The sequence below is a fragment of the Hoplias malabaricus genome, chromosome 5, assembly GCF_029633855.1.
Source record: "Hoplias malabaricus isolate fHopMal1 chromosome 5, fHopMal1.hap1, whole genome shotgun sequence".
NCBI lineage: Eukaryota > Metazoa > Chordata > Actinopteri > Characiformes > Erythrinidae > Hoplias > Hoplias malabaricus.
Window position 1 is genome coordinate 24,852,961 of NC_089804.1, and position 121,798 is coordinate 24,974,758.

General features: G+C 40.5%; 9 protein-coding genes across 16 annotated transcripts in view; 6 read left to right on the forward strand and 3 right to left on the reverse strand.

Annotated features, from left to right (window-relative positions):
* The window catches only part of tnfrsf1b (tumor necrosis factor receptor superfamily, member 1B), an 11,092-nt gene extending 10,088 nt beyond the window's left edge, over nucleotides 1-1,004 (forward strand). For both annotated transcript variants that reach the window (XM_066671388.1, XM_066671389.1), the window contains exon 9: nucleotides 1-1,004. This exon is cut by the window's left edge and continues 587 nt beyond it. The gene's annotated coding sequence lies outside the window, so the exon portion shown is untranslated.
* Nucleotides 1,005-7,408: 6,404 nt separating this feature from the next.
* Nucleotides 7,409-42,742, forward strand: LOC136697489 (E3 ubiquitin-protein ligase TRIM62). Of its 2 annotated transcripts, none has more exons than XM_066672636.1 (6): nucleotides 7,409-7,613; nucleotides 8,836-9,412; nucleotides 30,796-30,891; nucleotides 34,704-34,960; nucleotides 35,533-35,648; nucleotides 39,177-42,742. In XM_066672636.1, the coding sequence occupies exons 2-6, from the start codon at nucleotides 8,999-9,001 to the stop codon at nucleotides 39,725-39,727; spliced, it is 1,434 nt and encodes a 477-aa protein (XP_066528733.1). In that variant the 5' UTR covers nucleotides 7,409-7,613; nucleotides 8,836-8,998; the 3' UTR covers nucleotides 39,728-42,742. The 2 variants fall into 2 exon arrangements, with proteins under 2 accessions (XP_066528733.1, XP_066528734.1); XM_066672637.1 differs by lacking the exon at nucleotides 7,409-7,613 and adding an exon at nucleotides 7,799-7,876.
* Nucleotides 42,743-48,689: 5,947 nt separating this feature from the next.
* LOC136697841 (uncharacterized) lies at nucleotides 48,690-57,531 on the reverse strand. The gene is made up of 3 exons (XM_066673125.1): nucleotides 57,469-57,531; nucleotides 51,773-51,928; nucleotides 48,690-50,671 (listed from the first exon to the last, which is right to left on the reverse strand). The coding sequence occupies exons 2-3, from the start codon at nucleotides 51,918-51,920 to the stop codon at nucleotides 49,461-49,463; spliced, it is 1,359 nt and encodes a 452-aa protein (XP_066529222.1). The 5' UTR covers nucleotides 51,921-51,928; nucleotides 57,469-57,531; the 3' UTR covers nucleotides 48,690-49,460.
* A 2,124-nt stretch (nucleotides 57,532-59,655) lies between these two features.
* znf362a (zinc finger protein 362a) lies at nucleotides 59,656-70,343 on the forward strand. 3 transcript variants are annotated; one of them, XM_066673036.1, is made up of 9 exons: nucleotides 59,656-59,775; nucleotides 63,797-63,860; nucleotides 64,743-64,989; nucleotides 65,143-65,268; nucleotides 65,565-65,898; nucleotides 66,139-66,363; nucleotides 66,453-66,531; nucleotides 67,541-67,699; nucleotides 68,154-70,343. In XM_066673036.1, the coding sequence occupies exons 2-9, from the start codon at nucleotides 63,798-63,800 to the stop codon at nucleotides 68,268-68,270; spliced, it is 1,350 nt and encodes a 449-aa protein (XP_066529133.1). In that variant the 5' UTR covers nucleotides 59,656-59,775; nucleotide 63,797; the 3' UTR covers nucleotides 68,271-70,343. The 3 variants fall into 3 exon arrangements, with proteins under 3 accessions (XP_066529133.1, XP_066529134.1, XP_066529132.1); XM_066673037.1 differs by having other exon boundaries at nucleotides 59,753-59,787; XM_066673035.1 differs by lacking the exon at nucleotides 59,656-59,775 and adding an exon at nucleotides 59,876-60,537.
* Nucleotides 70,344-72,044: 1,701 nt separating this feature from the next.
* Nucleotides 72,045-89,161, forward strand: emp3a (epithelial membrane protein 3a (MAM blood group)). 2 transcript variants are annotated; one of them, XM_066673196.1, is made up of 6 exons: nucleotides 81,832-81,969; nucleotides 83,573-83,822; nucleotides 86,282-86,368; nucleotides 86,487-86,589; nucleotides 87,028-87,168; nucleotides 88,273-89,160. In XM_066673196.1, exons 3-6 carry the CDS (start codon nucleotides 86,291-86,293, stop codon nucleotides 88,458-88,460), a joined length of 510 nt encoding a protein of 169 aa, XP_066529293.1. In that variant the 5' UTR covers nucleotides 81,832-81,969; nucleotides 83,573-83,822; nucleotides 86,282-86,290; the 3' UTR covers nucleotides 88,461-89,160. The 2 variants fall into 2 exon arrangements, with proteins under 2 accessions (XP_066529292.1, XP_066529293.1); XM_066673195.1 differs by lacking the exons at nucleotides 81,832-81,969; nucleotides 83,573-83,822 and adding an exon at nucleotides 72,045-72,106 and having other exon boundaries at nucleotides 88,273-89,161.
* On the reverse strand, nucleotides 72,128-81,961 carry si:dkey-264d12.5 (coiled-coil domain-containing protein 30). 2 transcript variants are annotated; one of them, XM_066673193.1, is made up of 20 exons: nucleotides 81,802-81,961; nucleotides 80,481-80,651; nucleotides 80,178-80,298; nucleotides 79,690-79,883; nucleotides 79,112-79,195; nucleotides 78,557-78,725; nucleotides 78,138-78,209; nucleotides 77,745-77,860; nucleotides 77,500-77,574; nucleotides 77,358-77,425; nucleotides 76,959-77,172; nucleotides 76,491-76,691; nucleotides 76,108-76,265; nucleotides 75,770-75,902; nucleotides 75,250-75,362; nucleotides 74,659-74,800; nucleotides 74,403-74,539; nucleotides 74,075-74,192; nucleotides 73,923-73,987; nucleotides 73,054-73,199 (listed from the first exon to the last, which is right to left on the reverse strand). In XM_066673193.1, exons 1-20 carry the CDS (start codon nucleotides 81,814-81,816, stop codon nucleotides 73,079-73,081), a joined length of 2,487 nt encoding a protein of 828 aa, XP_066529290.1. In that variant the 5' UTR covers nucleotides 81,817-81,961; the 3' UTR covers nucleotides 73,054-73,078. The 2 variants fall into 2 exon arrangements, with proteins under 2 accessions (XP_066529291.1, XP_066529290.1); XM_066673194.1 differs by lacking the exon at nucleotides 79,112-79,195 and having other exon boundaries at nucleotides 72,128-73,199; nucleotides 81,802-81,960.
* Nucleotides 89,162-89,699: 538 nt separating the features above from the next.
* On the forward strand, nucleotides 89,700-95,801 carry fam83e (family with sequence similarity 83 member E). The gene is made up of 8 exons (XM_066672950.1): nucleotides 89,700-90,693; nucleotides 91,374-91,520; nucleotides 92,412-92,536; nucleotides 92,635-93,087; nucleotides 93,469-93,528; nucleotides 94,140-94,386; nucleotides 94,646-94,825; nucleotides 94,972-95,801. The coding sequence occupies exons 1-8, from the start codon at nucleotides 90,232-90,234 to the stop codon at nucleotides 95,146-95,148; spliced, it is 1,851 nt and encodes a 616-aa protein (XP_066529047.1). The 5' UTR covers nucleotides 89,700-90,231; the 3' UTR covers nucleotides 95,149-95,801.
* A 2,201-nt stretch (nucleotides 95,802-98,002) lies between these two features.
* Nucleotides 98,003-102,787, forward strand: tnfrsf9b (tumor necrosis factor receptor superfamily, member 9b). Its single transcript, XM_066672954.1, has 7 exons — nucleotides 98,003-98,187; nucleotides 98,990-99,109; nucleotides 99,440-99,577; nucleotides 99,804-99,876; nucleotides 100,182-100,303; nucleotides 100,712-100,849; nucleotides 101,262-102,787. The coding sequence occupies exons 1-7, from the start codon at nucleotides 98,067-98,069 to the stop codon at nucleotides 101,378-101,380; spliced, it is 831 nt and encodes a 276-aa protein (XP_066529051.1). The 5' UTR covers nucleotides 98,003-98,066; the 3' UTR covers nucleotides 101,381-102,787.
* A 148-nt stretch (nucleotides 102,788-102,935) lies between these two features.
* Nucleotides 102,936-120,173, reverse strand: ccdc50b (coiled-coil domain containing 50b). Of its 2 annotated transcripts, XM_066672952.1 has the most exons (13): nucleotides 119,751-120,173; nucleotides 119,039-119,118; nucleotides 117,634-117,762; nucleotides 115,062-115,124; nucleotides 114,233-114,356; nucleotides 113,853-113,943; nucleotides 107,823-107,925; nucleotides 107,467-107,549; nucleotides 106,412-106,462; nucleotides 106,178-106,294; nucleotides 104,973-105,085; nucleotides 104,799-104,893; nucleotides 102,936-103,488 (listed from the first exon to the last, which is right to left on the reverse strand). In XM_066672952.1, coding segments are annotated over exons 3-13 (987 nt in total). In that variant the 5' UTR covers nucleotides 117,635-117,762; nucleotides 119,039-119,118; nucleotides 119,751-120,173; the 3' UTR covers nucleotides 102,936-103,342. The 2 variants fall into 2 exon arrangements, with proteins under 2 accessions (XP_066529049.1, XP_066529048.1); XM_066672951.1 differs by lacking the exon at nucleotides 117,634-117,762.
* Nucleotides 120,174-121,798: the final 1,625 nt, after the last annotated feature.

Genomic DNA, 121,798 nt, shown 5'->3' on the forward strand with positions numbered 1-121,798 from the left:
CTGATAATGTCAGTTGGTCATTGTGTCATGTAATGGCTTACATTCAACAGCAGTAAAACAGCAGCTCTACAGATAATCAAGTATTAGTCAGAATCCTGACTGCAGATTATCAAGAGGACACATCCTAATGTTGTGTAGAATGTTGCACAGGATTCCTCGGCTTTGTTGTCACTGCAGGGCAAAACAGATATGAAATCACCCTCAGTTTTGCCTGGAATCTGTCCCTTCAAATGGCAGTAAATGTGTTCTGCTCAGTTGGGGCAAGCCAAATTAAGGCAACTGTCTGTAAAAGGAACAAATGGACTGTTTAAAAGACAAGAGTTAAAAATCAAGATGATGTTATAACTCTCCAGAGATGTTTATATTTTTTTCCGTTGGTGCAGGAGCCTCTGTTGGTGCTTGGTTCCTTTGTCCTTCATCGAAACAATGTCATATCACTTTAGCTTAACGAAGTCATAGAAGCGAGCAATTTTATACGTTACCATCAAAGCCCTACGTGTACACTTTTGAGTATTATTTTCACAGAGACAAGTAATGGCTGGATCCATTGCCTTTGTAACAGAACGAATGCAAAAGATCAAATACGCTTTTGTAAGTGAGATGTTCTCTGGGCAGGAGAATCACAAATGCACTTTACCCACACTTTAACCCTTAAAATAAAGGTTTGTGTTCTTTCCAGTATGTTACAACTAGACAACTGACACCCCCCAGTGGTAGAGAGGCATACTGACATCATAGAGGTCAACTCTAGCAGCAGGATGTCTAATTATGAAGTCAGATTTTTTATATATATATGCACTGTACATTATGAAAATAATGTTGAAGCACTGTTATGAAATTATTTTAAAGAAAGTTTTTTGTTTGGGCTTTTATTTTTTGTTCCACCGTGTCTCCTTGTGTGCACTGTTAGTTAAGAAAAAGTGTTTGTCTTTTAAGCTAATTAATTAAACACACATTTGTATATATGTGAATGTATATATTTTTTATACGACCAAATTTAGTAAACACAGATTTGTATATACGTGTCTTTATCATTTTTTAAAGGTTGCATTGTTTGCTTTCATGTATCTTCTGTAACTGAAGCCAGGCCATCACAGGGAATCACACACTCACCTAATCATTAAAGGCTAAGCAACACTTAATGGACCTCCATGAATATTTCACATTATTTTAGTTACTGACATATATAAGTATGAATTAAAATGAAAATAGCAGCTTAATTTGCTTTAAAACTGACAACTTTATTAAATTGACGGAAAAACCCGAGCTCGCTACGGAAATTCTTGAACGCAGCCGTGACGTCACTGGTGGACAACAGCTGAACAACGCCGCGGTAAAACACTTACTGTTATGACAGTATCTAGCTAGCTAAATAACCAACATTATTCATGACAATAGCCTAGCAATAAGCTAAACTCAGATTTAGAGGTACCGTTATTCTTGTAAATGTGATCGAAGTCGAACTCGAATTCATCCGACACTATAAACCTCCGTAATGCAGCTATGTAGCCGAGTATAATCTGAGCCACCGAGTTTAGCAAGTCAAGCTAACGTTAACTAACACCAACTAAAACAGGCGAAGTGAGTGTCTTTACCCTGTTTACCTCCATGTTACAGAGGCTCTTGAACACCTTTCGTTGGTTTCCTTACATGCCCATATTGTTGGAAAAGCGCCAGTGGCCCATATCCTTAACTTCACCTAGGTCACTTGGATCTTTATTCTTGCCATTTTCTTCTAAATCCAAAGACTAAATGTAAAGGATTAATATATTCCAGCGCTCTACAGGCGCCATTGCAACAACAGAATATTACTATAGAGAGAGAGAAGCACAATTATATCAGATTTCCATGATTAAATTTTAGATGTTGCTTCACTTTTTATTTGTCTGCCACATACGATCCTGAGGACTAGATTCAGGGCTGGTCAGCTCATTTTCTTCTGAGAATGTTTCTTTTAATAATAAATTAAAAATCTGAAGCAAGGATTGATCTTGATTGTCTCCTGTTGTTTCAAAGCTTTAATACTGTGTTTGTTATTAAGAGTTTGGTGGTCTACCATGTGTTACACAGATGTAAGATGTCTAATTTCATCATTCCATTGCACAGACACACTGTGGAAAAATCTGAAAAAAATAGCTTGGGGCAATTCTTAGAAATTTGCACTGACAATTTCAACAACAATGGTGCTAATTTCACTGTGGCCCTGCAGCCAACTCCTAATCCTTTAAAACTGTGAATAACTATTGTTTGTAAGCCTCTGTGTCTGTTTTTGCCGTTCCTAAACCTCTATAGCCTGTTGTTATGGATGCTAATCGGAGCTTTACGGTTGGTCTCTTACATCATTTGCGAAGGATTTTCTTGCAGAAGGGATCAAGAAACACTAAGAATGGATAATGACTTAAAGTGTTGTTATGAAATTAACAGCACTTCTGTTTTTACGCTGGAATTTTGTAGCTTTCAGAAGCTGCGGGGTACTTCCTATAAGCCTGGAACATTGGAACATGAGCAAACCCAAACAAGGAGGAATTTCAAGCTAGTCTTGCCAGTAGTGGAGCTGAGTGAGCAGGGTAGAGGGCATCCTGCAGACATGGATCAATACAGGTGTTAACAGAGTTAAAGCATCACACAGAAGCATGTTTTTAGCAGCTGATTAAATATTGATTATCTCTTCTGAGGTGCTTTACCCTGATAGTTCCTGAGAGCCCTCATTGTAATGATGCAGCACTCATCTCTTGTTCCAATCCCTGGGTTTGTAAGTATAGACTTCAGTGGCCTTGGTTTTTTCCAGCACACTTATAAAACTAGTCTTCAGAGAAGGTTTGCATTAAGTGTTAAAACATTGCTGTAAGGATTTGACTGCATTCAGCCACAGGAGGTTGGATGATTAGTTCTGGATCAAAAATGCCACACCAACACTTTTCAAATGGAATTCAAGAGAATGCTGTTATAGACCAATGACTTGGGGGTGGGGTTATATCCCTCTGACTGAGACCTATGCTCATGTGCAGCTGCTCCACACTGTCATATTATATGGAGAAAGTTTTTCTACTGAGAAACTGAGGAAGTGCCGTGAAGAGAAAGCTTCTGAGTAATCAGAAACAGCATTCACTTTTGAAGGAAATTATCTTTTTTTCTCATACTCAAGGCATCAAATGACAGGAAACTGTACAGCGATATTAATCAGCATCTTCTGTCACAACAGCTGAGGTGAAGACCACAATCCGCTTCCTAAAATAGTCATGTAAAACTTCAATGACTGTGCTTCCTGCCCCGCTACTGTGCCACATTTCCTTTATACAATTACAGTGTTATTTAGTCTAATTGAAAAAATGTTAATTACAATTTGCATAATTAATAAGGAAGATAAATTACTTAAAAAAAAACAGTGAGAGAAAATGTACCAACAAACAACTGAACTTGGAACATGGTTTAAAATACACTCTGTTGTCACTTTGGCCTCTTTATATGCAGGCTCTCGGGTCAATGTTTCATTACATCGTTCAAATCCATGAGTAAATCTGTGTCACATTTGTTCAGACCTGTAAATTTGTTAGTGTTCCAGTCAGCTGGATAAGAGTTACATTCCTATAGTGATACATGAACAGGCACATGCAGGTACAGTCAGACTTATCAGTCAAAACTTCATTGCCTGTGGCTTTAACCACATATATGTTTCCTAATCAGCAAAATGGGTTAAGGATACAGGTTAAGAGGAACAATTAGAACAATAAGACCATGTTGGGTATTAATTGGTCATTAAAACACCTTCCATATCATATTTATCTCCATCTTTGAGGAAAGTAAACTGCATTAGGACATGTGTGCTACCTTGTAAACAATGCTGCCCCCTCTATGTAGCCTGAGAAGGAAGGAGTAGGTAATGTGAAGAAAAAAACATTATATTCATGGTGTTTGCAAGCACTGAGCAATATTCAAAATATTCCTTTTGTTTCTGTACTGTTGCTTTATTTTTTTTCTCTGCTGTTGATTGGTTCATCTCCTCAAAAAAAAACATGAAAGATTGAAATGCATCTTACGTACTGGAGGTTGTGGGTTCGATTCCCGCGCCGGGTGACTGTCTGTGAGGAGTGTGGTGTGTTCTCCCTGTGTCTGCGTGGGTTTCCTCCAAGTGACTGTCTGTGAGGAGTGTGGTGTGTTCTCCCTGTGTCTGCCTGGGTTTCCTCCGGGTGACTGTCTGTGAGGAGTGTGGTGTGATCTCTCTGTGTCTGCCTGGGTTTCCTCCGGGTGACTGTCTGTGAGGAGTGTGGTGTGTTCTCCCTGTGTCTGCGTGGGTTTCCTCCGAGTGACTGTCTGTGAGGAGTGTGGTGTGTTCTCCCTGTGTCTGCGTGGGTTTCCTCCGGGTGACTGTCTGTGAGGAGTGTGGTGTGTTCTCCCTGTGTCTGCGTGGGTTTCCTCCGGGTGACTGTCTGTGAGGAGTGTGGTGTGTTCTCCCTGTGTCTGCGTGGGTTTCCTCCGAGTGACTGTCTGTGAGGAGTGTGGTGTGTTCTCCCTGTGTCTGCGTGGGTTTCCTCCGAGTGACTGTCTGTGAGGAGTGTGGTGTGTTCTCCCTGTGTCTGCCTGGGTTTCCTCCGGGTGACTGTCTGTGAGGAGTGTGGTGTGATCTCCCTGTGTCTGCGTGGGTTTCCTCCAGGTGACTGTCTGTGAGGAGTGTGGTGTGTTCTCCCTGTGTCTGCGTGGGTTTCCTCCGGGTGACTGTCTGTGAGGAGTGTGGTGTGTTCTCCCTGTGTCTGCGTGGGTTTCCTCCGGGTGACTGTCTGTGAGGAGTGTGGTGTGTTCTCCCTGTGTCTGCGTGGGTTTCCTCCGAGTGACTGTCTGTGAGGAGTGTGGTGTGTTCTCCCTGTGTCTGCCTGGGTTTCCTCCGGGTGACTGTCTGTGAGGAGTGTGGTGTGTTCTCCCTGTATCTGCGTGGGTTTCCTCCCAGTGACTGTCTGTGAGGAGTTGGTGTGTTCTCCCTGTGTATGCGTGGGTTTCCTCCGGGTGACTGTCTGTGAGGAGTGTGGTGTGTTCTCCCTGTGTCTGCGTGGGTTTCCTCCGGGTCACTGTCTGTGAGGAGTGTGGTGTGTTCTCCCTGTGTCTGCGTGGGTTTCCTCCGAGTGACTGTCTGTGAGGAGTGTGGTGTGTTCTCCCTGTGTCTGCGTGGGTTTCCTCCAAGTGACTGTCTGTGAGGAGTGTGGTGTGTTCTCCCTGTGTCTGCCTGGGTTTCCTCCGGGTGACTGTCTGTGAGGAGTGTGGTGTGATCTCCCTGTGTCTGCGTGGGTTTCCTCCGGGTGACTGTCTGTGAGGAGTGTGGTGTGTTCTCCCTGTATCTGCGTGGGTTTCCTCCGGGTGACTGTCTGTGAGGAGTGTGGTGTGTTCTCCCTGTATCTGCGTGGGTTTCCTCCGAGTGACTGTCTGTGAGGAGTTGGTGTGTTCTCCCTGTGTCTGCGTGGGTTTCCTCCGGGTGACTGTCTGTGAGGAGTGTGGTGTGTTCTCCCTGTGTCTGCGTGGGTTTCCTCCGGGTCACTGTCTGTGAGGAGTGTGGTGTGTTCTCCCTGTGTCTGCGTGGGTTTCCTCCGAGTGACTGTCTGTGAGGAGTGTGGTGTGTTCTCCCTGTGTCTGCGTGGGTTTCCTCCGAGTGACTGTCTGTGAGGAGTGTGGTGTGTTCTCCCTGTGTCTGCCTGGGTTTCCTCCGGGTGACTGTCTGTGAGGAGTGTGGTGTGATCTCCCTGTGTCTGCGTGGGTTTCCTCCGGGTGACTGTCTGTGAGGAGTGTGGTGTGTTCTCCCTGTATCTGCGTGGGTTTCCTCCGGGTGACTGTCTGTGAGGAGTGTGGTGTGATCTCCCTGTGTCTGCGTGGGTTTCCTCCGGGTGACTGTCTGTGAGGAGTGTGGTGTGTTCTCCCTGTGTCTGCGTGGGTTTCCTCCGGATGACTGTCTGTGAGGAGTGTGGTGTGTTCTCCCTGTGTCTGCGTGGGTTTCCTCCGGGTGCTCCGGTTTCCTCCCACAGTCCAAAAACACACGTTGGTAGGTGGATTGGCGACTCAAAAGTGTCCGTAGGTGTGAGTGTGTAAGTGAATGTGTGTGTGTGTCTGTGTTGCCCTGTGAAGGACTGGCGCCCCCTCCAGGGTGTATTCCTGCCTTGCGCCCAATGATTCCAGGTAGGCTTTAGACCCACCGCGAACCTGAACTGGATAAGGGTTACAGACAATGAATGAAAATGAATGAATCTTACGTACTGTCAGTGTCCTGAGCTATAATGAAGTTGTGATCTTGCCATGTCACCCACCCCATGCTACTTCAAACTTATTCACCTTTATAGAACATACACTGCTTTTTATTTCCCTAAAAGGCAAGTTATTCAAAACAAACCTTATGCAAAACCAAATAAATCCAGTTCACAATTTAGTGTAAACTAAATGTATTGGTGTATTGTAAAACAATCATAAAATATTACTTGCATATTAGGCTGCATACTTTTAACCATTTCTTGTAATAATGTGTTAATTAAAACTGGACATAGCAAGGCTTAAAACTACAGCAAGTCGTTTTGTAGGTTCCTGTTTTTGGAATAAGTCCCATTTCATATATTCAGCCCTCCCCCTTAAGCCACTGCTCTAAAACACTGCAATACAAAAGCTCTCCTTCAAACACCATGTAAGAAAACTATGGAACACCCTTTGGGTCTTTACACCTTCTTTGACGTCTGTGTTAACGCATAGCTTTTGTAAATCTTAAGGGGTTTGAATATCTTCAAATTTATGTGTTAACACGGCACAGCTTGCCGCCTTAGGACGTTATGTGTTAACATCCCTGTAGGCGTAAAGACCCAAAGGGCGTTCCATAGAAAACAACCAACCGTTACACCAATGTTTACTCTGGTTTGCCTTTTGGCTTCATCCAGTCTTTTCTTTTGGAAGACTTCTCTACCTCTATGTTCAGCTGTGTTGCACCCCTCTTTACCTTCAGCAGCATGCATCCATGTGCATCCATAGGTGCAGAGTCATATAGCAGGTATACAGGTAAAAATAAAACATCATTTTTTGCGTTCAGATGAAATGATTGAACAGTGTTTTAAAAGTCTTATGCCTGTACAGAAACGGATTATCTTTATGTTGTCAGAGCATTTGAGTTATTGATTTCTAAGAGGATGTTAAGAGTATTTCAATTATTACAAACATTTTCTTAAAGACAAAGCTCCTACTCCAGATTTATTTTGATTGGATGATGAATTGTCACGCCCACATGCGGCCAGCTGGAGAGCGACAGCGTGGCTTTTCACTTTAAGAGCGTAAGGGCATACCATAGTGCACCAGAGAGTGGTGTTTTCTTTATTTCATTGTTTGTCACATTACAATGTGTGAAAAAAATCCACGTTTGAGTACAATAGGTTATTAAATTATTTAAAAATATGTGTTATTTATAACAGTGAAGTTATTTGCCGTTTGTTTTACCTGAGTGAACGTCCCTCTGGGCTAAAGTTGGTATGCGCCGTTGCTGTGCTGTGGACTCCGTTGCAATCAGTTGTGGATTTGAGGAGCAGCGGGAGAGGAGCGGGTGGACAGGCTGAATGTCCCTGGAATTATTAATTTCAAGAAAAACCTGGAGCTTCTCTGAGGTACATAGCTCACCCGGACTGTCCAGAATAACCGAGCTGACTGTTAACCTCGGTTACGTTTTTGTATTGTTCAGTGCCTTTGTGGAATAAAGTCTTGGTCCTCTTCTTATTCGGCAGTTTCTTATTCGAATATTCAGTTCCACCTTAAATGATGGAGCGCTTACAGTTCAGCGCTCCTGGGTCCGGAATAGAATTGCCGCGCCACTTAAGGTGGAATGGAACATTCGAATAGAATCAAGGCAAAGCTTCGTCGGTGGTAGTGGGTATGTATGTTGCCGTGTTGACATATTAGCTAGCCTGACAGCTAATTAGGTAGCGAGCTGTTCAGCCGGGTTTGAGGCGCAAAAATGAAAATAAACCTTCTTCGGAAAGATAAACACTCTTGTTACACGTTCAGAGGCGTGTCTCAACTTGTCCGCGGTTAATCGACAGTGAGTCGTGTTGGTTAGGTCGCTAGCGTAGATACGTTTTTTAATTCGAATTTTCTATTCACCCTTAAGTGGTGCATATATTTAAGGTGGAATGTATAATTCTAATGAAAAGCTAACTTCAGCTTCGTTAACAGATAGACAAGTCTAGTAGGCAGTATTATATTGTACATATGTAGTTGAATCTCTGCTTGGAAAAACTGGTCATTTTTGCCACCGCATTAAAGTGACAGTCCCTCTGAGTGACTTGGTCAGTTTTTCCACACTGCTCCCATACCATACCATAAAATTAAAATCGATGGTTTTAACTGTGTTCATCAGCACTGCCAATGCCTTGTTCCACACTCTTTTCCTGTAGCAGGCCAGCGTTTTACAGACACTAAATTGGAGAATTTACTCTCAACACTGCTTTTTAATTAATAAAAGTTGACTTCATGAGCGTTTTTGCTTTCATATTCTGTCTCTTCTGCCATTTTTAACAGACCATACCAAAGCACTGGAGGCAGAACAATTAAGGAACATGTCAATAAATGAGACTCAGGTCAAAACTGAAGAAAAGTGGTGGTATCTTTCAATAAACACTGAAATCTCTGCCTCGATTCTCATTAGAAATTCTGTACTTCCTGATCATTGCCATGTCATTCCATACAGGAAAAACGAAAGTGGATGTTTTGCAGGATACTCCCACTGTTTGATTCAGCATTTTTTTGTCGGATTTGGTGAAGTGAAAGGATCTGTCTTTTCAGAAAAAAATGCATCTAACTTTGAATGTATGTCTTCTGCCTTTTTAACAGAACAGCTTCAAGAACTGGGGTCAACTGGATGAACCAGAAGGAGCAAGATTGACACTCAGGTTGAAAGCTGTAAGAGAACTCGTCAAAGACCATTTACAGGTCTAGTCCACCACTGCAGTCAATTTCAGATCTCTGAATACTGCATGTACTGGCCCTTCCATACATGCAAATGGCTTGTTGTCTGAAGGACGAGCTCCTGTGTTCCATTTGCCTGAGTATTTACCAAGACCCGGTGAGTTTTGGTTGTGAGCACTATTTCTGCCGAAAATGCATCACAGAGCATTGGAACAGACAAGAGCACCACGGGACACGAGACTGTCCGGAGTGCAGAAGGACCTTCACGGACCCGCTTCTGTCGCCAAGCCTCAAGCTCTCCAACATTGTGGAGAGGTACTCTGCTTTCCCGCTGGATGCCATCCTTAATGCACAGAGGAGCTCCTACCCGTGCAAGGACCATGAGAAGGTCAAGCTCTTCTGCCTCAGTGACAAGAGCCTGGTTTGCTTCTTCTGTGATGAGCCTGCCTTGCACGAGCAACATCAGGTGACCACCATTGACGAAGCCTTTGAAGAAATACAGGTCAGTTTTTCTTTTCCACAGAAAGATTAAAACTGAAAAAGTAACACCAGTAAGTGGACTGTTAGTTGCACCTCTAAACTGGCGTTTTAAGGGTTTTGTAGTTATCAGGTTCTTCACAGTAGAATAAGAACAGGTCCAGAATCAAAATAGAATCTTGGAGTACAACTGACAGAGACTCTGGGTTGCAGGAAAGCTGAAAAAAGCAACAGCTGAAAATTCAGACCCTCCGTTGTCAATATTCTATTTCCATGGTTTAGCAGAGGTGAGAAACTCAGGGAAATCCCCCCCCCCCACCACCACCACCACCGTGATTAGTAGATTAAATATTACACTGCCCAGGGGTAGAGCAATATAAAAATATGAACTGGGCACTTGAGATAGCAGGGCCATTAAATTTATGGTAAGAATTAGTGGCCAGAATTATAGAATCATTGTGTTTTATTATTAATAAGCATGCTTCAGTACTAAACACTTGACAGGTCTTCCACATCTACATCATGTATTTTTCAGCATAGAAGTCAAACCAAGGAATGATGTAAAGGGACTCATGTTCTACTTATATTAATTCACACAGTAGATTTTCCTAATTCTGCAGACCCACCCCTATTTATCAGTAAAGAGTGTTTGCATAACTCACCATTGTGGCAGTTTGCAAAGAAATGTTGTCAATTGCGGTCACGTTATTCATCTCTCAGTGCTTCCTCACACTTGATTTTGCAACATAATAAGCCCTTCACCTTGTGAATTGATGGTAGTGTTATGTTTCAAATATAATTTTTCAAATCAAAGGAGAAGACCACAGGCAAAGCTTAATATTGGTCGCCTTTTATAGATCTCTCTCAATGTGGTGTAGTGCATTACTCAAATACCATCAATGAGCAAAGTTGCTTTTAAAGCAAAACCTTTTTTTTTTTCCTCCCCCAGAGAATTTAGCTTCCACGTTCCAAAGCATTTCCCATTTGCAGAGAAGTCTGATAAGAATCCTTGTGTTTTTATGGGTAACACAGACGTTTGATACGTCCTTATGTAAGGGTCTGTCCTTCTGTCTGCTGTTTCTCTTGTTAGAGAAATGAACTCCCTGTAAAATGAATGAAGCTTCTCAGTAACACAGTTTTCAGCAGAGGAAGCATAGGCCTCGGGCACTTTGACTCACACAGCTAATATGCATAGGCAGGGTTGGAATTGCTTTTTAGGCCGATCATATCCGCTCTTTTTATTGCAGTACCAACAAATGACGAAACCCCCTTTACAGTATATGAAATACATACATCACCACAGCTGTGTAGAATGCAACCTAATCGTGTTATGGCTTCAATTATTCATTCATACATTCATTGTCTATAACCGCTTATTCAATTCAGGGTCATGGTGTGTCCGGAGCCTACCCGGAATCATTGGGCGCAGGGCAGGAACACACCAGTCCTTCACAGGGTGACACACATACACCTACGAACACTTTTGAGTCATCAATCCTCCTACCTATCTTATATATTTGTGTGTTCACATTTCTAGATGAAATAGGTAGACAATGGCTGCTACTCGCTTTGTTGATAATAGTGATGGAGTATCACATCGGATGAGTAGGATCACTGTGATTAGTGTGGAACAGCATTACATTAAATTGTTGGAAAGATGGTTATGAATTAGTGTGAGCCTGTAAAGTTTGGAAACAGGAGCTGGCAAGCCAAGTGCTTTTGAAATTCTGTTTCTGTGCATCTGTGCTACCTCTACAGCTGACAGTGTAAACACGGATGTCATTATCGTTTTGATCATTACGGTGCAATATTGCCATTACTTAAAACATACATCATTTCTTGCAGCATAGTGAGATGGTGTGATGGTACATAACTTTCAGCGTTCATGTTTCTGATAACATTAACATCTTATATATTCCACTGCTGTGGCTGAAGGCAGAACTTGGGAAAATTAAACTCTTGACAAAATGTTCTGCTGACCACAATGATTTGCTGAGATTGCAGCTGGCAGCAACATTACTTTCTGTAGCTTCTTCATAGTGGAGTATCCTATCTGCCATCTCCTGTCTGTATTAATATCTTTATATGCATTTATTTTAGAGCATATTGACTGCTCTTCGTTGTCAATTATTATATTTATTGTGGGAGTGTTTACATTTTTTTCTCCTAAATGCTACATTTCTTTGTATTGTCATGTTCCTCGTTCATATGAACAGGGCATGCATTTTTGAACTTGAAAGGCAAACAAATCTCCCTGAAAGCCTGTTCTGTAATCTCTAATTAGCTTTTTACGAGTGTACAATTCTGACTCCAAACAACACCAGGCTCGAATCACTAGCCTAGCTTGTGAAACAGAAGCGTGAAATATGTCCGAGTATGTGTAACCTCGATGAAGAATTAATTGGAGCAGCATGCCACAGTTGTCAGTTAATTTGCAGGAGTCTCTTTGGAGACGCTCTCCAAGGGGAGATTTATGGAGCACTTGTTTCCTTTCCTTGGCTTTTGAGACGCTCAAGCCAGGGGACTGGGCTCTTTTACAGCACTTCACAGGGCTCAAAGGTAGGCACTGAGGGCCTTCATCAGAAACAAACATTCCCCACGAGGACGAGGGCACACGCTAATGCCAAGAGTGTACTTTAAACCACAAAGAGCAAATTGGCTGGGAATTCCTAAACAGCTCTGGGCTGCTAATGAGTCTGTTTATCCTCGACAAAGTCCCTTCCACAAAAGTGTGTGTTGAAATCGGAATTCTTTAAGTTTCATGCGTACAGTTGGCCTTTTGATATTCATGAGTGATTGGTTCCAGAACCCCTCTGGATGCTGAAGTCTGTTACAATGGCTTGTGATTAGCATATAACCTACACCCATCCCCGTGTAAACTTCAACTCATCTCTAGATTCACGTGGATTCAGTTTGGAGATGGTTTGCATTTTTGAAGGTCGTTAAATTATTGAGAACCTTTTCCCTCCCTTTTCTTCTCCAACTTTAATTTACACAGAGTGACATGCTGTTCTCTTGATGGTGCATTTGTGAGCGCATAAGTGATGATTATCACTGGAGCATAGCTAATGCCTGTTCTTCGGAGGTAATTTAGACACTCAGGCTATTGCTGACCTTACAGAGGAATGGTTTAGGTTTGGATGTGATTTGGGTGCTTGTTAGCTTTGGAATCTTGATCTGGGTCATTTACCAGTCTTGTTATTTTGTTTTTAAAAATGCCTGTAATTCAGCCTCGCATAGTGCTGGCATCTTGTACCGATGCAGACTAATGTGGAGGCTGACTTAGACAATACATGTTGAGTGGGTATGTGTAAAAGAAACTTATGTAACATGACTCAAATGTACTGGCCCACGCTGTCACTGATTCAGTTATTTGCAAAATTATGTATACTCTGTAAAATATTAGTGAGGTATTTGTTAGAGTTCTGCACAAAAATAAGCAGTAGGGATGAACACGTGTGTGTTTTGAGAAGCTGTGTGCCTTGCTGTAATGCTTGTAAACAAAACAGCTCTGTCTGTCCTTTACTCTTAATTGAGTTACGTTTGCCCCAGATGCTTGAAACTGAATAAAAGCAGGGAAACTTCAGTGTGTTCTTGTGTGACTCGCTGTCAAAAAATAATGAGTTAAAGTGGGAATTACCCTGGAGCAGTTGCAACTTGCCCCAAAGCTAAGGAGTGAATTTCCACTCTGGTTCCCGTCTACAACCGGTAACTAGAAAAACGTAAGTGTCGTTAAAAAGTCATCATTCTGTATAAATTATATTACATTTTTTTTCCAGCTGAAGTGTTTTTAGGTAACCGTTATTGGCTGAATTCATTCAGTTCCTGAACACTTGGTGCATCCCTAATAAGCAGGTCTGTTTCTTATTGTATGTTAATGGAATATGTTTTTGCCACAGGCAGCGCACTGAAGCTGTGATCTTTAGCTGTAATTTTATTGGACAAAGATTGGACTTATGCCAGAGCACTCAAAGCTGTTTTTTCTCAGTCCACTTGTTCCACTGCTGGGTTTTTTTTTTTTTTGCCTGATTTTAATGATTGCTATCGGAATGGTTGCTATATTCATGTCACGAGTTTGCCTTTGGGCCGGATGGTTTTTTGGGCCACCAGGTTCAATTAGTTGCTTGGTTCGTTTAAAAAAATAAATAAATAAAAAAATTCTTTCACAGTCCGTAGGTAACCCTCATGCACTGCTGACAGGAAAGAAGTGCACCCAGGATCATTCAGATTTCAGCATGTGTCGAGGCTCAACCAAGACTTCTTTACTCAGTCTTCAGGGGAAGACTGAGTAAATCCTTCGCTGATACCAAGGGCAAGAAGAGAGCCTGGATCACCTGAATGTTACCCAAGAAGAAAATCTCTCCCTCACTTGTTCCCTCTGAAGGATATCTGTCTGTGCTTGTTTCCGTCTGTAGGTTTGTCTGTCTCTAACTGTAATGAATCCTTTAGATACCAGACACCACGGCTCTTTCAGGAGGTTGTTCAGAAACCAGAGGAAGGCTCTTGGCTGAAAAAAATGGGCTGTCAGGAAGAGAAATAAAAAGACAGGGAAACTGTTCTGTCATGTCCATTGATCCCTGCCAGTTGGAGAGCGATGATTTAAGTAGAAAGACAGCTTAGTGATGCTCCTTCCATTTCACAAGGCTCAAAGTTAACTGGCTGCTTGTTTTATGTTCAAAAGAATCCTTCAAATACAAAGATGTGACTTTCAGGGTTAATTTGGAGTCTGTTGCACCGCTGTGTTGTTTTAATGCGCAGATGAGGCTGCCGAAGTTCATACAAGCCTAATTTGTGCTGTTTTCAGGCCCCTTCCCCCCCTTCTTGTGTGTCAAGCATGCACTTGTGGCTGGTAAGTATGTGCTGGCACCTACTTTGCTTGGCCACACAACACAGAGATCCGGATTTTGCTTGTCGCAGTACATGCTCTCAGTGGTCTGCTTGTGTAATCTCCTTAACTTTGCATGTTACTCCTTTGACCTCTCAGAGTCTGGATATTGTAGCTGCCATCGTAGAGTTTTTGCTGTTTCCTATTCTTTTTTCCCTTTTCCAGTTCTTCCCTCAGGTGCCTTCTCTAATGCACTTAAATATCTATCAGTCCATTGACTTCTGCCTCTCTCTCTCTCTCTCTCTCTCTCTCTCTCTCTCTGTTCTGATATAAGTACTAAAGAGATAGAAGAGGATAGGAGAGGATTTGTGTAGTGCTTGGCTGTTTGCTTGAGGGAAGAGTGGGATTTTAGTGCAAACTAATGCACTTTGATTCCTATGGGAACTATTTTTTTTTTCTTCTTAATGTCACTTGTGTGGATGGGCAACGATTATGATCTTTTCAGCAGATGGGCTTTTTCAGAAGTGGGAGCAAAAGACACGATTTAACTGATGAAATTTAAATGCGTTATGTATTTTTCATGCTGTCTATAAATTTATGTAACTAGGCATTTTTTTGTTTTTTAATCAGTGTTATAATGAATGAGTCTACTTTAATTTTTGCAGATGGTGGGGTTGTATCCAATTTTTGAATTTTTCCACCTGTTTTATCATGTAGTGAATAGTATCAAGATGTATCAAGTTAAATGAAGCTGTCTTCTACAGATTTGAAAGACTGAACTTGTGATTTTCAGTTTGTGTACTCTGTAGAATTGCTTGGCAAAAATGGGTAACCCAAAAATTATTTTAAAAATCTGTCCATTATCTGTAAGCGCTTATCCAATTCAGGGTCGCGGTGGGTCCAGAGCCTACCTGGAATCATTGGGCCAATCCGGGAATACACCCTGGAGGGGGCGCCAGTCCTTCACAGGGCAACACACTCACACATTCACTCACACACTCAGACATTTTTGAGTCGCCAATCAACCTACCAATGTGTGTTTTTGGACCGTGGGAGGAAACTGATATAAGTTATATGTGATAACAATTATCACATATAAATGTATTGAGAAGTCTTGCCCTGTAATCCTGTCTTCTGAAGCCCTTTTTTAAAAATATATTATACCGGAGTGGCATAATGGTGCAACATATAGTGTTGTTGCCACATAGCTTTTGGGTCCTGTGTTTGATCCCTGCGTTGGATGATTATCGGTGAGGTGTGTTCTCCCTGTGTCTGTCTGTTTCCTCCACATGGTCTGAGGTGGATTGGCTGTGTGAAATTGTTTACAGGCGTGAGTGTGATTGCCTTATGCTCAGCGCTTCTGGGTAGGCCACACCCCTGGATATAGCGGTGACAGAAGATGAATAAATGAGTGAATAATATTAATCTGTTGTTAAATTTTGCTCCAATATAATAATGTGAAATCCAAATATTTGGAACTCCAAATGAGATAACAGTATTGGATGATTATGCAATGGAATCACACAAGTGAAAATGGCATCAGTGTTATATCAAACCGATCAAGTGTATTTATTTTCTTTTTTTTTTTTATTTATTTTCTTATCAAACCGATCAAGTGTATTTATTTTCTATTTATTTTGCGGCTTGTCAAGGATGCCTTATCTTATCTGCAAAATGGCATGACACCAGTATTATGTTTTCAAGCATCAGACACCCTTGGTATTTAAACGCAGGGTGTCTTGTACATTTTTCAAACAGTCAGGTTTGCCTTCACCAACAAAGTTGTACTGCAAACCACTCTTTAATTATGATCTCACCTATCAGATTGCTACATAGCATGGGGCACTGAAGGTGAAGGGTTTTTTGATGCCTGAGGGAGCACTTTCTGCTCCATTTGTCATTAGATAGTGCTTAAAATTGAAGACTCACATGAAAAGCACTAAAGAACTCACTCAGTGCTCTACCAACGTTGGATTTCATTTCATGGGAAGACTAAGCAAACCCAGGAGATCCTTTTGGGGGGACGTTTGGTGAGGTAATTGCAGGGTATCCATTTGTGCTTTTGTCTCAGAAGGCCCTGCAGCTCCTTCTGCTTCTTTTAAGTAAAGAGAATTATCTCATGCGTTTGAGCTGAAGTTAGAATCATGTTTCATTTGGAAAAAACAGCAGGAACATTCTTGGAGAATAAATATATTTTTCTAAAGATATTTTATCTAACAGATAGTATGCAGTGTGGAGAACACACTTGAGTGGTAAATAATCTAGAGGATTTGTACTTATTTTCACTTATAAAACATGTACATTATAAGACCTTTTAAAAATGTGTAGACTCCTAGACTCCAGCATTTCTTCTGAAATCAAGCATGTTAACATGGAGTTTATTCTTCTTTTGTGCTGTATTTTGGAAAATTGTAAAGTATTTGATTGCATTTAGCCACAACAGCCTTATTGAAGTCAGTTACTGCTGTTGGATAAACTCCACATAATGGTTTATACTCTTTAAAGCAACATTTAGCATTGAGAGTCCAGAGCCATGTACAGCTGCTCCATTCCATGTCCATGCTTGAATCTGTAGATTATAAGCTGAGTGCCAGAGGTTGAGAGAGAATCTGCTTGCTAATTGAATGATTATTCTTTTTATCTTTTATTTTTTCAGTCATTTATTTTCAGGCATGCCAAGGGAAAAAAAAATGCCTAGTGCAGGTCGTCAGTGGGGAACTGGGCAGGGGGCGCATGCTCAATCTGCAGCAAGCGTAGAGAACAATGGGCATGTTATATACTGGTTGACAAAGCATACTGCCCACATTTTCACAAGCAGCCTGGTGTTTAATGAGGCAACAAGTGAAACATTTTCCAACAGCAACCTTGCAGAGGGAAATGAGAGCAGTATTCATATGGACAGCGATCCTCACGGGGGGGAATGAGAAATGGTCATGCCCATTTGTTACAGAGTAAAGTAAGAGTGCTGAGAGCTGTCATGAAACTGACACAAAATGGCACTCGTCTGCAGAGCATCGTACATGTCTTCAGGCGGATGTTTCTTCACCCGCTGCGCATGAAACAGTGTTGTCCTTCAGACTTTTTGTAGCGTATCAGACTGTCTCTGTGTACATTAAACATTGCCATATTTCTTACCATTTGCAAAACCTTACCATTTGTTCTTTCATTGTCCTAACTGTAACTAACTCTTAAGAACATTTTTTATTTTCCATTTAAAATTTTCTAAGTCATTTCTTAAAGGTGCCATTATAATTTACTGAAACAATAAAAACAAACGAAAATAGTCCATACACCTGTGATGTTTAGATTTCCAACTCATATTTGAGGATGTATTTCTTGTATTCTGGAGGAGTGGAATAATTTTAAAGCTATTTTTGAAAGATTTGAAGCCCAGCTTGTGAGGAGTTTGGTGTGTTCTCTCTGTGTCTGCGTGGGTTTCCTCCAGGTGCTCCAGTTTCCTCCCACAGTCCAAAAGCACAGGTTGATGGGTGAATTGGTGACTCAAAAGTGTGTGTGTGTTGCCCTGTGAAGGACAACCCCCCCCACTTCCTGCCTTGTGCCTAATGATTCCAGGTATGGTCTGGACCCACCGCGACCCTGAACTGGATAAGCGGTTACAGATAATGAATGAATGAACACTTAAATAGTGCCTTCCTATAAAGGCACAGTTTACTATTAACACTGCACATCCATTCAACATTCAGTCCACTCACACACTGGTGAGAAGTGGCAGCCAAACACGCACAGCTAACTCTCAACCAGGAACGGCCGTCCACATAAAGGACTGCATTGGGCATTAGGGTTTCACCCAGGATAGAGTGCCAATCCATATCTGGACACACACACATTCACTCCCGCACACTCATTCACTCAGACCAACACAGTTATGAGAGAAGCCAGTTCACCTAACCTCCTTGTTTTTGGATGTTGGAAGGAAATCTGAGACCTCAGAGGAAACCCAGGAGAGAACACGGGGAGAACATGGAAACTTCACTTGGAAATATTCTGTATCGCTGCACTAATTCAGGCAGCTGAAATTAAAACTCCAATAGCTATGGATATTTACCTATTGGCATCACAATCAGCCATTGCATATCTGCACCAACCATCTCTAGAAGAAAAAAAATTCTGGAGCATGTTGGTTTGCCTTTGGCACCATTTTAATGATGTCATTCTATTTGGATAACTCTTATAAATAGTGCAAACACCATCCAAATTGTTCTTCAAGACTGTCTGAACCTTTGGTTCTTCCAAAGAACGATGTGTTATTTTTACCCTTTGAACGGCTTAACATTTATTTTAGTGGATTTGAGCCTTTCAGCATTCCAAAATTGTAAAAAAGATTAAAGTAGTTTTACTGGGGGGAAAAAAGTCCTAAGATTTACTGCTAGGTTCCATATTTCCATAGGAACTTGTTCTTTTGTGTTGGGTTTGTTTTTGGTATGAGTGTCAGCTGCATGTAGTTGGTGAGAGAGCGCTTTGTTTGCAGTGGAACACGTCTGATGGGAAACTTCACAGTGCTTTAGTGTTGACTGGTTGCCCCTGAGGGAAGATGATTTGTCTGTCATCACAGGGACTGTGACCCACTGATTCAGATCGCTGATGGGTCACTAGAGGCAGGGCCTTAAAATAGGAAATATTTAGTTATTAGCTCACTTCACTAATGTCGAGCCTTGTTTAATGACAAGAAACTTTTGACACTGGCAAGAAAAATACTCCATTGCATATCGCTAAAATAATGTAATGCCCAGCTGACAAAGAGCTCCTTATGTAGACTGCTTGGTATTTGCAAATTGAGTGATAGTTAACGTGCAGAGACTTTGTATTTGCATAGTCACTGATTTCTTAATGGTGCTGCATATCGTGCCAACATTGGCAGTGATTATTCATTGCAATAGGAAAGTTACATATCCCAAAGAATGAGAGCAATCATCATCATCATCACTCACATGTGACCTTCCTACTGTTTCCTTGCTCATATTTGCCAAACAAATGTATTCTTTCCAGGCATGGTAGATTGTCTCCTTCCTGATCTAATGTTTTTACATATTTATCCCAGTAAATGTTTTGTTAAAGGCGGCACGGTGACGCAGCAGGTAGTGTCGCAGTCACACAGCTCCAAGGACCTAGAGGTTGTGGGTTTGATTGCCGCTCCGGGTGATTGTGAGGAGTGTGGTGTGTTCTCCCTGTGTCTGCGTGGGTTTCCTCCAGGTGACTGTCTGTGAGGAGTGTGGTGTGTTTTCCCTGTGTCTGCGTGGGTTTCCTCCGGGTGACTGTCTGTGAGGAGTGTGGTGTGTTCTCCCTATGTCCGCGTGGGTTTCCTCCAGGTGCTCCGGTTTCCTCCCACAGTCCAAAAACACACGTTGGTAGGTGGATTGGTGACTCAAAAGTGTCCGTAGGTGTGAGTGTGTGTGTTTCCCTGTGAAGGACTGGCGCCCCCTCCAGGGTGTATTTCTGCCTTGCGCCCAGTGATTCCAGGTAGGCTCTGGACCCACCATGATCCTGAACTGGATAAGGGTTAAAGATAAAGAATGAATGAATGAATGAACATTTCAAATACAAAACACATCTTAAAAATAATTTTTTTAATTTATTTTAGATGTAAAGATGTCCACTAAACACAAAGTAATGAACACAGTGAGGGTCCTATTAATTGATAAACTTAGAAACACTGATAAATTACAAGGATCTGGAAGCTATTTCACAAAGCATGATTTATGAGATTGATAAGTTGTATCCAGATTTAGGATACAATAGGAATGTCTCTCAGCTCTTTTTGTTCCTGCTTTTTGAAATACGCCCAGACAGGTTTTTTTTAATTACTATTACATTAATTATTAATATTTCTGTCCTGTATCAGAGAATTCTTAAGTAGAGATTCTTTTCATCGGTCCATCAGCTGAAGCTGAGATATATTTGCCATGTAGCAAGCAAGTGATAAAAACAAAAAAAAAAGCAAATCCATTTCTGCATGCTGAAAAGAAACAAAATGAATATTTTAGAGCGGCCTTGTCAAAGTCCTGATTTGAACTACATACAGATGCCTTGGTAGTGCCTCAAGTGAGCAGTTTCATGTTCAAAAACCTACAGTTTATTTCAGTTACACAAATCTTGCAAAGAACCGTGGCTTACATTCCTCCACAACAAAGTTTGGATTACTGTTGATAATAATGGGTTTTCTTTATCTAATGTCACATTTTGTTTACGGACCTCCTGAGAAAATCAGGAAGAAGCAAATACTTTTTCATGGTACTGAAATTTCTAGTTCAGATATGAATGAATTTTATACACACACACATACTCTATAATTATATATAATGCTAGGTTTTAAATTGCCTTAAATAGTGCCCTGCACATTCTGACTGCCTGATGAGTTACTGTATCATAGAGCCAGGTTCATTAGTTATGGGAAAAGCAGCCTTTATTATCTTTTTTTAACACTCAAAGATGAATTCATTAGATTTTTATGAACTTGAGGTGGAATTCATACAAAGCATGAGCACTGATGCAATGAATCTGCAAGAATTATTCTCAGCGCATTAAGAGACTTAATGAATTGATGTTACTGTCCTGACTAATCACACTGCAGTGATGCTCTTTGACTGGAGGCAGTAATGACAGGCATGGACCCCCTGCTGAACCCTGGGCCTGGGAGCTGCTCACCCATGATTAGGTGGGAGGGAATTAGCACAGATTACTGACTATTGTTCTCAGGCTGAGACTAGGCTGGGAAGCAATCTTTTTCTAATTCTACTACGGAAAGAAGCAGGATGCTGTGTGTGATTTTTCTCCACTTGATTCAATTAGACTGGGGGTTATCATGCTGCATGACCATGCAGCCTCTCTCCCTCTTTACCCAGGGACCTTCAATGCAAAGTGTCCAGAGGACCAGATGTTGTCCTGTGCCATATGTCACGTCCACATTGCCCTTGCCATTGCACACCATTGCTGCAGACCATCTCTGTTGTTACTATGCCACAGAGAAATAAAGCTTCAGCTGGCCAGACTGCCTGCAGTGATCTAAACGAGTCTGGCCCATGCCTGCATTTCATCTGTGCCCCAGCTGCCCTCTCATCACTCCCCGCAGTGCTTTAGCATCGGGGCGCTCTGCGTCTGCTGACCTGTCAGGAGCCGGAGCTTATTTCCACTCTCCCTTCACTGCAATTTGTCCAGTATGAATTATTGACTTAAGAGCCTGCTCCTGGGCCCTCTAGAGGAGCGCGTTTTCACCTCTGTATATGACCCCATGAAACAGTGTGAAATAAAGAACACACCTCAAAGTTGGACAGTATCACATTTTGAGATGTGTAGTCTCTCTGTACGTCAGTATGGGTTTAAATTAAAGGGCTATGTAATTAAACCTAAATTTTATGTACATTGTGCTTTGGACCTGTGCAGGTACTTAATTGTCAAGTGCTGTAATTAACACCTTTATCAATAGTATGCTCTTCTCTTTACTCTAATGGACAGTTCCAGTTAAAAGTGGCAGTAATCATTAAATGAGTGTACATTTTAATTTTGTTTTGTGAGTAAACTCATCATCCATTCTGAGTAGCCTCACCCGTTTTCATGGAGACTGTCATGTACACATTTCACAGAACTCAGGCACATATGCCTGCTACTAATTGCTCTCACAGTCTTGATTAAAAACATAAACAGGCTTATTTGAGATTTGCTTTATGTTGAATGCAATTAGTGTCTTAGTAAACTGTACGTTGGACAAAGATTTAAATTTATTTTGAAGTTAAATATGACGGTAAATGATCAACATTGTTCAGTGAGATTTCCTTCACAGTATAAGGTGAATGCGACCTGTTCATATATCATCAAGCATTAGCCTTTTGTTTTGTTCACCTTTCATAGGAATTTGCATTTTGAGGAATACGTTTTACCAGGAATTTATTTCCAGATACTGAAGTGCAATGCATTTGTGTGTCACCAACATATGTGGAGTCTGAAATAACATGTGGCCTGCAAGCAAAACATGCCTCTGATGCCAGTAATATGGGTTATGGCAAACAGTGCTGGACAGTCCTCATGAGACCAACAAGCTGATATACTAGTTCTTATTGGGTTATGTATAAAGTGGCAGGTCATTAACTCACAATGTGTTTTTGTAGGTAGTATCATCACGGAAAATTTCCTGTGAAACTTTCACCACATGCAAATACGCATACCCACACACAACCCTTTTGTGGCTAGGACGGTTACAAATCTATGCACCTGTGGGAATTCCCACACATAGAAGCTCACAAAACAGTAAAGCAGAGTAAATTCAACCCTTTTTATATCGTTTAGAAACCACTGATGCACACATTACCCCAGAGTTGAATGTTAAAGTGGCTTTAACTGTTCTCCCATTTGGCATGTGAGTACATGGAAAATCTTTTATAGTTAAGTTCTTTGGCAGACATGTTGTGTCATGGGAGCTAGCTGGGCTGTTCTTAGCTCATGTTTTTTTTTTTTTGAAACAGTAAAATGTTATCTCCTTTTTAAAACATTTTTCCTCAGGCTGTCTTTGGGTCCAACACTTTGCAAATCTCTTATGAACTCCTACAGGGAATCTGTTGGTAATGCACGCACAGAGACAGCTCTATCAGTATCTCTGCCATCCAGCTTCAGCCAGCCTCAGGTGGAGCTGTTTTTGACTGCTGCACGGGTCACGGAACAGATCAGGCTCTGTCTCTTTTGGTCAGTCAGTAAATGGAGGTCGCTTGTCCATTTCTCTTTCACTCAGCACTGTGTACGGTAGTGTACTCGTTCCCCTCTGTACTCCCTGAGCTTGAGCTCATTTAACTGTGAAATGGATGTGAAGTCCTCTACTTCCATAGATAAAGCAGGACTGGACTGAATGGGTGAATTCATAGTGGACACATTCGAAAAAACAGAACCACATGACTGTGATAACCGCCATTATTTCACCGGTGAGTTTCTTCCTGTTTTTTAGGGTCAGAATTAATAGGAAGTGACAGAGAATGCTGCGCATTAAACAGATGCGTCCATGGCAGCTGTGCGCACAAACTAACTTTTAACCCTGCATATGCTGAGGATAAATCTGTATGCATTTGTGTGTGCACATAGGCACGTGTATGTGTGCGAGTACTTAATCCCCATACCGGCTCAAAGCTCTGTCCGTGCATCCCTCATCTCTTTCGCGAGCCTTCTGTTTACCATTCTCTCTGGTAAGGTCACTAGATGATCTGGCTGATTCCTGTTATTTGTATATTCACATAAACGGGCTGCAAAGTGATTGTCCGTGCCATTACATTTAACACCACTTGGTTTTAAATGAACAACATGCTGAGTGTCGGTGGTTTGTTTAATCCTAAGGAGCTTTTTTTTAAGATGACATGGCATTATATTGGGTTTTGCCATAATCCCCCAGTAAAGGATATTTTTAGTTTGTTTCATGTCGGCTCATGTAGCTTTTACACTGAATTTCCACTATGGCCTTGGGCCTTGTCAGTGTTTCTCACGTTGACTGCCCTCACTGAACAATCTGGAAGTAAGAGTTTAAAGTAGGCAGCAATGCATTGTTTTTTCTTGGTTGTGAAAGCTTGAACAAGGTGTTGACCCTATACTAGTCCAATTAAATGCTGTCAGCATCATCACAAAGATATTATGTTTGCTGAGCTGGTGGTGGTGAGATAACCAATCACAAAGGCACACAAGTTCAAAGCTATCCAGTGGACATCCTTGCTTTGTTCATTCTCTGCTGCTGTTTTCCAGCCCAGTGAAGCTTTTCTGAATCGTCTTGGAGGTGAACTTACCCCCCTCTCTCCACCATTAGTCTTGCAGAGGCCTTGTCTCCATTCCTCTGCAAAGAGGTGGGCTGCAGTTGCCACTGACAGGGCAGGTTTTTGCCACCCACACATTGTTCTTCATTCAGGCAGGTGATTAGATGCTGCTTTTTTTATTCTTGACGTTTGGAACTCAGGAATAACTGATTATTCACAGCACTTGCGTAATGGCTGTTACCAGTATAGGCTTAAACTTGTGGCATCTCCTCCAGCTGACTGTATTGGACTGTGACACGCATCACATGGTGACCACCTGTAATTTCCGAAGCAGGTCCAGGTTTGTTGAAAAGCTGTCATAATGCATCACCCATGCTTGATTGGGATCAGTCCAGTTTAGGGTGTTCAGCAAATTGCACCATGTGTTAGATGAGTGAATAAGCTCTTTGTTTTGCTACATTCTGGAAGTCTAGAGGATGCCAAGAGGTCCTCCCTGGCAGCATTGTCTAGGAGCAGCAGGCCATGCATACGGTATTTGCCAACAACCCAGAATTTACTTTCCTCTGCCAAAGCAACAAGATTCTTCTCATAACTGTCTTGTTGGGACTCCTGTTCTAATTAACAAGACCAGGGTTCCTCTATTAAACGTCATGTTGCAAGTATAGGCTTTGGTCCCATTTTTCCTTTCCATTGTAATGGAAAATTCAAAGCCTCTGACATTTTCCTGACAGTTGCTTTTCGATTCCATGTTACCCCTATGTATTTGTCGACTGGTTTCGAACCACTGTGCTGAAGCATTGGTGCTGAGATATAGCTTTACCCCAGGTCTGTGCAGCCCAGTTAATCTACCGGATTGCCTGATTTTACATTCATATTGTGGCTTGCCTAACCTTGGAATTTACTGCTTTCATTTACATTAAACCTCAATTTATGTCTTCCTAAAAGTTCAGCATCATACACAGGAGACGAATCACCTATAGATTTTTCCTCCCACTGCTCCCTGCTCTCTAACGCGAAATGAAACTGGGAAGACCTTTTCTAGACAGTTGAATCCAGCAGTGTTGTCAGTCATAAATTGCTCTCAAATCCTTAAGGGAAGCAGAGGTAACAGGCAATTCCCAGATGATAATGGAGATTTCTGTGGTGGTTTCAATTGCTAAGCAGGAATAGAGCCAGTTCTACAGTTGCAGAATGCAGACTGTGTGAAATTCCTTCTTGTCTTTACTTTCTTGATGTCATGCTTGCAGTGATGCATTGCAGCAAATATTTAATATTCTTTGATTGATTGATATGGTGTTTGGAGGTATTCAGCATTCTGTAACTGTCTCCTTGCAGTATGGGTACCATTTGTCTAAAATAACTCTTGCTGTGAGACGTGACCAGTGATCGTGACCAGGTCTCTCCTGCTGCCAGTCTTTCCCTGTGGCCTGTCTTCTAATCACCCCAATCTCCCAGCTGACATCCATCAGTTAGGAAGCTGGTGAGCCTCTGTCGTCTTAGTGCAGTAGAGTGGCAGTTGAAGTGAGGTCAGGAATGGAAAGAGGATAGACTGGTTCTGTCATTGTGAAGGCTGAAGCTTTGTTCATTATAGCACTCGGACGCGCAGTGCCGCCAGCCTGAGCTTCAATGCCATGACAATTATTGACACAATATTATAGTCTCTGTCACCTCAGTTGCTGGTTGTCTGCAGGTGGATTATCCTCGTCTCATACTTTAATGAAGGAACAATATACCATTATTTATTTCTTGCTGCAATAATGGCATTCCCACCTCCTGCCCAATATTTTGCATATATCAAGGAGCCCACATTGTAAGATTGCATCACATTATTTGGAACAAAATAATTTAAACATAACAGTGCACAGGAACATTTGATAGGAAGTAAAATATATAGAATTTAATATGATTTAACAATTGCAATGTTTATACTATAAAGCCCTGGTTTTTAGGCATTGCAGAAAAAATCACATGGTTTTTACTTAGCAATGTGGCACTCGGATCCAATGTGACTAAGCTCCATTTTGTTCTGAAGGCCGAGCAGTGCCATATTTTAGCTCTCCCTCCAGGCCCCCCAGCTTGCTCTGGTGTGTATGGTGCACTGTGCTCAGGATTGGCTGTAGACGGACTCTGAGACCAATCGTTATGCTGCTGCTGCTGTGAGCCGTGTCAGTGGGATGTGGCAGGCGACGACGTGCTCTGACTACAGGGAGCAGGCTCCCTCCTATAGGCTGCGGTGTCTGCTAACGCTAGAGGAAAAGCTGTTGATATTGGAGGTGCAACTCAATCACTATTTGGTGTTTTGAAAAGAAGTGAATGCCATACATTTTTTGGGGGCGGGTCAGATACAGCACTGAATTTATGGATGTGCATGTTATTTTTTTGTATCTTCCTCTTTGGTCTGGCTTTGCTGCCAGAGGAAATAAATGAATGACACATCAGAGGATGCATGAGAAGTAAAGCTGGAAGATTTCTGTACTCCCTCTTGTTGAGGGTACCAAGTGGCATTTGCAAATTCTGCTCCTTCATGTTTTAGTGTGTGTCATTTTGTTTTCCCTCCTTTTGAATGGCTAAGTAATACAAAAGTAAATGGAGATAATTGTGAATCCAATGGTCTGCCTGCCATGTCATTGTAGGGTCACCCTACTTAACTGCCCATTCCACTGTCCTGCTTCAGTGAGCCCTGCTGTATCTTGGCACAATCTGCTGAATCGCTCGGCCACAGCACAGGAGGCTGTAATTATTCCAAACTAATGAATGCATGGTCTGCGAAAGATAAATGGAAGTGCTAAATTTTATGAAGTCAGGTGAAGTGTCAAAGCACTCTGTTCATGTGTTTTCTTTATATTTATCTAGGAATTTAGGGTTTAAAAAACAAACTGTACAAAATAGTCACAAACACAAAGCATATAACAATGTGTAAAATATTTTTATATATTATTTGATAATGTGAACTAAACTGTATGGGTTGTACTGAATACACTATGGCTGTAACATAATCCAAACTTTCTCTCCCCAGTGGGGGGTGTCACCCACTGTTTAGGAGAAAAGACAACAAGACCATTGTTTGCGTGGTCAGATTGTAAACACTGAATGTTTATAAAATAAGCAATGGTCACTTGGCCAAGAAATTGGCTGAGCATCTTGAAAGCATTGTAGTTTTTCATACGTTTCCTACTGCCACAGTCCAGTACCCAGGGAACCTGTTTCCAGCTATGGCCAGTGAAGAAACCCTTAAATGGGAAAAAATAAATAAATAAATGCAAATTCATATTTAAGAAGGTATATAAAATCTATTAACATGAGTTTCCACTGCACTCCTGTTTAAAAACCTCTCTGAAAATCTGCCTTCATTGCTATGGAGATGGTTAGCCTAGTTGCCTAGAAAGGGCTTGCAGTTTTTGTGCTAATGCTAGCACCTAAGCTCAGAATATGAATTAAAACTAAATAAACACATATATACATAATGAAAGTGTATGCTAATCATGTGGATAATTAATAACATTTTATGCCAGTTTACATCTTACTTGATTTTGCTTATAGTTTTCTCCTAAAATTTTTAACTAGCTTCAGGACAGCAGACTAAGTGGTTTGACCCTAAGGTTATCGCAAACCAAACATGTCAAGCCATGTGCGTGCACTGATTTAGAGTTTCTTATCCTTTTTATTGATATTTTATTTTAAATTCCAGTATATGTATATATATAAATAAAAATGGGAGTAAAACCTAAAAAAGTGAGTATATTTTAAACAATGTTAAATGGTATAAAACAGCGCTTATGTGTGTTTACACTCCACTACATTCTGATCATACCTCATAATTTCATCTCTCGGAACAGGCAATATCCACCATACACCACTGTCTTGTGAGCAGACTTGTTGTGTTGTGTCCAGGCGGGATGTGCGTTGCTGGCCAGATGACTCGTGTTTTTAAACACACACCCCCCCCCCCCCCCCCAGTCCTCTTTGTCAAAGCAAGACTTACAGTTTTTTTGATGAGGTTGGAAAACAGCTGACAGTTTTCTAGCCCCTTTAGCTGTGATTTACACAGCAGTCAAAACGAGAGAGGACAGAGATGGCCTTAGTGCATTTGAGCTGTGGGCTGCTTGCTTGACTCCTGCAGTTTCTGCCCACTGAGAAAATTATGACACCCACTCTTGACAAGGTTGTGCCAAAGTGTCCTTGCAAGATTATGCCTTCTGGGATTGTTATTAATGAGAATCGTGAGGTTAGATCTTAAGGTTTCTCACCCCCACCCCACAGTAATATTATGCTACTGTTGGAATTATGGTTGCTGCAAAGATGTTTTGCACCGCTGTGATATTCATCACAGCAGAATGAAAATACAAACCAATATAAGTTTCCTGCCACATGGTGAAGTAGCAGTGATAGTGACAAAACAATCAGCTTCTCACACAGCATACCTGAGCAGTCAGGTTCTCTGTTTGTCTGTGTGTTTAAGCGTGTGAACCTTGCTCGCCTGATATTTGTTTTTTTATTATTTATGCTGTCTTGTTTGTCTTCTTTTCCTTCATCAGCGCTGGCAAGTGTGAGGGCTTAGAACTCCTCTTCAGCACACTATTGTGTTTAATGAGGAGTGCGGAAACGACAAAAGTAGCGAAAATTGAAAGCCCAAAATGCATGCTTTATAATGGAGGAGTGCTGTTATTTGTTTATTCATCTTTTATTTCCCTTGAGTTAATGCCTAGTGTAAATGTGAGAGGCACGAATCTAGGGTGAAATGAGGTTTTTTTTTTTATTTATTATATATTTTTTTGCTATATAATGGCCCTGCAGTGACCTTCTCCCCCTGTCATGCAGCATCCTGGGGAAATGTCATGTCATACTTTGGTAGACCAGCGTGGATTGACCGGGGCGTGGGCTGCCTCTCCACTCAAGCCTTGTGCCCGCTTTGCAGTCAGAGCCTCTTACACAGACACTCATGCTGCGAGTGCACAGAACATTGCAGGGACAACTTGTTTACAGCTTCCGTCATGCTGCATCACTGCAGATGTTTGCTTTTGGACTGCTCTGCATCCTCTGCATATGGCTTTACTTTGCTACCGGGGGGTGAAAAAAGCTTGTTGACAAAAGCAGTCTTAAAAAATTCATGCTGTATAATGATCCAATAACTGTTTGCCTTAAACGCAAAACAAATGAGCTGGCTATTTCTTGGGCTCAATGACTTTTGTGTATGCAGGCTGAAAATTGGAAATGGCGATGTTGAGAATGGTGTGTAGGCAGTCCTGCTCTCTGAGGACCACTGCAGAGCCTGCACGGCGTGTTTTCTGACCTATTCTCAGCCCATTCATCCTGCTGCAAGCTGAGAGAATTCACGCTGGGAGAACTGAAACCTGCTGATCCCATTGCACTCCCATCATTAAAATGTATAACCATGTTCCCTGAGAGTAATAGAAATTTGTATTCTCTCTGGTCTTTGTCCTTGAAAAGACAGTGTTGAAAGCTGTATAAATGTATAACTTGCATTAGTCTGAGTGACTAGTGTTTTGGGACTGTTTTGCCATTTACCTCCTTTGTTAACTCTTCTTTGTAGTACAGAAAGAGCCAGTGATTTTCTTATTACCCTGCCTTCTCTCTTTACCTTCAAGAGTATACTGCCTCTTTCGGAGTAACTGGCCCAGAGCAAGACGACTGCAGTCCTGCTCTATGTGAATTTCCAAACACTTCATTGTGTTTTAGTCTTCTATAGCCACTGACAAACACTTACAGTTATTCAAAGCCAAACAGCGATGCTCAGCGAGTGTGTAGTTATCCTTTCACTGCTGGGCTGCTGCGACCCAGACTGGGTCTCTTCGCTCGTCCTCATTCTGCCTGCAGGCACACAGAGGTGGACCAGTTGTCCTAAATCTGACAAGGCCACTGCTGCAGAGGCCCACTTTCTCTGGCAAAAAAAGCTCATTTTATTTCTTATTTATTCCCTTTTGTCCCCTCAAACCTCCCAATGCTCTGTTTATTTGAGCCTTCCTAAAAGTTACAATCTCTGCAAAAACATGCCCTGTCGCTTCTCATGCATGAAGAGAATGGATTGAGCTAATGTTCCGTAATCAATAAATCATACAAGGCTTTTAGCCAAGGGTGTGTTCTAATCTCTGGGACTTCTGGGAAGTAAATAGCCCTTGGAAAATTACACTGAGATGAACTTTAGGAAATTAGTTGTTCCGTACACGAAGTGGACAGACTGAATTATGTTCAAAGAAGGACCATTACTAAAATGGCACTGTTCTGGGAATGTTGGTAATTTGAAGTCAATTTCACCCACCAAGTCATCACATTGGAGACAGAGTGCTATTGCTTTGATGTTCCCTCTTTTATTCGTTGATGCTTTTTTAGTTTGTGAATATTCTCATCTTGTTGTAGTAATGCATTTTTGTATGTGAAGAAGGTCTTGTGTTGATTGATTTCTGAGAGTTGTGGGGTGAGTGTAATAAAGTGACATTTAGTCTGTATTTATTGATATTCTGAGAACACAGGAGAGAAAAACAGGGAGATATGGATGTCAGTCAGAACTTTGCTTTCTGTCAGTCACAGGTTTTATAACATTGGATTTACAGTCCATTTAAAATGTGTAATGGAAAAGCTTTTTGCAGAAATTGCCTTCTAGCCGTAAGTCCATGAAGCGATCTTTCTGGAAAGATGCTATTTATAGCTAACTTTTGCTTGATGATTGGTGGGTTAAATGAGGGATGTAGGAAGTAACTTCTCTTGCGGTTATTTTCATCAGATAATGTTGCAGGTTCCAACAGGAAACTCTGGAGCTGATGCTGGCAAAGGGTTTTCTTTTAAAGGGCAGTAAGTGACAATTCCTGTTGTGTCCTCTCTTTTTTGCAGAGGGAGATGAAAGAACAGCTGGCGGCTCTGCAGGACAGCGAGAGGGGTCACACGGAAGCTCTGCAGCTGCTGCAAAGGCAGCTCACCGAGACCAAGGTAACTTTCTCAGAACAAGGTCGTATGCCCCCTATAGCTAACTCAGCTTTTACTAACATTGGGCCATGGCTCGTACAATAAAAAAACGAAAGCCTTTAAAGACGAGGAGTGAAGCTATGACCGGTTTAGTCACCTCTCCTAGGGCTCATGTCTGTTTGCTCCTGTTTTTAAACAGGTTTTAACATGTCTGTGGATGGTGCCATATATGATTGTGAACTCATGAGATGCAAAGAAGTGGTCATTAAACTTGATAGATGATTTGATAGAAAATGTATAACCGTAGTCAGTGAAGCTGGCCTGAGATTGACTGTCACGGCATATAATTGTGTCATTAAATGGAATGTAGACTGATCTATAAATTTAACATATAAAAGGCCTGGTTTTCCTATGACAGCAGTGATGTGTTTGAAGATAAACACAGATAACTTGGCAAACGACAACTAACAAAGTAAACACTAATCATTTTTTTTTTTTGCTTGCTCACTGTACCAGTAAAAAAAGTAATAATTTATCCCTTTTTTCACACACACACCGTCTCTGGGATAGACTCCATATTGGTTTATTGAACAACTGTTTAATCTTGACACCTTGTTTTAATCATCGGTGAAACATCACTGTCAATACTCCACTGCCTTTTCTCCACCTCCTGTGTATTTTACCTTCATTCCTGGCACACCCCACCCCTCCTTTCGGTCCACACTCTGCCTCATTTGTCATTCAGCACAGCCCTTACAAGCCAACAGTTTATGCACCACTGTCCTCTGCCCTACCGGTTGTATTGATATTCTGTCATGTTCTGCAGTATATAACACAGTACTAAGTCTAGTGCTTTACCTGATTGGGCTTGCCTGATTTCCTTATCTTTCTATCACAGCTTGCACTGACAAAAAGACTCTGTTCTCGCCGAGTTCAAACCAGTCCATCGTGTTACACGTAGGTCTGACACTGTTCCGGTTAGTCTTATCTGAAATTGGTTAGTGTGAATTGATGTAATCATGGCTTTTTCTTGGAATGGAAGTTCTGTAATTTCTATGAAGATTTTTGTTTTTAAATACGAATCGCTTTGAAAAACAGCATTTTACACTTGAAAGTAGCAGGTTTTCCATCCACTGAGTTTTTGCAGATGATGAAAATACGCTTAAAAATATTCAGTGGAAATAACCAAAATCCACAATAACACCCAATTATTGTAAAAAAAATTACGCTCAGACGTGGTGGAAAGGTTAGACTATCGCTAAAGTGCAAATGTGCAGAAGGGTTTTTCAAATAAATGATGATGTTTTAGCTGGTTCATACCCACTGCGCTTGCTGCACAGCGTCCATGAGCCTGTGACTGGCTTTTAACAGACTCCCCCTCCCCGACTCTCCTTCCTCTTCACTCCTCTCCACACTTTAGGCCCACTCTGTTTTCATTTCGCCACCACCACCTGAAATACTTTAGTCCATAATATAGAATATTGTTCACACATACAGCACTCAGACCACACATTTTAATTTCTTCTCAAAACATTATAAACAAGCTCCATGCCACAGAAATCCCATCAAATAATAAATATCAAATGAAACATCACAGATGTCTCACGTTTCAATGCCTCCGCTGACAATGGGAAGCTACATCATCTGAAGTTTATTTGCGATGATGTAGTTCATGGAAACGTGACTCTTTTTTTTTTTTTTCCTGATAATATTTCTTTATTGTGCGTGTGAAAGATATGGAAGGAAACGCAGCTACTGCTTTGTCGATTCATTGCCATATTTGTATCTTGATCTGTACTAATTTCCGAGTTAAGATAACGCTGCGGGTGTGAAACTGTTTCTGAAGAGATTTGTCAGCGCCACTACCAAATGTTGAGTCATATGAACACTAACCATTCTTTTAGCTTACCTGTCAGGAAGGCGATGTCAAATCAGCCTTTTAAACTTTTACCACTGAAAGCAGTCACTCTTTACATGGCGGCCCACTCTCCAGGCTCGAGCCCTTTTTTAATTTATTTATTTATTAAAGCTTAAACAATCTTGCCGTTCCATTCGATTGGTGGACTCTTTAGGGAGATGCACTTGATTAGCAGATGCTGCCAGGAGTAGTCTGCTGGCGGGCCCAGCTTTCATGAGCCAAGAGGCTTTAAATAGCATCACCACAAGCAGAGACTCCCAGTGGAGAACTCAAACTTGAGAGGCCAGCATCACTTGAGAGTGGCTAAGCCCTGCTCATCCATCAAGCATCACCAGGTGGGCCAATCCCTCCCACCGAAATAATGCAAATCCTCCCCTCCTGTTGTGGAGATAAATGATCTTAATAGGATTTCAGTTTCCCAGTAGCCAGAAAAGAGCATTTCTCTCTGAAACTCGGCTGCTTTGAGGAAGCAGAGGAGCAGATATTTATTTATTATTTATTTATATTTTTGTTTTGGTGAGGCAGATCGATTGAGGCCGGATTCAACTTTGGACTCAACAAAGTGCATGTTCTCTTCTTTTCATTTTCCCTGATGAGGGCCGGAATACTCTCCCTCGGCTCATTCTCTGATGTCAAAAACTAGAGTGCAGCACTCGTAATATTGCATCAGTCCCTTCTCTGAGGACTCCTCTTTTGTATGAACGGGCTTTGTGCAACAGCTCCTCTTCGCCAGTGGTGCTTTGGGCCAGATGTCTCAGTTCTCCTGCTTTTGTTCTGTCTGATGATGTGTTTGATGCTGTAATGGACATGATTCATTTTCTCAGATGTCTGCCCTTCACCTCCTCTTCCCCAAAACACTATGCCTTATTTATTTATTTATTTTTTTTTTTAATTAAATGAAGCTGTTCTCCCTCACGTCCGCAGCAGAGCACTCTCTGCCTGTTACCGTTAAAATTAGAGCAGCACAATGTTAGAAAAAACTGACAGTGCATTGTATATTTTTCTCCTCTACATATATATCTTGGGATATGACAAAACACAATCTTCCACCAGATGATTTGAATAGCTCCTATTGGGGAAAGAATGAATCACTCTAGACGGATTGGGGTGATTTGTAGAGATTAGCCTATATCTGCACCTGCAAGAAAAATCACTTTCACTATGACGACTTTATCTGAGTGCAAAACATCTTTTCTTGAATTTGAAGTGCTAGCACTACAATTTCTTTCAATGCGCCAAACACAAACTCAGGAGAGGTCTCCACACTCCTGAAGTGAATTTATATTTGGGGGATATGGTGTGTTTTAATTCACATATGAAAAGATTGTGTTTATCAACCCAGGCTAAAGTCAACAGATCAAGAATGATTGCGACTGATGGTGCACTGTTTGATATCCAAGAACCCTTAATTTAGAGTGAATAATGTCTTATCAGGCCATCTTTATTTGGAAATTAGTCGTGTAAAATGAGAACCATCTCAGTTTTCCCTTTGAGTCAAGCAGCAAACAGAGAATGTGAAATGAAGTCTTGGACTGTCTTGCCATTTTTAAACTAAGCTTGCAGTACACAGCTGTATTTGAATATTAGGTGGACACAAGCAGCTGAACGTGTTTGTGTTGTCAAGTGAGATGACCACATGTTCTTGTAGATATATGGAAATATTTCCAACAAAAAAGAAATAAATATAAAGGCGAGAGACTGCCAGCTCTATGGATTCCAGTTCATGGCCCATTGAGTGTCTGTCAACTGCTCTGCCTTCAGGCTCTAGCTCCCTAGTTATCTGTATTGTCCTATGGCCCAATAGCCCGGTACCCATTTATATCGCTTTGTGTTGTACCCAGGAGAGTGTAAGATAATTGGTGTTAATTTCATTATGACTTTTATGCACATTTCTCAAATTCCTGCCCTTATTTTGCAGTCTTCAGCAAAGAGCTTACGAGCCACTATTGGGGATGCATTTGAGCGGCTACACCGCTTCTTGCGCGAGAGACAGAAGAGCATGCTGGAGGAGCTGGAGGCGGACACAGCTCGTACACTGTCAGACATCGAGCACAAGATCCAGCGCTACAGCCAGCAGCTCCGCGACGTCAAAGAGGGCATCCAAATATTGCAGGAGAAACTCAGCGAGACGGGCCGCCACGAGTTCCTGGAGGGAGTTGCCCTCACATCTGAGAGGTAAGGATTAGGATGGCGGAAGAGGGGCTCCGCAGGATTTAAGCTCGGGGGAGGGTTATGAAATAGTGGTCCGAGATACGGTGGCTTTTGGTCCATAACGCCTTGTCTCCTTTTCTTGTAAATGCTGGTCAGAGAGCAAGTGATTCGAGGAGGGTTTTGCTGGTGGAAGCTTCCAAGGCAAGTCAGGATATTTAAAATTAAAATGTATATTGTTGCAGTATGTGATGAGGATGAGGGCTTTTGGATCCGTTTGGACCAGGACAAGCTGAGAATAGACAGGCTTAGTTTAACGGGGTAAATATTTGGAGTTTCCCTAAAGCTGTTAAGCTTCACCCACAAAAACCCCTTTTCATTTGGTTAAGGATGACGAGGAGTAGAGGGACCATATGGGCGAGGGAATAGCGTGATTAATGTTTGGGGGTTGATTTAGTGAGAGTCATCTGCACTAGCAACCGGACTGACCCCACAAGCTTTTTAAGCGATGCAGGATTGTGCCTTTTCTGTTGTGTCTAAAGAAGGACAGAAGCTGTTGCTGAACATGACAGAATAGATCTTTTTGCTTGTCTCTACAGAATAAAAGGCAAAATACATGAAACCAACCTCACTTATGAAGACTTCCCAACATCCAAATACATGGGGCCATTGCAGTACACAATCTGGAAGTCTCTGTTCCAGGATATCTCACCAGGTAACGTCACATTTTCATGTAGAGGCTTGTAAATGTTTAGGCAAGGTTCATGTTGACGTAAGAATATTTTTATGGCTGTTTTTCACAAGCTTGATTTAAACACTTGGAACAACAGAAGTTAAATTAAATGTCATGCATGTTCCATCAGTCATAAAGTCATATTTTGGTGTGAAGACCTCTGAAGACCTTCCTTAGAATTATTTGCCAAGTGTCAACATCTTAAATAACAAGGCTTTGTATCAGTGCTTTTAATCCTTAGTATTTTACTGATTGTGAATCATTGCAGTACAGTGTCGGTTTCATGCAGCGTAAATGAGCATCTGTGAATAGCTGTGAAAAGATTCCCTCTTTAATCTGCTCTACTGTAAAAGTGTTATTTCAAACCAGGGAGCTTAGAAAATCTCCCATTCTTCAATCAGTTCTTCAATTTAGCATCATCTGTACTGACTGAAAAAAAAGCAGGGAGAGTCACATAGACCTCATTTACTGTGTGCCAAATAAACAATCGCCTCGCATCCATCTTTCCAAAATTTTGTAATGACAGCACGACTCCCATCCTCCTACACTGGGTTGGATTTTGGGGATTATTAGCCCTCTTCCATTCCTTCTCTCATTTTGTTTCTCCCTCCTTCCCCCCTCTATAGCCTTCAACCTCTGTGTGATTTCCTCAGCAGTCTATGGCCCTGCTAGCTGTCTCTGGAGCTAGGTTTTGTGTGTGCTAGAGAGAAAGAGAGAGGAACTAAAATATTTATGGGCTACCTGACGCACAAACTGCCAATGTCATTGAGTGGAAACGACAACATCCTATCCTCTGGACTGGCTTCAGCCTCAGCTGCTTGTGGTAGTGGTTATAAATAGGGACGATGGAAATGTTACACAAATTTCCCTCTCTACCTCTGAAAGGCATGCCATAGTAACAGGACTGGGGAAAACAAGCCAGTGTTGTTTTGCTCTAAATATTCAATGATTGCTGAACATCAGCAAAGTGTTAAATATTGGACTGAGATAGCTTACACTTTATTTTGTGTTTATGGAACAGTGTTAAGAAAACACTCTCACACTAAGTGTTGACCCATATTACCATAGCTATACATTGTCATTTTCATTTTACAAAACAGTACAGAAAAATTACAGTAGAATAATTAACGTTTTAGTGCAATAAAAGAAAATATATTTAAAAGAATAATTTAAAAAAATTAAAAATATAATAAATTAGAGATGTAAAAAAATTATAGACGTAGGCTGTAAATGTAGTCATGTGGACACCTTCCCTTAATCCATGATATTAAAGGCACTGTATATGATTCTGGAGAGCGAATTGTTGATATTGAAACTAGACAGAAAAACAAACACACCCCTCCCTTTAGTGCTCCTTCAGAAGCTCCGCCCACAAATTTATGCATACCCATTTCCAAGGTAATCACAGGGCTTAGTGACCATAGCCATTCTCCCCTGCCCTCACACTCCCCCCATTTTGTGCATGAGCACAAACATTGATGATTGGTTGGAAAAGTGTTATGTTTCTTGGTGCGAGCCCGTTTGTTTCTGATTGACAGAACCGGGGCTGAGTATGAAGACAATTTTTATCCAGTGTGCAAAAGGCTTTTCTGAATTTTTAAAATTACGCATTTTTCAAGTATCAGGACTCTTTTGCCTGCACTTCACTGGCTTTATTGTAGTCAAGTACCAAGCCCAGGCACAGTCAAGTGCTTATAAGTTTAATGCTTAAATAAATCCCTGATGTTGTCTTTGAAGCAATTCCCTTGACTCAAGCACTTCATCATATGTCCGTTCTAGTCAAATTAATTCTCAAATGCATGATAACAATATCACCATGAGTCACATTAGTGTAGCATTTTCCTGTGTTGTTACTACAACAAATCACCAGTTTAAATTGCATTGCACCCGTGGTGCCTTTTTTGCTTACTGACGTGATTAAGATGCATGTTTTAATATTTGGTTTTAAATAACAGAGCTGTGTCATTGCTCAGTGACACTATTCAGTTTGTAGACTAAGCCATTTGATTGTTAAACATAATACTATTACCTTTTGAAACCTACCCCTCAAAAATTCATGCTCACCTGGACTGAGCTAGTGTGTTTGTTTATTCCAGCACAGAGCAGTCATGCTCTCCTGGGCTTGCTGCAGGAGAGTTCCTTCTGCCTTTGCTCTGGCCAGTGTCCTCCTCAGTTCTTTGGCTCTGGCTCCATGTTTAGATCAGTTTATTAGCTGGCACTTGGCTGACTGTTTGGCTGAACAGGCAGCATTGCATTCTCCTCTGGACTGTGCCAGGCAGGTGATGCCTGGTGGATTAGGTTTTTTATTTATTATTCCTCCATCAGCACTGCTACAGCACAGTTCCAGTTCCCTAGGCCTTGGCAGACTTGAAGAATATTTTACTCTTTATATATATATATATATATATATATATATATATATATATATATATATATATATATATATATATATATATATAATCTCATTCATTCATTCATTATCTGTAAGCGCTTATCCAATTCAGGGTCACAGTGGGTCCAGAGCATACCTGGAATCATTGGGCGCAAGACGGGAATACACCCTAGAGGGGGCGCCAGTCCTTCACAGGGCAACACACACACCTACGGACATTTTTAAGTCGCCAATCCACCTGCAATGTGTGTTTTTGGACTGGGAGGAAACCAGAGCACCCGGAGGAAACCCACGCGGACACAGGGAGAACACACCACACTCCTCACAGACAGTTACCCGGAGTGGGAATCGAACCCACAACCTCCAGGTCCCTGGAGCTGTGTGACTGCGACACCTACCTGCTGTGTCACCATACATATACTTACTTGTACTTTGTACATATCGAGTGTTGTTCTTCAGGAGCATCACATGATACATCATTTTAAAGAAAAGTGCTGGTATTGATTTAACATGCAGGCGGTGGTTCTGTGGTAATTATTTGTATGCACAAGCCACGCTTAAGAAAACTCATCTCCACCTCAAGGGCAAGATTTTTAAAATTCCCTGCACAGTGTGTTCCCCAGCCACCACAATACCAATGGGCATTGTTATGGAGAAACTGACAAGCATACAAAGTAGCTCTCTCCCTGCTGGTGTATGCTTGGAATCTGAAAGGAATCAAAGATGGAATGAGAGGGAGTTTGAGTTTGTCAGATGAAAGTAATTACCAGTCTATGACGGTCATGAATGCTGTGCAGTGGAGGTGTATGTGGTGAGTAATGATGTTTCTGCTTGAAGGCAGGCTGTGCAGCTGTATCAGCACATTTGATTGACAGCAAGGAGCTCTCCTCCTGGCTGCCTGTAGCTGAAGCTACAGTTTTGAAAGGAAGGTACGCAGCAGGACGGCAGACGCAAAGCACTTTTCTGCTTCTCCCACTAAATGCTCTGTATTTTTCCAGGGCTGAGAGCGTTTAGTAGATCAGTGCCTGATGGTACAACAATAATTGTAGGTGGATGAGCTGTTCGAGTTTCTGGATGTACAGATATTCATGACAGTGTTTTCTTTGCACCTCCTACAGTGCCTGCTGCCTTGACGCTGGATCCCTTGACTGCCCACCAGAGGCTGATACTCTCCGATGACTGCACCATAGTGGCATATGGGAACCTGCACCCACAACCGCTGCAGGACTCACCCCGTCGATTCGACGTGGAAGTGTCAGTGTTGGGAGCTGAAGGTTTCTGCTCAGGAGTCCACTACTGGGAGGTGATGGTCTCTGAGAAGACACAGTGGATGATTGGTGTGGCCAATGAGACAGTCAACCGCAAGGGAAGCATCCAGATTCAGCCCAGTCGTGGCTTCTACTGTATCGTCATGCATGACGGGAACCAGTACAGCGCCTGTACCGAGCCCTGGACCCGCCTAAACGTTAAAAGCAAGCTGGAGAAAGTGGGAGTCTACCTGGACTACCCCAAAGGCCTGCTAGTCTTCTACAATGCTGATGACATGTCGTGGCTCTATACCTACCGAGAGAAATTCCCGGCCAAGCTCTTCCCGTACTTTAGCCCAGGCCAGAGCCATGCCAATGGAAAGAATGTGCAACCCTTGCGAATCAACACCGTTCGTCTATAAGGAACAAGACTGAGCCAAGCAGCTGACCCAGGCTGAGGATCTGATCAAGCTTAAAAAAAAACAATAGATTTTTCCCTTTCTTTATTTTCTTGTTTTTTTTTTATTAAAAAAAAAAAAAAGGAAAAGGCAAAAAAAGCCCAGGTTGTATAAAGTTTATTCCTTTCACTTCGCTTTAAGGCACTTGCAGTTGTGGAAGGCTTAAATGATGATGAATGAAATGGTCAGGATGACCTCTGAGTGTCTGTAGCAAGGACTTGCATAGGAAATGTTAATGGAAATACTTGCACACTTTGAGGAGGGGACCTCTTTGGGCTTTTTTGTATGTTCAGTTTTGCCGGTCATTTGTAATCCTGCCGTGGCTCTCTCGCTCTCCCAGGGTCTCCCAGCTGCTCACACACAATGTTCCAACTCATATCCTCTCAGCCTCCAGAGGCCAAGGGCCCCCCCGTCCTCTCCTTTTTCATGGCTACTGCCAGGGGAGTGACCTTTTCTGTTCTTCAGCCAGAGATGTAAAGATGTGTCGCCTTTTACTCATTGTGCAATTGGCTTTGGCGTGTTTGTGCAATGTCCGGTACTGTACTGCTACACTACCTTTTTTTCCTTAATTATTATTGTTATTATTCTAATGATTATCCTAATTATAATTATTATTATTATTATTATTATTATTTTGGCACAGGTCATTTCTTGTGCTTTGCAGGTGACTGAGATATGAATATGTGCTCTTCATGACTCCTTCGGTGGTAAGGTAGGCACGTGGATTCCTCTGCTCCTCAGGTGATAATTATCCCCAACACCAGTCAAGTGTGTGGGACTTTGCAGTAGTCCAGCGAGTGTCCAACCGAGTTGTGTGCAGTCGCGTGAGGGAGAATATTACAGTTATTAAACGACCTGTAGCTGACATCTCACCCCGTTCGCCATTTTCTGCTTAAGGTTCAGTTGTGTGCCACCAATGTATCTGTTGCTGGTGCAGCGTAGCGTTTAAACGCACTGCAGGTAATCACTTCACATTATCCTTGACTGGAATTTGGTTGTGTTGTTTTTTTTATTATTATTTTTTTTTTCCCCTTCCTCTTTTGCCACTGTTTTTGCTCCTATCCTTCTGAGAACCCCTGTGACGTTCCCTGGGACATCTCATTAGGATGGTCAATGTGTTAAAGAGAGCAGGGGATTATCACATTGGGCCATCTGTCAACTTTAACACATCTAATGAGGCATAAATTGTGCAATGCTGTAGCCTGATTTTGCAATTACCAAAGTCTGCAAAGTCATTCTATTCCGTTTTAAGTATGTTAATGGTGGCGGCAAAAAAATGGGACAAACTTTTCTGAACTGACCTTCCATGTACATAGTTATCTTCTGGTTGTGTTTTTCTTTTATTTGTTTTGTGAAGGGGAAAAAATGCCTAAAGTTTAGGGATTTTGCCACTTAAGTCTTACGTTTATAGTAATGCACAGAATACTAAAGAACACTATACCTGTTTCTGAATGCACTTTCAGCTGTTCCTTATTTGCCCATGAAGGGATGCTGCTGCAGTGTAAACATTTGGTACACTGATATTCTCTAAGGTCCAATTATAAAACATAGCTTCTCTGTTCTAATACTTCAGGGAGCTTTTGCAGTTTTAGTTTTTGGGATCTTCCTCCCACATCAGCAATAACCAATTCCTGGTTTACCATCCCCCTTCCGTTTTGCAATGGAAAATACATAGTTCTCTATCAGGAAAACATGGGAATTGTGTGTAATTTGCGCACAAATTCATTATGAGCTAACATTCATCTGACTTAATGACTTTGGGATTTGAATTTCCTAAAAATAGTTAGGCCGAAAAACTCAATAAACCTTTGAGTTTATGATCTGATTCCGAATGGGAATTTACTTATTTGATTTTGTGCATTGCAGGTTTTTTCAGTCATTCAGTCAACTGTATATTTTATTAAATATTTTATATCTGGGTTTTCTTGCCAAATATTCACCCAATGATTAGCTATTAGCTGTTAGCTATTAGCCAGTCCTACAGTTGGTGGCATCAAGCACATGCTTCCTCTCAGACACATGATGCCAGTCACCGCTTCTTTTCACACTGTCACTAATGCAGCGTCACTGGACCGTCCTATACGCTGGAGGAGTTTGATGACTGCCCAGGTCAGTCACATCTGCTGACAGATGCACCCAATGGCTGGCAGTGCGCCTTGTGAATAGGGGAGAGAAGGGTCCATTGCACCAACACAGGGAGTGAGACAGTTGTGCCCTTTAGGACTCCTGGCCTTGGATCGTTCCTACAGTGTGAACACAGATATCATCTCAGCACGCCTTGGAACACAACGCTAACCAGAATTTAAAGCTGGCTTTCTCTCTCCTCCATGCAGCATTTATGATAGAAACCCAGCTGTGCTCTTACAGATACAGTGCCTTAAGTTCGAGCTAAACGAGTGTTCCCACAAAAATCAGTGTTCACTTCTCCAAAGTCATCAACTCATGTGATTGTTAATTCATTCACTGCTAGTCACCATGAAACCCAAGCCCTTCTTTCTGTAGAACAAACTGACAGCTCCTTTAACAGTGCACTGCTTCTGAGAAACTGGGCTAATACAGAACAGACTTTCTCATCTCCTTTTTTCAGGTCTTCATTCCGTATAAGAAACCCATACCTCTATCTCGTTGGGTTGTGTTTTACTGTGTGTGCTGTCTGACGTGTTGATGTTTAAAGGATAGCGAAGCATTGTGGGGATGTGAGAACCTGCACATGTTTAACAGGGACCTCTGCAGAGTCTGCATCGCTTAAGACTGCTCACATTTATCTGAGGGAGTCCTTCCTTTTCATCAGGTGGTGGGAAACTTGAGATATATAGTAAAGAGTTTACTATGCGTATTATATTGATTCTAACAGTAATGAATATGATGATTGTGCTTTTGGATGATGGACGCTTTGCACCCATCGTTGTGTAAATGCACTCTGGTGTGCTCTCGCTGCTAGAGGTTCATGAAAAATGTTTTAATGTTCAATTAAAGAATGGTGAAACAGAATTATGTTGCGCCTCTTTATTATGATTGGGAGAATACAAATATTTATCTTAATAAAAACGATCCAAAGGTTGCTGCCCGTTTTTGTTGTATCTTCAATGTTGATGTTTTGTGAGCTGCTCTGCATTAATCAATGAATTTGATCTATACATGGTGAATGCTTTCAGTGGTCAGATCTCATTTCCCAGTACAGTATTTACGATGTATAATCCGACTGGAATGCAGAGGAGGTATGGCCTGTATTGGCTGAGATCTCAAAGCTTTAGAGGTGTGCGTCAGGGTTCGTAAACGACATGTTTTCGATGCAGAAGTATGAATTGGGTTTTAGTGTGTGTTGTGCATGTAGATCAGACACAGCAGTGCTGCTGGAGTTTATAAACTGCTCACTCACTAGTCGCTTTATTACACACTCACACCTCATTGCTCCACCTTATAGATGTAAAGTCGGAGACAGTAGCTCATCTGTTGCTGTGCATTTTATGTTGGTCCTCCTCTAGTCCTTCATCGGTGGTCTACAATGTGTCGGATCCACTCATACCAGCACAACACCACCACCACCACCTCAGTGTCACTGCAGCACTGAGGATGATCCGTCTTCGGCTGCATACCTACTCCTGAGGGGATCCTGACCACAGGAAAATCTCAGTGGAGTTTATTAAATGGATGATGAGTATAGAATCAACGAGAGTGCTTTATTCCTGTTTGTTTGGTGTGTATTTAAAAAAGGGCACCCAGTATTGCTTTCCATAGCTGTCAGATGTTCATGAATAAACTCATATTCTCAGAGGCTCTGCTTATTACAGCATCCTCCAGCAGATAAAATTAGTCCTCTTATCTCATGTTTCCTTACCTTTTCAAACCGCAGCTGCGTGGATAAAGACTAAAAGGACTTTAAGTAAGCAAGCGATGCCTCCGTCTTTGAGTACAGTGTGTCCTCATTCCGAGTGAAAGAGAGGACTGCAATTTGTCTTTTCAACCAAATACCTCTTCTGCCCAATTCAAAAGCTGAAAGCTGAGGAGTCAATCAGTCTTGCATTTTTTATTTATTTAAACAAAATCGCCCTATCTGTCTCCTGTACTCTGGAGCTCTGCTCAAGACAGGAGGATTATAATTGTACCATGCTTTGAGTTTTATGGCCTTACTGTGGAATAATTGCTGGTGTTTTGCCAAGGAGATGGAGCTCTGTGACCACCCTGGGCCTGCCAGGATCCATGAAACCGATGTTCTACAGCTGGGCGCTTTGCTTTGTGTAATTCTGCTGCCTGTGAACCAGAACAGGTTAACTCTCCCTTGGGACAAGTGTCCAGACGGGCTCCAATCCATTTTGCACACAGATGTCGTCTAAATGAGAAGCGCTGTCACATCGCTATCGCATCCAACACCTGCCGTTGCTGTGTGTGCCATGATTTCTCCTGTCACTCGGGGGGGAAAAGGCGAGTGAGCCAGAGATGACAAAGGAAGACAATGAAGCTTCACAGCGCTCCTCAATCTGTCAGCTGCACACGGGGTTTTGTGAGGAGGAGGAGTACTTTATTAACCTTTGAAGACTCTGTTCTTGGGCGTGTCTGTGAGTACTCAATTTAGTCACATAAACATATGTGAGGGCTAAATACAGACGTAGGATGATTAATTTTGGAACGTCACTCTAACTCATCTAAAAGTGATGAATGTTGCGTCACCTCTCCAGCGAAGAGACGCACTTCTTCAGAGGAACAGGGTTATACTCCTTTAGACATGATGACCTTAGCCTTGCTCAGATCTCCCAGTGCATCAGTGTCCACTAAGTGCACAGTAGTTCATTCATCCACTCATTTTCTGTAACCACTTCATAATGATCAGGGGTGTGGTGGGTCCAGACCTTAAGGGCACACCCTGGACACGGCTCCAGTCCATAAACCGGGCATCACATAAACAATCCACCTACAAACATGCGTTCTTGGACTGTGGGAGGAAGCTGGGGCACCCGGTGGTAACCTATGCAGACACTGAGAGAACACATCCAACTCCTCATAGACAGTCACCTGACCTGAGGATCAAGCCTGGAGGCATTAAAAGCCTGGAGTCTAGTGATAGCAGCAGTATCTGAAATACGACTATGCCTCCCACAAAGAAGCTGAATACTCTAATGACGGGTGTCTACAGACTTTTACACTTGGTGTATACCTGGTAACAATAATTTTCCCCAAAGTAGGAGGAGATTTCTAGACTACGGCAGCTCCAGCACTTTTTTTTGTGCTGTAGATGATTTGGTGTCAATGCTTCCAATTAGTTCTGAAATGTGTGGTCGTGAAGGACACATCACTGTCTCCCTAAGAGCTGTATGACAGTGTTCTACCCTTTTCTTCTCTGATAAATCGGAGAAATGTCCATCGACCGGGCGTTCTGCCAGATCTCTATCCACACACTAATTCTTAGCAGGAAATATGCAAATGGAGCATCCAGCTATGATGTGTTTATAATGGGGATGTGTGTTTTTTTATTTTTTTTTTTTTTATATCACTTTTTTTTACATTTTTCCATGGACACCACTAAGTACAAACAGAGGGAAGTGTTATTACTGGAAGTGTCTCTACTACCAGGCACCAGGAGTGTGATTAGTGGTGTTTTCCTCAGTTTTCCAGGTAAAAGGGTTCCACTTTTGGGCCCTGATCGTTTGCTCAAACCCAGTGTAATGCTAATGTTCAGAGAAGTCATTTCTCCCCACAGCCTGCAGCAATAAATGACATTTAGACTAAGCTTGCTCCCCCCCCCCAACCCCCTGATCAAGATGAAGTGGTTCCAGAAGATGAATGAATGAGTGAATGAATGAATGGTCTCCTCAGACTTAACAGACATTTTCTGAGGGTGTTTCTGATACTATGCCCAAGAATATAGGTACTTTGCATGTGTAGCTTATAAACGGGAAACTCACTGTTACATCTATTGTAGGTGTATTATACTCTGTGGTATTTAAATGTCTGAAATGTTCATAACAAATAAGTTAAATATCAGCACGTAGTGTACCCTGTAGCTCCTGTGAGTGGAAGAACTGCCTTTGCATCCTATGTTCAGTGTGTGTGTGTGTGTGTGTGGTAGGTGAGTCACGGTTATTGGTGACTCACTTGTCAGCTGTAGGTTGCATTTGTTCCTACAGGCCCTGATTCTTCAGAAGAGGAGATTCCTGTGTTGTCAGCTTAGCATTTGCCCTGCAGCAGTCTCCGAAATTCAGCCGAAGCCGGGCTCTGTTAGAGCTTAGACAGAAGAATGTGCAATGCTTAGCAAATGACTCTCCTCAGCTTCCATTTCAGTGTGTGGATGAAGCATGCTGCAGGCTTAAGTATATGTTTTAATGCAGTGCTGGGAGACCTCTGCCGCTGAAGGGTGTGAGTCAGATGCCAGCGGAAGGATCTGACGTAAATAAAGACACTTGGGAAGAAATCAAATTCACACATTGTGCCTCAGCCAAAGTCAGGGCAATAAGACAAGTTTGGAGTACTGAGTTTTTTTTGTTTTTTTAAATTTAATCTTGTGAAGGAATGTTTTCGTAGATTAGTCAAATGGTCAGATACTTCGTAAGAAAGTCTGCTTGAGCTTGCTTAAAAAAACTGAACACAGAGGCAAGCGTATGATGATTTAGGAGGCATGTGGTAACGAGGTTTTACCGTTGGAGCTCTCTGGGTAAAACCATATCCTCCATTTTCAAGGCCCACTTGCAAACATTGACTGCACTTGACCATTTCACCAACAGGTTCATATCCAGGTTGCCCAAACCAACACAGCCAAGTTTATCTGGGTAAATGAGTGATAAACTACTGGCACAACTTTCCGATGTATTGATAAATGTCTGGAATAGCAATTAAACTCATCTTTAGAGTTGTTTTTTCCTTCCAGTTTTGGGAGCAGTGTCCTGCACTCCACTCTAGTCCTGATTTTACTGTTTATACACACATCAGTGAGTGAATGGCATTAGAAGCATTATTTTTATGCTTAGATTGGGTTGATTTAAAACAGTGAAACCTTCACGTTCATCTCAGTGATTTATTGAAACAATTTATTGAATCGTAACAGCAACAACGAGACTCAAAAACACAGTCACTGCTCAAAAACTGTTGAAAAGCTTGAGGAATTATCCTCAACTACAGGAGCTAACCCAATTAGCCGTTGATTCAACGTTGAAATAACGTAATGACTGCCGTCTAATCAACGTTCTCTTAAGGTTGCAAATGAAAGTTGAAAAGACGTCCAAACACAGACATTGAAAAGACGACTATTAGATGTATTTTGGACGTTCAAATACGTTATTTATTGGTCCCGAAATAAATTACTTGTATAAAACGCTTTTTGAACGTCCACTGACATTATCGATTGGTCACCACTTAACTAACTTATTAAGATGGATTTTGGACGTCCATTGACGTTTAAAATGTCCTTGACGGACAGACTACTTTTAGACCTATTTTGAACATCCAGGGACGTTCCTCTTTTACTGGGAAAGCACCTGTGTTTGTGTTTGTATGGAGGAGATGAAGGCCCTGCTCATAGACAAACACACTACTGCCCCCTTCTGGTGTAAGTAGATACTATCCTAGATCCTCATTTACCTGATCATTACATTACTCTTATTGCTTCAGTGAGGGTCAAAAGAAAACGTAATTTCTTTGAGTGCCTGGTGGATATAACTATGGGTGCTGATGCCTTTCCTGTTAATTATCCACTGTAAACACTGGTGCTTGTGCTTCACTATTGTTCTTCAGTGCGTGTGGCCTCCAACTAAGCAGAGAAACCGACGCTGCCTACAATGTAAAAATAGCATCATTCTTATGTGTCACCAAGTGGATACCTGCATGCAGCGTTCGTAACACTGCCGGCTTCCACCTGCGTTTGTCTGAACCTTTCAGCAGCTTTTTCAGGGCTCCAACGTCAACACACCAAGCAAACAAAGTGTCAAACACTGTTCCTTTCATTACACTGGCTCTGACAGACACTCCAGCTGCCTCATTCCGCCCTGACCTCAACCACCACCAGTGTCTAACCGACGCCGAGGTCTCCCTCTATCTCTTGTTACCATTTTCAGAAATCTCTCAGATCTCTGGTCAGATTAGTTTCTTCTACACTGCCCCCTGCTGAAACGTTTAACCACAATATTCGCAGAAATGTAATGCTGGATGTAGACGTTCAGAGAAACCTGAGGGGACTAACACTGAAAATGATTCCGCAGGGCTTTGTTTTCTTGACTCTTGTCTGTTTCTCTGTAACGGCTGGTTTTTCGTTGCTTAAATCTGATTGGCTGGCGGTGGGCTCCAGCCTCAGAGTAAAAAGGAAGAAACGGTTTCCTGAAACTAATGCAGGAAAATTAATACCTTACCTGCCTCAAGCTGTAAACACTGACTCATAGGATTCAGGGAAATGTCTGCACCAGGTCGAGCAGTTAGCATTCTGGTTAGCTTTAAAGCGGCCTCTGACTTTTACACAGTACTGTACTGTACAATAAAGGAAATATCTCCTCCTGCTTTAAAGTTAAAAGGTTTTGTCACAACCACAGCAGTATGCTTTAATTTGTGAACTGTGGCACTCAATCTGTAGTTCATAACAGTGTTTATCCTCCCACTGCCAAACTGCTTGTATTTAGAAGATGAGCAAATCCATCCCAAATGACCGCTGGGTTATGGTCTTTCAGCTATGAACTGACAGATGCTAAAAGCTAGCAGTGTTTTTATTATTCCACTATCTATAAAATGCTCAGCGCTAATGATGTTTGCTTTTATAAACTGCCATCTGTGAACCCTCAGGCCGAGTAACTGCGGGGTGATAATTATCATTTATTTTTAATATTGTAGGCTGCTAAAAACACCACAAACAAAACATTTTTTCAGTTACTCTACTGTTATGCATCAAAGACTTTCTAAGGCAGATGAAAATGAACCGATCACAATGTTATGACCCTTTGAGAAAGTGCCCACATTATTTATTTCTGAAAATGTGTTACTATAAACAGTTTTTTGCATTTGTACATGGTGTGAAAAATGCATAATAGAAGAGCATGTCGTCTTAAAAGCCTGGCTGTCTTTGTTCCCATGTGCTTCCTGTTGTTAGTGATTTAATAGCATGATGGTGCTGCAGGTAGTGTCGCTGACACACAGCTCCAGAGTCCGGGATTGATCCTCACCTGGGGTGAGTGTGTGTGTGAAGAGTTTGGAGTGTTCTCTCAGTATCTGCATGGGTTTCCTTGCTCATGTCTGAGTCGATTTGTAAGTGTGTGACGCCCTGTGATGGACTGGTGTGTTTCTGAGGGTGTGCCCAGTGTTCTGCGCCTACAATGACCCTAAATTGGACATGGATACTGACTGGGGGAATGCATTAATTAATGAACGCTTGTAGGTGGATTTGATATAGGGACTTGTAAAACAAACAAACGAATGAATGCAAATGACCAGTTCCTTGAGGGATTTAGTATGACATCTGTACATGAAAGAAATGGTCATTACCCTGTTTTGTAGTCAAGAGACTACAAAATTAAATTAATATCTTTAAAATGAATTATTTTTGTTCACCAAAAATGATCTGCAACTTTAAACAGAATATAATCAAAGCGATCTGTTAGCCACAGAACACCAATAAAATGAATGAAATGTGTAAAGATCACCCATTTCAAGACAAAGATTTGAAAATTCCTAATATTTATCCCTTAATACATAAAAGTCCTGTGGGAAAGTGCACCCTGCTACGTTCTCATTTACAGTAGGAAGGGATTAGCAAATGTTTTACAGCATACGCAGCTAGTGTGTCCAGATTGCTGACAAGTAGTACATTGGTGCTGAGAACTGTGGGAAAAACACAGACCAGAAGACCACACAGCAGTCCTGTCATTAGGTCTCCTCTCAGGCAGGGACTTTCCCTCAAAGGCTTCCAAAGCTGCCTCTCGTGGGGGTGCAGGGCTTGTCCTCTGCTATTCTCCACCTCTATCCCCTCCAGGGGAAGTTCAGTCGACAGCAGTGAGACAAGCAGGGTGCCTTTGCTTTGTATTTTACAACTGCCAGCCGAACCTGTTTGAACAGACAGTGACATGGGGCTGCCACAAGGACACCGGCGCTCATTGTGTCCACACTGTGGGGTCTGAGCGCTGCAGCTGTCTGCTTTTTTCTTTGAGTCCACACAGCTATTATGATCCGGGGTACCCTCGAATGTTTGCGTTTGCAAGAGGGCTCCAGAATTCCTTTCCGCCTTTCTGCTTTCACTACCGCTCTGCAGTTTGACCCATTTGCAAAGTGTTCTTAAATGTAAACTAGACGCAGCACCTCTCTCTCTGGAACTTTGAAGCTGATTTGTTTGGAAAATCAGCAAAGGCAGTTGGGATAGCTTGGCTAGGAGTAAGCCCAGGCTTCCAGTCAAGCCCAGCAGGAGCAGTACGATGCCCAGAACCCAGGAGAGCTGACCCCTGATTGGCGAAGAGATCGTCAGCAAGCAGGGAAGACAGGCTGAGAGGGAACCACCTCTATCCAGACAGTCACTGACCATGTGCTGATCCTGCCTCCAGCTGGATTCTGCATAGGTTCCACTCATGCCCCAAAGTAGAAGAGAACCAAGGAAGCCCACAGCTTTCAAACATTTCAGGAACACCACTCTATCCTTTCCTTCCTCTATTTTCTGCAGGGGTTCCCTCTCACAAGCTTCACCATCTCCATCCATCAGCAGCACTGTTGAAGCCACCTCACTTTCCTTATTCGGTTTTTTGCACACCCCACTGGTATTTGACGTCCCTGTCGCCTCCTGAGGCCACAGATAACGGACTAGGACTTCAACAGCCACGAGAAGTGGGGTCAGCATCAGCACCAGCCAGTAGGTGTTGCTAAGGAACAGCATGAAGTGAAGAGCAATGACATCAGAAGAAGGATGGAAGAATGCTGGTCTGGGGGCTGAACACCAGAGGTAGGCCAGGAACACTAGATTAAAGAGAGAAACAACAGAGAACTGACACATGGAAAGCTCTTATATTATTAGATTATTGATTTGTTGAATCAACTAACAGATCTTGTCATTGTTTGGACCATCTTAACCCTTTAAAAACCAAATGTATCAAATATGACACGTGACATTTGGAGGTGGCTCTTTCATCATCGAATTAAAAGAATGCATTTAACAAACCATTACAAAATTGTTGAATGAATTCCTGAAGCAATTCCAGGCATTTTTTGTTCCATTTCATAGATTTAGTGTATTCTTCCTTTCAAATGCTCATTGAATTTTCTGAATATTTATTATAATTAATCTGTTCTTTACAGCAGCAAAACACATTTAGACAATTTTACAAAGTATTTTTATGAAACAAAAATGTATTTGTAGCTTTCCAAAGACCTCTGTGTGCAAAATGTGTGCTCAGTTGTCGACAGATTCAGAAGAAGAAGGTGATGATACAGAGGAGTGTGGGAGGTCTGTGGAATGACCTCATACCTCAAGCCAAGGTTCAGACAGTAACAGAAAAAACTGTAGTTCCTCGGAAATACGGCTGTGAAGATCAACAAAAAATAGCCTTTGTGGTTTTGTTGTTTGTATTACGACCCGTGTATGAAATGTAAAAAGATCAGAGAGAAGAACACTCATAGGTCAGAGACCTCGGGAGCAGCGTTTGTCATCGGTTCAAAGTTACGTTTTCCTGAGAAGTTCTGAAGAACAAAGACAATCACTTTCTATTCATTGTTTAACTGAAATCAATCAAAACAAAGGAAAAAGTTGTAAAGAAATCGAAAGAACGGTTTCAACTGATGCAGTGAACTAAATTAAAGACCAGTTAAAGAAAAAAATATATTGGTAAATGCTAAAAATGAACTACATTAAGATTCTTAGTTAAAGGGCCACATAATATGTGACTTTAAAAAAAAAGTGTGTTTATTGTGTTATTATTTGATGTGTCAGGCTTTAAAGGGCTAATAGACTCGGGAGATTGACCTCGTAACGTCCAACGTCTGAGGAGGAACAGGAAATAGGAAACAGGGCCATGTAAAGATCATGTGAAGGCAGCATGTGGTCTACAGATATTTTCTTACCAGTGATGGAGAGGTCTGTGAAGAGCAAAAGGCAACTGCAGCAGAGGCTGACGGAGGAGATGGAGTCTTTAAAAACTGGCAGATAGAGAACACTACACAGCACTTTATATCCACACAGAAAGATTGTGGCCTCCAGAACACCATCCATCTCTGTACCTGATTACACACACACACACACACTGTAATAGCAATCAAGTAGTAATCAAAGTTATTAAAAGCATGTTTGACCACCCACTCCCTGCTGCAGTAAAAGAGTCTACAGTCTTAAAGGAACACTGAAATATTTGTACCTAAAAATTACAGCTTCAAAATCATTGTGATGCGTCAGTGACCTGTAATAGGGAGAGCAGGACCTCTGTCAGAAACTGCACTATGTAATATTTGGAGTGGGGTAGGAGCCCTCCCCCTCCTCCTCCTCCTCCCTATTAGTTTCACTCAGGAGCAAACGTCCCAGATTTGACTTAGTGTTCCTAGTGCTCCAGCTCATGTGCTGCTGCTCCAGAGTGCCCTGTGTCGTTTAATGGTTTCCTACGGAGATCATGGGGGAGCTGTGAGTGCACAGTGGATGTTATACACACATTTTGGACACAGTGTAGTTTCTGAAACTCCTTTAGATTGAAAGCTTTTAATACTGAGCTTTGTAGAGGTGTGGAGTCAAAACCTTTGATATATCAATAAATCTTTCAGATATTCCCAGGTCATTCTGCACACTATAAAGCACATGGTTTGAAGAGAATAAGACTACAGCAATGTTTTTTTTCCTACAACCATGTGGCTCTACTCTTGTAGAAGGTTCTACTCTGTTGTTCTATGTTCCAAACTGCCATGAACCACTAATATTGACCTGCTGCTCTACTTTGCTGCCTTGTGAGTCAATGGCATCAGAATATTGTGGCTATCTTCTTCTATGCCATTGTTGGGAAACCTACTGCATAAACCAGGCAATACTGGCCATGATATTTAAAAAATAACTTCACTTCATTCAATGAGTTCATCAGATTATTTCTGTTACCTCGTTATAACCTTATATTACCTCATTTTATAGAGATCTGTATCAAATATAAAATAATATCATTAATTCTACATTCAAATATCTCTTAACCTAAACTTGTTTAATGCCCTCACTTTAAAGTACAGTAGTCAGTAAAACATTAAAAAGTATGTGGAGCAACAGATGGACTGCATTCTGTAACTGTACAACGGCAAAGTGTTTTTAAATTATAAAATGGATAATGCGAGTAGAAACATGGAACTCATTTCGTGTCATGGCTGATCTGTGTAAATAACTATTTCATATTTCTGTACGTTTATAATGTTTGTGTAAAATAATGAATTTCATTTTATATTACACTTATTATTAATAATATTATTTTACCTAAATGCAACCCAAAATTACACAAATATTGCATCATTTATATGTAGGGTGACCAGACGTTCTCTTTTACCCTGACATGTCCTCTGTTTTAGATATAAAAAAATGTCCGGGCGGAATTTCACAAAGGTCCGGGATTTTGTTTTTCTAGCGCTTACATAGAACTTCGAGACGTTTCGTTCACAAACTAGTCCCGCCCTCCCCTACTCCGATTGGTTCGCTTGAGTGAGAAGGGGGCGTTAAATAGCCTAAAATCTTCTGATTGGACGGTCTGACTGTAGAGCTACCGTTATTGGTCGATAACCTTCTCTGTAAACATTTAATTGGTCAGTCTGCACGTCAGTAGTCGTACACCCCCCCCACCCCCCACCCCTCGGAGCCGTGTCCTCTTTTTCACCATCTAAGATCTGGTCACCCATTTATATGTTACTGTTTAAGTTACTGCTCCTGGTTGCAATTAAATTTAATCTAAATTACATAATATAATGCTATAATAAAATTGATTCTAATTTTAAAAAAATAATAATAAATGTATAATGTATTTGTGCCATACATAATAAACATGTATCATAAACAGACATATTATTTAAATTGTCCAAGAGACCAACAGTTTAGTGACTTTAACAACATATACATATATGCTACAAATTTTACATAATTTACATTACTTTATAACATCAGAATCTTTTCTTACCATAACTAAAGAAGGCTTACAACTAAAGAACTGATCACATTTCTCGAGTATTTCCTTTAAGACAAAAAAGCATTAATTCACCCAGAATTATGTCGACAATAGGCCAGCAACACAATTAAAACAAAGGAACAGCGCAGCCAGCAAAACCCTTTGCTACACTGATTTATTACCCTCATACGGATGTTGAGAATGACAACAACCTGCGTGCTATGACCCTTTTGGGCCTACGTGAGTGTTAATAATTAACAAAAATTGATTCTGAGTGTTTTACTGCTGAATAAATTACAAAAACAATGCTGTCTTCTGAAGAATTAAGAAGTAGTCCTCTTGTTTTATTCAAATTTAAGTGACTAAAATTCCACTTTGCAACATTCCTACAAACTCAGTGCTGCGGTCTCTCACGTCACAGAACAAGCTTTGCTTCATTCATGTGAGAACCTCACAAACACATCTAAGAGTCATAAAATAAGGCGTAAATACGATCTTTACTTAAATGTAAATCAAAGAAAAGACCTATAGCTAATACTTTTTGGATCATTTATATTTGCTGTTCCTAATGAATTGTGGACACAACATAAACAGTGGCAAGTATTTTTATGTTATATAGAAACATGAAGAACAACAAAAACATTGATACAACAACACTGTGAAACACAACTACACTATTCAAAACTTTCATACGAGGTTAGATATCATTCATGTGTGCTTGTGGATAAGATAAGGCATGACTAGATTAATATCAAGTGTTATATGTCTACAATGTGGTAATACAGAATGAATAAATGCTAATGCAACGCTGGACTGCATTCTTTAAAGAGATTTGTTAAAGCAATAAAAGTAGCCAATAGTAAGTCAATTAAAATGTAAAAAGGACCAACTACCTTGGCTCATTTCCCAAACAAATCAGGTCAATTTGCCAACAGAAGCAAGGCGGTGCTCCTGGTTTACATTTGAAAACACTTTACACGTGTCAGAGTACACAGAATTAATACTGAGTTATAAGCCTTCAGTAGCCAATGTGAATGTGATTAATGCCACATTGTCCACCCAGGTCCTTTGTGAAAGGAATGTATTAATAGAATTTGCAGCAGGAGATTAAGAGACTAGTAGAGTATTATTAATAGGGTTGATTTATTTTGAGTACTACATAAGTCCTATGCTAATATCAAGCTTTGACAAGTTTATTATGAGTGATATGAAGCTATAATTGCAAGTTAAAATGTATGACATACATATTTTGCCTAGACACATTCTACCCACATGTCAAAAGTTTGTGTACAGCTGCAGTCCATCTTTTATATCTTATATATATACAGGGTGGGCCATTTATATGGATACATCTTAATAAAATGGGAATGGTTAGTGACATTAACTTCCTGTTTGTGGCACATTAGTATATAGAGTATACTAATGGATACTGGAAGACTAGCATTTCTCCTGCGGTGTTGCTATCAGTGTGTGAAGAGCGTTGCATTGACAATCCAACACAATGGGCAGCACATTGAACACATTTTATAAGTGGTCAGAAACTTGTAAATAACTCGTGAAAGAATAACGTTATGTTAAAATCAAGCACACCATTGTTTTTCTTGTGAAATCCCCAATATGTTTGATGTGTCATATGACCCTCTTCCCATTGAAAAAACAAGAAGTTGGATCCAAAATGGCCAACTTCAAAATGGCCACCATGGTCTCCACCCATCTTGAAAAGTTTCCCCCCTCCCATATTAGTATATTAGTATGCCACAAACAGGAAGTTAATATAACCATTCTCATTTTATTCAGGTGTATCCATGTAAATGGCCCACCTTGTATGTGTATGTATGTATATATATATATATATATATATATATATATATATATATATATATATATATATATATATATATATATATATTTATATTTTTTCCCCTATTTGCTTCAGTAGCAGTGCATTCTGAGATGGTATTATGTGCCATATTGGAACATAGCTGTGAGGTTTTGACTGCATTCTAGTGAGGTCAGGTACTGATGTTGGATGATCAGTTTGGGATCTAAAACACTCATCCCATGGGTAGAGGATAGAGAATTGTGTTCACTTCAGTATCATGCAGCTGTTCCAAAACATCAATATATTGGTGATGCTTTTCAATGGAGATCAAAGCAATGTGTTTGAACACCTGTGTGACACAGGCAGTGTCAACAGAGAATGCTCAACGAAGCAGCTAAATGCGGTAGTTAAACCGTGTCCACAAATCTTGTACGCATAGCGTATATAGCCTTGGGTGTCATTCTGTTGTCACTTTCCTGAAAGGTATGTATTCCTGTTTGTGCATGTATTGTGCAATATTACAATTTGGAAGAACACAGTGTGTGTTATTAAGTCAGTCCTGCAAACAAAAAAGCTCAGAAACACGATGTACACGGTGATTCAAACGTGTCGAGAATTTCCACGTAAGTGTATTATATCAACACAACAGTCTTTTGGTTTGCTTACATCTGGCAATTGATATGTACATGTTATATTCTTTACTCATGTTGAATGATGTACATATTTGAGTTCAGTGCATTGTGGCAGGGTTAAATTAATAAAAATAAAAATATATTTGGTCTCAGGATGATGCTAAATGAGCAAAGATGTAATGATAGCATTAATGACTCATTTACTTCCTTCAGAAAATCACTTATCTCCAAATAATCTTAATTCCACCGAACTGCAGGGTGTTATTGCATTTTTATAACGACAACTATGAATTATTCTACTACTGTGAAATTAATATGTAAGGTATTTGGTTGAGGGTCAGGAAAGCAAGTCTGAACCCATATGCAAACGCTCGGAGAGCTCAGATGTTCTGGAAGGTGCCTATTTACAGAAAGTCAGCATAGAAACACATCTATTACCATTCTACTCAGTAACCTTACCTCTGAGGATCCTGGCCACAAAATGTAAGCTATGACTTACAGGCTATTCATCATAACACTGTAATAAGATACAGGAGTTAAAAAGCCAGCATGATTGATACATGTAGTCTCCTCTGAATCTGCAAAAAGATTCCAAGAAGCTATAGTTTCAGTAATCTATAACTGACCATTAATCTTGTTTACATCTTCAAAAAGCTCACGTTCAAAAACGATGCCCTTCTGAGAATTCAGAATAATGAAACTGCCTTATAAATTTGCATTGTCCTGGAGTAACTGGTCGGAGAATTGGCACCAGTGACTTGCTAGCAATCAAAAAAAATATACAGTTGTATTCAAATGTTTTAATTCTTCTATGGATAGCTGATGTTACACCGAGAACACGTTTCTGTTAATTTCCTCGTATATTTGCAGATGAACAACAAAATAAATAGGCACCATGAACAAAACAAAAAAGAAGTCTATATAATCCTCATGTTATGAGGGTTTTTGAAGTCTGAGTACATTTAGACTGAATCACAATAAAAGTTGTAATTACAGGGTCCAAGCACACGTTGACTCACTGTCTTGGATGAAGTTGCAGCAGGCCCTTTTTGCCTGCAGTTCTGCATGGCTGGAGGTTGCGGATGGCATGAAGTATCTGACCAGCATTTCATGCACCGGGTAAGATCACTGACTCATGACTTCATAAAAGGAAAAAGGATTTTGCAGAACAATAAAAATCAAGCTTACCTGAGAAACCCAGTGCAGTCAGCTTTTGAATCGGAGCAGACAACGGCTCATCCTTGTGTGTGTTCTCTCAGCCCTCTCTGAGGTGGACGTGTCTACACAGGCCATCCCCTCCAAATGCTTCTGGATTTACCTGAGCTGAGTGGGTAAGCACGTGGCTAAGGCAAAGGGTGTGTCTGTGTTTGCTTAGATCATATAAAAAAACTGGTTAAACTGCTTCAACAGTGGCATGGGGGGGGGGGGGTGTTAAACTATGTTCTGCTGTCTTCATTATTAAAGTGTGCTGTTAAAACTACAATTTAACTGAGATTGCAGGTGGTATGATTCAGATCTGACTGCTTGTTTGACATGAGCAATTACATTGAAACAGTGCACCTTACACCTGGGTGGATTACTCTACTTCTGGCCATTCAGCTCGTGAGGAGTCAAAGAACAGTCGTAATGTTTTTGCCAATGCTGCCATCTTGTGTTACGACATAAGCATTGGAAACAATAAGTGTGTGTCCGTGATGTTGAGTCCTCTTTTAAACATAAAGATTATAGGCTTGAACACTCGGGACTATATATTTATCATAAAATAAATATTAAATAATATTTGTTATTGTTGTTTTTAATGTGATGTATTTTTAATATAAGTAAAGATGAACTAAACCCATGTACTCCTGCTCAAACTAATCAAAAACTAATATCCTTTGGGATAAAATCCTGAGCTAACATCATCAGAAGCATGCGTATTTTCCTCCAATAGCTGAGAGACATTTGTACTTTGATCCTATTAGATTGGTTCCTATTAGATTATTAATGCACAATTATTATCCTGTTGTGTTCTTGATGGTTTGCATATTGTGATTTTTTATTTTTTTTGTTAAAGATGCAGTTTTACACACAGCCTACATAGATGCTAACACCACCATCAAACACTGTTATAAACATCCCATTTGATGAGTGGCATATGTGAACAACATAGTCTCATTAGCTAATAATAATAATTATTATTATTATTTATTTATTTATTTATTGCAGGTAGTGTCGCAGTCACACAACTCCGAGACCTGGAGGTTGTGGGTTCGATTCCTGCTCTGGGTGACTGTCTGTGAGGAGTGTGGAGTGTTCTCCCTGTGTCTGCATGGGTTTCCTCCGGGTGACTGTCTGTGAGGAAGTGGTGTGTTCTCCCTGTGTCTGCGTGGATTTCCTCTGGGTGCTCCGGTTTCCTCCCACAGTCCAAAAACACACGTTGGTAGGTGGATTGGCGACTCAAAGGTGTGAGTGAATGTGTGTGTGTCTGTGTCGCCCTGTGAAGGACTGCCGCCCCCTCCAGGGTGTATTCCTGCCTTGTGCCCAATGATTCCAGGTAGGCTCTGGACCCACCGTGACCATGAACTGGATAAGCAGTTACAGATAATGGATGTAATAATAATAGAAAACAGCAGGTAAAACTATGAAGATAAATAGAATTTTTATGTTTTGATCATATTTAACAGCCAGTTATTTGTAGTGTACTGTACTTAGATTTATTTTTGCTGGTGACACTGTGGATGATTATTTTCATCTTTCAGTTGGAGAACAGGGTGTCTGTTCCGTCCGCAGTACACATTTTCACTGTGCCTCATTCCACTGTGCACAGTGTAAACTTGCATTTGTGGATGCAGTCATGAACAGTGTTCTTTAACAATGGTTTGTGACATTAATCACGGTAGCAGGCTGTTTGTTTCAGTGTCTGAGGGATTGAAGGTCAGGGGCGTTCAGTGGTGTTTGGCCTTTGACCAGATTCCTTGAATTTTCCTTGAAGTTGCTCATTGTGTAGCACTGAGGGACTGCGGTGGTAAACTGCTGATGCTTTTTCAATTAAGTAACTTTACAGAAGTTAGCTTTCACTGTGTATTTATGTAACTTTTGAGTTATGTGGTTTTATTTTACCACTGCTATTGAGAAGCAATGAATCTTTTGTCTTCCCCTGTTGTTGATCAAAAACAGGTCAGTGTGGATGTAGAAATGTTTATAGTTTGCAGTTTGCATTGCTTTCTTTAAGGCTCGGGGTGTGTAATCACAGTTATAGTCGCTTGAAGTGGAGTAGATCATCGTTGTGTGTTAAATTAGGCCTGGCTTTTCTCGCTGTGGTTTTTATGTATTTCTGTGCAGATGTACAACGCTCTTAAAGCCTGCAGCACCCAGAAGTGAACACTAGGCGACCCGGAAGGTTTGAACTGGCTCTGGAAGCAGGCTGAAAAGAACATCTTAAGCTTTATTTTAACAAAAAAAAAAAAAAATTATAAAGCTCAAACCCTCGCTGTCGGGAGTGGACGGGTGCGGGTATGTACACGGGTGCGTGGTTGGTGGGTTGTGTTGTCTTTGTCGAGGGGGGGTTTTAGCTTGTGGGTAAGTGGAAGTTACCTCATTGACTCGAGTGAGGGGGAAAAAAAGTTGAAAATAAAAAAAAAAGATGTAAAGCAGCGGGATGGACAAAGAGGAATGGGGTAAATGTGAAATGTGCAGTTCTGCTGTGGAGCTGGGAGCGAGCGCTGTGTGGAGGAGGGTGAACCGGACCGGCTGGTCCTCGGACTCGGAGCTGCGGCTGTTTACGGCGCGGTTGTTGTAGGAAGTCTCGTTTTTTTTTCTGTCTCTTTTTTTCCCTCTTCGAGCCGGGCTATTCAAACCTGCAGAGATCTAAGTAAACAATCATTCCTACTCTTCATGCAAATCAGCTTTTCTTCCACGACGTCCCCCTCACCGCTCGGGCCTTCGCTTTTTTCGGTTGTGCAAATTTGGGTTCTGCAGAATATGGCGCCTTGTCCTTATAAAAATAAGACGGGCTGCCATTTTTGTTTTCCTTTTGTCTGATTTTTTTTAATAAAACTGTCTGAGAATGTGGGAGAGGCTGCAGAGAGCGAGGGAGAGGGAGAATTAGAGAGGGGCGAGGGGAACCGTGTGGGGATTATTTGGTGGCTTTTTTCGCGACTGAAATGCACTCTTTGGGATTCGTCTCTCAAGTTTATTTTTATCTCAAAAGAAGCAAGAGAAGCGCTTCTCCTCGGGAATGTCTTCAAAGGATGCTGTGAGATTAAAAGAGAAAAAGTTAAGTAGCCCCCCCCAACTTTTACCTCGCTTTTAATCGTCTGCATTAATGTACGAGCGAGTGGTGGCCGCGGAGAGCTTTTATTTCTTTCTCCTCTGCTTCTTTGTTTTAAAGCGGCTGGGTTTGAGTTTGAGTCTCGGTGGTGTGGTGTGAGCTGGACCCGGCGATGGAGCTCGTTTTCCGCACACAGATAAACAGTGTCACCGCTGTGTAGTGAAAAAGCCCGAGAGAAAAAAAGACAAAAGTGTGGTCAGTGCGCTTCTCGACCAAGTGCTTTGTAAAATAAAATGGTTCTAGGCCTTTAAAGAACACAGACAGAGCTGTTTTCAGCCAGACTCAGGGGCACCAAGCTAGAGAAACACGTATAGTCTTAAAACACACTGTCTCGATTCATTTACTCTAGAATATCCCCTCAATTGAACAATTAATTGATTTAATTCCATATATATCGTTCCCTCCAGTTAGTCAAACGGACTGAGGCATTCTGGGACGTCGTAATTAAAGTGAGGGAACGTTTTTAAACCAATAAAATATTTTTGTTTTGTACATTAAAATCTCAGCAGTAAATTATACAATTATATGTATATATTTTAATAATTAGTGTAAATACTAAAATATATTGTCCTTAAATTTTTTTTAATGATTAATTTATGATTAGCTAGTTACGATTTTTTTGACCAATTTTTTTGCCACACATTGAGCTGTGGTTGTTGTCATCTACACAGCAATTATTGATCACCTCTGACTGTTCTAACCATTAAGATTTCTTCTTCTTCTTCTTCTTCTTGATCATGTAGACTAGAATTAAAACTGGAGCTCTTACTATTAGAATATCTGCAGTCGCTCAGATGGTGATTTTGATTTAAATAAATTATTCATTTTCATAAATAGTTTGTAGTATGCACATTACAACACAATCTACATGGATTAGAAAATATGCAAAATATGTATTAGTGCAAGTTTGCGATTGCATATTTGAAGCATTATCTATTGAATCTAAACAAATTCCTAATACCTGTATTTTGTTTGTGTAATCCGTATCTGTCGGTGTGATCTGATTTTCATGTTATTGTGCGTTTCTGATTAACATCTGTTAAGATTGTCCTTATCATCTGTGTATTGTAATATGGATATATTATGGTACATGTTTTATATCTATATTGTGGTACATGCTTTACGTTTATATATTAGATTATTTATACATTTATCGTGATATTTAATTTTGTCAGTTTTACTTGGCACAAGATGGCACTAGGCCTTTAAGATTATAGCATTCAGCTAGTTATTAACTCAGTGTCTGCGAATACAATGCATGCTACAAGGTACTGAGAAACTGCACAGTAAATAAATAAATTGTTACGTAAAATGTCTATTACACCCTTTTTTTGCCACATGAAAAGCTATTTTTACAGCTCTCATTGTGGTGTAATGTAGCTGGGAATTTGATTCATGCGCCCCTGTTATGTGCCTGCTTATTATGAAGGCAGACCTCCCTGCACTGATTAACTTTTCACTGACAAACAGCCTGGCCCCGCAGAAAGCTTTCCACACAGCGTGATTATTTTAGGAATATCATTTTCATACATTATGGGTTTTTTTCTCAACAACACTGTGCCGTGCATGTTTTGGCAGTGCTCGCTGGGTTGAAGTCTGTTTGACTAAGGCTCTGCACAGAGTGGTTCATTTCCATGAGCCAAAAATAATAAAGTTGATATGTCCAGGCATATGAACCCCAGACTTTGCAGAATATTTCCTTAATGGTGGTTAAGGGTGTCTGTTTCACTTCCTGAAGAAACTGAGAGAGTAAGATTTTCCTTTGTGTGCCTGAGCCTTTATTACAACTTGATTATTGTGAATGTAGTTTTCTTTAAAGATGCTCATAGATGGAGACCCCTTTTTCCCCCGGTACTATCACATACCAACATATGTTTTTTTTTCTTTTTCTTTTTTGCTCATAACCACTGGAACATGTTTTATGTTGTTTGTAAGGTCATGACCTGGGCTACAAAGATTGGGAGGGGCCCTGTTTGCGTAGCATTGCTTCAGTTCAGTATGTTTTGTTTAGCTGGGAAAAGATTTTCAAATAAAATATATTGGGTTATAACAGAGTAACAGATGCTGTGTTTCACTTAAACCGTGTACCATACGTCTCACAAGCAGAATAAACGCTCCCAGCTAAACAAAAGTAGCTTGTAAGTGTGTGCGTTTATATGTTGTATTTTTGTAGAGGCACAAGTTCTGATGAGAGCATGAGTTATATATAAAGCCAAGCTTACAGCTAAACCAGTCAGTATTTCATGCACTTGTATTGTTATGTCACTTCCTTTTGGCCTTGTGATCACCATGTTGCTCATATACTTAGTAACACAACTTGTGGCTTTTCTCAGCTAGCATCACTCCTCGGTGGATGCCGCACGTTTACTTAACCACATCTGTGCCTTTAATAAATACATTCAGAATTGCCAACAGGTTTTGTGACCTATGTGTCGTGCTCAACAATGTATTCTAGTTCTTTATATTAAAAAAACTTTCCAGGACGTTTCAAACGGTGGCTTGTATGTTAAAGATTGTTATAATTTGAGCAGTTTCTTTGCAGACGTCTGCAGGTTTATTACACCTCTGAGCCCACTTCCTAGCTCAGCCACACCACTGAAAGAAACATTACCCCAGACTTTTTGATGTTTTCACATTTACAGCATCCTTAGTGCAGAATTTCTCTCTTTTAATTTTTAACAAATATATTTTTAAACATTTCATGAACGAACAAAAAACAAACTTCATTAATGTTAAAAAAATTAACATATCCAATAAAATTTTGAGTGTAACGACAAAACGTGTTTTTTATAGAGCTGTCAAAAATGCACAAATACATTTGAAATGTTAGAATAAAAAAAAAAAATCAGTACAAATGAATGGCCAGTTTAATATCAAGGCTTTTATTTGGACTGTGGGAGGAAACAAGAGCACCCAGAATAAACCACTCAGACACAGGGAGAACACACCAAACTCCTCCTAGACAGAGACCTGAACCCACAATCTCTGAACCCAGGAGATATGCGACATGTTGCACCACGGTGCTGCAGAGAAAATGTTTGTATTTCCTTTGTATTTCACGAACGTTTTATTCAGTAAGTACGATGAGCAATGAGATGAGTCCGTGATAAGATCATAGGGTAAATATGGTGTGATTGTATTGTTGTGAAATAATTGTGAACAGTTTTTCCTGTGTGAGACTGATTTCTTTTGTGTTTCTTTCAGCATGGCCGAGCCACGGTTTAATAACCCATACTTCTGGCCTCCACCTCCAGCAATGCCTGGCCAGGTACGCACCTTTATTTACTGAATGTTCTCTGTCAGCACGAAAAACGCAATATGAAAAGCTGAGAAAGACACAAACATTAGCGGTGGTGTTTAGAATTAATGCATTAATGGGCAAAAAACATCTCTGTGTTCCAGCTCTTGTAGGAGTGGTAATTTAACTCTAATTTATTTCTAAAACATGTACAGATTTTCTCTCCCACATGCTGCTGTTTATAAGGGATGAATTTGCCAAACACAGACAAATACACGCTTTTCTTTTTACCCTAAGGGTACAAGGGATGCCCACAGTCCATGAGGCAAATTAAAGGAAGTTAGTACTGGTCTAGTTAGGGTTTTGCAGATTAAATCATCACACACTTGTTTCAAATAAGGTTACGTACTGAGGAAATATCAAATAGACTGCATATGGTTATTCATTCATTCATCCATTATCTGTAAGCGTTTATCCAGTTCAGGGTCGCGGTGGGTCCAGAGCCTACCTGGAATCATTGGACACAAGGCCGGGAATACACCCTGGAGGGGGCGCCAGTCCTTCACAGGGCAACAAACACACATTCACTCACTCACTCACACGGACACTTTTGAGTCACCAATCCACCTACCAACGTGTGTTTTTGGACTGTGGGAGGAAACCGGAGCACCCGGAGGAAACCCACACAGACACAGGGAGAACACACCATGCTCCTCACAGACAGTCACCTGGAGCGGGAATCGAACACACAACCACCAGGTCCCTGGAGCTGTGTGACTACACCAGTATATACTGGATTATGAGTTGCTGGACATTGCATTACACATTACACAGGCCACTTGTTTGTTAACTGCATGTCATGAGTCTAGACATCGCTGTTAGTATATTGAACAATTTTCTCACTGCTTTCAGCTGGATAACCTTGTCCTAATCAACAAGATTAAAGAGCAGCTGATGGCGGAGAAAATTAGACCTCCGCACCTTCCACCCACCTCAGTTCCTTCCCAGCAACCCGTGCTGGTGCCCCCCACGCCATCAGAGGGTGGTCAGCACAGCATGTCGGTGCCAAAACTTCAGCAGATGCCGGGACTTCATCCTCATAGCCCCACACAACCTGACATAGCCCTGCACGCCCGACCGGCCTCCAGCACTGTCGCAGGTATACATCCACACAATATACACCTTCCAAATCCTTCAAACTGCATCGAACGTAATCAAATACAAATCAAAATAAAAAATCTAAAGATTTCAAATGAATAATTAATAAAACGTACGTTGTCCAGAAGGATCTTATATTCTGTGTTTTTCTCAGGACGTATTCTTGGTGATGTAAACTTGAATCTGGACGATAAGACAGCCATAAAAGCTAGAGGACTGTGGGAAGACTGGCATTTACGACAGATTATAGACCAGCCATCTAGAGCCAACCATCTGTCAGGTAACAGCACTATTATTAGCAGTGGCTGATGTATCATCCTGTATTAGTGGAAAGGAAATATATTTGTACATGCAATGCAACTCATCACACTGGCTTTTAACAAACACTCATACATCCGCATGCACAGAATGCCTTATATACTCCACAAGGTGGCGCCACATACTCACGTTTAGGAACTGTTCAACAATGGGGAACCTGTACAGAGCTTTGATGCTTGAAAAAAGATGCTTGTGCACTTGTTAGATTTATGAAAAGATGCAACAAATTTACAAAAATTCCTTGTCTCTGATTGGCAGGTACACTGACGTCTCGGAGTGGGCACATTAACACATCAGACACTTTGACCCCAGCCACCCCCACATCCAGCAGTGGCCAGACAAGGCATGGGGCAATCCCTTCTACAAACCTCATCTCAGGACTGGCCTGCGGTCCAGGAATGGATGCAATCAAAACAAGTGGTGGCCTTGCAGGACTGCTGGGACCCGCCCCCAAAACTGTAGGACGGGGTCGAAAAAAGATCAAGGCAGAGAACACCTCTGGCCCTCTCTTAGTTGTACCCTACCCCATTTTGGCCTCAGGAGCTGACCAATCATCTGTAACGATCACTGCGAAAGAGGGCAAGACGTACAGGTGAGACAATGCATTAGAAAGTTTCAAATTTCATCTTAAACCTGTGATGCAGTCATGCTCAGACATAAAAGAGCATCCAGGAAAGGTCTGGTCTTCAAATAACAGGGATAAGTTCAAGGAGAAATGGACCACCCTGATTGTCATCAGCGTAAAGGGTGTGTCAGTGTCGTGTGACTTGCACATGTCTGAAGTGCTTTAGACTGTGTATTTCTTCACTTTTTTTTATGTTTTTTCCCCCAGGTGTAAAGTTTGCCCACTGACGTTTTTCTCCAAGTCAGACATGCAGATTCACTCTAAATCACACACAGAGGCCAAACCACACAAGTGTCCGCACTGCACAAAGTCCTTCGCCAACGCCTCGTACCTGGCTCAGCATTTACGCATCCACCTCGGAGTGAAGCCTTATCATTGCTCCTACTGCGAAAAATCCTTCCGCCAACTCTCACACCTACAGCAACACACTAGGTCAGATACTAGGTCTTTATAGCAGGTCAGTTGATTGAAAAGTGGTTGATATGTCAGTAGAACTAATCTGCATGTTGTTCCGTGTGCAGAATTCATACAGGAGATCGGCCTTATAAATGTATCCAACCGGGCTGTGACAAAGCCTTCACACAACTCTCCAACCTGCAGGTAAAGCTTAGTGAACCAGACATCATTGTTTCGGTATTGTATTGTTTAGCGCATTTAGCGTAATTACCCCAACTTCCAGCCACTTTAATTACAATATTGGAAATCTTAGCTAACTGTAAATAAATAGAAGTACTTTACTCACTCAAATCAACATTTTTCAGGAGTCAAATATGTGTAGATTAATGTCCAAGACTTGCTTGACTTTGAAAGAGAATATGTTTTTAGATAAAAAGTTTTGTTTAAGTAGGTGCCAATACCGCTAAGATTATTAGCGCCCCCTATCTTCGGCCACCTCCCCTGCTTGTGACAGTCAGACGAGACCGTTGCTACCACATTCACAATGAGGTTCACAATGAGATTACGTTTGTCCTGTGTTGGTATCCGTACTCTACATGTAAGGACTACACTGGCGGTAGATTTTCCCCTCAGAGAAAAGGAAGCTAACCGCTAAGCTAACTTTTACTCTGAAGGAAATATCTGTCGCGAAATGGAACTATGTTGTGTTCCACATGCAGTTTTGCACACAAAGAATTACAACACTGTTAGAGATACTTAAATATTGTTTAGATCTGTGATTGCTTGCAAGACTGATGTTTAAATGCCCTACTAGGGCTTGATCTTATGTTTTATTGTTTTACCCAATGCGATTGGCGAAGAGAGAGAGCGGAATTGCACCATATACAGCAGTGGCCGGAAATAGGGGAAAGACTGATAACTCTTTAAGCAACATCCTAACACCATTTATCTAATTCTCAGTCATAGATTTATTTTAACAATATGTTCAAAATGTTACTGTAAAGCTATGCCTCAGGTGTTGTTATAAATATATGGTGTTTGATTTATACAGCTAGTGCAGAAGAATTCAGACTCATTTTTCTAGAATGGAGAATTTCACATCACACTTTTAGAAAGATGTTTGACAGAAAAATGAATCATGGATTTAATTTGAAAATAACTAAATAATGTATTATTGCTGTTTCTTACCTCATTTCTGTTTCCCACTTCACAGTCCCATCAGAGGTCACACAATAAAGACAAGCCATACAAATGCTCCCACTGCTACCGCGCATACTCAGACTCAGCCTCTTTACAGATCCACTTAGCTGCTCATGCCATTAAAAATGCCAAGGCCTACTGCTGCAGCATGTGCGGCAGAGCATACACTTCAGTGAGTACAACCAGCTTTTCTTTTCTTTTTTTAAAATGTATGGTAAATTTGTCACATTACCATTATAGATTTTATGATGTAAATAACGTTTATATCTGATTTATACTTGTATTAAAATAATAATTTTGATTCCAATGCCTTTTACACGTCCAGTGGCAGAACGATAGAAATTGACATGCTAAAAGTGTATAGGACGGATGCTCAGCAAAGAGAAAATGATCATGATGTAGCGCTACTACTCTCCCGCTGGATACAATGGTGAAAATGTGCCTTTGTCAATGTTTTAGAAGATAATATCTCATCTGTAAACATTGTGGTTCCCATAAAGCCATACGGAGGGCTACAAGCTTGTCTTTATTAGCTTCACAGTTTCTATTTAAAAGTAAATATCCCAGACACCACACCTCTGAAAAACATTCTCTAAACATTCTCCCACATTCTGCTTCTGCTCTAGGAGACGTATCTCATGAAGCATATGTCTAAACACACAGTAGTGGAACATCTTGTGAGTCAGCATTCACCACCACGGACTGAATCCCCCAGCATCCCCATCCGTATCTCCCTCATCTGAACAAGCCCCTGCGATCACCACCACGGACAACCCCATTTCGCCTGAGTCAAACCAAACCACCTCCTCTGCGGTGTGCTCTTCCGCTTAATTGTTCCTTTCCTCCAGAGTACATTCCACAATGTTATTGACTGTATTTCTAATGCCTCTCAGAGAAGGAGGCCGAGTGTTAATTTTTTTTTTGGTGAGTATTGTCTCTGTAGCTCTGTTGGCTTGAGAGGACGGGGACATGTAGGGACATCCAAAGACAGTTTTGCAGCACTTTCAGGCCATGTAGTATTGGCTTTAAAAATATTCTGTCTGTTCTGACGGTAAAGGCATTGCTCTTGGCAGCTAAATTTACAGACATTAGGTGTTAAACAGGACAAAAGGACTGTCTTGTTTACATTCGGTTTTGTCCGGCTAATATCTAGTGATCTTCAACTCATGCGGAGACGTTATATTATTTACAGCATGGACCAAGTCCATCACTTACATTTTTTATATATTTTTAATTCCTGTGTAAGGAAACTCTTCAAGGAGAATTCAACTGATTTTTCTAAATTTCTGCCTAATTCACTTGGTGTTAGATTATTGACATGAAAACTGTCAGTCAGTGCGGTTTGATGTGAAATGGTGAGAAAGTACCAATATAAACAGTGGTCTAATGCTGAGATTTATGTTTTATTCCGTATGTAAAACAACCTGGCTGCCTTTCATATGTAATACTGATAAAAGTGTAAAATGATATCTGAAAAAACAAGGGTTTTGTTGGGTATTATTTTGCCTAAAAGCACTTTGTATGTATGTGCTTAAAACATATGTACCTAAAATGATAAATTAATTTATTTGTAACTACATCACAGCAGGTAGGTGTCACAGTCACACAGCTCCAGGGACCTGGAGGTTGTGGGTTCGATTCACGCTCCGGGTGACTGTCTGTGAGGAGTTGGTGTGTTCTCCCTGTGTCCGAGTGGGTTTCCTCCGTGTGCTCCGGTTTCCTCCCACAGTCCAAAAACACACATTGCAGGTGGATTGGCGACTCGAAAGTGTCCGTAGGTGTGAGTGTGTGTGTCTGTGTTGCCCTGTGAAGGACTGGCGCCCCCTCCAGGGTGTATTCCTGCCTTGCGCCCAATGATTCCAGGTAGGCTCTGGACCCACCGCGACCCTGAATTGGATAAGGGTTACAGATAATGAATGAATGAAAATAACTACATCATCTAACACCTTTTGATGATTTAGTTTTTATAGAAATTAGACACTTTCAACAAACAGAAGTCTGACAGGATTTCACATCAAATATCTGACACCTCAATAATTACAAAGTGTTATTTATCCATTTGGAAAAATCAGTGGAGTTGTTCTGTAATCAGATGTTAGTCTTCTAATTGAGAAGCAAAAAGTTTTTAATGTTTTATATTTTGAAACATTGCCTTCGTGAATGTTTGATTCTTTTTTAGTGTTTATTCATCAAAGGGAACTGTTCTTAGTCCTTTTAAAAATGATGTGCTTTTAGTGCCAAAAACTGGGACTATAGAACAGCATACGATGCTGGTATCTCTCAATTCCGGTGTGTACATAAATACACTCTCTCACTGCCACAGATGTCTAAAGATACCAACAGTCACTCCACAGGTTCTTGTGGAGCTTCACCATGTTGTAGCTCCCTCAGCATTTCACCTAAATGTCAGTTGGTCACATTTCCTCATGTGTACATATGTTTATGTTTCAGAAGCCTCTGGTTTTATCATCCACGTATTATCATGTCTTTGTATTAATAAGTGTCATTATATTATTTTTTCTATACAGTCAAGCCTTAACTATTTTATCACTAATTGTTTATCATAACATTTTATACAAGTTTACCATCCTGGTGTTCTCACTGTACTCAGTACTGTACGGCTTTTTTAATTCTTTAGCATGAATATTCTGTAAATAAACTATAAAATACTTGTGTTAACCCATTTATATCAAATGTCTAGTTATTACAAATATGTTTTTTTTTTTTTTTTTTTGTCTTGCATTGTGGTACTATCTAAAGTTTGCCTTGGCTGCTATATGCAAAGTCAAGCCCTAGAATGGACTTTGTATAACTAAGAAAAGAAAATAAATCAGAAAAGTCTGGATGTGTTTGGGGGTCTTGTGTTTTATGAAACTTGGGCGTAGTTTGATGTTCTGTGTACAGACTCCACTACAACAGACTCATAAGGATGCACTAATATGAAAATACCGGGTTGATCTTGATATGATATTTTTCAAATGCATATCTATCCATGTCAATATACAGGTGCATCTCAAAAAATTAGAATATCATCTATAAGTTAATTTATGTCAGTAATTAAATTCAAAAAGTGGTTCATATAGATTCATTACAAACAGTTATCTACAGGGGTTGGACAATGAAACTGAAACACCTGGGTTTAGATCACAATAATTTATTAGTATGGTGTAGGGCCTCCTTTTGCGGCCAATACAGCGTCAATCCGTCTTGGCAATGACATATACAAGTCCTGCACAGTGGTCAGAGGGATTTTAAGCCATTCTTCTTGCAGGATGGTGGCCAGGTCTCTACGTGATGCTGGTGGAGGAAAACGTTTCCTGACTCGCTGCTCCAAAACACCCCAAAGTGGCTCAATAATATTTAGATCTGGTGACTGTGCAGACCATGGGAGATGTTCAACTTCACTTTCATGTTCATCAAACCAATCTTTCACCAGTCTTGCTTTGTGTATTGGTGCATTGTCGTCCTGATACACGGCACTGCCTTCAAGATACGTGGATACGTGGCACATGGTCGTCCAGAATGGTTCGGTAGTCCATGGCAGTGACGTGCCCATTTAGCACACGTATTGGGCCAAGGGAATGCCATGATATGGCAGCCCAAACCATCACTGATCCACCCCCATGCTTCACTCTGGGCATGCAACAGTCTGGGTGGTACGCTTCTTTGGCTTCTTAGGCTTCTCCACACCATAACTCTCCTGGATGTGGGGAAAACAGTAAAGGTGGACTCATCAGAGAACAATACATGTTTCATATTGTCCACAGCCCAAGATTTGCGCTCCTCGCACCATTGAAACCAACGTTTGGCATTGGCATGAGTGACCAAAGGTTTGGCAATAGCAGCTGGCCGTGTATATTGACCCTGTGGAGCTCCCGACGGACAGTTCTGGTGGAAACAGGAGGGTTGAGGTGAACATTTAATTCTGCCGTGATTAGGGCAGCCGTGGTTTTATGTTTTTTGGATACAATCTGGGTCAGCACCGAACACCCCTTTCAGAGAGCTTCCTCTTGCGTCCACAGTTAATCCTGTTGGATGTGTTTGGTCCTTCTTGGTGGTATGCTGACATTACCCCGGATACCGTGGGCCCTTGATACATCACAAAGGCTGTCTTGGTCACAGATGCGCCAGCAAGACGTGCACCAACAATTTGTCTTCTTTTGAACTCTGGTATGTCATCCATAATGTTGTGTGCATTGCCGTATTTTGAACAGAACTGTGCTCTTACCCTCTGCTAATTAACCCTTCACACTCTGCTCTTACTGGTGCAATGTGCAATTAATGAAGATTGGCCACCAGGCTGCTCCAGTTTAGCCATGAAACCTCCCACACTAAAATGACAGGTGTTTCAGTTTCATTGTACAACCCCTGTAGTTCACGCATTTATTTCTTTTAATGTTGATTATGACTTGCAACCAATGAAAACCCAAAGTCATTACCAGAAAATGTAAATAATCGACACAAAACACTTGCAAAGGTTTCCTAAGCTTTTATAAAGGTCTGGTTCAGAAGACAATCATGGGGAAGACGGCTGACTTGACAGATGTCCAGAAGGCAGTCATTGACACCCTCCAGGAGGGTAAGTCACAAAAGGTCATTGCTAAAGAAGCTGGCTGTTCACAGTGTGCTGTATCCAAGTATATGAATGGAAAGTTGAGTGGAAGGAAAATGCGTGGTAGAAAAGGGTGCACAAGAAACAGGTATGACTGCACCTGTATTACAAATGGGGCTTGCAGTGCAGAAAACAAAATAGCATTTATTTTTGCTGGTACATGAATGCAGTAGAATAAAGGTTAAACATTTTAGCACATTGTAGCATGCAATAAATAGAATCTCCAATCTGAAATGTTGGGGAAATATATCCCATGCTGTACATTTTTTCATAAATATCTGCCAACTCCAATATGATCCTAATATCACTGTCTGAACTAAGTATGAGGGAATACATTAGTGTGCAAACAAAACTTAAGCTATAGGTTCATCATAAATTGAAAAAACATGAAAAAATGTTGCAAACTCAATAAATAGTACCCGTAAAAAAACGTACTCCAAAAATTCAAACAATAGTCAGCTGCAGTTTAGACGCTCCTGATCAAATGCTGCATTTTGTTGATCGTTCAAGTGAAAGGTTAATACATCCCTCTACAGAAAAATCTGAAATATTGCACTTTTAGATTTAAAATTTTCTATTTATTTGCTGAGCTTCGTGTATAAAAAACAATATGACATTATATTGGAGATATACTATACTCATTTCTTATAACCATATGTTGTTTCCCATTTTGCACTAAAACGTGCAGAAATGTGTTTTCTGTAGGGAATGTGCTCTTATTTTCACTTAGAAATTCAACATATATTAACCAGGGGCACCTGAACATTCACAATACTACAGTCGAGTCTGGTGCAATGCTACATCAGTCCATCAAAAAGTGCTTCGTGCTGTGTACGTCATCCATTAGCTTTACCGTTGCATTAGTCTGAATAAGAGTCACTAGAACGGTTCCCTGTTGCTCATGTTCACCTCTGAAGATGATTCTCCAGATTCCTGTGGTCAGTTCAGATAGCCCCTCTCTGAGGCACGGCTTTGGCTCATAGCTGCGGGCTCCTCTTTTGATTTGGGCTTTGTTTCCTGGATGACGGCTAGAAAGTCAAACGTTGCAAATCCCCGCTCACTGTGAACAAATAAAGACTTCATATATCTTACAAGTATATGTCTGTCTGTCTGTGTATCTGTCTTTAATCCAGTTTAACTACTGATCTCACTGTATGTGTCTGTTCGTAAACACACTGATCAGCTGTGACATTATGACCAGCTCCTTGTTTTTTCACTCTCAGCTCTGCTGACCACCCCTTGGAGCACCTGTCTTAAACAATGTATTTACACATCTGTTGTACAGTTTGTGTTAGTTGTCCTCTAGTCCTACATTAGTCATCACAGAACACTGTTGGCTGGATATTTTTGGTTGGTGGACCAGTCTAGCAGTGACACTGAGGGGTTTAAAAACTCCAGCAGCACTGCTGTGTCTGATCCACTCCTACCAGCACAACACACACTAACCTCAGTGTCACTGCAGTGCTGAGAATGATACACCACCCAAATCATACCTGCCCTGTGGTGGTCCTGTTTGGGTCGTGAATATTAAAGAACAGGGGGCAAACTCGGCAAACAAAGCGGGCAGACAATATGTCTTCTATGGTCAGTGGAGCTGAGAGAAAGGACAGTGAGGGTAGAAGCTTTCTGTGTCTATGCCCATCTGTCTCTCTGAATAATAATCCTCATGAACTGATAAAATGGATAAAAAGCCAATTTAATGCCTTATGCAACATATATACAATGATTATATTTTAATTTACCAAAAGAACTTAAGTAAATAAAACTAGAACTGATGCCCTACCTGAAGCTCGCTTGCTCTGAGCCCTCAATGATACGGTTCTCAAATGAAGACAACTTCTTGAGGTCCTGCACAAAATAATTGCCAAAATAAGTCAGATGCTGGATTCAGGAGTCCTGACAGTGGCATTTCAGTATAGCATTTCCAGATAATACCTTTGTACTGATCAGACACTTCTTGTCCTGTAATAGACTCTCGAGATTTACAATCTGCTTGGACTTCCTCATGTTAAGGTCCCATTGTTGGACACTGTCTTTCTCGAGAAAATCAACCCTGAAAACAAACCAGTTTAAATGAGAGGTTAAGTTGTAGCACACACTAGTGGGTAGATGAAGTCAACTACATGGTCTTCAGTTTATTATTTTCTGTTCTTCTGAATCGTCCAGATCAACTGCTTCAAACATCTTCGAAACTGAGAGTTTGTGATGCAATGAAATAATCAAAAAAATGTAATTCTTGTTCAGAGGTCCAGATAGTGTTTACCTCTGCTGAATGACCTTGAGAGCATCTACTGCGTGGTTTCTGCTCTCTTCCTCCTCGTTCAGCTGACACAGCAGTTGTTTCTTGTTGAGAAGAAGCTTTTCGTTCTCAGCTGTGATCTTCTTCACCATCTCGTTCTCCTGGTGAGAAATATTGATGACCATTGATTGCTGGTCTTCTGTACTCCATGTTCTCAAACCATGATCATCTTATGTATTCCTATTACTACCATCCCCATCACCAGCAGCCTCCACAGTACCTTCTCCAGCCTCTTCGAGAGGATCCTGAGCTCTCTCTGCTGCTCTCTGATCTTCTCATCCCGCCAGGCTGTCTCTCTGAGGTAAACTTCTTTGGCTTCAGCAAGTTTCAGTTTGTGACGATCTTTCTTGTCTTGGTATTTGCTGAAAAGGCAGGACACCAGGTCACAAATTCTGACTTGTGGAATGGGCTTCTGATTTAAAGCAGATGTTTGGCCAGTAGCTTGATTGGTGGAAGATTAGAATTTGTAACTGAGTGAACTGTTGTCTTTGCCAAAGTGATTAAACATCTAATAAATCACTAAAACGTTAGTGTTCTTCCAAATAAAATAAATAAAGCATACTCCAACATTGTAACTTCACAGGAGAAGGGAAAAATATTCTTATATTTTATTTCAAGGCAATTCTGAAGCATTTGTATTGGTCCATCAATGGTAAAAGAGCAGGTAATGCATTCAAATTATAAGGAAAATTAATAATAATAATAATTAATTTTTGAAAAGAAAAAGATACATACATTTTTGACCAGTGCCAACATAAAGACGTGCGCTTAAAACAGACCTATACTGACTACAGCTCTAAGCTCTTTGTACCTGATTTGAGACTGCAGGTTAAAGTGTGTGTGCTGAAGCTGGATCTGGAGATTCTCACACCCCTGTTGACTGGACATCAGACTGCCCTCGAGGTTCTTGATAATCTGTCTTAGCTGAGTGAAACAAACACAAATCCTACACTTTTTAGAACAGCCTCCAAACTCTTTTGTTTCATTCAAACCAATGTTTCATTGTTTTTCATGTCAGACGTTTGTCTCATAAGGATTTGCAGAAAGCAGCCTAAACGCAGTTTATTTGACTATTTAAATGCTGTCTGAATTATACAGGGTGGGTCACCACCCATCTTGAAAAGTTTCCCCCCTCCCATATACTAATGTGCCACAAACAGGAAGTTAATATCACCAACCATTCCCATTTTATTAAGGTGTATCCATATAATGGCCCACACTGTACTTTTGAAATAGCTTAGAATTGATAAAAATGGTTATAATTTAGGTTTATATATATATATATATATGGTGAAGTACACACAAGAAGGTATCAAAAACAAGTGTTGTACCTCACTTTGTTCTTTGTTCTGCTGGTCCTGGACTCGACTGCTTTCTGCATTTGTGAGGGTCAGTTGGGTGTTTGTGGTCAGCAAAGACTCCACTTGCTGCAGCAGCTCCTTCTCTCTCATGGCCAGATGTTCTCTGTTCATTATTGAAGATACAACTTATGAGCTTTAGAATCCAAAAAACAAAACATAATACTATTTTTTTCATTCTATAAATGATCATTTACTTAAAAACCTATATAAAAGTAAGAGTAGTTATTCCCCATTTCTGATCATCCTTCTGTCATATGTATTTTCTTTGATTAGCTAAGGTCTAGTGGCTAACGTCTCTGAAGATATACCCCTGTTTCTGAGCATTCTCAGCATGTGTTTTCAGTGTATCCAGCTCCTCCACCATGACCCTGACTGTCTGCTCCAGTCTTGAGTTCTGCTCATTATGAGTCTCCTCCAAATGGAGCTGCTGGGTAGTACTCTTCAGCTGCTGCTGGAGATCTTTAATCTTCCACATACAAAAAAAACAAACATGCAACATGTATTTTAAAAATGCATGTTACACTATGAATGTGATGTATTTAGTCTTTGGAATTAACAAAATGTATCGCAAAATTATTACATATTTCGAAATACTATATCTGACAGCGTAGACACACAACTGTCCCAGAAGAGTCTACTTTCAGATCTGCATTCTGTGTTGAATTTTAAGTAATGGGTAAAATAGTTTTACCTCCTTCCTCATAGAGGAGAACTGAACCCTGGCAGAGCAGAGCTCCTCATGTTCTTTCTGAAAGAGAGACTTGTCATGATTCCACTGAGTCTGCTGCCTCTGGAGCTGTAGCTGCACAGCCTGGATCTCTGTACACTGAGCTGCTTCTTTCTCTTCCAGTTGCTTCACCTTAGCCTGAGCATCCTGCAGGTCTGCAACCACCTGCAAGAGTGATTTTAGGATTCTCTTAGGGCAAATGTCAAAGGGAAATTATTTCTCATTGTTCCTTTTGTCTAATAACTCTCATAGTATTGTGACAGTGCACAAACCAATAAAGACAAAAAACATCTACACATTAATCAGGGAAAATAAGAACTTGAATATTGTGATTAATATGAACACACAAATTAAACTAACAGTGTAAGAGTCTGATTTCATACTGTGACTGTGACATTTTCAGTGCAAAATAAATACTCCTCTAATCCTCACCTTCTCCTGAAATTGCTGGACTTCTACCTTGTACTTCTCCTGCTGTTCTTCACACAAAGCTCGGAGCTCCTGAATCAGCTGTTCTGCTGCTGCCCTTCTCTTACTCTGGTCTTTATACTCATCCATTGCCTTTTTTCTCAGTGTCCTCTCCTCCTCTAGCTCAGTCTGGAGCTTTAGAACACTCTGTTTTAGATCCTCCAGCTCTGTACAGGACCTGAGATTAAAGCCCATGTTTCTGTTACTACACGCTCACTTGGTAAGGAGTCATTAGAAAGTGTTTTAAACGTTTAATAGATTCCATTACAGATTTTTTCGGAAATAAATGAATCATTTCCAAGTTCTATTTCAGTTTGAGGAACTTAAATACACAGTGATGTAAAATGAAATGGCAAACAGAACCTGTCATGGATGTCATTTTCTTTCTTCTTCTTTATTTCTGACAGAGAACCACAGTCTCCTACATGGTTCTAGCAAAGCAAAACAACATTGATGAATACGATGAAACAGGACATCTTAAATGGTTAAGGAAACAGTGCTGTACCTTTGTAAGTTTGTGGAAAAAATCCTGGACAATTACATCATCTTCACTGTCCAAGTCCTCGATTTTACTATCAACCTGATCATTCAAAGACAAATAAACACACTTTCTTTTGTAGTGAAGGTGAGAAGACATGCAGGAAATATGGCACAATATCTGCCAACATGAATACTTCAGTTTTTACTTCCATGTTTGTCAGAATGACTAATTTTCAATGAAAAAAAAAAAGCTTCTGAATATCATCAAACCAGTTCAAGGAGCTGAATGTGTTCTGTGTGCATTCGGTGAACACTAGCCCTCAGCTGATGAACCTCAGCGTCCAGTGCCTCATTAATCTCTTTAGCCCTGCGAAGCTCAGCCACATCTGAAATGAAAAATAGGGCCCAGATCAACAAAACATCTTTGTCTTTAGAACATTTGAACGAGTAGAGACAGGGTGATGCCGTGATGCACCTTTTACCTTTGCATCAGGAAGATTTTAGTAAACCCAGCTCAGGACACTCACACTGGACAGTAATATGTTAATTAACCCTTAAACATAGTTATAAACATAAACTCTTAATGCTTTCTGAAAACAAATAGTAGTTGCTTCCATTTTTCTTTTGGCCTCTAGTGTACATGAATAAAAGAAATGACATTACCACAGCGTTTGAGTTTCTCCACCTCTTGTCTGAGCTGCTCCACTTCTCGCTGAGCCTCCTGCAGCTCTGGTTCTGGGAGCAAAGAATCTTAATTTTAAAAGGGATGTCTATATAATGCACACTCTTACAGTATATGCACACATAAGATCAGGGGTGGTTAGCCCTGAAGGTGTGGTGTTCAGCATGTTTTTTGTGATTGCCCTTTCTGTAATACACTTGATCCATTTGGGCCCAATTGCCCCATAGCATCTTAGTTTTCAGATAGTCTTCACTGAAAGAGGGAATGCTTGCTTTGCACTATAAAGCTTTTGGGAGACCTTGCCCAGACCAGATTTAGCAGCTGTGTTACACCAGGAAAACCAAAAACTGTGCTGGACCCTCCAGAACCAGAACTGAACACCTTGAAGTCAGTCTCTCACCGTAGGCTCTCTGAGTGAGACGAGCTGACTCCAGCTCATCAGTGAGGCGCCGAATCTCTTTGTGGGCCATGTCCAGTCTGCTGGATGCCTCATTTAGATCCCTCTCCAACAAGTAGCGTTCACGCTCTTTCAGCATGTTCTCCTCACTGCAGCTGCCCTGATTATCCACCTAACACAAGGACAAAGACCATATTCAGAATTACTCCACTGTCAACAATGCTCAGACTGTCTGAAAGCTATTAACGAGTTTCCATCCCTTCAGTCATGTTCTCCAAATCACTTTCTAAGTTAGGGTTATGCATGCCATGTCTGATGTCACATTACAGGAATCAGGGAGGAAAGCTGAAGCACTAAGTAATAGCTTAGTCAAAAATGACTTCACTGCATGACTAAATCAGTTAAAATTTTGAGCAAACCAAACTATAGTTCAGTGTAGATAAGGGAGATGCAGGATAGGTTTAGAATTTCATGCTGGAGATGTATGTGACTGCTGTGAGTCTCATCCAGTAAAACAAGCCTGGCATGCAGCTGTTTCTATCTCCAAAATGAACATACAGGGGGAAATGTCGGCTTGGTTTGGGCTGTCTTCCTAATACCTAGAAGCCTCTTCCAAGGGCTCTGTCCTCTTAGTAGCACCACCTAGACAGAATGAAGATTATACATTCTCAGAGCCACACATTATTTTAAAGCAATGATTTGGCCAAAAATCACATTGACACAATTTTGTCTACACTTAGATAAATCTGGCATCCATAGTTTGGCAGTACAAGGCTTATGTGACAGCCCAATGCATGCATTCTAACCTAAGCTCCAAGACCTGGTTGTTGATTTAGTGCAGTGAGTAACATGATAAGCCTCCACACTGCTCTAGTTTTCAGTCCCCAGCTCAGGCAGGAAACCCCACTATACTATAGAAAGTCTAATGATGCATCATAACACTGCATCTGTAAGAGGCTCTAAATATGTATCTGCAAAAGGCTCTAAATGAAAATTTGGGGTACAGAGACAATTTTGTAAATGCAACATTTGGCCAAACAATTGATTGGATGTTGGTAATTTTTAAAACAACAAAACCATACAATAATGCATATTAGGATGATACACAAAATAAAAATCCCGAGTGATTGTCTCACCTTGCCTGGGACTTCTTCAAAACCCTGCGATATATTTTTTGGAGCACAATTCTGCGAGCTTTTGGTGTCCACCACCTCCAGGAGAGAAGCTCTCTCGGCCAGTAGGTAAGCCACCTGCTCACTGAGGCTGCTGGGAATGACTTCAGCCAGGCCTTCCTGCAGCAGCATCTCAGCTATCTCACGCTTCTGAGCTTCTGCGACACACAGAGAGGACTAATGAGAAAATGCTCCCGCTAATAAAATAAGAATATACATCTGTTATACAGGGCTGGTCAACATTTAGTGAAGTGGCAAGAATGTTTCCTTAGCTTGGATTAAATAGAATTAAACAGAAAGATGTTTAGACCTAATAAATATTTACCTTTATAATTAATTTGCAATAATTAGCTCTCAATATGTATGACAATATGATTAAAACATAAAATTCTCTCCTGATCTCCATTAAAACCAGATCTTTAACAGGCAGTTTGTATGCATGAGTAGTAAACCTTGCTGAAGGCTGATGTCAACAAGTTGAGAGCGGAGCATTTCATTATCTTGCTCCAGTTCTAGAGCCACCGAGTCTCGTGTTTTGGAGAGACTCCGGATGTTCTCCACATACTGCTGAACCTGCAATGAAACACACATCTGCACTGCAAAAACCAACAGTGTAATTTAACCCTAAGGATCTGTACACAAGCCACATTTGAATTTCTCACTCTGACAAATACACATCTTATTAGTGTCCAGTACTGGGGATGTCACAACACACATAATGTTGACGTTAAGAGTAGCTGAGGAACATCTCTCACAGTGTTAATTTCTGCTGCCCTTTCAGCTCGTAGTTCCTGGATCTCTTGAGTGAGTGTCCCAATACTGCTTTCCCTTTCCAAGTAGAGTCTCCACAGCATGCTCAGGCACTCAGAATTAGAAGCTTCTGGACCTAAACCTTTCTTTTGAAGCTCAGCCAACATAACTGCCACCTGAAGACAAAGCATATGTGTTATAATATATTGAAACACATAAGGCACTTATAATGTCTTGTGTAAAAACGTTCATAAAAACGTACACTTTGGAGCCGCCACACTTTAGTTCCTAATCCTAATCTCACTTGTACTCTTGTGTTTAAATGTAATCAAATCCTCCAATCACTGTTCCAATATCCTGTGAAGGACCTTCCAATATATGTAGAGGTTAGGGCTGGACAATATGGCCACAGGTTATGCCACGATATTTTTCTCAATACGAAATAATTTATTATTGCCCAGCCCTAGTTATATATATATATATATATATATATATATATATATATATATATATATATATATATATATATATATATATATATATATACATACACACATCATTTTTCGAAAACACTTTCACCTTAATTTGTTTGGTCTCCAAAATGGCGCCTGATTTTAATTGAAAAATTTTTTTTACGGTTACTGAAATTCACTTTGGAGGTTCCCTAGAAGCCCCCTGGGGTTTTATCTCCTCTTCAAGACCCCCTAAAGGGTAAAGCCAAAAGCCCTAAAAACCTCTTGAGATTTCTAGATTGTCGTTTACACTCTGCATTACAATAACTCTAGGGCCAACAATAGCATGATATTAAACATTCAGACTCCTGTTGACTGGAAGAGTTAACAGCGGAGTGCAAACTGAGTTTACTCTAACCGCACTCTTCACCTTCTCTAAACATTACTGTCTTCTAAAATATGCTCTAATCCCATTTTTTGTGGAAGTCTTAGCTTAATCTTTTCTTAAGTCTGTTCTAACCTTCATTATTTATTTGAGTTTATCCTGATTTTATTTTTACGAACATAGAACTGCCGTCCTTTAAGAACTTTCCATTCCACCTTAACGGTGCAGCACTTACACTGCGCCTGTCCTCACACAGACCACGGAATGTTAACTGTTGCGCGGTTTAAGGTGGAACGGAAATTCGACGAAGACACTGTACTCTTCCTTCGCCGCATCTCGAAAGAGACCATCAGTGCGACCGTTAACCAAACATCAACACGACTGAAGTCTGCTTTTGCACTGATTATTTACCATTGATCCAAGTTTGCGTATTTTGTCATAATTTAGACACGCACATACCCGGTCTAAATGTAGAAAAGAAATGTTTACCTCTTCTTGTTCCATGTTTAATTGTAGTCAGTCCTGTTTAAACAACGTTAGCATTTTCTCCAAACACAAACCGCTCCTAATAGCTTTGTATTACTTCAGTTTTATATTAGCCAAATATTCCAAATAAACGTTTAAATTCGTCACATTTGTACCAAAACAATCAGTCAGGTTAGTGTTAGTGTGTGTGTGCGTGTGTGTGTGTGTGTGTGTGTGTGTGGTTGTGATGGGACGTCCCACACTCCAAATAAAGGCAATGGGAAAAACAGTATGGGCTGACAGAGCTAAGCCTTACTGTGGCTTAATTTCAGCTTTGGCAAGCAATTAAACCCAACAAAAACCTAATCCAAAACGTAATTTTACTGTATACTGCTCCGCATATAAAAATAAACACTACAGGATTTCAGGATTTTCCACAGGAAACCTATAAAAGCCTTATGTCTTGTAAAGTCACGGTGCAACTGTATTTAAAAAAGCCCCGCCAGTGACACATGTTTAACTTAGTTAACCTGTGCGTATGGTGTACTCTACATTAGCCTGTCATACACCAAAGTATTAAATTCCATGGCTGAATATTTTCCTTTCTTTGAAACTGCAGTGTTCCAAAACAGTTTCTAACAGGCAGATTCAAACCACCAGGGTCTCTTACGTCATAAGCATAAGGAGCCATTGCTAGAAGCTTGCAGGGTGCCATTTGTTTGAGCTGCAAACAAACTTGGAGGTGTGGATGGAGATAGACGCAGGGACTACGTCCAGATCCACATGTGAGCAGAGTTGAGTTACATCAAACTTACTTTCAAGCCATCAGGGTTTTTTAAAAATATTTTTTTGATGAATGCAGAAGTGGTTGTATGCATGGTTATAATGTTTATTTCTTCAAGATGGGAAATAGCTCTGCTCTTATTTTCTAAGTGTGCATTAACATTAGATGGCCATTTACAATTTAAACACAACCTAGCCAACTTAAAGAGGGTTTTTATTTTATATTCCTTTGAATGGGAGAAATCAAAGAAGTTGGAATGAAAAAGGCAGTGTGAACTTACAGTGGTTCCTTTGTTTCTTGGGTGGTCTATGCTTCCTCTAGCAGGAGAAGATGGAACAGATTCAGAAAGGAACAGCCCTAATTGCTGAGATTTAGCTCTGTCCACATGAATGAAAACACCCTGCAACACTGACCACAGCCTTGAGAACAGTTTGCTTGGCAAAGAATAGAGAGAATGTGGGATTGGTGTTTGTTCAAAAAACACCACAGTTAAACCCCCACACCATTCATTGATTAAAACCCTAAAACTCATCTCTGTTCATCAAAATGACATAGTTCTACAGAAATATCCTGAAAGTGGTTCAGCTATCTTCGATAAGTACACAAACTCATGTCCAATTGGTCCCTGCCTCTATCTCTGTTTACCCCTCCAACAGTTTCCTGCAGCTTAAAAGCTCCATCCCTCAAGTTGACAGGATTGGTTCCTCAGGTTTATGATGTAAGAATCCCTGGTGGCTTAATTATTCAGACATGACATTTACTGCATTTGAACTCAATATGTCTAATTGTGCATAAACAACATCACATGGACATGTTAACAAGGTCCTGTAAAGAAATGAAGTTTTTTTTTTTTTAAAATATATGTATATGTCAAATTACACATTACTTTGCAAAATGAAAAAAAAGCAAAACAAAACGATTACATTTGAAACTTTGCACAGGCTGGTAACAGTTCAGTACCAACAGCCAATGCTGAGTGTAAAATGTGTTTGGGCCTCTTTCTGGATTTAGGACAGCCCCATTTTTAGCTGAAAAAGCCAGCCCAGAGTTTTGTGGACTGAAGGAAATGGGCGTTGAGAAGTTTGCTATACAAACTCAGCCTACATTCCTCTGCCTTTTCCCCAAAAACGTGAGTGGAGAGAGTGAGTAAAACCAGGGGAGGGGACTGGCAGCTGCGTAAAGAGAGGGTAGGGACCAGGAGAAAAGAGAAGGATATACTTCTGTTACTTGTTCTTTCTTGAGCTTCGTAATACACCACAAGGTAAGGTTTAACTGATTCTAGGGTGGTTTAGCAAAGACCTAACTGTATTTTGAGACAGCAGCGGATTTTTAATGTGTTTAGGACCATGTACATGTGATTGTTATGAAATTTAATATGTTGCATGAGTTTTTATATTTTCATAAACTTCAGCTTGCACAGACTAATATCCAGATGTTAACAATCTCTTTGAAAACATGCAGCTTGAGGAAGAAGTGTAAAGTGAAGCTGTTGCATGAATGAAAGACATTGTTTACATCATGGTATCCTCCCTGACATTCTTTCACTATCTTCAATACCAGCTCTTTAAAGCTGATGTTGAATATAGATGACTTTCTGATAAGTGTTCATGATGTTTAAAAGAGTTGTACTGTCTTCATGACAGTAGCCCTTCATAAGAGGGCTATATTGATTTTATAATTTTATTTTTTTGACATGGTTAAGTTAAATAAACATGTAAAAATGTTTATTTAAGAGAAATTAACCAAGGCAGAACTCTTAAAACGGGTGGTAATAGGAACAGGGGGGTCTAAAAACATTCTTGTTGGTTTTGAGATTTTGGCTTAAAATAGCCTCATTTTTAAAAAAAAAACACATTCTTGGTGGAGAGGTGTATGTAAGGAGTTGTAATTTAAAGTAGTCCCAAAAAACTGTTACCATTAACTACAGAAGGTATGTTTTTGTTCACTGGTCATTGCAGATATTAAATAGAACTGCTATATTTATGAACCACAGTAAATAAAGAGGTATGCCACTGGAAAAGAAAGGACCAAGTGTGTGCCTAGCAGCTAGATGTAAACAGTAATGTCTGCAGATAATAAGTGGAACATGTGGTTGTTTCTCATCTCCTGACTGCACCAAAGAGAAGAGCAAATTAATTTATCTACATTTACATCTGTTGATGGGCAAATATTTAAAGATTTTACAGAATGTTTTGGATTAATGAATATAATATAAATCATATATTTATAAGGAACTTTAGAGGCTGCAGTGAACTCCCTTCTGGCACTGGTCACTCGGTGGGTGTGGACCTTCAGGATGGGTTGTTACACACGTTTCTTAGTATGTGCTATGAAATTATAGTGACTCAGACCCTCCATTAACGCCCCAGTTAAGCAACAAAGTCACATTCTGAATGAGCCCTCAGAAGTAAAGCTTTAAGGGACATGCTAAGAAGCTAGATTAGCTAGCAAGCTAAAGTCATGCCTGCTCTGATTTAAAACTGATAACCCAACTTAATTTTTAAAACCATTCAACATTTATCTCATTCAAATATACGAATAAACTCTGATGTACTTCCAAACTAAAACTAAATTAACATTTAATAAACTAAATAAACTAAACACTTAGCTAGCTCACCATGTTTCATACAGTAGGCTTTTGAATACTGCTATATCAAGTGATAAACTGGATTGACCTTAACACTTAAATTTACAGCTTTAGAATCGTTGTGATGCTTCACTGACCTCTAACAGGGAGAACAGGGCCTCTATCATTGCTACTCTGGGCTCACCACTGCAGAAACTGCACTGTGTAACTTTTGGAAGAGGGTAGAAACGCCCTGTTCCTCCCCAATGATTTCAGTATAGTGCCGTAAAAATGAATTACACTAGAGGGTGGCCCAGGAGAAAAAAAAAACTAATTTTACCTAGTGCTCTTTTGTAGTACCTTGAGATTTCACCCTTTCTAACTAACTCAACTCCAACAAATTTAAGATACACATGACAAGATGATATATATCTAGGTCACATTAGCTATAGCAGTGTTGTTTTGGTTGTGTTTGGTATCTCACTAGAAGCAACAGCTTGCAGTGGGGAAGTAAGGCTTTATTTTTAGGTGCATGGGGCAATGTCAGAGTGATGTTATTTTGGAGACATTTCACACATATACAATAAAATGCTGATGGAAGAGAAACGCAAACTGAGATGGAACTGAAACTGCGAAATCAGTCCAGTAGCTAGGTTTCCAAAAACTATTCAAAGTGTACACCTCTGAAAGCTGTGAGCAGAGTTGAGTTCAGTTAAGTTAAGTGCAGTTTGAGTTAGCCCATGAGAAAAGTAGATAATGCGCTATGTGTAATTACCGCACATGGTCGTAGTCGAAGATCAAAGGATCAGCCAGCAGTGGTGTTTACACAGTACTAAGAAAGGCCTGCTCTTCAGACATGGCTTCAAATGCACTCGACTTCTGACTCTTGATGGTTGAAACGCCTTTTGGTTGATACATTGATAACGTAGAGATGCAACATGAGAGGGTTCTTTCTTTCTCCTCGGGCTCTTCAGTCTTGAAGATATTAATGTCCATTCTAGAAAAACGTTCAGAACCTAAATACTTCAGAAGGGTAGTGACAGGAATACATTTCTGATTATATGTTTGTGATGTAGATATCATGAGCATGGGAGTCTACTGATGTTTTTACCAGGCTACAGGTACTTCATTGGCGTAACTGTACATTTTCACAGGAAAATACAATGGCTTTCTTGTTGATGATAGTGACAGTGCTACACTTGGTTACGCTGGCCATGCTGTTCATCGCCACCATGGAGAAGGTATGCTAGTTTTATTAATTTTGTAATGAACGTGTAATTAAAAAATAGGTTATAAATATTTATTTATCATCAGCATTCTGGCTACACCCACTATAATTAAGATTTCACTGTGTTTCAGTCTTGGTGGACGATGGAGTTTGTGGAGAATGTGGATCTCTGGCATAAATGCTCGTATGACAACAGTACAGACACATGGCTATGTGCCTCTGCAAGCGAGAACGGTAAATAACCCACCACCGATTACAGAGTATACAGTTCACAGGTTTTTAAATACACTGCTCTTCCAAAGTTACTATTTCAGCTTTGAGTTATTACATTTATAATGAATACACCGTGGGAATTATAATTACTCATGTCTGTAATTATTCACTTGCTGTGAAGTTACTCACCAGCATTTTTCACAAAAATGAATCAATCCTGGATTTCATTAAATTAATGCAGCATGTCATTTTACCATAACTTTTAGGAGAACTTTATATAATTGATGCAGAGTGGTGTGTCATATCGAAGCAAACGTTGTAACCCCCTACACTGCACAAACCATCTTCTGAATGACCATATAACACAGGGAATGAATGATAGTGCATCTGATAACGAGGTATATTTTAAGCTCTTGAAGATTTTCAGTCTGTGATGGACGTATCTTTTTGGTTTTTCAGAATGGCTGCATTCAGTTCAGGCTCTGATGGTCCTCTCTGTGGTGCTCTCCTCCGTCTCCTTCCTGGTTTTCCTTGGTCAGCTCTTCACCATGTCCAGGGGAGGGCTATTTTACTTCACTGGTATCTGCCAGATATTTGCAGGTAGATGTTTTGAAGATATAACCAATTCTTAACCAAAGGATCTTGTTTGGATCTTAAACCAGGACAAACTAATTTAATAAACGACAGATTTGTCCAGGCCAGTGTTTCTATCCAGGGTGTGTTCCTGCATTGTGCCAAAGGATATAATGTAGGCTCTCTACCACCACTCTGATCAGGATGAAGTTATTACAGAATATGAATGAATGAATGTGTTATAGTAATTATTATTATCAAATACTTTACAGTTTAAAGGAATAGCTTAGAGAAATATAAATATATATATAGTTGTATTTATTGTAGGCATATTTCTATTATGAACACAGACAAAATTCAGGCCTCAAAATGGTTGTTATTACTATTTTAGCATTTACCCATTTTAAGTCAGAGATCTTCAAACTGTGGGGCCATTGGATTGCATGAGGGGCTCAGGTGAGAGGAGGGAATATATATATATATGACTCTGTTACATAACGGTTTTGATTTTTTAATGTTTTAGTATTATTCCACAATCCAATACAATGATGTTGCTGGCAATGTGACTGGCAAAGGGTCAAAATAGACTGCTTGGTGTCTACAAAAACAATATCAGAAAAAGACAGACAATGCAAAAAGAGAAACTATGATGAAGATGATCTAAAATATGGACTGACGTGGATTTTAGACTACCTATTTATTGGATTGGGAGCGAAACAGTTGTGTTCTTCTGTGGTAAATAGAGATGTGCTGTTCTTATTTCATTTATTATTGTTATATATAAAAGTTCTGGGAAAATGGAACATTTTTAATTGAGGGGGGGAGCCTTAATGTGCTAAGGCTCGGGAGGAAAAATTTGAATACGTCTGCGGTATGTCTTAGTGTCAGAAACCACATAAGTAAATCTGCTGAGGGAAGTAGGTGAAGACTGAGGTGCAGGGTGTTTTTAGCATAATGCTAATTAACGGGTTATAGACTAACATTAGCATAGGGTATGTGCTTAAACCAATCTCTTACATAAATGTATTTTTATACTAGCCGTCTAAGACGTAAGTGAACGACAGAACACTCTCAGGGGAAGACTGCCCTCTTGTGGCCATGTTAGACTCAGCTTCTCTCTGTAATTTTCAGGTTTGGCCGCATTTGCAGCAGTGCTCATTTATACTTTCCGGAGGGAGGATATTCTGCAGGAGCCTCTGGAGAAGCTGCAGGGCCATTTTGGCTACTGTTTCATCCTGGCCTGGGTGTGTGTTCCCCTGCTCTTCATCAGCGGCGTTCTGTATATGCACCTGCGCAAAAAAGGCGAAACTGCAGCATGAGCAAAAGCTGAATGTTTTTTTTTTCTGCATTCATTTAGTTTAGAAGGACTCTTTACATAAGCTTTTAAAATCTTTGTATTGCTGAGGTATGCAAGACATTTATTCTCTTGAACCTGCACTTATACTGACCAGAAACGTGGACTCAATTTAGTGACTAAGACAGGAGTTGGGTGTTGACAGCCTCCCCACTTGGCTCAGATTCAATTTAACTGACGCATTTTACTCAGAATAAGCTTTAACAGATTCACAGCACTGATCAGACAAGACTTTAACAGACTCACAGTTCAACTAGGATGACCCCATATCAGACTCACAACTCTGAATGGATTTGCATCTCAAGTCTGGCTTTGTCTTGGGTTTGCTTTATGACCTGTGAACATCTCTGTTAATCATATTTTTTGCAAAACATATACACAGATATATTGGTTATTTTAATGTGTGATAAATGTATGGATAAAGACATATTTTACTGCACATTTTTGTATTTGAATTTATTTTTGAATGCAATAGTCTGTAAATATTATTGTACCACTATATATAAATATATATTAGTGTACAGCAGGTAGCCCATGCGTACTTTGTGTATATATTCATTACACTTTTACAAGAAATTCCTCATTCTCTGCATGTCGAGATTTTATCTTGTGTAAAAAAAAAATAATAATAAAGTTTTTATTATTGCTGCCTGCAGTAAAGGCAGGAAACCCAGTTGGTCTACATTCATTAGATACCGCAAGCTCAGAAGTCGAGTGTCATTATTCAAACGCACATGTGCGCCAAAAAAGTAGAAAATTAATCCCACAGAAGACAAAGGTTTAGATGAGGTCAACCCTGATGTCCTGTAAAGCTCCACTGCTGCAATGATAATAAAAAACTAATATAGTCCAAAAGACAGCTTCATCAGCACTTCTGAAAATAAAATTTGCCATTATATATATTTTAAACCGTCCTGTTTCAAAGGAGACTCTTTATTGTAAAGAACATTTGTATGGTTTCCTAATTACAAGGAACGTCTACAATATGTTACGCAAAATTGTTATGTAATTTTGTCTGTATATGGAGAATAAAGGGGTTTGCTTGGGTGTATATATCCGCCTCTGGGCTGAAAACTGAGCGAAAGCTTTCGTTTAAAAGCTCTGGTAGGCTGACTCGGACTTGCTCGGCTGGTAGAACTAGTCCTGGTATATATAGTGATGAACTTGGGACACAGAGAGAAAGAGGTACTTTGTATCAGCAGGAGAGAGAATGGACACAATAAAGACAGAAATATAATATTGGGATACGCCTCGTACAACAGTTATGGAACAGGGCAAAGACTTCAAGGGATGTTCAGCTTTCCTCACTGCGGCAATGGGCTGTTGATGATGTTGATTGGGCGCATGTGGATGAAAACTGAAAGCATGAATCATGGACTGTAGGTGTGGACACCACTTTTTTAACTTCAGCCAAATCAACATTAGTAGGAATGCAGCGAAGGTAGGAGGGTTTTATTCTTTTAATTTGGTTTTATCCGAGTATCTCCCCAAAGTGCAAGACTAGTGTCAACAAAGCCATATTTGACATGTTTGAGGAAGGCAGGGAACATTCCTAATGCTGAGGTCGTCTTTGTGCGCTCTGAACTGAGCTGTAAGCTTAGAATGAGTTTCATCTCCAGCACATGACACAGGACATTCGATCCTTTGGAACACCTCTTCATTTGGCGTTCTACAAATCATCATGAAATACAGCATACCTCAATAGAAAGCTATCTGCAGTCCAAGGTCCAGCCACGATGAACAGCTCTCAGCTGGAGAGCCTGGACGAGAATGTGGTTTTCTCTCCAGTGAGTGGATCTAGCCCTGAGTTCCTGCACTGCGAAGCTGAGAGATGTGCCCTGGAACAGCTGCTGGCCACTGGACCAGAATCTTTCTACACCAAACTCAGTAATGACAGACTCATACCCTTCCTCTCACCGGAGGAGGTGAACCAGGTGTGTGCCTGGGCTGAAGATTACCGCGTCAGTGAGGCACTTCTGGATGATGGGGCTTTGGAGGGAGAAGCTGACTCTCAGGACTACTCTGTCCAATACTTTCCAGTGCACTCGGACACTCCTGCCCCACGATTGGACTTAGGATGGCCAGAAAAGGCCATGTGGGAAGGTGTTGACCAAGCCATGGTGTACACCAATCCCCCAGTCGACCAGATGCCCCATACTCGGGAGGTGGTCCGGAAACTTATTCAGGGTGCAACCACGGTATGTACTGTTTTATTAATGGGGGCGTTTGTAAAGTACAGTCTTAGACTTAATCATAAATGTACAGGTATATTAGTGTCACTAAAGGTATAAAGAGTGCAAATGTGTCTCTATATTTACAGCAGTGTTCCCTAAAGGTTTGTTACATTCTCTTCTCCAGAAGGAGATGTGACCATTTGTAAGCGTTTATTATAGAACTGTGCGAAATTAAATAATAAAATATAAGTTCTGTAGATGAAATAAGGTGTATGAAATCAAAACAAATAAAACATCTTAGGGAATTATGTTCTCTAACTAAAAGCACTGAACTTACTCAGTGTCAACTATTCTGAAGAACCATTCTATTGGTATAAAAGCTTTATAGTTTGTGAAATATCCCCACAGTCACAAACCGTTTTTTTAAAAAACATGGTTCCTTCCAGAACTCTTAGCATTGCCAAAGCTTCATCCAAATTAATGATAAAGTGTTCTACAAAGTTTAAAAGCCACTGGTGCATTATGAAGTGCAACCAGACGGGTTTATGATCAGTTATACATGCTATTTGCTTGATGCTAATACGTTTCCATAGCAAGTTAGCTACATTAGCATTTTAGCCCGAGTAACAAAAAGCTGTAAACAAAATAAAGGCCTCAGGTGAATTCTCATGTCTTCCACGGTGTGTGACGGTGGTGTGTGTTAGGTGATCGCTATAGTGACGGACAGACTGACAGACAGCGCAGTGATTGCGGATCTTTACTGTGCTGCATCGCGGGGTGTTCCAGTCTACATCATCCTGAACCGCAGATCCGTTCAAGAGAACTTCACTCCAAACAGACTCAGACACCCGGTTAGTCCCACACTCACCCTTCTCCAAATCAGGGTGATATTTTTTAGTTTAAAAAAAATGTCAAGCAATATATGGAACTATAGTAACACTAAATAATTAGTTCTGCGATAGTAATCTGTAGAAGGTCTACATGACACCCATATCCCCAGTTACAGCTATTTTATATGTGAAAATCTGTTTTTAGAATGGCCTGCAATATTTGTGATTATGTGAGTATCTCTGTGTTCTGATTAACGTTATATATTTGAGCCATTTTACTCATCACAGACATAAGAATCGAGACACAATACCTCAGGCTGGCCTTTGTGCTGTTTATGTGTCTACCTCTGCCGTACATGTCTCATCTGAGTATCAAAGAAAGGAATGTCAGTTTTGACTGAGCTGCCACAGAAAGCCACAATTAACAGGTTTTACCACATTCATGCAGTCACAATGAGCACATGAATGACTTATTCACGCAGCTGGAACTCCAAAGAAATTTGTGGTCAGTTCTAAGCAACTCAAAATGGAATTTTCAATTGCGATTCACTGGAAAGAAGGATGGTTAATCACCTGTGAAGGATGCAGTGTTATTCTAACCAACTGCTTTTGTTTCTCACTACTATTTTAGAAAAATTCAAGCTTATAAAAGAACATTTTCATTCATACTTTCATTCATTGTCTGTAAGAACTTATCTAGTTCAGGGTCGCGGTGGGTCCGGAGCCTACCCAGAATCACTGGGAGAAAAAGAACATTTATAAAATTGAAATTTAAAAAGCTTAATGTGCCTAGTTTTTCTAGTTTTACATTAAAATGTATCTGAACAAAGAAACGGCCATTTTGCCATAATATTTTCACCATCCAGATTACAAGGTAGCATGTATACATCCTTCTAAATGCACTTTTAACAGAATATAAGACTTCGGACTGTAGGGGGAAAGATGTTCTTCTCCAGGGACGGAAAGATGGTGGTAGGAGAGCTGAAGGAGAACTTTGTTCTAGTGGATCTGCAGACGGTGGTTCTAGGGAACTATAGGTATGAGAAATACACTATACACTCCACATATAGCAACTCATACAGCACCAATCCCTTCCTCATTTAAACTAAGCACCCCTCCTCTCCCTGTTTTCCAGTCTCACCTGGACTGATGTCCATCTGCACCGGCAGCTCATCACTGTCCTAAAAGGCCCCACGGTTGAGTCGTTTGACCAGGAGTTCCGCATCCTTTATGCTTCTTCACTGCCCATTACAGATTCGCTGAAGTGTGTCAGACCTGTAGGGGTCCCCAATGCAGATACACCTCACACACTTTACCAGCCAGAGTACCTGGAACTACACAACCACAAACCAGTACTTGTGGAGAGAGCCTCAAGCCCCCCACCACCTCCCACTGACTGCCCTCTGGACTGGGAGGCACTGGGTGTCGTTCAGTGGAACCAAGAAATTCCTGACAATTTGCTTGGGGTTTGTGAGGAGCCACTTCAGTCCCACAGTTCTGGATTAAATGGTCAGCTTTGGGTTCCTGCAGCGAGAAGAGGATTTGATGTCCAAGTGCCAGCTATAGCCAAGTGGACAACTGAGGAGAAGTGAGTATTGTTAAGAAACTTTACTTCACCTTTCAGCCAGTGGGATGACAGTCAATGCAAGCATCTAAGATATGTCAATAGTCAGATGGTGTTCTCCTGCAAGTGTCAGTTTCCCCATACCAGCTTGTTAGAAGATGACAAATTTGAAAGGAGAAGTGGTCTGTAAAGTCTTTGGCAAGATATTTTCAGGTGTCATTGTCACAACAGGAACTTATCTGTGGAGCTGAAAATGGGGAGAGTGGTTAAAGACATCTGTCACAGTATCTTCAGAATTCTTTAGAACTGCTTATTTCTAGTGTATTGAGATTGATACTTCACACAGTTAGGTATAATGTACCATGAATACTGTCTACACCACTTATGCTATCGTTTATGAAATAGGTTATACCCCAGTGTTAACACAGAACTGAGATATGCAAAGGATCATCACAATATGTATGGGTAAGTCAGGAAATTTCTTTTTGTTTGTAGACCAAAGTATAAATAATAAACAGATAACAATAGGAGGATTTTCTGGATAAAAATGACACATTTCTAAACATTTTTTTTTACATCAAATGTAGTCTGCCATAACAAGTTAATATTACAGAGTTTGTGTCTTTATTTTTGCACTGTAGCTATGAGGCTAATGTTGCTAAAAGAAAACCTGTCTATGAAAATCACAGAGAATCACAGATTATTTTAACAATGCAACAAACCTTACTCCATTTTCAGAGAGAAATATTTTGAATAATATCCACACACACACAAGTCCATGTTGAATTAATTTAACAACTTTAATGTAGTTCAAGGAACGTACATGAGAATTTTGGAAGGCTATTTCTACAGCTAATTCGTAAACATAAGCTTTTACTATTTGCTAGCTACGTTAGCTTCATGGCTTCTCTGCAAAATAAAAGCGCAAACTTTTGACACCAAACACAGCCTTGCTGATTGACTACATCTGCGGTATAGAAAGAAATGTGCACCATTCTTTCATGGCAGTAACAGTGCTAGTAAGATGGTTGTGGAGACTAGCTGATCTAACTCTGATCCATCTGCTTTTGTAATAGGTTTACACGGCCACCAGGGCTAGTTCAATACAGACGTCGGAGTGTAGCGCTGGACACAGAGTGTGAGAACTGGGAACCTTTGTTCAGGCCTCGAGAGCACAGGACGGACATGAAGCTGAAAGAAAAGTCCAGGATCTTTTCACACACTCACAGAGAAGACACACAGAGGGTTGAGCAGAGTTCAGAAGAAAATACCATTTCAGAAGACTCAGTCCCAGAGCTTAATGGAGCAGCAACCAATCACAAGGTCCAACAGCAATGCAAAAAAACAACAACACACCTTTAGATCTGTTTATTCACAGTGCTTTCACCCTGTGTTTTCCATAATTCAGATTTCTGGAATTTAGAATGTGGTTTAAAAGTCTGGACTGTTTCATTTTTATTGGTGTAGTGCTTTTTACCTGAGGAATCGTGTTTTTCTCTAGTTGTATAAAGTTACTTTTTCATGGTGTATAGTGTTTTTAGTGACCCCTTGTCACTCTCTTCCCAACTTTGTATCATTTTAGAAGCCAATCATCCTGTCGGTCCCACACACTGAGAGTTTCAGCTCTCTGAGTGATATTCTAAAAAAAATTAATGCTCGAAAAAGTGGCAAAGAGCAGCAGAAGAGAGCAGCCAAGACCACGATCAGCAGATCCATGCTGGACCTGAGCGCTCCACTCCCAGACACAGGGCAAACCAACAGTGTATGTGTTCACAGAGTTGATTCCATTGTTGTTAACAGTATTGTTTTTATTATCTTTTTAATACAGTAAGACAATGTTCCTATGTTATTTATCCTTATGTCACCTGTAAATATCAGGCACATGATGAACTCTCTTTTATGTTTCAGTTCTATGAAAGCTTCCCACTAACTCCAGCCCTAGCACTGATTAAAAAGCGAAATGATGACATTAAATCAGGACTCCTGAGACCCCCAAGGACATTCCTGCCTTCAGCCAGGCCTCGCAGTTCCAGCTTTGCCTGGAGATTTGGCCTCCACAAAGACAAGGGTGAAGAGGACATATGACAAAATAAAAAATGCTCAGGAAGTTTAACACCACCCACATAGAAGAACCAAAGGGCAGCATAACCCACAGCACATGTTTATGTAATCTAGAGCCCCTTGAACTTGCCTCGTAATCAAAACACTACTGACTGAAAAAACAGAGACAAAGAAAAAAAGAAGAGACCTTTTTAATATCACTGTAGTTTCTTCTATACAACTTTGAAATGGAAAAAAACAAGGACATATAGGAGGTCTCTTGTGCCTCAGATATTTCTCCTCAGAAAATGAGCCTAGGAATGTTGCCTGCTTTGAGTTTTAGTAGAGATCTCAGTAAAGTTCAGAAATGAGATTCTTAATGTCTCAGGGGCTTTTGGACTGAGGGATTAACGAGGTCAAGAAGACACTCTGAATATGGCCTGAGAAGTGGTGACATACAGAAGAAAGGGGCTGAGGACCAATCAAGGATCTTTAGGTCCATAAGTCTTGGACCAAAACTTGATGAACTCATACATAAAAGGACTGATGATCTAAACTTGCACTGGAATAACCTAAATGACAATGGATACAAACGGACAATGGAAACTACCAAGGTTTTTTTTTTTTAAAGGAAGTTGTTACACAATGTCACTCTGGGATTTTGACCATTTAACAAAAAATGAAAGGGTTTAAAAGAATAAAACCATTTTTCTATATGATGTTTTTTACTGTCATATTACAAAGGACTTTTGATTTCAACATTTGTGGCTGTGGAAATTTGTTCTACTGTACTGGCCCAAATTCCCTGAAATCAGGAGGTGTGTAAAGGTCAGAGCATGTACAGTGAGTTTTACTGTACTGGACCACCTTTGATGAAGTCAGGAGATAAAGGTCACTGTAAGAACTTCGGGCATTTGACACTTCACTAGCATCATGTTTAGCTCAAAAACGTGACTGAAGATACCCAGCCTCGTGATATGAAAAGGGAAGTGATGCCACTATGTCAGTCTTAGTATCAAAACATGTGTGCACCTAAATACATGGCACGGATACTCATACCAGAGATGCTGGAAATTCCACAGCTGGCAGCGTTGACTGCTCAAAACTGCATCAATCCTGCCGTACCACATTCAGTCAACCTGAGTGTGTTCTCCTCCCTCAATATCCACAGCTGAAGTGACCTTGAACAAGGCACCTCAGTGTGTGTGTGTGTGTGTATTTATGTATAAAATTGCTCACCAGTGTGTGAAATGCAGAGATTCAATTTCCCCACAGGGATTATTAACGTAATACTTCACTATATATGTCCAGTGATGGACTTGAGGCCAACCATTTACACTGATATTCCTAATGTTGCTATGATGATAAACTATAGTCCACAACAGTAAACCTACAAAGAGCATTAGAATGAAGGGTGTTTCTAATAAACTGTTCCATTAGTGTAAACACAAGGATGGGTAATTAACTGATAAACTGTATAATGGTAATATAGTCACAGGTTTTGTGGACACTTGCCCGTCAAATATTTCTTCAGAAGTTCTGGATTCTTGGAGAATGTCTCCCATTTGATTTACACTAAATGTTGGAACATTTGCACACAGATTTGTTTCATATATGCAGTGTGAGATAAGGCAAAACACTGATGTGGTGGTGGTGGTGGTGTGATAGCATGTGTTGTGGATCAGACACAGCAGTACTGCTGGACTTAGAATAGTGCACCAGTCTAAAATGTCCAGCTGACTGTATCCACTGATGAAGTATTACAGGACAAAGTGCAGCAACAGATTATCTACTGTCTCTGACTTTACATCAACAAGGTGGATCAGGTGAGACAGGTGTGTCTAACAGAGTGGATAGTGAGTGGACACTATTTAAAAACACAGCACTGCTGTATCTCATTTGAACCAGTGCAACACAGCAACAAACCACCACCACGTAACTGTGGGTACAGCACTGAAAATGATTCACCATCCAAATCACCTACTCTGTGGTGGTCATGACCATTGAAGAGCAGGGTAAAACAGGGACTAGAAAGTATGCAGAGAAACAAGTGGACTACACTCCACCTGTTTGTACATCTACCAAGGGCTCCTGTATGGTCAGTGGAGCTGGTAAAATGGACATTGAGTGTAGATACAGGGGTGGTGTTTCTAATCCAGTGATTGTTCCGTGTGTGTTACAGCAACAGCTTCCTATCAGCACCATGTTTCTTTCAAGTGAGCCACTTCACATGAAACGACTCTGAATTACTTAACTAATATCTGAATGGCTGTATGCAAAAGGTTTTAAAAATTCCCCTGTGAGACATTATTTCATAAACAGTATTTCTTAATGTACATCTGCTCTACTGGATTCCCAAAATGTATGCAAAATAAAAGGAAGTTGGGGGGGTGGGGTTGGTTAGTCGCACTTGGATTTACAACTACTTTCAGTTTGATCGAGTTTTCACTTCCCTAAAAACAGGGTTATGTATATGTTCAAACACAGAACTGTTCTCTTCCTCGCCTTCAAGGAATAATTTTAAGAAAGTATTTTATATAACAATAACACTTTTTAAGAAACTTTTTTTAAGAAAGTATTTTATGTACCACTCTGTGATGTTTGGGAAAGTTTACTGTGATGAAAATTTTCATTGTGGAATTGCCCCAGTTCAGCCACTGTCTTCATTTATGAGAAGACACACACACACACACACACTCACAACCCCATATACAAAGTTCATAGGACATTTTAACAATGACTCATTAGTTTGCAGCACATTTATGCTCATCCGTCTGTGTGCGCATGTGTGTGGGCTATGAGAAGAAGGGGGTGTTATAAGTGGGCACATGTGTGACATCACTCGTTTGAGGAACTTAAAATTGTGACAGTCCACTTTCTCACTTTGCTCTCAGAGCACTCGGTCCATTGTTGGACAACCTGCTTTGTTTGATCAGTTTAAACTGTGTTTAAAGCTTTGAGAAATGTGGTGCACGCTCGTTCTAGTTTTGGCACTGTCTCTGTCTCTGGGGAGTCAGGAGGAGAGTGGATGTGACTCGTGGGATTCAGTGGATCATATTAAATGCTGCAGTAGATGCAAGCCAGGTATGTACAGCAACAGTGAGGACATCACTGCTCATCCTTCTTTGTTAGACTGTGAACTTTGCAGTGTGGTATGTATTACCTTGTATGGACTAAAGATTTGATCATTTATTTGTACTTAATGATTTATTAATAACTGTGGAATAACAGAAAATCAGTATCAATGATTGTTTTGTGAAATAGACAGAAATATGGGAGTGCTATAAAGATAAAACAGTAGTCAGACAGATAGACACACAGAGAGAATGAGATACACAGAAAGACAGACATAGGTTCTTGTACAGAAAGAGAAACAGATAGACAAACTAAACACAAAAAGAGGTACATATCACTGTACAAAGAAATCTCCAAAATAGTAACCAAAATAGTAGAAGGAAAAAACCCTTAACTTTTAATTGACAATGTGCAATGATTGTATTAGAGGTAATTTTGGTACTTTTTTATCTTTCGTCCATTCATGATGGAATTTTCACACAATGTGGAGGACAGCTGCGTTGTTCAAATGATGTAGTACAGAACTATATATATATATATTTATATATATATACACAGAGAGAGAGCGAGAGAGAGACAGACAGACAGAATCAGACAGGTATAGAAAAAAAAAGAATGTGGCAGGCGGATGTTAAGACAGAAAGATGGTGTGAAATATAGACAGATGAAGAAACAGAAAAAGGCAGAGGTTGTAAAGGCAGGAAACAGAAAACTATAGCTAGGGGTCCCCTTGATTGAAGACTGAGTTGCAGGTCTGTGCCCACAGCTGATGATAGACGACGGTGTGTGTGTATGTATGCATTTGCTGCAGGAAACCGGCTGCTGACTCGCTGTGGTGAGGACCCAAAGACTTTGTGTGTGCTGTGTGAGAATGGAACATATGTCACAGACAGGAGCAAGAGTCACTGCTACAGATGCAGTGAATGCCTAGGTACAACACATACACACACTCTCAGACACATGACACACTCAGCATGAGACACACTCAGCATGAGTTCTGATACACTATTAGGTTTTTAAATAAATGTTTGCAGAAACTGATATGATTCCAATATCTTGCATCGCTAACTGGAAGGTTATGATAGCACTTTTACCAAAGGTCTTTCACGATCTGACACTGAACAAAAAGGGTTTGAATATGGCATGTGATTCCAAATCTTTTGAACAGTACTGTACAGTGCGATTTCTACTACATTGCTGATTCAGTTACATCTTTTAATACCTGCTCGTTCTACTGCTCATCCGGTGTTTTTCTTGTCAGCCCCAATGAGAGTAAAGAAGCCATGCACTGCCTGGTCAGACACAGTGTGCGAGTGTGTTGAAGGATTCCGCTGTGGAGGCAATCGGTGCTCCTACTGCATCAAAGAATGTGGCAAAGGACAGCAGCCTACAAACAACAGTGAGTGATCAGTTATTTGACAGTAAAAAGCGTAAATACTTGGCAACTGCTTATCCTTCAAACGAATATTATTGATTTTATGGGTGACAAAATGCTCAAGGTCTGACACTGATTTACCGTTTTCTTTACTGAGCCCTGGAGGAATGTTGTTTCCTTCTACAGAACACTTTTATAAATGTCTGGAATGATAAAGATCTTCATCACCATAATCTCTCTGTAAATGTAGGAGACTGTCAGCCTTGCCCTGAAGGAACATTTAACAATAAGGTCCATCAGTCATGTCTGAAGTGGAGTAGCAGGTAAGAGAAGTCTTGCTTTGTTTTTCCAGGTTGAAATGAAGTAGGGCTGCACAATGCATTGTTTGTTAATCATTATTTTAAGGCTGAAATATGTAGAAGAGGCCTTTGATAAGTCACAAAGGATATATTCGTGTGCTATGATCATCTTCTACAATGTCAGAGTGATTCTAATGAATGTTTTCTTATTGCTATTACATCTTATTGCTAATGTAGTATGCAGCAATAAATCCAAAATTCCATGCAGCCCTAAAATAAAGTAATTTAAATAAATAGAAATGTGACCAGCCTTCCCCTTTTCTGTTAAGATGCCCAATGCCGGAGCAGAAGATTGTAGCTAATGGCACGGCTATTAGTGACATCGTCTGTGGTCCAGCTGATGACCAGAAACCCAGCACACCACGTCCAAATGCAGACAGCAAAGACTCCTGTAAGCAAGACTATAACACTGAAACATTTTACATCATAAAATGGCCGACTGGGCTCCTGAGTTGGGCAGCTCTAAGCTTTGGTTCTCTGATCAGGAAATCCAGATTTAAATCCTTAGTGGTGCCACAGCCATCTGTATCCAGTATTTCAAGAGTGCACACTTGTCATCACTCTCTCCTCTCCCCTCATCACTCAGTGAGGTGCAACCCAACAGGTGTTCTCCTCCAAGCATGGTGATGTCTTGTGATGAGGAGGCTTAGCAACCACGTGGATCAAATAGTAGAGAAAATTGGGTTAAACTAAATTAAAAAAAAAACAAAAAAAAAAACTATGTATTAGCATTCAGCACCAACCTTGCACAGTCTATATTTCCGTCTCATTAACAGTAGGTCTTTGTTTATTTCTGTAGCTCCATGGGCAACGCTGGTCATTGTCATTGCTTGTGCTTTCCTGATCCTGGCTTCAGCTGTGCCATTCTTCATGGCTGTGAAGTGTAAAAGCAGACAGACTCCAAAAATTGTTCCTAGGCCAGAGGAAGTTCCAACTGGTAAGAACTGATTTGCTGTAAATAAGGATTCAGTGGTGAACTGACAAATACTGCAAAGAAATGTGAAGAATTAACACTGAATTTAGAACAAATAGCTTTTCGCAGTTAGCTTTTCTAGCATATTTATTTAGAGGAAAATCACATGACTATGTGCAAACATAATGGAAACATTATATGCTCCATGCAATTGTTCTGTTTGTTAGTGACAACACTTAAAGCTTTTCACGTGTTCAAAACATGGGTTAAAATAAGTGGCAAATCAAAACTTAGCAATTTATTTAACATGTAAAGGAAACCTGATTTAAATAAGCTGGCTTAGTTGTTCATGCAGTTTTTATTTAGTTTCCGAGAAACATCTAGTTGAAATCCAACTATTAAAGAGCACTCTGTTGTGTATGTGTGTGTTAAACAGGTCGGAGGCAGTTGCCTGAGCCGGAGCAGTGCTCTCTGTGTTTTCCGCAGGAGGAGCACGGCAGCAGCAGTGAGGAGTCGTTGGTGTCTGAAGATAAACCCTTTGAGCTGGTCGTATAATGCCGAGTCTGCATTAGAGGAAAAGGGTTCTGTAATATGCCTGTTCTTCATGTGCTTGACACCTAAATTATTTTTAGATAATTTAACTCTAGAATAATTCATGCAAGATGTACAGATGTATATATATCTTTATATATATCTATATTTTTAAATATGTGTCTTCAACCCTGGTATTGAAGCCTCTCTGTAGCATGCCTCCCCTACAGAACTGGCCCTTGATGAGAAGTTTAAATCGAGCCCTACTATCGAGCCTTAGAGTTTTCTAAGAATACAAATTCATTAGCACTTTTCATTAATTACAGCATTAGCTCACACTGCTGAGTCGAACCACCTACAGAAAACAAAACTGATAGTTTGGTTATACAGTTGGCCAGGTTAAAAATATAGTAGAAAAAAATGGTAAAAGTATGCAGCCATTTAGGATTTAAGAATGTTCAATTAGAAGTCGTATCTCAGAATTTCAGTGCTCCGACTGAGGGGAAAAGAAACAAATAAATAAAGCTGATAGAGAAAGAAAAGTAACAACTCCTCAGCTCAGAATTCCTACTTGGAAAGTTGGTCTTAGTCCTATCCTAACTTTAGGTTAAATGTGAAAAAATATTAAAATGTGAAGCATGAAGGATTGGATTCAGTGTCTAGGACTGAAAAGCACTTCTCAGTGATAAGCTTGTCTTTGCTAAGCTAGTTTTCTTCTCAGTAAATTTTTTTAAAGATGTATATCTTACAAAAGCAGGTTGGTGGAAGCTAGTTCATCCTCTTGGTGAATTATTATTTATTTGTATCTACAGAGCAAGCTCCAGTGTATATAACATTGTCTTTATGTTTATTAAAAAGATACTATATTAAAATTCATGATCTGAGTATTGTTTACGTTGTTTCATATCCAGTTATGATTAACTTTTGTTGTTTCATATCCAGTCTTCAGCTAGCCCACAGGATAAAAAAAAAAAAACTAAAACATTTTGGACACAGAGGTATAATGAAACAGCAGAAAAATAGCTGATATCTGCTCTGAAGCTATAAGGCTAATGTAGCTAACCAGCAATGTATATTTATAAGCTTCCAGTGCTTTTAAATCTCCATTAGCCTGATAGCTAAAGAAACCCCAAAAAAGTTATTTGAGTTGAACAGGTTAGGGACAAAATGGAAAGTATTTAAAAAGGTTTAATTTAAAGCTGAACTATGACTCCACAAATGAAAGGCGCTATGACGTAGCTCTTTGTATCCGTCTGCGCACGTGTGTGTGGGTGTGTGTGTGTGTGTGTGGCGGGGGAGACCGTAGGCAGACAGACGTAACTGAGACTCAGCTAAACGCCTAAACATTACAAAATCAAGAGAATTCCCCTGCATTCAAATTAGGAACTGTTAAATTCCCAGCATAAGATTAGCTCAGAATTATTCCCAGCAACTCATTCACAAGGTCTTTTCCCAGTTACACACACTTGTTTATTGAAAAGCTGGAATAAAATTGTACATATAATCTAATAATAATCCAGCTAAAACTGCAATTCTATTATAGTTTCATTACATTTAAAACTTCTAGACATCTGTAATTAGGAAATTATATCTGAGTTATTATTTAAAAGGTTAGAATATTTTTCTTTTCAAGAAACTGGATCAAATTATAAACTTACAAATAAGCTGCCTTGACACAACTATATTGACAAACGAGAATACAAATATACACACTGTATGCACTAATAGCAATGCAGTCTTTCCCTCAGGCACATACAAGTTTCATATTTCTGGCTGTGGGCCAGAATGAAATTTTCATAGGTTTCCCAAATCAACATTGCATTTCAATCTAAATGAATCTGTTTTCTCTAAACAGAATCCTGAAAACACTGAATAATAGTCTTACAAGCAGCTCTGCTTTCATTTACATGGCACAGTGAGCTCACATTCAGGCTCAAACTTCAACAAACTCTGAATCAGCAAAAAATACTCAACAGGATGTACAAGTCACTGTTGCTTGCAATTCTCCCGTTTCTCTTTGGCTTTGACTCGTCCTGATTTGTCAGAGTTGCGTCTGGTGGGAGGGACAAAGCTGGGCTCTGGCAGGTAATCGTAGAATATGCTGTGAGGATTGCGAGGGGCCAGGGAAATACCTACAGAGACAGTGACAAGTTTATCATGACCAATGCCTAGTCTCAAACTTCTTTAATACAATTTTTAGATGATATGATTTAATACAGTAGAACCCCGGAAGTCGACGCTAAATGTCGAGAGAATTTCGACTCGGAGGTCGACCTTAAAACTCGGAACCCAACCCACGCGACTTTTGTAAACAAACACCGCTCGTGTTGACGCTACTTGGCGTCGTTCCGCATGGTTAGAAGCTTTTTGAGGGTGTTCTCCAAGTTTTTGTGTATTTTACGCATTTTTGTGACTTTTGATTTGCAAAAAAAAAAAAAAAACAATAACAAAGATGGGTCCCAAGAAAGATACATCAGAAAAGCAAAAGAGGAAAAATGTGAGAACTACAACAGAGCTGAAAAAGGCAGTAATTGAAAAGTTCGAGAAAGGTGTGCATGTGACTGACTTAGCGTCGGATTTCAAATTGCCGAGATCAACGATAAGTACATTTTTAAGGAATAAAATTTATGGTAAAAAATTGATGGTCGAGAACCAATTAATCAGTTTTCAGTTATTTCTTATGGGGAAATTCGATTCAGAACTCGACCGCATCAGTTGACGACGCGAGTTCCGGAACGGATTGCCGTCGACTTCCGGCGCATCACCGTATTGTAATGTCGCTGGAGGTGGGAAATGACTATTACTGCAACAAGTGACTTTTACTGAGGCCCTACTGCAAGGCCACTAGACAGAAAAGAACAATTGAACAGACAGTAATTTGGGCTTGGTGTGTGGAGGGAGTATTCCATTGTCATCCAAATCCTCCTGACGGTGGATACCGCTCTGCCCATGACAATCGCCATACACCAAGTCCAACACACACACACATATACACACACATATATACACACACACACACACACATATACACACATATACACACACACACACACACACACAAAGACCCTCCCCAATATGAAGAGTCTTCAAACACTGGGTTAATCCCCAAAATAACCCGAAACCTGAAACAGTCCCTGGGGTGCTTCTAGACCTGCTGGGAGCTCCCCCATGAGCCTAGAGTCCAGTGTCACCACAGTATAATACTGTACACCTTACATATTATTTTTAAACTTGATTACACCCTTCAGATCTTCTAATACTCAGAAAATAATAAAACAAAAACATATTTAGTACCTGTATTTTCCTTCCTCATATTTGTTGACCAGTCAGACTAGTGTTTGTACATGTTGAATGTTACATGTAAAGCTCCAGTACATTTAACAGGTGTATTTTCCATAGTTCTTTATTTGGATTTTCCAGTGTGTATTTGTGTTGTAAGTACCTGCAGACGGGATTGTGGATATCTGGCTGTCTCTCTTTCTGGCTGTGAATGTAGGGTCCAGTTCTTCTGCAATGTTATGGATGTGCTGTGTTCCTCTGTGAAGAAACAGGCAAGTTAGAAAATGCCTGCAGTGACAATGTAAATAAACTATGTGTTTTGGTGTGTTTGACTAACAGAGTAGTGCAGGGTAGGTTCAGTGGATGCCTTTCGAGGGTGTGTTCCTCTTCTACAGGTGAGTGAAGACCCTCAGAGTTCAGCCTCTCTCTCGGCATTTGAAGAGGCTCCACCTGTACACAGAGCAGCATTCATATCTAACATTTACACACTACAGTCATCTCTATCCATCTGCTCGACTCTCTGTTTACCTGCTTGGAGATCAATACAGAACATTTATTACTCCATATTTATATATTAACAGATAATAATATATTTAGTGTTTAGGTTAACATACTGTTTAACTGAGACAATGTAAAACACTACTGTATGCCAATGATTATAGTGGGCTTTATCAAGTAAGAATCTGAAGAACTTCAAAACCATGTTTAATCTTCTTCACTTACAAAAACATGGTTACATTTCAGAGATGTTAAAACAGTTCACAGAAAGTGAGTAGTAAACTTAAAAAAGTTACTGATTAGGTCACTTTGGAGAGTAAAGGGTGAAATGCAGCAGCTCCATGGCTCCAAATATACTTTATGATAGGTTCATTTATACGAAAGGGAAAATGATAATGAGTGAGTTGCAACTGAAACTGAAAATTTTTCAATGAAGTAGCCAGCCAATGCCAGGGGATTTTAGAGCAGGCCTCAAGTCTGGGAAGACATGCAGGGTGAATTCCCTCTATATTTGTTAATTAAATGCCTCAAGATGTAGTAGATGAAATAGAAACAAACAAATGATTTGTGTCTTGAAAAATAACTTCCTCATACCTTCCTCATGGAGTCAGTGTCCCTAGTGTGATTCTATCCTGCTACTCTCTGCTGTAAAATATCTACTGTCTAACATCTAGGGATACAACAAACGTTAAAATGACTGTAGACATTTTTTCATCTACTATTTTATTTTAAAATCAAGAGTATAAACAGGAAATATTCCCTTTTTATTTAAACCCCTCTAAGTGACGCGAACTTGGTTGATATACGAGTGATCTAGAGAATCTACTACTCGTAACGTTGCTCTAGTAGATTCAGACACTCCTTCTAATCAGCAAATGTGCCCACGTTAAGGTGAAGCTGCTTGTGTGCAAAAGAAGCCAAATTCACAAATTAGAACTGAATGAGCACTTTTAGATTTTTAAACCTGTTCAAAATAAGGTTCTATGCACTAGATCTCACAAATATTGAAGTATAGAGGTGTAAGAACTGTGGGATGAGACATACTTTTCTGCTAGTGATGTTGTCAGTGGCTCTCAAGTCAAATGACCTCTCCTGGGCTTCTAGGTCATGTGACTCCCTCCTGTCCTTTCTTTCTTGTCGTTGCATGTATCGGGCGATCTCCTAGAGAACAGAAAGTTGTGATTGGTCAGTATAAAACAAATAAGCCCCACATTACAACTTTCATATATTAATAACTGCAGTTACTGCATTCTATATTTCATTTATAGATCAGCTCACCTCATCTTGGGCCACTTGAGCTGCACGGAAATCCACATCTGATCTACGGCCCTAATAATATAACCAGCAGACTAATGAGTTCTGCCACTTTTGTTATACTGATATAATATTTTGATGTGTTTACACATGATACATTTGAATTTGATTCTCAAGTACATGAGATTTACACCAATTTGCTGTAATATTACAACCACCTACTTACTTCTGTGTACATGCACTTTGTAGTTCTATAATTACAGCCAATAATACATCAGTAGCCTTGCCTGTTTTCTTGGATGAAGAACCCTTAAAGGACTTTCTAAGTGTATGTGTGTGTGTGTGTGTGTGTATAATATATATATATATATATATATATATATATAGCCACTAAGTCTGACTGAGTGGGCGTGTTCCGGAAAAGTGACGTCATTTCATGCTCTCTATTTTTGCTTGATGAGCTATTCTCAGCCCCAGTGAGTTTTTAAACTGAGAGGCCAAAGAGAGCGCTGCTGTGTCTGATCCACTCATACCAGCACAACACACACTAACACTTACACTGTGTAACTGCAGCAGTGATCTGAGTACGATTATTCCACCACTCAAATCATACCTGCTCTGTGGTGGTTCTGTGGGTGTCGAGACCATTGTAAAAGGGGGCAAAGAAAGTAGGCAGAGCAACAGACAGACGACAGTCTGTAACTGTAGAACTACAGAGTGCTTCTGTACGCATTGAGTGCAGAATAAACGAGTAGTATTGTAATTGCTGATTGGTATATATCTTTTTTTAATTTTCATTTTTTCAAGTTTGCACGATTTTGCTTTTCCCCAACATCTGGTACATATTCAATGTTTAAAATCCATATTTTCCACAGTCAGTCTTTGCTTATTTACTGAACTCAGAAGTAATAAATAATGAACATAATATAATGTTATTCAATAACACAGCATTTTTTCCCCTTACTGTCAGCTATATCTGCTACATCTATAAAGGTTAAGGCAAAACAAAGTCATTGTGTGTGTGTGTGTGTGTGTGTGTGTGGGTGTGTGGGTGGGTAAAATGACCTACAAAAGCCCACCTTCCTGTAAGGCTTGTCCTCCTCCTCCTGCAAAATACGAGCCAATTCAGCATCCCTTGCCAACTGCTCCCACAGCTCTAAATCTGAGAGAGAATGGGGGGGGTGTTAAAAGCATAAACAACAAGAGAAAAGAAAAAGAACAGAAGATACAGACACAGAAAAAAACAGAGTGAAGGTGAGACAATGTGAACAAAAGAGAGGAAGACAGAAAGAGATAGGGAGATAACAGTTATTAAAAGAGGGTGAGAAAGTGCAACACGAGGGCCTACATCAGCCAGCCACAGTGGAAATATTTGAAATACATTCGGCATGAAATAAATGGTTAACACAACACAACAGTGAAGCACTTCTGTTACCTTCACTGAGTGGCGAGTCTTTGCTGTCTCCGTGGTTACCAGCCTGGGCCCTCTGCCGCCTCATCTCCAACTCTTCCTCCTCCTGCATTCGCTTGGCCATCTCCTGCCATAATACACAGGTCAGCTCAGTGTAGGTTACAGAACAAAACAAAGACTGGATTATTATAGCGGCATACCGAATGGTAGAAATACTCTACAGACCATTACAGAAAGACTCTAAAGCTTATTACAGAGACTCTAGAGAGACTTGATTTGTCTTAGGGGCAATGTATAATGTCTGTGGTGGGTGAAGTATCAAAAAGACAAAACCATTTATTTATAAAGTAGGCTGGGTATGTTTCAAGACCTTAAAAATGTCATTTAATGCCCTGCACCACATTTTCTTGTTAAAAATGCTTAAAAACTATCAATAACGGTGTAATAATCTGACTGTAGATAATGACAGGGCTTTATTGTGCTCTCTAGCACAGATGACCTCAGTTCAATGCAGTGTAGTTGTGAGAGTAGAGTCCTACAAGAGTTGGCGAAGTAAATTTCCACACACCTCTCTCTGAAGTGCAAAAACACGCACACACATATACACTCATAATACCACATGCAGCATACAGAGGAAAGTACAGCTCAGTAGTCACCCACACATACTCAACCGCCCCCCCACACACACACACTCTCTCTCTTTATATATATATACACTCTAAATGTGAAGCATATCTTCATTTGTTCTGTAGTTTCTACTGTGTTTGTACAAGTATGACGTTACTGAAGCCTAATATTATGGCGCTGAAACAAACAGCACTTTTACAATTTGTAAACCCCATGACAATACTGAAATATTTTCTAGCACCCTCTGAAATCATGGGTATTTACAGCTGTGTTGTTAACCTGCAGCAACAGCCTTTACGACTCTGTGAAATTGGACACTGGATTTTGGAACATTTCTGTTAGAATTTAAAGCCAGTCAGCCCCAACTCCTTTAGGCCTCCTGAGTCTGACTTATACTGGTTAAATAATTGTGGAACGTCAAATCCACGAAAATAATGAGTGGTGCTCCAACATTTGAGATGTGTTGAGTTTAAAATCATTATATCTTCTGCTCCACCAGAGGGAGGCATTTCCTCTCTTTCTCATATTTCTCTTCTGCTGAGGACTCACATTATCAATGATGCAGGTCTCCTGGCGCCAAGGCAATTTTAGTGTAATGCTTTGGCATGAGGAGAGACTCATCCCAGCTTCTAGTGAAGCCTACCTCACTGGGGCTTTTAGTGGCCATTAGCTGTATTGCCAAGGTTTTGCTGCATGCCCTGTTCGTAAATAGACAGTTCTCAGCAGACAGCTCCAAGTGGTTAGTGAGGTCCATTACTGCAGGTAATATGTTCCAGAAACTGAGAGACAATCGGACTGATATTTCTATGAATCCACCTGAGACTTATGCTTATTGCTTACGGGCTTTAATTAGTAATGCACTGAAATTACTGTTGTTGCATGCTCTTTAGCCTTCTGTATGCCAAGGGTAGCCACATATTCAGCATAAAATTAGGTGACACCCTCTCAAGGCCTTGAGAAGTTTAGCTCAGTGCACAGAACTGAAATTTAGGGCACGTTCAGATTAAAATATGAAAGTGAAAACTGACAATAAACAAAAAATATAAATAAATAAAACATACTGGTACAGTATGGGCTACAGTCCATACACAAACCACAGTGAACAAACATAAAAAAATAATAATACTACTAATAATTAAAATGATTTCTTATAGGAATATTAAATTCCACCTTAAACAGTGGAGTAAAATAATAATAAATCTCTAGTTTTAATAACATACCACTGTATAAAAGCCAAGGATGAACACTCCATTTCCAATGAAGTAAAAGCAGGCCCTAAATCATGCAAAGAGTCAAATGGCTGACTGCTATCAAACACTGTATTTTCATAAATATATATATTACATTCAAAATACAGTGTTCGAGTGTTTAAGGTTGTTGCTGTTAGTCCATCAATGCGTCTGAGTCTCTAAAGCTCTATTCTTCATCAACACCACGGTGAGATATTTCACATTGTCTGAGTGTTCACTCCTCTGTGGTAAAACAGCTTCCTCATAGGAGACTCACTGGACCACATTCAGTCTAGCTACATAGTGAAGGATATCCATAGTAGACAGGCTCCAAAACACAGACGAGCCTACACATACAGACAAGAGCACACACAAACAGACAAATAGACATATGCACATAAACACTTCAGTGCAATACACAACATGATCAGAGTTATAAATGAGTTTGTGTAAACGTTCTTGTAAAAGGCTCTATGTATAAAATATTTCTTAAATTAAGAAGAATGCTAAAATAATCCCATTTAAAAAGTGGTCTATTTTACAGTTTTTACAGACACACACAGTATATAATTAAAGTAGGAGGGGTGAGATAACTGTGAAACTGGGCCACAAAGAATTGACACATCTCTCATGAATATAAACAATGAAAGCCTTTTCTCTTTCAGATTTCAGAGTCCAAGTCCTGCTCAACACTGTCCATCTGCTCCACCCCTACACACACACACACACACACACACACACACACACACACACACACACACACACACACACACACACACACACACACACACACACACACACACACACACACACACACACACACACACACACACACACACACACACACACACACACACACACACACACACACACACACACACACACACACACACATTCTTTGCCAACAGCCACAGAGCCTGTGACTTACAGTGATGTGCTGTTAAAATAGTTGACATAGTGCTACAGGTTGTGCCAAAGTAGTGGCAGATAAAGCCTTCATTCTTGAAAAAAAGACCAGGCCCTTAGCTCTGAGAGACCAAGAGTTCATGTAGATATACCGCACTACTGTTCAAAGTTTGTTTAATAACTTGCACAATGTAAAGTCATAATATTATAGTCATAATCTGAAGTATTTCCACAACAAAAAACAGTTTTCCTTTCTAAAAGCAGACTGGACTGAAACATTCCTCATCACCTCAATGGGAATGGGCAGAGCTTAATGACCCCACGCTGAAATGGTGGATACATGTGAATGTTTTAGCTCTAGTGACAACATAAAAACAATTAATTAAATATTTTTTCCACAGCATAATGTCTGTATATTTTCTGTATGGAGTGGAGAATGAACTGCTAACATTTGTGGGGAAAAATTTAACACTGTTTACGTTACAGAGGTCCAACAAACAAATAAAATTATGTTCCATATATAAAAAGTGTTGAATGTTTTGTTTTCCATAACTTATGTTCTTTAAAAATGTCAACACTCTCAAATCTAAATACCTATGAATATTCCTGCTATTTGTTTATACATAAATCTGTATTAAAATTGGCTTCATATTTTTACAAAAACTGCAACATAGAGCTGCTGAGCATTTATTTCTGGCACCGCAACATTAAGGTGTTTTCAAAGCTTGTCCTGTTGAGGCCACTGTACCAACTAAACATGGAACAACAGCTCCAACTAGCGTAGCTAATAGATTAGAAACGGGCTTTTGCACTGAGTGTATATATCTGTCTACAGTCGAATACACTACAGTGTGTAGATGTTGAGCCTTCATTGTTAAGGTAGCGCACATGGCCATCTGTTGAAGCTGAATTAGTCAACACCAGGTGCCTCACGGCACTGTCAAGAACCACAGTTCACAGAGGACGAAAACACTTTGCGAAAACACTCTGAACAGACTCTTGGCCCTTTTTCAATTTTAAGCCACAAACCATTTTTAGAAATGAGTGCGGCATTAAAACTCTAAAACAAGCACTGCCATTCTGAAGCTGCAATTCACAAATCCACAGTTCCTCTGAGACACTTCAATCACCAGAAGAGCTGGCGCATTTCTCCTTAAGCTGTCTTCACTTTAAAGGACTTGTTGGTGAAAAATCACAAAAAGTATACATAGTTTTCCTGTTTTGTCAAATGTAGCAACCAGCACAGACAATTTAATGTTCCAAGTTTGCTGTTTTAGGTTTGCACTGAAGCTAAGAGGCTAATGGCTAACAAGCAATGGACATCAATGTAAATTGTTTACCAAAATGTAAATACAGTTATGTATTCTCAGACTAGTTCTGGGGTCTGCCTCGCAGAATATAGTCCCACTGTTCATCAAAGTGGATGCCACCTGACGGCTCACAGTAGAAGCCATCCAGAAATCCAGCCCAAGATATTGTCTGCTCCCTCCTACACTTACAGTCTCTATTAAAACTATAACTAGCAGGTAGTTTGCACTATGCTAATTGGTATACATGGCTTCCTTATTAATAAAATTATATGGAAACTAAATGCGAAAATCATCCTATTACTGTTTTGGCTGATTGACTTCATTTGGTGTAAGGAAAACAAAAACCTAATTTATCTTTAATAAAATAACAATACAGTTTTTTTGTAAACAGCCTTTTACTTCCTGCTGTCTCCCCTCTGGTCTTCCAAAACCAAACAGAAGCCATAATAACACATTACGTTGCCTCACTATTTGCATCCGACCAAATCTCCACCTCCATGACAACCAACCGCTACTGTGGAAACACCTCAGGCGTTGCTGTGGCAACAGTTTTGAAGGCAGAAGTGCCAATCTGAGCTCTGCAATGACAAAGCTGGCATTTTGGAGTTCATGGCTTATATCTTTGGAGAAGAAAGGATTGGGAAGGATGAGAAAAATACAGAAACCCTTGAGGTTGTGGTGAAGTGGATTGCTGGCCGAGAGACACTTCTCATGCAACAGGGGCCTCATTCTCTCTGTTCTTTTTTTCTCTTTTGTTCCCCCATTGCTCCTTCCGGCTGCTTTTCTGTGGGGAACAAGCACCTACTCTGTCCCGGTGCTTGGTTAGTACTCTGTAATCAGCTTAAAAGTGAGAACAGACTGTCGGGTAGCCAGGCTTCAATACAGCAGCCAACAACGGGTAGTCTCGTGCAAGACCACACATTTAAAGCCAAAACAACACACACACACACACACACACACACACACACACACACACACACACACACACACACACACACACACACACACACACACACACACACACACACACACACACACACACACACACACACACACACACACACACACACACACACACACACACACACACACACACACACGGTTTGTGTGTGTGTAAGACTGGGCAGAAATATTGCTAAAAATGTTTTACTGCTTTTAAAAATGCAATGTATAGCTCTCTTTCTCTCTTTTTTAGACCCCTGTCCATTTTGTCCCTTTGTCCATAACTATGTCATACACGGTCGGAAATCAGGTATGCAAGTCTATTTGGGATTGCTTAAGTCAGTCCGGTTTAATGTAAACTGGTGATAATTTACGCATGCATTTTGGGATAATGCTAATGAAGTAGTACATAGATGTTGTTTGCTCATTGGCCTCATTAGTGCTGTAGCTGAAGGGCAAAACTAAATAAGCAAACTTTGGACATGTCTTTCCTTTCTTCTCGTAAATGGTATTAGGGGTTTACATGTAGGAAACATGAATGGAGATAATGATTTTGAAAGGAGAGAGCAAGATAATGACGCTAAACATACACGAAAAACAACCCAATGTTGGTTTCTAAAAAGACAATAAACATGTTTGCCTCATGTTCTTTACCTCCTGACTTGAATGGCTTTGACAATTTATGGATTGTGGATTTCAAAATGTCCAGCAGAAGGAGCCTCATAACCTTGGGGAAATGGCAATGGATTCCCAAGAGGAACGTGCCAAATTTATACCACAATGATTCAAATAGCTAACTACTTCTTACCAGAGATATCCAGAAGCCTTTATTAACAACAATAACTTTGGACCACTATACAAACTTGGTTTCTGAATACTTTTTTACTTTTACATTTTTTTCCCCTGGCTGAACAAAGCAAACAAAGAGTCATGTCTATGACATGAAACATTTGAAGATCTTAATGTAAGAAAAACACTTTAAAGTATATATATTTCTGCAGTTTAGGAGTCTTAGCTATTCAACCACCACCTTAACATACCTCATCTTCTTCTTCCCTCCTCTGTGCTTCTTCATCGCGCCTTCTGAGCTCCTCTTGAATCATCTTTGCATACTCACAGTCATGCTCCTCCCTGTAAATGAGCCACGGAGATGGAAGTTCCTGCTTGGGTCGTTCATAGTTCAGTGAAAACCTTCGAAACGCCCTCAGATGCTTATCAACAGTGAGACAGTAATTTATTTTTAGCCATGCCCTGGATCAGCTAAATGGAGTCAAGTCTAGTTAAACTAAAGCAAAAAGCAAATCACTGTAAGAAAGACTTAATACAGTGCAGTGATTATATCAGGACACTCCTGAGGTGCTTTTTCTTGTCTGAAGAGCTGAGCAGCTACTTTAACACACACACACACACACTGCCTTACACTTGTCGTAGCTGGTGGCTGAGTTGAGCTCTCCGTTCCTCTTCTTCTTGCAGCCTCCGCGCCAGACGCACATCGCTCTGCACTGCCTGGTTCTTCTGCACATTAGAGCTGTAGAACTGTTCAACTGTGAAGGAGAACAAACAAGAGCATCTGAAAATTTTGATTCAAATAAATCAGTTTTGAAAAGTTAGAACTGACTTTTATTATACACTTCAATGCTCTTCAATAAATACTGCACTCACATTTTGATCATAAAGGTCAGATACTGATATTACATACATACAGATATAGATATCTGACACGAGGAACAGTGATGACAGTAATAACTGAGATGTAGACAAACAATCATCAGTCTGAAGGCGTTAATTCCACTGCACTGAGCTGTTAAATTAAATAAATCATAAACCAATAGAAGTGCAAGGTTATTTTGTTACCTTCATTAACATTTCGGTGCTCACAGTCAACCCTAATCTTAGCCTTTGAGAATTTGAGCTGAAACAAGGCTAGGTGAGTTTTGTTTCAAAATGGAGGAGTAGAAGGAGAGTTGAAGCTATAGATAAAAGGTTTGTTAGAGGGTTGCAGGGTGGTATGAAGAAACGGATGGAAAGACACAGGAAGGTATAAACAAATGAAAGGACGGGGAAATGGGCAGTGTGTTGGATGCAGGGAAGTATAAAGAACTGGAGGGATGGCCAAAGGGATGGAGGGAAGAAACAATGGAGGTTTGGATAAAAGGACAGAGCGAAAAGAGAGGGATGTTAGAGGGTACGGCGGAACAGCCACATGGAAGAATGGACAGAGAGATGAAAGTGATGTGTTGTTTACTCACTCTCCTGCTCCTGAAGGCTATGAGCCAGCGCGCTGTCCTCCAGCACTGAGAAACACTGACACACTGAGAGAGAAAACAGACACGACAAAACACAGAACTCAGTCTATAACAAATACATGGACAAACACAGCGAGGACATGTTTATCTACAACAATGACAGAGCAGTGAAAACTAAAGCATGTTCACAAAGTGGCTGGACTCTTTCAAAGACATTGTGATGAACAAACACACAAATAGCCGAGTATCTCTGAGTGTTACAGAAATGCACTAATGCCCTTTCTGGGACCCAAAACAGGAAAACTTGTCGTCCAGCCAAGTGGGTCAGCGGAACGGGACAATGGGGCAGTAGAAGGTGGCAAACTGCCCATAGCGTGTGTGTGTGTGCTTCCGTGCTTTTTCTTGACCTTGGCAAGGGACGGTAGGTAAAAATCGTGAGAAACAGGCTGCATTTAACATGTATTAGTTAGTGTTATGCTTCACAGTACATTTACAGGACAAACATGAGGAAACTGAGGTTACTTTGCTGCTCTATTTAGATAAAGCAGATCTGGAAACACATGTGGACAACATGTTCAAACTTCAGTCACAGGAGTTTAAACACTGCCATCTTTTTCAGCTCTTTTTAAGTATCGCATGCAACTGTGTGTGTCTGTGTTTAGTGCAGATATTCATCACATTGTGGGTACTAAAATATTTTTAAAAACTCATATTGTGGGGTCAAAGGTCATGTCTCCATTACTTAAAATTTAAGGTGAACGTATTACGGTAAGGGTAGTAATAGTTATGGTTAGAGTCAGGGTAAGGCTCCACAGGATGAATGGAAGTCTATTTATGTCCCTTAACAGTATGAAAACATGGTGTGTGTGTGTGTGTGTGTGTGTGTGTGTGTGTGTGTGTGTGTGTGTGTCTGCTGACCCAGGCAAATTCCTTACCTGCCAGGGGTCCAATTAAACGGGAATCCAAACAATGATGAATGCTAAGGAATGCCTTAGAAAGAATTATACACTCAGCTACAGCACCAAACACAGCAAATCAATCTGAATAATGCTCCCCAATGTCCCTTCATATAAAGGAACAGTTGGGTAAAAAACTGCACCATTTCACCCCCCCCCCTTAACTCAGCCATCCTTCCTTAGAGACCTGCTTCTTTAACTGCAGCTAAAGCAATAAGACTGAACAGCGCAGCGTGATGAGATGATGACAACAGAACGTAGGGAGGTCCTTTATCCAACCATTTTGTATCAACGTATCAAAAAATAAACCTTGGTTTGAGCATCACGATTAAGGGATGGCTACGTTACTTAACATTGCGATATGAGATGGAAAAAACCTAAGGGTCTACCCACCCAGAGCACAATTATGCTCCTGTGGATTCCATGCCACTGATCTTATGGAAGTTACTTTACCATTCAACGCAGAACTGCGTTAGTGAACTACATTAGGCTCCAGTGCAGACTTTAGACATCGAACAAATGTTCGCCAACTGATAGAGCGAAGGAAATGCCAAATAAATGATGTGGATGAAGATGGCTACTAAGAATAGTTTCACGGCGTTCCACATTGTCTAAGTAAAGAACTGTCCTATAACAATTCTGACATATCTGACAAAACAATATTTGTCACAGGTCAGGGTGTTCGCTCTTCGAGTCCAAACATAGATTACAAGCACAGGAGACAAAGCCAGAGTCTAAACTTGTGCAAGCAAGAGAGACGGAGGGAAACACATTGCTCTCCACCCTGCTCTTTTCAAGCAGGCGCCGTATGAGCTCAGATGGAAAAGTTTACCCGGTTGTTCCGTGCACAGTGGCTCATTTCATAAATGGCTGGCACAATCTGGTTACACCGAGATGGCATGAAAAATCATTTTGTGCTGTAATAAGTAAGCAGGGGTGGTGTCCTGCTGGGTCTTTAAGCAGCAAATAACTTTGCTATAAACCCACCAATGAAAACTAGGTCTGTGCCTCTTTCTCTAATAATGAATGTGGCTTTCAAACCTAAACCTGTGTAAAAACAGACACAGCTTGGCTGCGTCCATGAATTTCCTTTAACAATACCAGCCTCTCCAGCTCAGTGTTGCTGTTTCTTGTCCTTGAACATTTTTGCCTGAAGCTCAGTTCTTTCAGAGAAAGATTCATTCGTTTAATGAATTAATTAACTTTATTAATTCCATAAAATATTATAGTCCTCGTCTGAAACCACATAATCAAATCTATTTCATCTTACTCAACAAATTAGATTAGATTTCTGGATTGTGATTTACTGGCAGTGTAGCTCACTACAGATTCTGAAGGAAATTCTTCACCAATATGTCCTTCAAAGCGTTTCTCATATTTGTGAAACCTTAGGAGAGGCAGACGTGGGGGAGGGTGGGGGTGTGGGGGGGAAGTGGTGGGATCTTTTTTGGATTTTGAAGAGAGAAAGGTCGCACGGCTAAGCCATCTGACCCACTCTGCTGAGCTATAGCTTCGGGCCATACAGATGGCGGTGTCTGGAGTCACTTGTATGAACTCAGAGTGGGTGAGGGTGTGTGTGAGTGAGTGTGAGAGAGAGAGAGAGAGCGCGGTTCACTTACTCTTCTTTTGTCTCTTCTCTAGTGCTGTCTATATTTGGCACTGCAGGCCTGTACAGTAGAAGCTTTTATAAATATCTGCCCTGGCTCTGTTGGAGTGGGGTAGAAGTGGGAAGGGGAGGGGGGGGGTTGCTATACACCCAGAGTAAAAAAAAAAAAAAAAAGGGTCAGTACATTCATAGTATCAAGTTTTACTCTCTCTCTCTCTCTCTCACACACACACACACACACACACACACACACCTTAGCTGTTTACTCCCTGAAGTCCACTTCATTAAAGAGTTGCATTTATTTCCTCAACACATATTCTAGTCACAAAAACTCTAAGCTGACTTTGAAAGCTTATCTGCTCTGCACGGCACATGGTCACAGCGCTGACCTCTGCTACCAAAATGGAGAAGGAATCTGGTCCTAAATCCCACGTGACAGACAGGAACACTGGCAATCTCCTCAACAAGTCATTAAGAGGAAAGAGTGGAACAGCATTGACATTCTCAAAGCCTTATCAGTGTTATGCAGCCTCATGTCCACCTCCACTGCCAGCAATGACCACTTCAATGGTCTACAGCACGGCTCATGCCAGACAGGTCTAACAATTCCAATGTTTCTCAGTGCCTTATCACCATTTGTGACAATGACCTTCAAGCATTCAGGCTTTATCTGATGTCCATATTGTCAGACAGCATATATATCACTCAAGTGTGGAACAGAACTAAGACAGTGTTCAGTAAAACAAAAGTTGGGTGATTAAGCAAATGTAAACACATTGCCTTTCCCAAAAAAAACTTTTTTGACAGACTTTGCTTCAGTTCAGGGTCGCGGTGGGTCCAGAGTCTACCCGGAGTCAATGGGCGCAAGGCAGGAACACATCCTGGAGGGGGCGCCAGTCCTTCACAGGGCGACACACACACCCACATTCACTCACACCTATGGACACTTTTTGAGTCGTCGATCCACCTACCAATGTGTGTTTTTGGACCGTGGGAGGAAACCAGAGCACCCGGAGGAAACCCACACAGACACTGAAAGAACACACCAAACTCCTCACAGACAGTCACCCGGAGCGGGACTTGAACCCACAACATTCAGGTCCCTGGAGCAGATCTTTGAATATTCAATTAGTCCTCATCTGTATCTTGACCCGCACCATCAACAAATGACCTTCGGTTTGTGAGCCCCATCCCACAAGTTGACTGCATCGGTTACTTAAATTTATGACGCAAGTAGCCCTGCCTGTCTGAATACGTCCTTTTGAGTCTGTATTTGGAACACTGCAGTTTCAAAGTTGAATGCTCAGACAGCCCATTAACTGCTTATTTCACTCATGATACATGCTCTAGCATCTAAACACCATCGTGTATCTTTAAACGTGACTGAAATGCTTGTGGTGGAAAACCAAGATACGCACCATCAAACACGCGTGGCAGGTGGGATTTGTCAATCTCAAGCTCAATCTCAGTCATGGCTGTGTTCATGCTTCATGGTCCTCTGCAAGCAGTAGAGGCAGACAGACATGTATCATGGTGTAACACTGACATACCTTCTGTTTACCATGTCTTAGCTGACAGTGTGTACTATTTCCATTCTCCAGATCTCTCTAACGCTGAGCCATACAGTCTGTGTTTTCTCATCTCCTAGAATCATCCAACAGTTCATTCTGAATTGAGCTTGTGTATATTTGTGAGATGGAAAACAGGTCTCCACTCAGAATATGCATTATAATGGTATAATTAATATCTCAGGACACTTGTCAGATTGCTATTAATAACTGAGCTACATATTAAAAGATATTTTAGGTTACACAATTTCGACTTCAAATATATCAAATGTATTTATGTTCAGCCAACAGCAGAGCTGAACAGTGACAAAGAACAAGCTTCTAATTCGAATTTGTCCTTTCCACCTTAAATAGTGCAGCAGCAAATCGGGAGTTCGGCTGTAACTGTTGCACTATTTAAGGTGGAAAGGACAAATTCGAATTAGAAGCGCGCGTCTTGTCGTTGATAAATTAAACGCAGACGTTAAGAAACCGTCGACTAACGACAACTTTAGCTACACAAACAGAACAGCTATAATTCAACATGAGAAAGGGAAAATGATTAAAAACGAAAGTTTTTCACCTGAACACACGGCTTTTGTCTCGTCTGTTCACCACGCGAAGGTTTGTTATGTTTTTTATTCGACGCTCATCATCAGTAGGCTCCGACAGTGAGGCGCATCCAGAGGCAGAGCCGAGATTTACAGCGGAACACCGTATCTGCGTTCAGTTACCGGCAAAAGATACCCGGTATTTACACAAAGATACAACACACAAGCTTCATATACATTACAACAGGAGTATGAATGTCAACTCGCCGCTGAGGCGCTGTTAAAGGCGCTGAAGCTGAAATAACGCCTCTGAGACAAAGTAACAGAAGTTGTTGCTGTGGTTCCCACAGTCTGTCAGTGTACACATCGCTTTGAGCGCCCCCTGCTGCTCACTATAAATACCACCGCTCAAAATAATGGCTGGAGTCATGGTAGAAAAGTATGTAGAGGCTTAAAGGGTTCCCTCGGTTTAATAAATGAAAAAAGAGAGTATTCTCTTCATAACTCCAGCTAGGAGGAAAAAACTGAGGCTGTTCTTGATTTCCCCTTCTCTGTCAGCAGTGGGCCTGAAGTAAAAAGCGAACTAAAGTAGATAAAGAATGACTTACTGAGTTGACATAATGCCTGACATTTCTTGAAAGAAAACAGTAGCTAATATTTATTCCGTGAAAATATAATATCGTTTCAGGATTTCTAATTTTGATATAAGTACTTATCTCGAGAAGTCTAATGCTTGAAGGGCTTCACAAACCAGAAGCGATTTATTCCGATAAAACTAACATGATTAACATAAACTAAACATGATTTTTCGGATGGTAAATATGCAGCGTTATTATTTCACCCTCTAACCAATCATATTTCACTGTGGCGTTGGCATAGCAACAACCAGCCAATCGGTTTATAGCACTCTAAGTACTGTATATCTTGACAAAATTGCGCAGAAACGCTTAACGTATATCAGCGCGTGATTTTAAATTGAGTTACGTGTGTCTGCACAGGTTTAAACTCTTATTTAGAGGTGCTTGCTTCTCTTTAACTGAACCGGAAGCAGCCTACCCAATAGTGACACTTACTTTTTTTGAGCACCAAAATGAGATCCTTATCACATGAAGAAATTTGACATTTCCATTTTGTCTGACTTTTAAAGAGATGTATTTGCTGGCAAAGTTCCAAATAAACAAAAGTTGTTAGACGTTTCTGCCTTTTCCTATCTTTTCTACACGTTTGGAGGTCAGTGGTGCTAATTCTTAAGAAAACATTTGTAATAGTCCCCAAGTTCATTTTTAGTTTTCTGTGCAGATTCTGTGACTTCTTGAGGGAACTTTCTACTGAGAGGCTAAACACGTGTTCATTTGTAATGGAGTGAATGGCTGGGCTCTACAGTGCCCCCATTTATGACTCAATCCGTTTGATAAGTGCTGCCACAAGCAATAAATATGTGTTTACAGCTTGTCTGAATCTGTTAAAGTGGCACCTGTATGAACCAGAGGCTGTGAATCACTGGAACATTGGGTTGTGGTTGTATATTTAAACAGGACACTATGTCCACTATGAGCAAGTCACTGGACTCATTTAGTTTGACCTCCTGAGCCTCTACAACATAAATATAACACATAAAGAGTGAAGCTTTACCGGCATTTTGAGGTTTATTTATAATAAAATAAAGTGACTCATGTTTCAGGCTAGACTTTGTAATAGTCGTCCACACCATCAAGGGCTTGACTGGCCATATCATAGAGTTCGGTCATAATTTACAGCAGAAAAAATGATGCTCAAGTCACTGCACCATGCACAAATACAAATATAAAAAACAGCTTTTGTTTATGATCTGATGCCCATCAAATGGGACCAATTTTATGATTAAAAGGACTGTGTTTACCAATTATAGTTAAATCAGGTATTGATCAGGTTTCAGACCGTGGCAGCAACTCAATCCTTAAAGAAGGAATCACTGTAAAACTGCAGCATATATGTTGAAATATATGTAAATGGTAACACATTATTTAAGTGAAATATATGCATCGTCTTTTACATGTTTCACAGGACCAGGTTTCAGCTAAGATGGCTGAAAATTTTTAGG

Coding starts and splice junctions, on each gene's coding strand:
- LOC136697489 (XM_066672636.1), top strand. CDS start 8,999: ATGCAAATGGCTTGTTGTCTGAAGGACGAGCTCCTGTGTTCCATTTGC. Junction 34,961..35,532: donor GTTGCCCTCACATCTGAGAG/GTAAGGATTAGG, acceptor TTGTCTCTACAG/AATAAAAGGCAAAATACATG. Junction 35,649..39,176: donor GTTCCAGGATATCTCACCAG/GTAACGTCACAT, acceptor CACCTCCTACAG/TGCCTGCTGCCTTGACGCTG.
- LOC136697841 (XM_066673125.1), bottom strand. CDS start 51,920: ATGGATGGTGTTCTGGAGGCCACAATCTTTCTGTGTGGATATAAAGTG. Junction 50,672..51,772: donor CACAGACCTCTCCATCACTG/GTAAGAAAATAT, acceptor TCTTTAATCTAG/TGTTCCTGGCCTACCTCTGG.
- znf362a (XM_066673035.1), top strand. CDS start 60,500: ATGTCTTCAAAGGATGCTGTGAGATTAAAAGAGAAAAA. Junction 60,538..63,796: donor GTGAGATTAAAAGAGAAAAA/GTTAAGTAGCCC, acceptor TGTTTCTTTCAG/CATGGCCGAGCCACGGTTTA. Junction 64,990..65,142: donor GGCCTCCAGCACTGTCGCAG/GTATACATCCAC, acceptor TGTTTTTCTCAG/GACGTATTCTTGGTGATGTA.
- emp3a (XM_066673195.1), top strand. CDS start 72,071: ATGTCCAGAAGGCAGTCATTGACACCCTCCAGGAGG. Junction 86,369..86,486: donor TCATCGCCACCATGGAGAAG/GTATGCTAGTTT, acceptor ACTGTGTTTCAG/TCTTGGTGGACGATGGAGTT. Junction 86,590..87,027: donor TGCCTCTGCAAGCGAGAACG/GTAAATAACCCA, acceptor TTGGTTTTTCAG/AATGGCTGCATTCAGTTCAG.
- si:dkey-264d12.5 (XM_066673193.1), bottom strand. Junction 77,861..78,137: donor GGAGAAACTCAAACGCTGTG/GTAATGTCATTT, acceptor TTTTCATTTCAG/ATGTGGCTGAGCTTCGCAGG. Junction 73,988..74,074: donor AGTGTCTGATCAGTACAAAG/GTATTATCTGGA, acceptor TATTTTGTGCAG/GACCTCAAGAAGTTGTCTTC.
- fam83e (XM_066672950.1), top strand. CDS start 90,232: ATGAACAGCTCTCAGCTGGAGAGCCTGGACGAGAATGTGGTTTTCTCT. Junction 90,694..91,373: donor TTATTCAGGGTGCAACCACG/GTATGTACTGTT, acceptor GGTGTGTGTTAG/GTGATCGCTATAGTGACGGA. Junction 93,088..93,468: donor AAGTGGACAACTGAGGAGAA/GTGAGTATTGTT, acceptor TTTATGAAATAG/GTTATACCCCAGTGTTAACA.
- tnfrsf9b (XM_066672954.1), top strand. CDS start 98,067: ATGTGGTGCACGCTCGTTCTAGTTTTGGCACTGTCTCTGTCTCTGGGG. Junction 99,877..100,181: donor TGTCTGAAGTGGAGTAGCAG/GTAAGAGAAGTC, acceptor TTTTCTGTTAAG/ATGCCCAATGCCGGAGCAGA. Junction 100,850..101,261: donor GCCAGAGGAAGTTCCAACTG/GTAAGAACTGAT, acceptor TGTGTTAAACAG/GTCGGAGGCAGTTGCCTGAG.
- ccdc50b (XM_066672951.1), bottom strand. CDS start 119,105: ATGAACACAGCCATGACTGAGATTGAGCTTGAGATTGACAAATCCCAC. Junction 115,125..119,038: donor CCTGCCACGCGTGTTTGATG/GTGCGTATCTTG, acceptor TTTCTCTCTCAG/TGTGTCAGTGTTTCTCAGTG. Junction 104,894..104,972: donor AACCTACCCTGCACTACTCT/GTTAGTCAAACA, acceptor GTTTCTTCACAG/AGGAACACAGCACATCCATA.